This window comes from Ambystoma mexicanum, chromosome 5p, assembly GCF_040938575.1.
Source record: "Ambystoma mexicanum isolate Mex_15411 chromosome 5p, UKY_AmexF1_1, whole genome shotgun sequence".
NCBI classification, from domain to species: Eukaryota; Metazoa; Chordata; class Amphibia; order Caudata; family Ambystomatidae; genus Ambystoma; species Ambystoma mexicanum.
Window position 1 is genome coordinate 743,829,998 of NC_090930.1, and position 144,179 is coordinate 743,974,176.

Below are 144,179 nucleotides of genomic sequence, written 5' to 3' on the forward strand. Positions count from 1 at the left end.
CCTGGTATTATCCTCGTCCATCTTTCTCACTACCCCCCTCTCTTCTCCGGTTAATGTACCCCGTAACTTTAATAGTATTTGTGCTTCTACCCACTCGTCATTTCCTATTTCCTCACTTTGCTCTTCTCCATTCCTCCCCTCCCCTTCTGTCATTTTCCTATATGCTAATCCCGTCGTACTAGTCCGTTCCCCTTCCTTGTTGGCGCCTGTCACCGCATATGGTGGTGGGCTGTATGTTGGGTTCGAGTAGCCCTCAGCCGCCCTTAGTTGTTCTCTTCCTATTTCTTCTAGTTCCCTTAAAGGGTACAACCCCCCTCCCTCTGTTTTCACTGCCCTTGCTAGGGTTATATCGTCGCCCTGTTCCTTTTTTACTTCATTTTCTTTTGAGTAGCTATTCTTTTCTCCTCCCTCTTGTCCGTTCCCCGTATTCTTTGTTCCCTCACTCTCCTTCTCCCCACTCTCTCCTTCCTCCTTAATCTCTTTTTCTTCCAGCGTTTCCCCCACAGTGAACATTCCATTTGGTCCTGGTCTGGACCCCTGGAACATCCGCCATAAGTTAAACATTTCCAAATGGTTAGTCAATTTCTTCCCCTTATATGTATTATGCAGATGGTTTAACGGTGAATGTTGGGTATATGGATCGAAGCTACCATTAGGTGGCCATGGGGTTGTCATTTTGTTGTCCGTCCCCTGTGTCCATTCAATGCTATACTTGATCAATTTCTCCCGATGGGGTGACAGTGTTTTGCATATGTGCTGTAGTGGTGTAGTGAGGGTGTTCCCCCACCCTCCCGATCCTGCTCCGTGTGACATAGCAGCGCTCCGCTTGCTATCCTTCCCCTTTTGGTAGCTGTTATTTAAATAACACCTATAATACACAACCTTGTACCTTTACCTGGCCCCGTGAGTTTGGGGACTTGCGATAGTCCGCTAAGGGAAATTATTAAAAAAAAAATAATAATATTTACATTTGCATATTCTTTTCTTCCTTGTCTTCCTTTAAACAACACCCTTACGGCCCCCTGTGGCCGAGGCGTACGTAGCCCCCTACAGCTGCGTACCCTTTGTGACGTTCTTATACAGTCGTCCTATTTTCATTTGCTCCTCCTCCCTCTTCTACACTGGTCGTGGCCGGCGTTCTCCGTGTGCAGCCACGTCCCCCTTTTTGCCTTTTTCCCGATCGCCTCGTTTCCGCTTATCTCCGTCTCCACTCCCTTACCACAATTCTCTTTCCCACCACCCTCCGAAAAGAGATAAATGCCTTGTGCTCGGGATATCCTATGAAAGCCCTACTGGTGACGTCACCGATCTCTTCAAACTATTAGTCGGTTCTCAATACACCTACACTCTATCCCCGTTAAGCCCACAGCTGTCTTCCTGTCACGCCTGGAACAAGGTAATCAACAATATATAACCGGACTGCGCATGCTGCGTCGCCTCGCGTGTGATACGCCCCTCGACAGGAGGGCTTAACCAGCCAATTATCTTCCGTATTGGGCAACCAACTAGCTACCGTCTACAGGGAAACGTCATCTACCTATCGAGTTTCTTGCTCGATCAATAGGGATCCTCATCTACTCATTGATCAATAATTACCAAATCGTAGGAAACCGCGCACACACACCCATACACGTAGTCGCGACTTAGGCCAATCAGTGTCTACGAGCGGCCGCACGTGATGTTTTCGTGCTCCGCCCCCCCCTCTCTCGCGTAGCGTAGCTGACTGCTCTCGCACTCGTTCGGCTACCATTCATTTCATAGCCAACACTAAATTGTCAAACCGTAGCCGCGCACCTGTGCAACACCTCCCTCCTCCCTTATTTAATTCCTCCCCCCACCCTCACAATTTCACATTGCTTGTTGGGTGTGGCATACTCACCAAGTTCTCTCGATGCGGGGCCGCTCGACTGCGTGCACCCCTCCAAGCGGCTCGCCACCTCCCCTCGTCTGGACCACGTCTGGACACTCGCCAACCGCGGGCGGGATACTTCTCAATCGGCTCCCGAAGGCCTCTATCCGGATTGCGCTGTCCGGTCTTCTCGCAGTTCCGCGATGGTCCTGTAGTCCTCAGAAGGGGGCAGCGGCAGAGGGGGCAGCGCCGCCGGGCCTCCTCGCAGCAGGAGCACTCGGAAAAATAAAAATAAAAGCAGACCTTAAACAGATCTCAGCAGTGCCTCCAACTTGTCGGGGGGAAATTCTGCCGGGGTCGGCTGGGCCGTCCGCGGACCTCCGGGCAGGGAGGCCCCAACTCCTCCCGTGTGTCACAAAAATGAGTATGAGACGCACACAAGAAGCAAGGTGGTTCTGCTGTTTATTACACAAACGGCAGAGATGGGTCAAGGAGCGTACGCGTCCGTCCTGACACACACACAATCGTGGGGCTCGCAGGCCCTTTTTACCGTGGTATGACGCGCTACTTGCGTCACCTTGAAAAGTTTATCAAAAAACCTATCTCCACTCTGGATTGGTTACTCGAGTGGTAGGGTTAGTATAGCATACATATAGAGAAGAATATTAATGGCTGAGGGTCAGTCAGGTGGTATACCTGGGTTGTCCCTGCAATTAGATACATGAGAATTGTTACATGAAGACCCCTGAGGATTGGTCAATTTTAATGACGACAGTGATAAGAGCCCCATGTTCTGATTGGTGCAGTCGCGAGCCTCCCAGCCTGGGACCATCGCCGTTCCCAGCTCGCGGTGTACCTGTCATATGCAACAATGTTTCACTATGGGTACGTGCAGACAATGCGAGGACTTATTCATGGGCTGGAAGGCCGACTACTCCCACTGTCGCAGATGTCCATTGAGTCCTTTATGTGTATCTGCTTGTGTCTCGTAACGTGGGATCCAGGCGCCTCCATTCTCCTAGCCTTGGCATCCGTGCAGGTTTGGCTTGGTCACGTGAGGCGGGACCGTGTTTGAGGCTGAATTCTGCACAATTAATATTGTTTTTTCCACTGTGTGCCTTGTTTAATTTGCAGGTGCGACCTTGACGTTGGTGTGCGGCGTGCGATATTTGCAACATTGTGGCTTGGCTGTCTGCCTTTCGCTGGGCTCATTCTGCAGGATCAGCAACCGGACTCTTGTTCATTTTAATGTTTATGGAAGCCCTTGCTTGCGGCCTACTTGAATCAGGCGCATAACTGGAACCGTTGAGTGCACAGGCGCTTTAGGTTATAAGGTTTATGTGAAGCGTAAGCAAGCCATTTAGATCAAGTTCATCGTGCGTCTTGCGTTTCTGCATCTTAAAGCCTATGTGAAAAATAATAAAAATGCACGTCCGTGGATGTGTCCGTCACCTATGTCATAGCGCTGAGTATATTCTTCGTGTAGGTTGGTGTAGGAGTGTCCAGTGTGCATAGTCGTGTAGATGTGACCGTTGGCTAGGTCGTCATGGCATCTCTAACGATGTGTTGGTTTAGTCGAGTTGATCCATGTTGCATGTGTCGGCCTGGGTGGGGCGGGCTGCTGGGCAGGTAGTGCAGGTAGGTGGGCACATCCGTAGGTTCCTGTACCAAGGTATTTGGTCATCTGGTAGATGGGCAAACTCATCTCGTGGCGGGTGCCTAGGCCGTGATCCTCTAGGCCAAGCGCGAGAGGGGATTGGCGGGAGTCTGTTGTTCCATTCTCCCACTTCAATATGCCTCAAGAGGAAGAATTTGATCTACATGATCTATAAAGCACAGAGGTTGCTATAGCACAACGTCAATCGACAACATTGCTGTGTTTGTATGATATCAGTCAATTGGGACTATGAATCTGTAAAAATTGTAAATGTGCTCTATATTGCCATTTCTGATTCAACGCTCTCAGGTGCATCTCGCAAGGGTTCCATGGTGTAATGGTTAGCACTTTGTACTTTGAATCCAACGATCCGCGTTCAAGTCTCAGTGGAACCATTATCTTGCTCTTACACTCCATTTTCTAATTTCTCAAATTACAATTCAACAGAGTTAATATTCAGAAGTTCAGTCGACTCAGGTAGCCGTTTTCACACTCTCTCTCTCTCTGCACGACATTACATTTAAATGCACTTTGGTGCCTGATACCAATACAGTGATGCAACTACATATCGTTAATGTACAATCCCTAAGGTCAATCAGAGTGGGCACCCAGATATCTCTCAGAAACATTTTCCACAGATGAATAATGTCCAACCTTAACTCTATGAAAAGAAAAATGTACACACTATGTGCAGTAGAATCTCTGCTCACTGGAACATGCAGAAACAACATTGATGTGAAAAGATTGGAAAAAGCCCTATTTTATTAACATTAAAAAATGTTATACAATTATTTTGGTGAATCATATTCACTTTCACAATCATTCCTATGTTTCAGGCAATTTGATGGTCTTATTAAATGTGTAAAAAATGTAATTCTTTGAGCTGACAAACTGTATGGAGAGCAAACTTTTTATAACTTACAAGAGTTATGAGTTCTAAAAAGTAGTGCATTTACTGATCAAGTGCCCTTGTTTAAATGTACTTACTTTATTTGGATCACACCTTTCTCGAAAGAAGAAATAAACTCTAAATTATCAGGAAACAATTCAACTGATTTTAGGGGCCTCCTGGGCTTTGAATGCAAATCGCTGAGATCAAAAGCCTGTTTAATAGCCATTATACCTTGCAGCTTTGGAGATATGAGAGTGGGCAGTTTCTTTGTGGCAAAAGAGAGTCATCCCCAGAGACTATTAATATTCTTTGGTCAAAGAAGACTGCCATCAAAGTGGGCTGTAAAGCAAAGCTATTGCTGTTATATCTATCTGCAAATGAAAGGCAACTCTAAAAGAGAAGCAGCCCCAAGGTCCCACCGAGATTTGAATTCGGATCGCTGGATTCAGAGTCCAGAGTGCTAACCATTACACCATGGAACCTACATAATCAGTAGCATGATGCACTTCATTCTGGCAAAACAGAGCACATCTGAGAAAATATGTAATATTCCTATATCATTAGACTCCAGAGGAAGAATTTGATCCAAATGAGGCATGAAGCCAATACTTTGCGATTGCACAGCATCCAACAGCAACAGTGCTGCTTCGATATAATATCAGTAAACGCTTACTATAGGTCAGTAAAAATCTTGACTGTGCCCTATATTCTCATTGCCCTTATGAAGCTCTGCTCAACAAGGGTTCCATGGTGTAATGTTTAGCACTTTGGACTTTGAATCCAGCGATCCGAGTTCAAGTCTCGGTGGAACCTCTCTCTTGCTCTAACACACTTTGGCTCCTTTTTGTCTTAAATTATAGGCCAAAGATAGTAATATTCATAAGGTTAGTGGTGTAGGGTATTCATTTTCGCTCTCAATCTCTGGCATAACTTTTCATAAAAATCCACTTTTGGTCCTAGCACCTTAACCTTTATGCATTTTTTTAAATGTATGAACAGTGAGGTCATTCTGAGTCGATGGGCAGATCTGCATCGGAAACATACATAAAAGATTTGAAATTTTCAAACTTAACTCAATGTTAAGAAACATGCTCAATCTGTGACCCAATGGATTCTCTTTTTACTTGAAGATGCAGCAACAACATTAATAATACCATTTTTGGAAAAGCAGCTCTATTGTATCGCCATTCTCTTTCAAAATTGTTAAAGGGTTAATCCTATGAAAAGCGACCATATTCAGAATCAATGATATTAATCAAGCGTCTTAACAGTCTTTACATGTTTGTAAAATGAAGGTATCAGTTTGAGATGAAAAATAGAACGAAGAACACACTTTTCTTAATTCACAAAAGGCCTGAGGTGTATAAATACTGTTTGTACCGACCAAGGGCCCATTCGTGAATGTACTTACTTTAGTTGGATCATACCTTTCTTCAAAGAAGACATCCACAATAAACGATAAGGGAAAGGTTCGACTGATGGTAAGCTCTTACAGAGATTTGAATGCAAATTATTGGATTCAACCTCCAGGGTGCTACCATTACACCATGGGTCTTTCACACCACAGAAAGTGGTGGGTTTCATTGTGGCTAAAGAGCGTCATCCATGGAAAATCTTTCTTTTTTCAAATGCACCCAGGGAATAATGCTATGAAAGTGGGTGACACAGCAGCGCCATTGCTATTAAAACAAGACACTGAGAGGAAAACAAACACAGTAATTCCTAAGGTCCCACCGAGATTTTAACTCAGATCGCTGGATTCAGAGTCCAGAGTGCTAACCATTACACCATGGAACCTACATACTTAGTGCCATGATGAACATCATTGCAGCAAAAAAAGAGCCTTTTAGAGAATGTATGCAATATTCTTTTATCTTATGCCTCCAGAGGAAGAATCCTATCCAAAGAGCTGTAAAGCAAAGAGTTTGCTATTGCGCAACAACCAACTAAACAGTTCCACATTTGCATAATATCCGTGGGCTAGGAATATGAGTTTGTTAAAATGATGCATAAGATCTCGATTCTCATTTCTGTTACAACTCTGTCAGGTTGCACCAGCAAGGGGCCCATGGTGTAATGGTTAGCAAAGAACATTACTGAAGGGCCCCTCGGCCAGCCAGAAAGCCAAAATGGAGAGAACGGGCATGAAATGGTTGTGAATGAGCTTCAAAATGCGTTCACAGGTAATTGAACTGGTGATCTCCTCAGTTTATTCACCTGGAACTCCTGTCAATAGCAACAGTCGGCAGCTGGGTTGCCAGACATTTCGCCGAAAGAAATTTGTCGACGGGACATTTGGTCGAAACCATTTGGTCGAAAACCAAATGGTCGAATTGCTTTTGTTTTTTATTTTCACTTTTTTTTGGGGGGGGGGTTTGGGGGGGTCCCCCCAACCCCCTTTTTTTTCCCTAAACTACAACCTAAAAAATATATATATAAATAAATAAAAAAATCGACCATTTGGCTTTCGACCAAATTACGTCGACCAAATGTCTTTCGACGAAATGTCCGGACAGCGGCAGCTGGTCTGTGTCAGTAATGGCAATTTGATTTTGCCATTTTCACAACTCCCTAATAAATGAACAAAATGTTCCATTTGTAGGCACAGTTCCATGCTATGGTATGTATACCATGCTTAATAACCACCATAGGAGGTTCAGAGCACCATCCGCATTCTTACGTACAAAACATGTAAGGAAATAATGAGATCTTTTGCTCTGCAGGAGTCAGGCTTCTTTGAAGCCTGACAAAGTGGCAGAGTGCCATTGTAAACTGAGGCATGATGAAACCATGCCCAAGAACCCAGGCAGGTTAAACCCTTCCACTCATGTCCCTAGGCCCCGCACGGCCACGAACGGCCAGGTTTTATAGACAGGGCAGCTGGCATGGATTATGGACACTTTTAACATAGGGTGGTTTTTCAACCTTATCTCCTCTGGGAGCAAAGCGCTGGACAGGGTTTCCTGTACGTTTTTGAGGTTCGCAGGGATCTATGTGTGGATGTTTCTTGGTGTGAAAAGCATGATACCTTTTGGGGTGACACCAGGCTCTTCTGGGAGTTAATTTGCATAATCTCTACTTTCTATTTTATGTGACATGGGCTGCAGTTACATTGTTCTGTTAATAGAGGGCAACACACAGGTCATAGTTCCAAACAGGGGTGCACGGTCTGCTTGCTAGCTTACATTTACAGTTCTATTTGGGATTCAACGCCTTTTCATAAACTGAGTACTCTTCCGGAGTATTTCTAACTTATGTAGGTGTTTTGGGGGTGTTACGTGCCTTTGTATGACTGCTGCAAACCACTTGATATTAGACATTGATTGGAAACGACATAAAAAATCCTGACACATATTGTAAGCGGACATAAATTGACCTATATTAGCTAATATAAGTAAACAGACATCACTCCCCCCTCCCCACAAAAAGGGATGTATGCGTACACAAAAAATAAAAATGAAAAACAAGCAACTACTGCAGTTAAAATCTAAAAATGTAAATTCAGTTACATGATCATGACTCGGAAGGGGAAGTTAAAAAGTAACAAAAACACAAGGTAGGAGAGAGGTTAGCTTTACATGCCATGAGGGAGGAAGAGGTTTTCCAAGCACTGTTGTGTATGTTGGTCAATCCCTCTGAAACGCAAAAGGAATGTGCACATAGAAATCAAAGCAGAGTCATCCAGAGAGACTATTTAATTCTTTTTTTTTCAAATTCTCAAAAGGAAGCTGCTATCAAATTGAACTATTCATCACAGCCACTGCTAGGAAATCTATGTGCATAAAATGACAATACACCCAAAGGAAAACAAAATATAGCTATAACATGTCGGATTACTGAATTCAGAGTCCAGCCTACTAACCATTAGACCATGGAACCTAAATACTTACGCAAATGCTGAACTTAATTATGCCAAAACAGTGGCAGTCAGAAACAATATTTAATATTGCTTAATCATATGCCTCAAGAGGAAGAATTTGATCTACATGATCTATAAAGCACAGAGATTGCTAAAGCACAACGTCAATCGACAACATTGCTGTGTTTGTATGATATCAGTCAATTGGGACTATGAATCTGTAAAAATTGTAAATGTGCTCTATATTGCCATTTCTGATTCAACGCTCTCAGGTGCATCTCGCAAGGGTTCCATGGTGTAATGGTTAGCACTTTGGACTTTGAATCCAACGATCTGAGTTCAAGTCTCGGTGGAACCATTATCTTGCTCTTACACTCCATTTTCTAATTTCTCAAATTACAATTCAACAGAGTTAATATTCAGAAGTTCAGTCCACTCAGGTAGCCGTTTTCACACTCTCTCTCTGCACGACATTACATTTAAATGCACTTTGGTGCCTGATACCAATACAGTGATGCAACTACATATCGTTAATGTACAATCCCTAAGGTCAAAGTGGGCACCCAGATATCTCTCAGAAACATTTTCCACAGATGAATAATGTCCAACCTTAACTCTATGAACAGAAAAATGTACACACTATGTGCAGTAGATTCTCTGATCACTGGAACATGCAGAAACAACATTGATGTGAAAAGATTGTAAAAAGCCCTATTTTATTAACATTAAAAAATGTTATACAATTATTTTGGTGAATCATATTCACTTTCACAATCATTCCTATGTTTCAAGCAATTTGATGGTCTTATTAAATGTGTAAAAAATGTAATTCTTTGAGCTGACAAACTGTATGGAGAGCAAACATTTTATAACTTACAAGAGTTATGAGTTCTAGAAAGTAGTGCATTTACTGATCAAGTGCCCTTGTTTAAATGTACTTACTTTATTTGGATCACACCTTTCTCGAAAGAAGAAATAAACTCTAAATTATCAGGAAACAATTCAACTGATTTTAGGGTCCTCCGGGGCTTTGAATGCAAATCGCTGAGATCAAAGGCCAGTTTAATAGCCATTATACCTTGGAGCTTTGGAGATATGAGAGTGGGCAGTTTCTTTGTGGCAAAAGAGAGTCATCCCCAGAAACTATTAATATTCTTTGGTCAAAGAAGACTGCCATCAAAGTCGGCTGTAAAGCAAAGCTATTGCTGTTATATCTATCTGCAAATGAAAGGAAACTCTAAAAGAGAAGCAGCCCCAAGGTCCCACCGAGATTTGAACTCGGATCGCTGGATTTAGAGTCCAGAGTGCTAACCATTACACCATGGAACCTACATATTCTGTACCATGATGCACTTCATTCTGGCAAAACAGAGCACATCAGAGAAAATATGTAATATTCCTATATCATTAGACTCCAGAGGAAGAATTTGATCCAAATGAGGCATGAAGCCAATACTTTGCGATTGCACAGCATCCAACAGCAACAGTGCTGCTTCGATATAATATCAGTAAACGGTTACTATAGGTCAGTAAAAATCTTGACTGTGCCCTATATTCTCATTGCCCTTATGAAACTCTGCCCAACAAGGGTTCCATGGTGTAATGGTTAGCACTTTGGACTTTGAATCCAGCGATCCGAGTTCAAGTCGGTGGAACCTCTCTCTTGCTCTAACACACTTTGTCTCCTTTTTGTCTTAAATTATAGACCAAAGATAGTAATATTCATAAGGTTAGTGGTGTAGGGTATTCATTTTCGCTCTCACTCTCTGGCATAACTTTTCATAAAAATCCACTTTTGTGCCTAGCACCTTAACCTTTATGCATTTTTTTAAATGTATGAACAGTGAGGTCATTCTGAGTCGATGTGCACATAGAAATCAAAGCAGAGTCATCCAGAGAGACTATTTAATTCTTTTTTTTTCAAATTCTCAAAAGGAAGCTGCTATCAAATTGAACTATTCATCACAGCCACTGCTAGGAAATCTATGTGCATACAATGACAATACACCCAAAGGAAAACAAAATATAGCTATAACATGTCGGATTACTAAATTCAGAGTCCAGCCTACTAACCATTAGACCATGGAACCTAAATACCTACGCAAATGCTGAACTTCATTATGCCAAAACAGAGGCAGTCAGAAACAATATTTAATATTGCTTAATCATATGCCTCAAGAGGAAGAATTTGATCTACATGATCTATAAAGCACAGAGATTGCTATAGCACAACGTCAATCGACAACATCGCTGTGTTTGTATGATATCAGTCAATTGGGACTATGAATCTGTACAAATTGTAAATGTGCTCTATATTGCCATTTCTGATTCAACTGTCGGGGGGGAAATTCTGCCAGGGTCGGCTGAGCCGTCCGCGGACCTCCGGGCAGGGAGGCCCCAACTCCTCCCGTATATCCCAAAAAACCACAGAGTACGAGACACACGCAAGAAGCAAGGTGGTTCTGCTGTTTATTATACAAACGGCAGGGATGGGTCAAGGAGCGTACGCGTCCGTCCTGACACACACACAATTGTGGGGCTCGCAGGCCCTTTTTACCTTAGTATGACGCGCTACTTGCGTCACCTTGGAAAGTTAGCAAAAAACCTATCGCCACTCTTAATTGGTTGCTCGAGTGGTAGGGTTAGTATAGCATACGTATAGAGAACAGTGTTAGTGGTCAAGGGTTAGTCAGGTGATACACTTGGGTTGTCCCTTCAATTTGATACATGAAAATTGTTACATGAAGACCCCTGAGGATTGGTCAATGTTAATAGCGTCAGTGATAAGAGCCCCATGTTCTGATTGGTCCGCTCGCGAGCCTCCCAGCCTGGGACCATCGCCGTTCCCAGCTCGTGGTGCACCTGTCATTTGCAACAATGTTTCACTAAGGTTATGTGCAGACAATGTGAGGATTTATTCATATGCTGGAAGGCCGACTACTCCCACTGTCGCAGAGGTCCATTGAATTGTATCAGCCTGTGTCTTGTAACAGGGGCTTCAGGTGCCTCCTTCCCCCTTGCCTTGGCATCCTGTCAGGTTCGGCTTGGTCACGTGAGGTGGGACCGTGTTTGAGACAGAATTCTGCACAATTAATATTGTTTTTTCCACTGTGCGCCTGGTTTAATTTGCAGGTGTGATTTTGACGTTGGTTTGCGGTGTGCGAGGTTGCAACATCGCGCCCTTGATCGTCTGCTTTCGGAATGTGGGTTTGCAACATTGTGACCTTGGCTGGCTGCTTTCGCCGGGCTCATTCTGCAGGATCAGCAACCTGACTCTTGTTCTTTTAACGTCCACGGAAGCTCTTGCTTGCCGTCTACTTGAGCCCGGTGTATAAGTGGAACTGTTTGGTGCGCAGGCGCTTTAGGTTATGGTATCATATTGCCTTATACCCAGTATCGTGTCTTCGTTATATTTCCCATTATGGCACCTGGTTTTAGGAGAAGCGTAAGCAAGCTCTTTAGATGAGTTCATTGTGCGTCTTGCGTTTCTGCGTTTTGAAAAGGCCTATGTAAAAAATAATAAAGATGCACGTCCGTGAGTGTGTTCGTCACATATGTTATAGCACTGAGTATGTTCTTCGTGTGGATTGGTGTGGGAGTGTCCAGTGTGCATGTGTGTACAGGTGCGCTGATTGTTAACTAGGTCGTCATGGTATCTCTAACGATGTGTCGGTTTAGTCGATTTGATCCATGTCGCAGGTGTCGGCATGGGCAGGGCGGGCTGCCGGGGAGGTGGGTGGGCACATCCGTATGTTCTTGTACCAGGGTATTTGGTCGTCTGGTAGATGGGCAAACTCTTCTTGTGGCGGGTGCCTAGGCCGTGATCCTTTAGGCCAAGCGCGAGAGGGGAATGGCGGGAGCCTGTTGTTCCATTCTCCCACTTCAGTCCCCCCTCTGGTCGACTTGTCGACCACAAACATATCCTTTTCTTTATCTCCTCTCACTCTCCATATTTTAGTTATTCCTCCCAAATGTCCATAGTGGTTAACATGGTCTTCAAATGACCAATACATATATGCACAGGTTCCTCCAGGAGTGCAGTATACCCATTTCCCTATGTAGCTTCTTGGGTTTCTTGGGTTTTCGAGCTTCACAGATGGTGGGTCCAGGTGGTTGATGATGATCTGGTTGCGCAACTTCTCTCTCTCCTTTATTATTGTGCCTGCGTGTTGGCCGTCATCTGCTGGCATCAAGGGGTGCATACCAGCCATTTCGATCATCTCGTCTGTGGTGCGTGCCTTCAGGCCTTCCAAAATCTTATTATGATCAGCGTAGCTCCAGCCAAAATAGTACAACCAACTATAATTTTCAGTCCATCTGACAGCCAAGATGGCATCCATGACCATAATATTGAAAACCAGCTCTCATCCTTTTTCACACCTTTACTTTCATCCATCATTTTGGAGTGCATCTGGGCCAATTGTGAAACTGCTTCTGGCAGTGTACCATTGTCAGCATCGTTGGCAGGAATGAACGTGCAGCATGATTGTCCTATCTTTGCACAAACTCCTCCTTCCATGGCTGTGAGGAGGTCCAATACATATCTGTTCTGAAGTGCTACCATCATTACAGCTCGCAGTTCCTCTTTTATTGCGTTAAATCCATTTACTGTAGAATTGATAGTCATCATTAGTTCCCATCTAGTTATCTGGAGCCATTTTGCGTTTGCGTAAGCCTGCAGTCCCGGATGTATTATTGAGGAGAAGAACATTGCTGCTCTGCTGAACAGTCTGTGTTCTGGCGGGATTGAAGTGAGTGCCGTTTCCGACCTTCCCCACAGGTAATTTCCTGTTAGAGGTTCTCCTTGTCTCTTCCTTCTATTGAGGACAGTATTATTGCCGTTGTTCCTGTTCCCTGGCCCCTTCTGAGGTTGTACAGATCTCTTCTTCCTCCTGTCCCCTTCATTCATTTTGGGGAAGTTCGCCACATTCACATGTTTCTGGGGTACAACTAGTGATGGTACATTGACGTGCACCATCGTGCATACACCATTCCACAGAGGGGGCAGTGTGTGATATGCCTTTTCTCCACAGGCCCAGTAATGGTCCATTATCACTGCTGTTCCTGCTCCCCCCTCAGGTAACTCCATCACACTTGCACAGTTGGTGTTGTATCCTACGTCCACCTCTCCTTTATGTTGGTAGCATACCTTAGGCGCAGTCAGCGGCAGTATTGTTATTGGATCTTCATCCTTCTCTATCCACGTGAGCATGGGTAAGTACTTGATCCAAGTCGTCCAACATCTGTGGTTGTGTGCATCGATAGTTGAAATAGTTTCTTTTGTTACCATGTTGCTGCCAACCACTCCTTTCTCCCATTTGTTGTCCATGTACACCTTCCCTGTTATCGTCACCAGTGGCCTCTCCCAACATCCTGTTTTACCAGGAACTTCAGTGGCGTACCAATCACATGGTAGGTATTGTAGTGTTATCTTCTTTGTTGCTCCTTTTTCAGGGCCGCTTGTCATGTATTTGAATGCTTGAGCATGCAAACTGGTCTTGTGGTAACTCAAATAAGTCTTTAGGAAGTTGTTTTCATACGGATATGTGTCTCGTGTTTTCCACACCAGTTGCACCACTGTCCCTTGAAATCTTCCTTTCGTTTGGAACAGTGCCAAGTATATTATACATCGTGCTGTTTTTTCATCTATTTCTGTGGCAACGAATGTTCGAGAAGCGCTCATGGCGTATGGTATTAATGAGCAAACGTAGCAGCTGTCCTCTTTTGTCTGCTTTCCAATTTTAGTCATGTGTTGGTACCGGTGTCCAGTCATAATTTCGAATGCAATAATTTCGAAAGACAAAATGTCGAAAAAAAAATGTCGAAAACAAAAATGTCGAATTACAAAAATGTCGAATTTTTTTCGATTTTTTTCGATTTTATGTGTTAATAATAAATATTTTATTAAACTTTTTTTTTAAATAATTAAAGGTATATCCATGGGGGGTGGGGGTGATGGGGAGGAGGGGGGGGGGGGTTGGGGGTAGGGGTTTGGGATGTTTTTTTTTAATAATTAATTATTTATTTAATATTATATTAAAGATTTTTTTAAAATAATTAAAGGTATATCTATGGGGGTGGGGGGGATGGGGAGGAGGGGGGGTTGGGGTAGGGGTTTGGGATGGGGGGTTGGGGGGGACCCCCCCCATAAAAAATGTTAGTATTTGTGTAAAAAAAAAAAAAAGTGTTTTGGGGTTTCGATTTTTTTTCCGACATTTTTTTTTCGAAATTATGACTTTTCCTATTATATGTATGTGTTTTCGACTTTTTTACATTCAACATTTTTTTTCAACATTTTTGCTATTCGAAATTAAGTTTTCGACTTTTTGACTATAAACCGTTGGTACCACATGTTGTTTGAGATGTGTGCTGAATCTTGTATATAATTGTCAATATCTTTATTATCTGAGTATGTGCTGCGTTGAACTCTATTTTGCTTGTGTGCAATTTTACTAGTATCACCTGACGTAACACCTGTTGCAGCAGGGGGTGGGGGTGTATTAGGTTTGGGTACAGCAATAATATTGATAGCATAGCTGTACTGCCATACAGAGGCAGCCAAGAACCCGGTGATCATCAAAATCCCTATCATTTTTATTACAAATGCTAATTTCACCGGCATTTTGCTCTTACCTTGCTGCAGTCCGGCAGCTTATTCTTGCGACGTTAAAGTTGCCCGCCTGAAAATTCTCAATATGCTTGTTATTAGTGTTAGTTGTTGTTTTTAAGCTCTCCCTATCAAATAGTCATTCAGTGCCCAGGCGAAGAGCTGTTCCCACGCCAATCTAAGCGATCTATCTCTTAGGGCAGGCAAGTATGGGTGGAGGTGGGGCATTGAATGTTCTATGGCCAAGAGGAATGCTGTGTAGTAGACACGTACCCTCCTTCTTTTCAGGTACGTTGGCCTCTTTATTTCATATACAAATTGGTGTGACAATTCTTCTGGGTAGTTATCGTCTGAGGGTACCATCTACTCCTGGGCAGTGAATTTGTTAGTTATCTATTTTCTTAGCAGTACAATAATACGCAGTTCCTGCATGTGCGAGAGAAAAGAAAAGAGAGCATTCACGTGTTTACATGTGTACGTATGCAAGACAATGTCCTTCAGTTCAGTTATTAATGCAGTGGGGGTAGGGGTCAATGGGCAGGGGGTTTGGGGCTCAACTGGCGGAAGTCTTTTTACTCTTTGAGCGTGTGACCATGGGGTGGGCAGTATGGGGATCACCCCTTTCTTCTTCAGTTATTGTCTCTGGGGAGTCTGGGGGGTGACAGGGTATGGAGACACTTAGGCCGTTGGCTGTGGTAGAAGTCTCTTCCTCCGTTGGTGATGCTGTTGTAGTTCTCCCAATGAACATGTCGGTGGCGCTGGGGAGGGTCTGGAGTTTGTAGATCTTTATGTTGTGTAGATGATTCCAGGCACGTTTGTCCTGTAGCTTTACTGCTCTCGTTGATACCTCTTCTACCAGATGGGGCCAGTGAAGCGTGGGCTGTTCCACTTTCTATTGAAATTGCGGAGTAGTACGTGGTCACCTTTAGCAACTTGGCACAGTCTTTCCTATTCCAATTCTTTATCCGCGTCTTCTTGTTGATGGCTGTTAGACCCGCCCCGTGTGCGCTCGAGCTGTTGAGACACAAACACTACACTAGTAATCAAAGAAGACACATATTGGTATATTTCATCACCAAGAATAGTGGCTGTATTTTCGTGGTCCGTAAATGCTCTTGATGTTGGCGTTAGAGGGAGGCGCATTTGGCGTCCGGTAACCACCTCGTGAGGGGTGAGGTGGTGGTCGGAACCTGGCCTTTTCCTTAGCTCAAATAGGGCTAGCGGAAGCAATACAACCAACTCTTCTTTGTTGTTTGCTGTATCTTTGCAATTGCCTCCTTTAGTAAGCCATTCAGGCATTCGCATAAACCGTTGGCCTGCGGGTGGTATGCGCATGCAAATTTATGCTTGATGTTCAGTAAGGATGTGATGTGCTGGAACATTTCGTTTGCGAAATGCGGGCCATTATCTGACCGCAGTACCTCGCACACTCCCCACCTGGGGAAGACCTCCCTCACTAGGAATTTAGCTGCTCTGAATGCATCTGGGTGTGAGCAGGGTCCTGCTTCAATCCACCTCGAGAATGGGCTTACTACTAAAATCATATACCTATTTCCTTGACATACGTTGATCATATCAACATAGTCAATATGGAGATGTAGGAAGGGTCCCTCTGGCCGGGGTATAGTACCTTTTATCACCTTCAAAGTGTGACCGGCCGTAAACTGTTGGAATGTGAGACAGTTGCTGATAAAGGTTGACACATGGGAATTTAACTCGGGACAGAACCAGTCTTCCCTAATACGTGCTGCAATTACTTCCTTGCCTGTGTGGGCTGGGTGGTGTAGTTGGCTCAGGGCAGTGGTCAATAGTGCCAGTGGCATTACAATCTTTCCAGTGTTACCTTGGCGCCATAGTGCGTCAGTTGGTGACATTGTGCATCCCCTTTTCACCCATGTTTCCTTTTCTGCCATGGGTGCAGCCACTTGTAGCTCCATTATCTGTGTAGCTGGGAGATGGGTATACCCTTCTCTTATCAACATCTCCCTTGCTATTCCCCTCCCTCTCCCTCTTTCTGACTCTGGGGGTTCCATATCTCGCCAAAATATGCAGCATACTTTGCATGTGCATCTGCTGCTGCATTCCCTCTTGAAACATGATCTTCTCCATTAGTATGTGCGGTACACTTGACCAAAGCTAGTTCTTGGGGGTCATTTATTACTTCAATTAGTTCAGCTAATAGGAGAGCATGTTGCACTGGAGTGCCGTCAGCTCTCCTAAACCCTCTCCTCCTCCATTTTGACAGCTCTGAGTGGACAGTGGACGTAACATATGCGCTGTCAGAATATATGGTCACTCGTTTGTCAAAGCTTTCCTTCAACGCCAAGATCAGTGCAACTAGTTCTGCCGCTTGAGCAGAGTAATGCTGTGGTAGTTGTACACATTTCATCACCACACATACCGGTACCTCCATCATTTTTACCACCGCTGCCCCAGTCCTCCTTATCCCATCCCGTTGGTCAATTGTTGATGAGCCATCAATGAACAGGAGCTCACCTCCCTCTAGTGCGTTCTCCTCAACCTTCCTAGCACATGAGTACATTTCAGTAGTTTGCGTACAATCGTGTGCATAATCTCCTTCCTCAATTACTTCTGCTAAAAACCTTGCAGGGTTGACCGTGCTACATCTAACAATTGATAGTTCAGCTCTAGATAATATGATCTCATAACCTGATGCCCTCTGCGTGGTTAGGGTGGACTTAGGTTTATTCAATATTGCAAATAGTGTGGTTGGGCACCCCATGGTAATTGCTGATGCTTTCTCTACCGCAAAAGCAGCTGCGGCGAGACCTTGTTCGCAAGGGAAATGACCTAACATCACAGGGTCTAAGTGACCGCTGTAAAACGCTACTGGTTTGTAGCCCATGCTTGTTTTTTGAGCCAATACTGCTTTCATTACTGCTGAGTCGCAATGTGAAAATATGAAAAATTGTCGCTCATAATCTGGGGTGGCCAGAACCGGAGCAGTTGATATCGCATCTTTCAGTTCATCAAAAGCCTCTTTCATTTCCATTGTCCACCCCAACTTTTTCTCCCCCTTGTTAGCTTCTTTTAACGCCTCAAGCAGGGGTCCTATGTATGAGCTGTAATCAAATACCCATGCTCTACAGTAGTTGCACAGACCTAGGAACTGCTGCAGTTCCCTCACTGTTTGTGGCGATGGTGTTTTTGAAATGGCCTGTGCTCTTTGTGGTGCAATCTTTCTTCCATGTTGGGATATGAGCTGACCAATGTAAAGTACCTGTTCCTGACAGTACTGTAACTTTTCCATGTCTACCTTGTAACCTTTTTCAGCCAATATTGTCAGCATCTTTAATGAGTCCTCTCTGCATCTTTTTTCATTAGTGCTGCAAATTATTATGTCGTCGACATACTGCAACACTGTGCTTTCCACTTCAATGTTACCCAAATCCATCTGTATTACTCTGTTAAAGATTGAGGGTGATTCACAGTACCCTTGTGGCAATCTAGTGTGTTTCCACTTTGTGTTCCTGTAAGTAAAGCTTGTCAGATGTTGTGAGTCTGGGTGCAATGGTATTGAGAAGAAGGCATTTTTAAGGTCGATCACTGTAAATCGTGATGCCTCTGCTGGAATGCCGCACAATATTGTGGCCGGGTTCGTGGCTATGGGGTATTCTGCTTCCACTATGCAATATAATCAGCAGTGGCTATAATGCTCTCTATGTCCACTGAAATCACCTTTCCTTTCCTTCTGGTTCATTGGCTGGTGTCTCCGGCCTGAACAAATAAGCTGTTGGCCTCCTCCAGATCTTTCCTTCTATCCCAGGCATCCATGCAAATGCCATGTCTGTCCCATACTGGAATAGTTCACCATCTACTGGCTCAGCCCTAATCGCTGTCTGTCCGCAGTATGCTTGCATAATCTGTCGCGCTGTGAGCATGTTAATTCCTGGGGTAGAGCAAATTATGCCGTCCTCCGTAAAGGAGATCGTCATATTCAACCTATTCATGATGTCTCTCCCCAGTATATCTACTGGTGAGGCCCTAGAGTATAAAAGTGGAACTGACATGTCATGATCCCCTATTGATAAGGGAATGTTATCAGTAAAGGGAACCAACCCCCTAGCCCCAGAGAATCCTTGGGTGTTCATGGCTTCGCCTGACATCTTAAATTTACCTTCCCTTATGCAAGACCGGGTCGCCCCGGTGTCAACAAGGAATGATAATTTTTTGTCACCTATCGTTACCTCTATGCGTGGCTCCTCCGCACTATTAGGTGTTACTGACAGGATGGGACACACCAAGGCCGTCTGTGGGCTGTCCTATTGAGGGTACAATGATTGACCGTTTCCTGTGTAAGGGTTGTGTCCCAGGACCGTTACCCTACCCAGTTGTGTTTGCTGTGTTTGGGGTTGTTGTGTTGTTGTTGCTACCTGTTGTTGTGGCAGTGAATATGTCTGTGGCTGTTGTTGTGTTACTAGTTGTTGCTGTTCATTTCTCTGTTGCAACGTCTGCTGTTGTTGTATGTCCTGTGTGGGCCCTAGTTGTCCCTGTTCGCTCCATGATGGTGTTCCTGGTCTCACCCTACACGTTCGTGACATGTGCCCCACTAATCCACAAATCCAACACACCAGTGGTTCCCTACTCTGCCATGGGAAGTTTCCTGTGTTGTCCTGGTATACTGGTTGACCAGTGGGGTAAGAATTTCTAAGTCCTCCCACCTGCTGTTGTGTGTTATATCCGTATCCTCTCCCTCTCATTATTCCTCCTCTTCCCCTGTTGTAATTATAATACCCAGCTCCTGGCATTGAGTATCCTCCTCCCATGTTGGTCGTGTATGGTTGGAGTGGCGGCACCTGTTGTGTTACAGTCTGTGATGATGGTATCTGGGAGGGATCTTGTGCAGCCACTACTTGTGTGGGGCTTTGGGTCGTTGCTGCAGGTGTAGTTATTAGTGCCCCTTCCATTGTGTATTTAGTAAGCTTTTTCTGCACTAGTTTAGCCTCCTCCGTTTTCCTGTCCTCTTCCTTTTGTTTCATTTTACCTTGCCATGTCCTACAATGATGTACTATTGTCAGTTGTATTTCTGGCCATGCTTTTGCTTCCATTCCCACCACTTTCTTCAGTTGTTTCTGGACTCCTTCTGGGAGCCCTTGTACTAGTATATGATAAAATATTGCTGGTGTTTTGTCCCATTGTTCTCTAGTTTCCATGCGCCACTTTTCTTGGATTTCCTGGATATAATCAACAGGATCTTCGTTCTCACGCATCTTGCTTGAGGTAATTGCTCCTATGTCTGATGTGTCTGGGTACTGTATCCTCAGTGCCTGCCATAACGCATGTCTGCAGTTTGCAAATGGTGCCCCATCGGCCGATGTGTTCGTTATCGTGACCCCAGTGAATCCCGCTCTCTTCCAAATGTCATCCGCTGCATCCCCTAATATAGATATTAGAAGGCCCTTTACATCCCCCACTGCCAGTTTCTGTCCTGCGGTGTGTTTTTCCATTTCATATATCCATTTACCTGCACCTCCACTTAATGATGGGAGCCTGCACTTTATATTTTCTTTGTCTATATGCTTCCAAGGGACGTATTGTGGTCTAACCCCTCCCCTCTCCAGAAGTGGCATTAAGTTGTGTCTCGTTATATCCCTTGGGTTCCATAAAATTGAGTCCCCACACCCCTCTTCTTCTTCCGTCTCTCTTATATTGTCAATTTCGCCCGTAGTTCCCCCGCTCGTAACTCTTTCTTCTCCATCTTTTCCCCTTCTTCCATCATTTCCTGTATTTAATGTGAGCGTGTGTATTCGTCCTTCCTGCCTACTTCTAGGGAGGTCCCTAAGCCTACCTACCTAGGGTGTCACTTCAGTTGTGAATGGCGCTAGCTTGGGTGTACGTAGTGAGCGTGAGGTGGTTGACCATGTGGGGTAGGATGGTGACGGTGTGGCTTCATGTATCTGCCTTTCCTTCATTCCTTGCTCTTCCTCCTCACTTCTCTCCAGTTCATCCTTTCTCCTACATATCCATGGTGAGTCTGCATTGGTCCGGGTGGCGTATAGTTTATCTAAACTTTCCCTTTCACTATTTCTTCCATCCTTCTCCATTCCTTCGTCCTCCTCACTACAAAAGTCATGTATAAATGGCAGTCCCCACTCTGTCTTTTGCCCCTTGATCGTTACTGTTTTTAACTCTATTTGACCCGGTTCTCCCTTTTCTTCTTTGCTAACCGCTCCCCTTTGCGTTGATGTCGTTGCTACTTCTGTGTCTCTATATACATACCTCCTTCCTTCACTCTCCCCTCTCCTATCTTCTCTTTCCCCTTCATTTCTCTCCTCCATCTCTCTACCAATTTCCTCCCTTTTCCTTTTTAACTCCTCCATTACTTCACTACTCATCTTTTCCAATATCCTTTCATCCTCCTTCTTCCTTTCCCATCTCACCCTCTCCCGTTCTAATATACTCTCTATCGTTCTCCCTTCTTCATATTTCCTAGTCGTTTCTGATAGTAACCTCTTCTTCCACATTGCCATTTCCTTTTCCTTCTCTACTTCTTCCCTTTTCCTCTCTCTTACTACTGCTCTTGATACTCTTTCTGCCGCTGCTTTTACCCTTTCGGCTTCTCTCCTTTGCTCCTCAGTTCGTTCCTTTATTCTCTCCACCTCGTTCTTACCTTCTTTCCTTTCCCTTGCTCTCTCTCTTTCCTCCCTCTCGAGCCGTTTGATCAGTTCATTCTGCTCATCCCTTAACTCCGCTAGTCGTTCCTCCAAGGTCCCTTCCCTTTCTCTTAACGGCTCTTCCCCGATAATTTCACGCTCCCTGGTATTATCCTCATCCGTTTTCCTTACTACCTCCTTCTCTTCTCCTGTTAATGAGCCTCGTAATTTCAATAGTATCTGTGCAGCTACCCACTCATCCTGTCCTATTTCTGCAGTTTGCTCTTCTCCAGTCCTCCCCTTCCCTTCTGTCATCTTCCTATGGGCTGCATATGGTGGCAGGCTGTATGCTGGGTTCGAGTACCCCTCAGCCGCCCTTAACTGTCCTCTTTCTATTTCTCCTAGTTCTCTTAAAGGGTACAGTCCCCCTCCCTCTGTTTTCACTACCTTTGCTAGGGCTATGTCGTCGCTCTGTTCCTTTTTTATTTCATTTTCTTTTAAGTTGTTACTCTTTTCTCCTTCCTCTCGTCCGTTCCCCGTGTTCTTTGGGCCTTCACTCTCCTTTTCCCCATTCTCTCCTTCCTTCTTAATCTCTTTCTCTTCCGGTGTTTCCCCCACAGTGAACATTCCATTTGGTCCTGGTCGGGACCCCTGGAACATTCTCCATAAGTTAAACGCCTCCACGTGGTGTGTCAACTTCTTCCCCTTGTATGTGCTATGTAAATGATTTAATAGTGCCTGTTGGGTATATGGATCGAAGCTACCATTAGGTGGCCATGGTATTGTCATTTTGTTGTCCGTCCCCTGTGTCCATTCTATGCTATACTTGATCAGTTTCTCCCTATGGGGTGATAGTGTTTTACATATGTGTTGTAGTGGGGTAGTGAGGGTGTTCCCCCACCCTCCCGATCCTGCCCCGTCTGTCATAGAAGCGCTCCACTTGTTATCCTCCCCCTATGTGGTAGTTATTATCTTGCTAACTCTTACAGTACGCAGCCTTATACCTTTACCTGGCCCCGTGAATTTGGGGACTTACGATAGTCCACTAAGAAAAATTATTAAAATATAGTATTTACATTTGTATATTCTCTTCTTTCTTTTCTTCCTTTACAGAACACCCTTACGGCCCCCTGCGGCTGAGGCGCACGTAGCCCCCTGCGGCTGCGTACCCCTTGTGACGTTCTTATACAGTCGTCCTATTTTCAGTTGCTCCTCCTCCCTCTTCGGCACTGGCCGTGGCCGGCGTTCTCCGTGCGCAGCCACGTCCCCCGTTTCGCCTTCCCTCGATCAACTCATTACCGGTTATCTCCGTTTCCACTCCCTTACCACAACTCTCTTTCCCACCGCGCTCAAAAACGAAAGATACTTGTGCTCGAGGTATCCTATGAGAGCCCTACTGGTGACGTCACCGATCTCTTCAAAGTACTGGTAAGTTCTTAATACACTTGCAATCTATTCCCGTTAACCCCACAGCTGTCTTCCTGTCACGCCTGGAACAAGGTAATCAACAATACATATATATAATCGGACTGCGCACGCTGCGTCGCCTCGCGTGTGATACGCCCCTCGACAGGAGGGCTTAACCAGCCAATTATCTTCCGTATTAGGCAACCAACTAGCTACCGCCTACAGGGAAACGTCATCTACCTATCGAGTTTCTTGCTCGAACAATAGGGATCCTCATCTACTCATTGATCGATAAGTACCAAATCGTAGGAAACCACACACACACACCCTTACACGTAGTCGCGACTTAGGCCAATCATGTCTACGAGCGGTTGCACGTGATGTTTTCATGCTCCGCCCCCCTCTCTCGCGTAACGTAGCCGACTCCTCTCGCACTCGTTCGGCTACCATTCATTTCATTGCCAACACTAAACTGTCAAACCTTCGCCGCGCACCTGTTCAACACCTCCCACCTCCCTTATTTAATTCCTCCCCCCTCCCTCACAATTTCACGTTGCTTGTTGGGCGTGGCATACTCACCAAGTTCTCTTGATGCGGGGCCGCTCGACTGCGTGCACCCCTCCAAGCGGCTCGCCACCTCCCCTCGTCTGGACCACGTCTGGACACTCGCCAACCGCAGGCGGGATACTTCTCAACCGGCTCCCGAAGGCCAATATCCGGATTGCGCTGTCCGGTCTTCTCGCAGTTCTGCGATGGTCCTGTAGTCCTCAGAAGGGGGCAGCGGCAGAGGGGGCCGCGCCGCCGGGCCTCCTCGCAACGAGAGTACTCGGAAAAATAAAAATAAAAGCAGATCTTAAACAGATCTCAGCAGTGCCTCCAACTTGTCGGGGGGGAAATTCTGCCGGGGTCGGCTGAGCCGTCCGTGGACCTCCGGGCAGGGAGGCCCCAACTCCTCCCGTATATCCCAAAAAACCACAGAGTACGAGACACACGCAAGAAGCAAGGTGGTTCTGCTGTTTATTATACAAACGGCAGGGATGGGTCAAGGAGCGTACGCGTCCGTCCTGACACACACACAATCGTGGGGCTCGCAGGCCCTTTTTACCTTAGTATGACGCGCTACTTGCGTCACCTTGGAAAGTTAGCAAAAAACCTATCGCCACTCTTAATTGGTTGCTCGAGTGGTAGGGTTAGTATAGCATACGTATAGAGAACAGTGTTAGTGGTCAAGGGTTAGTCAGGTGATATACTTGGGTTGTCCCTTCAATTTGATACATGAAAATTGTTACATGAAGACCCCTGAGGATTGGTCAATGTTAATAGCGTCAGTGATAAGAGCCCCATGTTCTGATTGGTCCGCTCGCGAGCCTCCCAGCCTGGGACCATCGCCGTTCCCAGCTCGCGGTGCACCTGTCATTTGCAACAATGTTTCACTAAGGTTATGTGCAGACAATGTGAGGATTTATTCATATGCTGGAAGGCCGACTACTCGCACTGTTGCAGAGGTCCATTGAATTGTATCAGCCTGTGTCTTGTAACAGGGGCTTCAGGCGCCTCCTTCCCCCTTGCCTTGGCATCCTGTCAGGTTCGGCTTGGTCACGTGAGGTGGGACCGTGTTTGAGACAGAATTCTGCACAATTAATATTGTTTTTTCCACTGTGCGCCAGGTTTAATTTGCAGGTGTGATTTTGACGTTGGTTTGCGGTGTGCGAGGTTGCAACATCGTGCCCTTGATCGTCTGCTTTCGGAATGTGGGTTTGCAACATTGTGACCTTGGCTGTCTGCTTTCGCCGGGCTCATTCTGCAGGATCAGCAACCTGACTCTTGTTCTTTTAACGTCCATGGAAGCTCTTGCTTGCGGCCTACTTGGGCCTGGTGTATAGGTGGAACCGTTTGGTGCGCAGGCGCTTTAGGTTATGGTATCATATTGCCTTATCCCCAGTATCGTGTCTTCGTTATATTTCCCATTATGGCACCTGGTTTTAGGAGAAGCGTAAGCAAGCTCTTTAGATGAGTTCATTGTGCGTCTTGCGTTTCTGCGTTTTGAAAAGGCCTATGTAAAAAATAATAAAGATGCACGTCCGTGAGTGTGTTCGTCACCTATGTTATAGCACTGAGTATGTTCTTCGTGTGGATTGGTGTGGGAGTGTCCAGTGTGCATGTGTGTACAGGTGCGCTGATTGTTGACTAGGTCGTCATGGAATCTTTAACGATGTGTCGGTTTAGTCGAGTTGATCCATGTCGCAGGTGTCGGCATGGGCAGGGCGGACTGCCGGCCAGATGGGTGGGCACATCAGTATGTTCTTGTACCAGGGTATTTGGTCGTCTGGTAGATGGGCAAACTCTTCTTGTGGCGGGTGCCTAGGCCGTGATCCTTTAGGCCAAGCGCAAGAGGGGAATGGCGGGAGCCTGTTGTTCCATTCTCCCACAGTCCCCCCTCTGGTCGACTTGTCGACCACAAACATCCTTTTCTTTATCTCCTCTCACTCTCCATATTTTAGTTATTCCTCCCAAATGTCCATAGTGGTTAACATGGTCTTCAAATGACCAATACATATATGCACAGGTTCCTCCAGGAGTGCAGTATACCCATTTCCCTATGTAGCTTCTTGGGTTTCTTGGGTTTTCAAGCTTCACAGATGGTGGGTCCAGGTGGTTGATGATGATCTGGTTGCGCAACTTCTCTCTCTCCTTTATTATTGTGCCTGCGTGTTGGCCGTCATCTGCTGGCATCAAGGGGTGCATACCAGCCATTTCGATCATCTCGTCTGTGGTGCGTGCCTTCCGGGCCTTCCAAAATCTTATTATGATCAGTGTAGCTCCAGCCAAAATAGTACAACCAACTATAATTTTCAGTCCATCTGACAGCCAAGATGGCATCCATGACCATAATATTGAAAACCAGCTCTCATCCTTTTTCACACCTTTACTTTCATCCATATTTTTGGAGTGCATCTGGGCCAATTGTGAAACTGCTTCTGTCAGTGTACCATTGTCAGCATCGTTGGCGGGAATGAACGTGCGGCATGATTGTCCTATCTTTGCACAAACTCCTCCTTCCATGGCTGTGAGGAGGTCCAATACATATCTGTTCTGAAGTGCTACCATCCTTACAGCTCGCAGTTCCTCTTTTATTGCGTTAAATCCATTTACTGTAGAATTGATAGTCATCATTAGTTCCCATCTAGTTATCTGGAGCCATTTTGCGTTTGCGTAAGCCTGCAGTCCCGGATGTATTATTGAGGAGAAGAACATTGCTGCTCTGCTGAACAGTCTGTGTTCTGGCGGGATTGAAGTGAGTGCCGTTTCCGACCTTCCCCACAGGTAATTTCCTGTTAGAGGTTTTCCTTGTCTCTTCCTTCTATTGAGGACAGTATTATTGCTGTTGTTCCTGTTCCCTGGCCCCTTCTGAGGTTGTACAGATCTCTTCTTCCTCCTGTCCCCTTCATTCATTTTGGGGAAGTTCGCCACATTCACATGTTTCTGGGGTACCACTAGTGATGGTACATTGACGTGCACCATCGTGCATACACCATTCCACAGAGGGGGCAGTGTGTGATATGCCTTTTCTCCACAGGCCCAGTAATGGTCCATTATCACTGCTGTTCCTGCTCCCCCCTCAGGTAACTCCATCACACTTGCACAGTTGGTGTTTGTAACCTACGTCCACCTCTCCTTTATGTTGGTAGCATACCTTAGGCGCAGTCAGCGGCAGTATTGTTATTGGGTCTTCATCCTTCTCTATCCACGTGAGCATGGGTACGTACTTGATCCAAGTCGTCCAACATCTGTGGTTGTGTGCATCGATAGTTGAAATAGTTTCTTTTGTTACCACGTTGCTGCCAACCACTCCTATCTCCCATTTGTTGTCCATGTACACCTTCCCTGTTATCGTCACCAGTGGCCTCTCCCAACATCCTGTTTTACCAGGAACTTCAGTGGCGTACCAATCACATGGTAGGTATTGTAGTGTTATCTTCTTTGTTTCTCCTTTTTCAGGGCCGGTTGTCATGTATCTGAATGCTTGAGCATGCAAACTGGTCTTGTGGTAACTCAAATAAGTCTTTAGGAAGTTGTTTTCATACGGATATGTGTCTCGTGTTTTCCACACCAGTTGCACCACTGTCCCTTGAAATCTTCCTTTCGTTTGGAACAGTGCCAAGTATATTATACATCGTGCTGTCTTTTCATCTATTTCTGTGGCAACGAATGTTCGAGAAGCGCTCATGGCGTATGGTATTAATGAGCAAACGTAGCAGCTGTCCTCTGTTGTCTGCTTTCCAATTTTAGTCATGTGTTGGTACCACATGTTGTTTGAGATGTGTGCTGAATCTTGTATATAATTGTCAATACCTTTATTATCTGAGTATGTGCTGCGTTGAACTCTATTTTGCTTGTGTGCAATTTTACTAGTATCACCTGACGTAACACCTGTTGCAGCAGGGGGTGGGGGTGTATTAGGTTTGGGTACAGCAATAATATTGATAGCATAGCTGTACTGCCATACAGAGGCAGCCAAGAACCCGGTGATCATCAAAATCCCTATCATTTTTATTACAAATGCTAATTTCACCGGCATTTTGCTCTTACCTTGCTGCAGTCCGGCAGCTTATTCTTGCGACGTTAAAGTTGCCCGCCTGAAAATTCTCAATATGCTTGTTATTAGTGTTAGTTGTTGTTTTTAAGCTCTCCCTATCAAATAGTCATTCAGTGCCCAGGCGAAGAGCTGTTCCCACGCCAATCTAAGCGATCTATCTCTTAGGGCAGGCAAGTATGGGTGGAGGTGGGGCATTGAATGTTCTATGGCCAAGAGGAATGCTGTGTAGTAGACACGTACCCTCCTTCTTTTCAGGTACATTGGCCTCTTTATTTCATATACAAATTGGTGTGACAATTCTTCTGGGTAGTTATCGTCTGAGGGTACCATCTACTCCTGGGCAGTGAATTTGTTAGTTATCTATTTTCTTAGCAGTACAATAATACGCAGTTCCTGCATGTGCGAGAGAAAAGAAAAGAGAGCATTCACGTGTTTACATGTGTACGTATGCAAGACAATGTCCTTCAGTTCAGTTATTAATGCAGTGGGGGTAGGGGTCAATGGGCAGGGGGTTTGGGGCTCAACTGGCGGAAGTCTTTTTACTCTTTGAGCTTGTGACCATGGGGTGGGCAGTATGGGGATCACCCCTTTCTTCTTCAGTTATTGTCTCTGAGGAGTCTGGGGGGTGACAGGGTATGGAGACACTTAGGCCGTTGGCTGTGGTAGAAGTCTCTTCCTCCGTTGGTGATGCTGTTGTAGTTCTCCCAATGAACCTGTCGGTGGCGCTGGGGAGGGTCTGGAGTTTGTAGATCTTTACGTCGTGTAGGTGATTCCAGGCATGTTTGTCCTGTAGCTTTACTGCTCTCGTTGATACCTCTTCTACCAGATGGGGGCCAGTGAAGCGTGGGCTGTTCCACTTTCTATTGAAATTGCGGAGTAGTACGTGGTCACCTTTAGCAACTTGGCACAGTCTTTCCGTTTCCAATTCTTTATCCGCGTCTTCTTGTTGATTGCTGTTAGACCCGCCCCGTGTGCGCTCGAGCTGTTGAGACACAAACACTACACTAGTAATCAAAGAAGACACATATTGGTACATTTCATCACCAAGAATAGTGGCTGTATTTTCGTGGTCCGTAAATGCTCTTGATGTTGGCGTTAGAGGGAGGCGCATTTGGCGTCCGGTAACCACCTCGTGAGGGGTGAGGTGGTGGTCGGAACCTGGCCTATTCCTTAGCTCAAATAGGGCTAGCGGAAGGCAATACAACCAACTCTTCTTTGTTGTTTGCTGTATCTTTGCAATTGCCTCCTTTAGTAAGCCATTCAGGCGTTCGCATAAACCGTTGGCCTGCGGGTGGTATGCGCATGCAAATTTATGCTTGATGTTCAGTAAGGATGTGATGTGCTGGAACATTTCGTTTGCGGAATGCGGGCCATTATCTGACCGCAGTAGCTCGCACACTCCCCACCTGAGGAAGACCTCCCTCACTAGGAATTTAGCTGCTCTGAATGCATCTGGGTGTGAGCAGGGTCCTGCTTCAATCCACCTCGAGAATGGGCATACTACTACAATCATATACCTATTTCCTTGACATACGTTGATCATATCAACATAGTCAATATGGAGATGTAGGAAGGGTCCCTCTGGCCGGGGTATAGTACCTTTTATCACCTTCAGAGTGTGACCGGCCGTAAACTGTTGGCATGTGAGACAGTTGCTGATAAAGGTTGACACATGGGAATTTAACTCGGGACAGAACCAGTCTTCCCTAATACGTGCTGCAATTACTTCCTTGCCTGTGTGGGCTGGGTGGTGTAGTTGGCTCAGGGCAGTGGTCAATAGTGCTAGTGGCATTACAATCTTTCCAGTGTTACCTTGGCGCCATAGTGCGTCAGTTGGTGACATTGTGCATCCCCTTTTCACCCATGTTTCCTTTTCTGCCATGGGTGCAGCCGCTTGTAGCTCCATTATCTGTGTAGCTGGGAGATGGGTATACCCTTCTCTTATCAACATCTCCCTTGCTGTTCCCCTCCCTCTCCCTCTTTCTGACTCTGGGGGGTTCCATATCTCGCCAAAATATGCAGCATACTTTGCATGTGCGTCTGCTGCTGCATTCCCTCTTGAAACATGATCTTCTCCATTAGTATGTGCGGTACATTTGACCAAAGCTAGTTCTTGGGGGTCATTTATTACTTCAATTAGTTCAGCTAATAGGAGAGCATGTTGCACTGGAGTGCCGTCAGCTCTCCTAAACCCTCTCCTCCTCCATTTTGACAGTGGACGTAACATATGCGCTGTCAGAATATATGGTCACTCGTTTGTCAAAGCTTTCCTTCAACGCCAAGATCAGTGCAACTAGTTCTGCCGCTTGAGCAGAGTAATGCTGTGGTAGTTGTACACATTTCATCGCCGCACATACCGGTACCTCCATCATTTTTACCACCGCTGCCCCAGTCCTCCTTATCCCATCCCGTTGGTCAATTGTTGATGAGCCATCAATGAACAGGAGCTCACCTCCCTCTAGTGCGTTCTCCTCAACCTTCCTAGCACATGAGTACATTTCAGTAGTTTGCGTACAATCGTGTGCATAATCTCCTTCCTCAATTACTTCTGCTAAAAACCTTGCAGGGTTGACCGTGCTACATCTAACAATTGATAGTTCAGCTCTAGATAATATGATCTCATAACCTGATGCCCTCTGCGTGGTTAGGGTGGACTTAGGTTTATTCAATATTGCAAACAGTGCATGTTCCACAAATAGTGTGGTTGGGCACCCCATGGTAATTGCTGACGCTTTCTCTACCGCAAAAGCAGCTGCGGCGAGACCTTGTTCGCAAGGGAAATGACCTAACATCACAGGGTCTAAGTGACTGCTGTAAAACGCTACTGGTTTGTAGCCCATGCTTGTTTTTTGAGCCAATACTGCTTTCATTACTGCTGAGTAGCAATGTGAAAATATGAAAAATTGTCGCTCATAATCTGGGGTGGCCAGAACCAGAGCAGTTGATATCGCATCTTTCAGTTCATCAAAAGCCTCTTTCATTTCCATTGTCCACCCCAACTTTTTCTCCCCCTTGTTAGCTTCTTTTAACGCCTCAAGCAGGGGTCCTATGTATGAGCTGTAATCAAATACCCATGCTCTACAGTAGTTGCACAGACCTAGGAACTGCTGCAGTTCCCTCACTGTTTGTGGCGATGGTGTTTTTGAAATGGCCTGTGCTCTTTGTGGTGCAATCTTTCTTCCATGTTGGGATATGAGCTGACCAATGTAAAGTACCTGTTCCTGACAGTACTGTAACTTTTCCATGTCTACCTTGTAACCTTTTTCAGCCAATATTGTCAGCATCTTTAATGAGTCCTCTCTGCATCTTTTTTCATTAGTGCTGCAAATTATTATGTCGTCGACATACTGCAACACTGTGCTTTCCACTTCAATGTTACCCAAATCCATCTGTATTACTCTGTTAAAGATTGAGGGTGATTCACAGTACCCTTGTGGCAATCTAGTGTGTTTCCACTTTGTGTTCCTGTAAGTAAAGCTTGTCAGATGTTGTGAGTCTGGGTGCAATGGTATTGAGAAGAAGGCATTTTTAAGGTCGATCACTGTAAATCGTGATGCCTCTGCTGGAATGCCGCACAATATTGTGGCCGGGTTCGCGGCTATGGGGTATTCTGCTTCCACTATCTTGTTCAAGGGCCTGAGGTCCTGTATGAAGCGCCAAGACCCCCCTTTAGCCTTGCGCACTGGGTATACAGCCGTGTTACATGGTGATTCTGAGGGGACCAATATGCCATTATTTATAAGGGCCGTTATTGTTTCATATATGCCCTCATCTGCCTCTTTTGATAGTGGGTACTGTTTCACTCTGGGGAGTATTGCACCTTTTTTCAATTTTATCCTTACTCCCCCTATACTTTTTATGCACCCCATGTCATAGGGGCTAGTAGTGTATAGTGATGTGGGTACTTTTGTCATATCCTCCTCAAAGAAGGGAACTGGGGTGGATGTGGGTGCCTCAAGTGCCATAGCAATTTTCTGTGCCACTTGTTTGTACGCCACTCTTAGCCATATCTCCACACTCATCATAAACACCATTTCACCTTCCTCCTCTTCTTCTGAGAAGAGCTCTTCGTCTGACACCTGGGTGAGTCTGCATCCTTCTGCTAGTGCTATTACTGCCCTCCATGCTCTTCCTTCTCTGTCTTGGGCATGCACTGCAATATAATCAGCAGTGGCTATAATGCTCTCTATGTCCACTGAAATCACCTTTCCTTCTGGTTCATTGGCTGGTGTCTCCGGCCTGAACAAATAAGCTGTTGGCCTCCTCCAGATCTTTCCTTCTATCCCAGGCATCCATGCAAATGCCATGTCTGTCCCATACTGGAATAGTTCACCATCTACTGGCTCAGCCCTAATCGCTGTCTGTCCGCAGTATGCTTGCATAATCTGTCGCGCTGTGAGCCTGTTAATTCCTGGGGTAGAGCAAATTATGCCGTCCTCCGTAAAGGAGATCGTCATATTCAACCTGTTCATGATGTCTCTCCCCAGTATATTTACTGGTGAGGCCCTAGAGTATAAAAGTGGAACTGACATGTCATGATCCCCTATTGATAAGGGAATGTTATCAGTAAAGGGAACCAACCTCCTAGCCCCAGAGAATCCTTGGGTGTTCATGGCTTCGCCTGACATCTTAAATTTACCTTCCCTTTTGCAAGACCGGGTCGCCCCGGTGTCAACAGGGAATGATAATTTTTTGTCACCTATCGTTACCTCTATGCGTGGCTCCTCCGCACTATTAGGTGTTACTGACAGGATGGGACACACCAAGGCCGTCTGTGGGCTGTCCTATTGAGGGTACAACGATTGACCGTTTCCTGTGTAAGGGTTGTGTCCCAGGACCGTTACCCTACCCAGTTGTGTTTGCTGTGTTTGGGGTTGTTGTGTTGTTGCTACCTGTTGTTGTGGCAGTGAATATGTCTGTGGCTGTTGTTGTGTTACTAGTTGTTGCTGTTCATTTCTCTGTTGCAACGTCTGCTGTTGTTGTATGTCCTGTGTGGGCCCTAGTTGTCCCTGTTCGCTCCATTATGGTGTTCCTGGTCTCACTATACACGTTCGTGACATGTGCCCCACTAATCCACAAATCCAACACACCAGTGGTTACCTACTCTGCCATGGGAAGTTTCCTGTGTTGTCCTGGTATACTGGTTGACCAGTGGGGTAAGAATTTCTAAGTCCTCCCACCTGCTGTTGTGTGTTATATCCGTATCCTCCCCCTCTCATTATTCCTCCTCTTCCCCTGTTGTAATTATAATACCCAGCTCCTGGCATTGAGTATCCTCCTCCCATGTTGGTCGTGTATGGTTGGAGTGGCGGCACCTGTTGTGTTACAGTCTGTGATGATGGTATCTGGGAGGGATCTTGTGCAGCCACTACTTGTGTGGGGCTTTGGGTCGTTGCTGCAGGTGTAGTTATTAGTGCCCCTTCCATTGTGTATTTAGTAAGCTTTTTCTGCACTAGTTTAGCCTCCTCCGTTTTCCTGTCCTCTTCCTTTTGTTTCATTTTACCTTGCCATGTCCTACAATGATGTACTATTGTCAGTTGTATTTCTGGCCATGCTTTTGCTTCCATTCCCACCACTTTCTTCAGTTGTTTCCGGACTCCTTCTGGGAGCCCTTGTACTAGTATATGATAAAATATTGCTGGTGTTTTGTCCCATTGTTCTCTAGTTTCCATGCGCCACTTTTCTTGGATTTCCTGGATATAATCAACAGGATCTTCGTTCTCACGCATCTTGCTTGAGGTAATTGCTCCTATGTCTGATGTGTCTGGGTACTGTACCCTCAGTGCCTGCCATAACGCATGTCTGCAGTTTGCGAATGGTGCCCCATCGTGCGATGTGTTCGTTATCGTGACCCCAGTGAATCCCGCTCTCTTCCAAATGTCATCCGCTGCATCCCCTAATATAGATATTAGAAGGCCCTTTACATCCCCCACTGCCAGTTTCTGTCCTGCGGTGTGTTTTTCCATTTCATATATCCATTTACCTGCACCTCCACTTAATGATGGGAGCCTGCACTTTATATTTTCTTTGTCTATATGCTTCCAAGGGACGTATTGTGGTCTAACCCCTCCCCTCTCCAGAAGTGGCATTAAATTGTGTCTCGTTATATCCCTTGGGTTCCATAAAATTGAGTCCCCACACCCCTCTTCTTCTTCCGTCTCTCTTATATTGTCAATTTCGCCCGTAGTTCCCCCGCTCGTAACTCTTTCTTCTCCATCTTTTCCCCTTCTTCCATCATTTCCTGTATTTAATGTGAGCGTGTGTATTCGTCCTTCCTGCCTACGTCTAGGGAGGTCCCCAAGCCTACCTACCTAGGGTGTCACTTCAGTTGTGAATGGCGCTAGCTTGGGTGTACGTAGTGAGCGTGAGGTGGTTGACCATGTGGGGTAGGATGGTGACGGTGTGGCTTCATGTATCTGCCTTTCCTTCATTCCTTGCTCTTCCTCCTCACTTCTCTCCAGTTCATCCTTTCTCCTACATATCCATGGTGAGTCTGCATTGGTCCGGGTGGCGTATAGTTTATCTAAACTTTCCCTTTCACTATTTCTTCCATCCTTCTCCATTCCTTCGTCCTCCTCACTACAAAGTCATGTATAAATGGCAGTCCCCACTCTGTCTTTTGCCCCTTGATCGTTACAGTTTTTAACTCTATTTGACCCGGTTCTCCCTTTTCTTCTTTGCTAACCGCTCCCCTTTGCGTTGATGTCGTTGCTACTTCTGTGTCTCTATATACATACCTCCTTCCTTCACTCTCCCCTCTCCTATCTTCTCTTTCCCCTTCATTTCTCTCCTCCATCTCTCTACCAATTTCCTCCCTTTTCCTTTTAACTCCTCCATTACTTCACTACTCATCTTTTCCAATATCCTTTCATCCTCCTTCTTCCTTTCCCATCTCACCCTCTCCCGTTCTAATATACTCTCTATCGTTCTCCCTTCTTCATATTTCCTAGTCGTTTCTGATAGTAACCTCTTCTTCCACATTGCCATTTCCTTTTCCTTCTCTTCTTCTTCCCTTTTCCTCTCTCTTACTACTGCTCTTGATACTCTTTCTGCCGCTGCTTTTACCCTTTCGGCTTCTCTCCTTTGCTCCTCAGTTTGTTCCTTTATTCTCTCCACCTCGTTCTTACCTTCTTTCCTTTCCCTTGCTCTCTCTCTTTCCTCCCTCTCGAGCCGTTTGATCAGTTCATTCTGCTCATCCCTTAACTCCGCTAGTCGTTCCTCCAGGGTCCCTTCCCTTTCTCTTAACGGCTCTTCCCCGATAATTTCACGCTCCCTGGTATTATCCTCGTCCGTTTTCCTTACTACCTCCTTCTCTTCTCCTGTTAATGAGCCTCGTAATTTCAATAGTATCTGAAGTGGGAGAATGGAACAACAGACTCCCGCCAATCCCCTCTCGCGCTTGGCCTAGAGGATCACGGCCTAGGCACCCGCCACGAGATGAGTTTGCCCATCTACCAGACGACCAAATACCTTGGTACAGGAACCAAGGTACGAGGAAGAATTTGATCCAAATGAGGCATGAAGCCAATACTTTGCGATTGCACAGCATCCAACAGCAACAGTGCTGCTTCGATATAATATCAGTAAATGGTTACTATAGGTCAGTAAAAATCTTGACTGTGCCCTATATTCTCATTGCCCTTATGAAGCTCTGCCCAACAAGGGTTCCATGGTGTAATGGTTAGCACTTTAGACTTTGAATCCAGCGATCTGAGTTCAAGTCTCGGTGGAACCTCTCTCTTGCTCTAACACACTTTGTCTCCTTTTTGTCTTAAATTATAGGCCAAAGATAGTAATATTCATAAGGTTAGTGGTGTAGGGTATTCATTTTCGCTATCACTCTCTGGCATAACTTTTCATAAAAATCCACTTTTGTGCCTAGCACCTTAACCTTTATGCATTTTTTTTAAATGTATGAACAGTGAGGTCATTCAGAGTCGATGGGCAGATCTGCATCGGAAACATACATAAAAGATTTGAAATTTTCAAACTTAACTCAATGTTAAGAAACATGCTCAATCTGTGACCCAATGGATTCTCTTTTTACTTGAAGATGCAGCAACAACATTAATAATACCATTTTGGGAAAAGCAGCTCTATTGTATCGCCATTCTCTTTCAAAATTGTTAAAGGGTTAATCCTATGAAAAGCGACCACATTCAGAATCAATGATATTAATCAAGCGTCTTAACATTCTTTACATGTTTGTAAAATGAAGGTATCAGTTTGAGATGAAAAATAGAACGAAGAACACCCTTTTCTTAATTCACAAAAGGCCTGAGGTGTATAAATACTGTTTGTACCGACCAAGGGCCCATTTGTGAATGTACTTACTTTAGTTGGATCATACCTTTCTTCAAAGAAGACATCCACAATAAACGATAAGGGAAAGGTTCGACTGATGGTAAGCTCTTACAGAGATTTGAATGCAAATTATTGGATTCAACCTCCAGGGTGCTACCATTACACCATGGGTCTTTTGCACCACAGAAAGTGGTGGGTTTCATTGTGGCTAAATAGCGTCATCCATGGAAAATCTTTCTTTTTTCAAATGCACCCAGGGAATAATGCTATGAAAGTGGGCGACACAGCAGCGTCATTGCTATTAAAACAAGACACTGAGAGGAAAAGAAACACAGTAATTCCCAAGGTCCCACCGAGATTTGAACTCGGATGGCTGGCTTCAAAGTCCAGAGTGCTAACCATTACACCATGAAACCTACATACTTAGTGACATGATGAACGTCATTGCAGCAAAAAAGAGCCTTTTAGAGAATGTATGCAATATTCTTTTATCTTATGCCTCCAGAGGAAGAATCCTATCCAAATGAGCTGTAAAGCAAAGAGTTTGCTATTGCGCAACAACCAACTAAACAGTTCCACGTTTGCACAATATCCGTGGCCTAGGAATATGAGTTTGTTAAAATGATGCATGAGATCTCGATTCTCATTTCTGTTACAACTCTGTCAGGTTGCACCAGCAAGGGGCCCATGGTGTAATGGTTAGCAAAGAACATTACTGAAGGGCCCCTCAGCCAGCCAGAAAGCCAAAATGGAGAGAACGGGCATGAACTGGTTGTGAATGAGCTTCAAAATGCGTTCACAGGTAATTGAACTGGTGATCTCCTCAGTTTATTCACCTGGAACTCCTGTCAATAGCAACAGTCGGTAGCTGGGTTGCCAGACATTTGGTCGAAAATAATTCGTCGACAGGACATTTCGTCGAAACCATTTGGTCGAAAACCAAATGGTCGAATTTTTTTTGTTTTTTATTTTAACTTTTTTTTTTTGGGGGGGGGGTTTGGGGGGGTCCCCCATCCCCCTTTTTTTCTAAAAACCCCTTTTTTCCCCTAAACTACAACCTAAAAAATATATATATAAATAAAAAAAAAATCGACCATTTGGTTTTTGACCAAATTACGTCGACCAAATGTCTTTCGACCAAACGTCTTTCGACGAAATGTCCGGACAGCGGCAGCTGGTCTGTGTCAGTAATAGCAATTTGATTTTGCCATTTTCACAACTCCCTAATAAATGAACAAAATGTTCCATTTGTAGGCACAGTTACATGCTATGGTATGTATACCATGCTTAATAACCACCATAGGAGGCTCAGAGCACCATCCGCATTCTTACGTACAAAACATGTAAAGAAATAATCAGATCTTTTGCTCTGCAGGAATCAGGCTTCTTTAAAGCCTGACAAAGCAGCAGAGTGCCATTGTAAACTGAGGCATGATGAAACCATGCCCAAGAACCCAGGCAGGTTAAACCCTTCCACTCAGGCCCCGAACGGCCCCGTTCTATAGACAGGGCAGCTGTCATGGATTATGGACACTTTTAACATAGGGTGGTTTTTCAACCTTATCTCCTCTGGGAGCAAAGCGCTGGACAGGGTTTCCTGTACGTTTTTGAGGTTCGCAGGGATCTATGTGTGGATGTTTCTTGGTGTGAAAAGCATGACACCTTTTGGGGTGACACCAGGCTCTTCTGGGAGTTAATTTGCATAATCTCTACTTTCTATTTTATGTGACATGGGCTGCAGTTACATTGTTCTGTTAATAGAGGGCAACACACAGGTCATAGTTCCAAACAGGGGTGCACGGTCTGCTTGCTAGCTTACATTTACAGTTCTATTTGGGATTCACCGCCTTTTCATAAACGGAGTACTCTTCCGGAGTATTTCTAACTTATGTAGGTGTTTTGGGGGTGTTACGTGCCTTTGTATGACTGCTGCAAACCACTTGATATTAGACATTGATTAGAAACGACATAAAAAATCCTGACACATATTGTAAGCGGACATAAAATGACCTATACTAGCTAATATAAGTAAACAGACATCACTCCCCCCTCCCCACAAAAAGGGATGTATGCGTACACGAAAAATAAAAATGAAAAACAAGCAACTACTGCAGTTAAAATCTAAAAATGTAAATTCAGTTACATGATCATGACTCGGAAGGGGAAGTTAAAAAGTAAAAAAACACAAGGTAGGAGAGAGGTTAGCTTTACATGCCATGAGGGAGGAAGAGGTCTTCCAAGCACTGTTGTGTATGTTGGTCAATCCCTCTGAAACGCAAAAGGAATGTGCACATAGAAATCAAAGCAGAGTCATCCAGAGAGACAATTTAATTCTTTTTTTTTCAAATTCTCAAAAGGAAGCTGCTATCAAATTGAACTATTCATCACAGCCACTGCTAGGAAATCTATGTGCATAAAATGACAATACACCCAAAGGAAAACAAAATATAGCTATAACATGTTGGATTACTAAATTCAGAGTCCAGCCTACTAACCATTAGACCATGGAACCTAAATACTTACGCAAATGCTGAACTTCATTATGCCAAAACAGAGGCAGTCAGAAACAATATTTAATATTGCTTAATCATATGCCTCAAGGGGAAGAATTTGATCTACATGATCTATAAAGCACAGAGATTGCTATAGCACAACGTCAATCGACAACATCGCTGTGTTTGTATGATATCAGTCAATTGGGACTATGAATCTGTAAAAATTGTAAATGTGCTCTATATTGCCATTTCTGAATCAACGCTCTCAGGTGCATCTCGCAAGGGTTCCATGGTGTAATGGTTAGCACTTTGGACTTTGAATCCAACGATCCGAGTTCAAGTCTTGGTGGAACCATTATCGTGCTCTTACACTCCATTTTCTAATTTCTCAAATTACAATTCAACAGAGTTAATATTCAGAAGTTAGGTCGACTCAGGTAGCCGTTTTCACACTCTCTCTCTCTCTCTCTCTCTCTCTGCACGACATTACATTTAAATGCACTTTGGTGCCTGATACCAATACCGTGATGCAACTACATATCGTTAATGTACAATCCCTAAGGTCAATCAGAGTGGGCACCCAGATCTCTCTCAGAAACATTTTCCACAGATGAATAATGTCCAACCTTAACTCTATGAAAAGAAAAATGTACACACTATGTGCAGTAGATTCTCTGCTCACTGGAACATGCAGAAACAACATTGATGTGAAAAGATTGGAAAAAGCCCTATTTTATTAACATTAAAAAATGTTATACAAATATTGTGGTGAATCATATTCACTTTCACAATCATTCCTATGTTTCAAGCAATTTGATGGTCTTATTAAATGTGTAACAAATGTAATTCTTTGAGCTGACAAACTGTATGGAGAGCAAACTTTTTATAACTTACAAGAGTTATGAGTTCTAGAAAGTAGCGCATTTACTGATCAAGTGCCCTTGTTTAAATGTACTTACTTTATTTGGATCACACCTTTCTCGAAAGAAGAAATAAACTCTAAATTATCAGGAAACAATTCAACTGATTTTAGGGGCCTCCTGGGCTTTGAATGCAAATCGCTGAGATCAAAAGCCATTTTAATAGCCATTATACCTTGGAGCTTTGGAGATATGAGAGTGGGCAGTTTCTTTGTGGCAAAAGAGAGTCATCCCGAGAAACTATTAATATTCTTTGGTCAAAGAAGACTGACATCAAAGTGGGCTGTAAAGCAAAGCCATTGCTGTTATATCTATCTGCAAATGGAAGGCAACTCTAAAAGAGAAGCAGCCCCAAGGTCCCACCGAGATTTGAACTCGGATCGCTGGATTCAGAGTCCAGAGTGCTAACCATTACACCATGGAGCCTACATATCCCGTAGCATGATGCACTTCATTCTGGCAAAACAGAGCACATCAGAGAAAATATGTAATATTCCTATATCATTAGACTCCAGAGGAAGAATTTGATCCAAATGAGGCATGAAGCCAATACTTTGCGATTGCACAGCATCCAACAGCAACAGTGCTGCTTCGATATAATATCAGTAAACGGTTACTATAGGTCAGTAAAAATCTTGACTGTGCCCTATATTCTCATTGCCCTTATGAAGCTCTGCCCAACAAGGGTTCCATGGTGTAATGGTTAGCACTTTGGACTTTGAATCCAGCGATCCGAGTCTCGGTGGAACCTCTCTCTTGCTCTAACACACTTTGTCTCCTTTTTGTCTTAAATTATAGGCCAAAGATAGTAATATTCATAAGGTTAGTGGTGTAGGGTATTCATTTTCGCTCTCACTCTCTGGCATAACTTTTCATAAAAATCCACTTTTGTGCCTAGCACCTTAACCTTTATGCATTTTTTTTAAATGTATGAACAGTGAGGTCATTCTGAGTCGATGGGCAGATCTGTATCGGAAACATACATAAAAGATTTGAAATTCTCAAAGTTAACTCAATGTTAAGAAACATGCTCAATCTGTGACCCAATGGATTCTCTTTTTACTTGAAGATGCAGCAACAACATTAATAATACCATTTTGGGAAAAGCAGCTCTAATGTATCGCCATTCTCTTTCAAAATTGTTAAAGGGTTAATCCTATGAAAAGCGACCACATTCAGAATCAATGATATTAATCAAGCGTCTTAACATTCTTTACATGTTTGTAAAATGAAGGTATCAGTTTGAGATGAAAAATAGAACAAAGAACACCCTTTTCTTAATTCACAAAAGGCCTGAGGTGCATAAATACTGTTTGTACCGACCAAGGGCCCATTCGTGAATGTACTTACTTTAGTTGGATCATACCTTTCTTCAAAGAAGACATCCACAATAAACGATAAGGGAAAGGTTCGACTGATGGTAAGCTCTTACAGAGATTTGAATGCAAATTATTGGATTCAACCTCCAGGGTGCTACCATTACACCATGGGTCTTTCACACCACAGAAAGTGGTGGGTTTCATTGTGGCTAAAGAGCGTCATCCATGGAAAATCTTTCCTTTTTTCAAATGCACCCAGGGAATAATGCTATGAAAGTGGGCGACACAGCAGCGTCATTGCTATTAAAACAAGACACTGAGAGGAAAACCAACACAGTAATTCCCAAGGTCTTACCGAGATTTGAACTAGGATCGCTGGATTCAGAGTCCAGAGTGCTAACCATTAAACCATGGAACCTACATACTTAGTGACATGATGAACGTCATTGCAGCACAAAAAGAGCCTCTTAGAGAATGTATGCAATATTCTTTTATCTTATGCCTCCAGAGGAAGAATCCTATCCAAATGAGCTGTAAAGCAAAGAGTTTGCTATTGCGCAACAACCAACTAAACAGTTCCACGTTTGCACAATATCCGTGGGCTAGGAATATGAGTTTGTTAAAATGATGCATGAGATCTCGATTCTCATTTCTGTTACAACTCTGTCAGGTTGCACCAGCAAGGGGCCCATGGTGTAATGGTTAGCAAAGAACATTACTGAAGGGCCCCTCAGCCAGCCAGAAAGCCAAAATGGAGAGAACGGGCATGAACTGGTTGTGAATGAGCTTCAAAATGCGTCCACAGGTAATTGAACTGGTGATCTCCTCAGTTTATTCACCTGGAACTCCTGTCAATAGCAACAGTCGGCAGCTGGGTTGCCAGACATTTTGTCGAAAAAAATTCGTCGACAGGACATTTGGTCGAAACCATTTGGTCGAAAACCAAATGGTCGAATTTTTTTTGTTTTTTAATTTCACTTTTTTTTTTTTGTGGGGGGGGGTTTGGGGGGGTCCCCCCATCCCCCTTTTTTTCTAAAACCCCTTTTTTCCCCTAAACTACAACCTAAAAAATATATATATAAATAAAAAAAAAATCGACCATTTGGTTTTCGACCAAATTAAGTCGACCAAATTTCTTTCGACCAAACGTCTTTCGACGAAATGTCCGGACAGCGGCAGCTGGTCTGTGTCAGTAATGGCAATTTGATTTTGCCATTTTCACAACTCCCTAATAAATGAACAAAATGTTCCATTTGTAGGCACAGTTACATGCTATGGTATGTATACCATGCTTAATAACCACCATAGGAGGCTCAGAGCACCATCCGCATTCTTACGTACAAAACATGTAAAGAAATAATCAGATCTTTTGCTCTGCAGGAGTCAGGCTTTTTTAAAACCTGACAAAGCGGCAGAGTGCCATTGTAAACTGAGGCATGATGAAACCATGCCCAAGAACCCAGGCAGGTTAAACCCTTCCACTCATGCCCCTAGGCCCCGAACGGCCACGTACGGCCACGTACGGCCAGGTTCTATAGACAGGGCAGCTGGCATGGATTATGGACACTTTTAACATAGGGTGGTTTTTCAACCTTATCTCCTCTGGGAGCAAAGGGCTGGACAGGGTTTCCTCTACGTTTTTGAGGTTCGCAGGGATCTATGTGTGGATGTTTCTTGGTGTGAAAAGCATGACACCTTTTGGGGTGACACCAGGCTCTTCTGGGAGTTAATTTGCATAATCTCTACTTTCTATTTTATGTAACATGGGTTACAGTTACATTGTTCTGTTAATAGAGGGCAACACACAGGTCATAGTTCCAAACAGGGGTGCACGGTCTGCTTGCTAGCTTACATTTACAGTTCTATTTGGGATTCACCGCCTTTTCATAAACGGAGTACTCTTCCGGAGTATTTCTAATTTATGTAGGTGTTTTGGGGGTGTTACGTGCCTTTGTATGACTGCTGCAAACCACTTGATATTAGACATTGATTAGAAACGACATAAAAAATCCTGACACATATTGTAAGCGGACATAAAACGACCTATACTAGCTAATATAGTTAAACAGACATCACTCCCCCCCCCACAAAAAGGGATGTATGCGTACACGAAAAATAAAAATGAAAAACAAGCAACTACTGCAGTTAAAATCTAAAAATGTAAATTCAGTTACATGATCATGACTCGGAAGGGGAAGTTAAAAAGTAAAAAAACACAAGGTAGGAGAGAGGTTAGCTTAACATGCCATGAGGGAGGAAGAGGTCTTCCAAGCACTGTTGTGTATGTTGGTCAATCCCTCTGAAACGCAAAAGGAATGTGCACATAGAAATCAAAGCAGAGTCATCCAGAGAGACTATTTAATTATTTTTTTTTCAAATTCTCAAAAGGAAGCTGCTATCAAATTGAACTATTCATCACAGCCACTGCTAGGAAATCTATGTGCATAAAATGACAATACACCCAAAGGAAAACAAAATATAGCTATAACATGTCGGATTACTAAATTCAGAGTCCAGCCTACTAACCATTAGACCATGGAACCTAAATACTTACGCAAATGCTGAACTTCATTATGCCAAAACAGAGGCAGTCAGAAACAATATTTAATATTGCTTAATCATATGCCTCAAGGGGAAGAATTTGATCTACATGATCTATAAAGCACAGAGATTGCTATAGCACAACGTCAATCGACAACATCGCTGTGTTTGTATGATATCAGTCAATTGGGACTATGAATCTGTAAAAATTGTAAATGTGCTCTATATTGCCATTTCTGATTCAACGCTCTCAGGTGCCTCTCGCAAGGGTTCCATGGTGTAATGGTTAGCATTTTGGACTTTGAATCCAACGATCCGAGTTCAAGTCCGGTGGAACCATTATCGTGCTCTTACACTCCATTTTCTAATTTCTCAAATTACAATTCAACAGAGTTAATATTCAGAAGTTCAGTCGACTCAGGTAGCCGTTTTCACACTCTCTCTCTCTGCACGACATTACATTTAAATGCACTTTGGTGCCTGATACCAATACAGTGATGCAACTACATATCGTTAATGTACAATCCCTAAGGTCAATCAGAGTGGGCACCCAGTTATCTCTCAGAAACATTTTCCACAGATGAATAATGTCCAACCTTAACTCTATGAAAAGAAAAATGTACACACTATGTGCAGTAGATTCTCTGCTCACTGGAACATGCAGAAACAACATTGATGTGAAAAGATTGGAAAAAGCCCTATTTTATTAACATTAAAAAATGTTATACAATTATTTTGGTGAATCATATTCACTTTCACAATCATTCCTATGTTTCAAGCAATTTGATGGTCTTATTAAATGTGTAAAAAATGTAATTCTTTGAGTTGACAAACTGTATGGAGAGCAAACTTTTTATAACTTACAAGAGTTATGAGTTCTAGAAAGTAGTGCATTTACTGATCAAGTGCCCTTGTTTAAATGTACTTACTTTATTTGGATCACACCTTTCTCGAAAGAAGAAATAAACTCTAAATTATCAGGAAACAATTCAACTGATTTTAGGGGCCTCCTGGGCTTTCAATGCAAATCGCTGAGATCAAAAGCCAGTTTAATAGCCATTATACCTTGGAGCTTTGGAGATATGAGAGTGGGCAGTTTCTTTGTGGCAAAAGAGAGTCATCCCCAGAAACTATTAATATTCTTTGGTCAAAGAAGACTGCCATCAAAGTGGGCTGTAAAGAAAAGCTATTGCTGTTATATCTATCTGCAAATGAAAGGCAACTCTAAAAGAGAAGCAGCCCCAAGGTCCCACCAAGACTTGGACTCGGATCGCTGGATTCAGAGTCCAGAGTGCTAACCATTATACCATGGAACCCACATATTCAGTAGCATGATGCACTTCATTCTGGAAAAACAGAGCACATCAGAGAAAATATGTAATATTCCTATATCATTAGACTCCAGAGGAAGAATTTGATCCAAATGAGACATGAAGCCAATACTTTGCGATTGCACAGCATCCAACAGCAACAGTGCTGCTTCGATATAATATCAGTAAACGGTTACTATAGGTCAGTAAAAATCTTGACTGTGCCCTACATTCTCATTGCCCTTATGAAGCTCAGTTCAACAAGTGTAATGGTGTAATGGTTAGCACTTTGGACTTTGAATACAGCGATCCGAGTTCAAGTCTCGGTGGAACCTCTCTCTTGCTCTAACACACTTTGTCTTCTTTTTGTCTTAAATTATAGGCCAAAGATAGTAATATTCATAAGGTTAGTGGTGTAGGGTATTCATTTTCGCTCTCACTCTCTGGCATAACTTTTCATAAAAATCCACTTTTGTGCCTAGCACCTTAACCTTTATGCATTTTTTTTAAATGTATGAACAGTGAGGTCATTCTGAGTCGATGGGCAGATCTGCATCGGAAACATACATAAAAGATTTGAAATTTTCAAACTTAACTCAATGTTAAGAAACATGCTCAATCTGTGACCCAATGGATTCTCTTTTTACTTGAAGATGCTGCAACAACATTAATAATACCATTTTGGGAAAAGCAGCTCTATTGTATCGCCATTCTCTTTCGAAATTGTTAAAGGGTTAATCCTATGAAAAGCGACCACATTCAGAATCAATGATATTAATCAAGCGTCTTAACATTCTTTACATGTTTGTAAAATGAAGGTATCAGTTTGAGATGAAAAATAGAACGAAGAACACCCTTTTCTTAATTCACAAAAGGCCTCAGGTGTATAAATACTGTTTGTACCGACCAAGGGCCCATTCGTGAATGCACTTACTTTAGTTGGATCATACCTTTCTTCAAAGAAGACATCCACAATAAACGATAAGGGAAAGGTTCGACTGATGGTAAGCTCTTACAGAGATTTGAATGCAAATTATTGGATTCAACCTCCAGGGTGCTACCATTACACCATGGGTCTTTCACACCACAGAAAGTGGTGGGTTTCATTGTGGCTAAAGAGCGTCATCCATGGAAAATCTTTCTTTTTTCAAATGCACCCAGGGAATAATGCTATGAAAGTGGGCGACACAGCAGCGTCATTGCTATTAAAACAAGACACTGAGAGGAAAACAAACACAGTAATTCCCAAGGTCCCACCGAGATTTGAACTAGGATCACTGGATTCAGAGTCCAGAGTGCTAACCATTAAACCATGGAACCTACATACTAAATGACATGATGAACGTCATTGCAGCAAAAAAAGAGCCTTTTAGAGAATGTATGCAATATTCTTTTATCTTATGCCTCCAGAGGAAGAATCCTATCCAAATGAGCTGTAAAGCAAAGAGTTTGCTATTGCGCAACAACCAACTAAACAGTTCCACGTTTGCACAATATCCGTGGGCTAGGAATATGAGTTTGTTAAAATGATGCATGAGATCTCGATTCTCATTTCTGTTACAACTCTGTCAGGTTGCACCAGCAAGGGGCCCATGGTGTAATGGTTAGCAAAGAACATTACTGAAGGGCCCCTCAGCCAGCCAGAAAGCCAAAATGGAGAGAACGGGCATGAACTGGTTGTGAATGAGCTTCAAAATGCGTTCACAGGTAATTGAACTGGTGATCTCCTCAGTTTATTCACCTGGAACTCCTGTCAATAGCAACAGTCGGCAGCTGGGTTGCCAGACATTTCGTCGAAAAAAATTCGTCGACAGGACATTTGGTCGAAACCATTTGGTCGAAAACCAAATGGTCGAATTTTTTTTGTTTTTTATTTTCACTTTTTTTTTTTTTGGGGGGGGTTTGGGGGGGTCCCCCCATCCCCCTTTTTTTCTAAAAAACCCCTTTTTTCCCCTAAACTACAACCTAAAAAATATATATATAAATAAAAAAAAAATCGACCATTTGGTTTTCGACCAAATTATGTCGACCAAATGTCTTTCGACCAAACGTCTTTCGACGAAATGTCCGGACAGCGGCAGCTGGTCTGTGTCAGTAATGGCAATTTGATTTTGCCATTTTCACAACTCCCTAATAAATGAACAAAATGTTCCATTTGTAGGCACAGTTACATGCTATGGTATGTATACCATGCTTAATAACCACCATAGGAGGCTCAGAGCACCATCCGCATTCTTACGTACAAAACATGTAAAGAAATAATCATATCTTATGCTCTGCAGGAGTCAGGCTTCTTTAAAACCTGACAAAGCGGCAGAGTGCCATTGTAAACTGAGGCATGATGAAACCATGCCCAAGAACCCAGGCAGGTTAAACCCTTCCAATCATGCCCCTAGGCCCCGAACGGCCAGGTTCTATAGACAGGGCAGCTGGCATGGATTATGGACACTTTTAACATAGGGTGGTTTTTCAACCTTATCTCCTCTGGGAGCAAAGCACTGGACAGGGTTTCCTGTACGTTTTTGAGGTTCGTAGGGATCTATGTGTGGATGTTTCTTGGTGTGAAAAGCATGACACCTTTTGGGGTGACACCAGGCTCTTCTGGGAGTTAATTTGCATAATCTCTACTTTCCATTTTATGTGACATAGGCTGCAGTTACATTGTTCTGTTAATAGAGGGCAACACACAGGTCATAGTTCCAAACAGGGGTGCACGGTCTGCTTGCTAGCTTACATTTACAGTTCTATTTGGGATTCACCGCATTTTCATAAACGGAGTACTCTTCCGGAGTATTTCTAACTTATATAGGTGTTTTGGGGGTGTTACGTGCCTTTGTATGACTGCTGCAAACCACTTGATATTAGACATTGATTAGAAACGACATAAAAAATCCTGACACATATTGTAAGCGGACATAAAATGACTTATGCTAGCTAATATAAGTAAACAGACATCACTCCCCCCTCCCCACAAAAAGGGATGTATGCGTACACGAAAAATAAAAATGAAAAACAAGCAACTACTGCAGTTAAAATCTAAAAATGTAAATTCAGTTACATGATCATGACTCGGAAGGGGAAGTTAAAAAGTAAAAAAACACAAGGTAGGAGAGAGGTTAGCTTTACATGCCATGAGGGAGGAAGAGGTCTTCCAAGCACTGTTGTGTATGTTGGTCAATCCCTCTGAAACGCAAAAGGAATGTGCACATAGAAATCAAAGCAGAGTCATCCAGAGAGACTATTTAATTCTTTTTTTTTCAAATTCTCAAAAGGAAGCTGCTATCAAATTGAACTATTCATCACAGCCACTGCTAGGAAATCTATGTGCATAAAATGACAATACACCCAAAGGAAAACAAAATATAGCTATAACATGTCGGATTACTAAATTCAGAGTCCAGCCTACTAACCATTAGACCATGGAACCTAAATACTTACGCAAATGCTGAACTTCATTATGCCAAAACAGAGGCAGTCAGAAACAATATTTAATATTGCTTAATCATATGCCTCAAGGGGAAGAATTTGATCTACATGATCTATAAAGCACAGAGATTGCTATAGCACAACGTCAATCGACAACATCGCTGTGTTTGTATGATATCAGTTAATTGGGACTATGAATCTGTAAAAATTGAAAATGTGCTCTATATTGCCATTTCTGATTCAACGCTCTCAGGTGCATCTCGCAAGGGTTCCATGGTGTAATGGTTAGCACTTTGGACTTTGAATCCAACGATCCGAGTTCAAGTCTCGGTGGAACCATTATCTTGCTCTTACACTCCATTTTCTAATTTCTCAAATTACAATTCAACAGAGTTAATATTCAGAAGTTCAGTCGACTCAGGTAGCCGTTTTCACACTCTCTCTCTCTCTGCACGACATTACATTTAAATGCACTTTGGTGCCTGATACCAATACAGTAATGCAACTACATATCGTTAATGTACAATCCCTAAGGTCAATCAGAGTGGGCACCCAGATATCTCTCAGAAACATTTTCCACAGATGAATAATGTCCAACCTTAACTCTATGAAAAGAAAAATGTACACACTATGTGCAGTAGATTCTCTGCTCACTGGAACATGCAGAAACAACATTGATGTGAAAAGATTGGAAAAAGCCCTATTTTATTAACATTAAAAAATGTTATCCAAATATTTTGGTGAATCATATTCACTTTCACAATCATTCCTATGTTTCAAGCAATTTGATGGTCTTATTAAATGTGTAAAAAATGTAATTCCTTGAGCTGACAAACTGTATGGAGAGAAAACTTTTTATAACTTACAAGAGTTATGAGTTCTAGAAAGTAGCGCATTTACTGATCAAGTGCCCTTGTTTAAATGTACTTACTTTATTTGGATCACACCTTTCTCGAAAGAAGAAATAAACTCTAAATTATCAGGAAACAATTCAACTGATTTTAGGGGCCTCCTGGGCTTTGAATGCAAATCGCTGAGATCAAAAGCCATTTTAATAGCCATTATACCTTGGAGCTTTGGAGATATGAGAGTGGGCAGTTTCTTTGTGGCAAAAGAGAGTCATCCCCAGAAACTATTAATATTCTTTGGTCAAAGAAGACTGACATCAAAGTGGGCTGTAAAGCAAAGCCATTGCTGTTATATCTATCTGCAAATGAAAGGCAACTCTAAAAGAGAAGCAGCCCGAAGGTCCCACCGAGATTTGAACTCGGATCGCTGGATTAAGAGTCCAGAGTGCTAACCATTACACCATGGAACCTACATATTCCGTAGCATGATGCACTTCATTCTGGCAAAACAGAGCACATCAGAGAAAATATGTAATATTCCTATATCATTAGACTCCAGAGGAAGAATTTGATCCAAATGAGGCATGAAGCCAATACTTTGCGTTTGCACAGCATCCAACAGCAACAGTGCTGCTTCGATATAATATCAGTAAACGGTTACTATAGGTCAGTAAAAATCTTGACTGTGCCCGATATTCTCATTGCCCTTATGAAGCTCTGCCCAACAAGGGTTCCATGGTGTAATGGTTAGCACTTTGGACTTTGAATCCAGTGATCGGTGGAACCTCTCTCTTGCTCTAACACACTTTGTCTCCTTTTTGTCTTAAATTATAGGCCAACGATAGTAATATTCATAAGGTTAGTGGTGTAGGGTAATCATTTTCGCTCTCACTCTCTGGCATAACTTTTCATAAAAATCCACTTTTGTGCCTAGCACCTTAACCTTTATGCATTTTTTTTAAATGTATGAACAGTGAGGTCATTCTGAGTCGATGGGCAGATCTGCATCGGAAACATACATAAAAGATTTGAAATTTTCAAACTTAACTCAATGTTAAGAAACATGCTCAATCTGTGACCCAATGGATTCTCTTTTTACTTGAAGATGCAGCAACAACATTAATAATACCATTTTGGGAAAAGCAGCTCTATTGTATCGCCATTCTCTTTCAAAATTGTTAAAGGGTTAATCCTATGAAAAGCGACCATATTCAGAATGAATGATATTAATCAAGCGTCTTAACAGTCTTTACATGTTTGTAAAATGAAGGTATCAGTTTGAGATGAAAAATAGAACGAAGAACACCCTTTTCTTAATTCACAAAAGGCCTGAGGTGTATAAATACTGTTTGTACCGACCAAGGGCCCATTCGTGAATGTACTTACTTTAGTTGGATCATACCTTTCTTCAAAGAAGACATGCACAATAAACGATAAGGGAAAGGTTCGACTGATGGTAAGCTCTTACAGAGATTTGAATGCAAATTATTGGATTCAACCTCCAGGGTGCTACCATTACACCATGGGTCTTTCACACCACAGAAAGTGGTGGGTTTCATTGTGGCTAAAGAGCGTCATCCATGGAAAATCTTTCTTTTTTCAAATGCACCCAGGGAATAATGCTATGAAAGTGGGCGACACAGCAGCGTCATTGCTATTAAAACAAGAAACTGAGAGGAAAACAAACACAGTAATTCCCAAGGCCCCACTTGAACTCGGATTGCTGGATTCAGAGTCCAGAGTGCTAACCATTACACCATGGAACCTACAAACGTAGGGACATGATGAACGTCATTGCAGCAAAAAAAGAGCCTTTTAGAGAATGTATGCAATATTCTTTTATCTTATGCCTCCAGAGGAAGAATCCTATCCAAATGAGCTGTAAAGCAAAGAGTTTGCTATTGCGCAACAACCAACTAAACAGTTCCACGTTTTCACAATATCCGTGGGCTAGGAATATGAGTTTGTTAAAATGATGCATGAGATCTCGATTCTCATTTCTGTTACAACTCTGTCAGGTTGCACCAGCAAGGGGCCCATGGTGTAATGGTTAGCAAAGAACATTACTGAAGGGCCCCTCAGCCAGCCAGAAAGCCAAAATGGAGAGAACGGGCATGAACTGGTTGTGAATGAGCTTCAAAATGCGTTCACGGGTAATTGAACTGGTGATCTCCTCAGTTTATTCACCTGGAACTCCTGTAAATAGCAACAGTCGGCAGCTGGGTTGCCAGACATTTCGTCGAAAAAAATTTGTCGACAGGACATTTGGTCGAAACCATTTGGTCGAAAACCAAATGGTCGAATTTTTTTTGTTTTTTATTTTCACTTTTTTTTTTTTTTGGTGGGGGGTTTGGGGGGGTCCCCATCCCCCTTTTTTTCTAAAAACCCCTTTTTTCCCCTAAACTACAACCTAAAATATATATATATAAATAAAAAAAGAAATCGACCATTTGGTTTTCGACCAAATTACGTCGACCAAATGTCTTTCGACCAAACGTCTTTCGACCAAATGTCCGGACAGCGGCAGCTGGTCTGTGTCAGTAATGGCAATTGATTTTGCCATTTTCACAACTCCCTAATAAATGAACAAAATGTTCCATTTGTAGGCACAGTTACATGCTATGGTATGTATACCATGCTTAATAACCACCATAGGAGGCTCAGAGCACCATCCGCATTCTTACGTACAAAACATGTAAAGAAATAATCAGATCTTTTGCTCTGCAGGAGTCAGGCTTCTTTAAAGCCTGACAAAGCGGCAGAGTGCCATTGTAAACTGAGGCATGATGAAACCATGCCCAAGAACCCAGGCAGGTTAAACCCTTCCACTCATGCCCCTAGGCCCCGCACGGCCACGAACGGCCAGGTTCTATAGACAGGGCAGCTGGCATGGATTATGGACACTTTTAACATAGGGTGGTTTTTCAACCTTATCTCCTCTGGGAGCAAAGCGCTGGACAGGGTTTCCTGTACGTTTTTCAGGTTCGCAGGGATCTATGTGTGGATGTTTCTTGGTGTGAAAAGCATGACACCTTTTGGGGTGACACCAGGCTCTTCTGAGAGTTAATTTGCATAATCTCTACTTTCTATTTTATGTGGCATGGGCTGCAGTTACATTGTTCTGTTAATAGAGGGCAACACACAGGTCATAGTTCCAATCAGGGGTGCACGGTCTGCTTGCTAGCTTACATTTACAGTTCTATTTGGGATTCACCGCCTTTTCATAAACGGAGTACTCTTCCGGAGTATTTCTAATTTATGTAGGTGTTTTGGGGGTGTTACGTGCCTTTGTATGACTGCTGCAAACTACTTGATATTAGACATTGATTAGAAACGACATAAAAAATCGAGACACATATTGTAAGCGGACATACAATGACCTATACTAGCTAATATAAGTAAACAGACATCACTCCCCCCTCCCCACAAAAAGGGATGTATGCGTACACGAAAAATAAAAATGAAAAACAAGCAACTACTGCAGTTAAAATTTAAAAATGTAAATTCAGTTACATGATCATGACTCGGAAGGGGAAGTTAAAAAGTCAAAAAACACAAGGTAGGAGAGAGGTTAGCTTTACATGCCATGAGGGAGGAAGAGGTCTTCCAAGCACTGTTGTGTATGTTGGTCAATCCCTCTGAAACGCAAAAGGAATGTGCACATAGAAATCAAAGCAGAGTCATCCAGAGAGACTATTTAATTCTTTTTTTTTCAAATTCTCAAAAGGAAGCTACTATCAAATTGAACTATTCATCACAGCCACTGCTAGGAAATCTATGTGCATAAAATGACAATACACCCAAAGGAAAACAAAATATAGCTATAACATGTCGGATTATTAAATTCAGAGTCCAGCCTACTAACCATTAGACCATGGAACCTAAATACTTACACAAATGCTGAACTTCATTATGCCAAAACAGAGGCAGTCAGAAACAATATTTAATATTGCTTAATCATATGCCTCAAGGGGAAGAATTTGATCTACATGATCTATAAAGCACAGAGATTGCTATAGCACAACTTCAATCGACAACATCGCTGTGTTTGTATGATATCAGTCAATTGGGACTATGAATCTGTAAAAATTGTAAATGTGCTCTATATTGCCATTTCTGATTCAACACTCTCAGGTGCATCTCGCAAGGGTTCCATGGTGTAATGGTTAGCACTTTGGACCGAGTTCAAGTCTCGGTGGAACCATTATCTTGCTCTTACACTCCATTTTCTAATTTCTCAAATTACAATTCAACAGAGTTAATATTCAGAAGTTCAGTCGACTCAGGTAGCCGTTTTCACACTCTCTCTCTCTCTGCACGACATTACATTTAAATGCACTTTGGTGCCTGATACCGATACAGTGATGCAACTACATATCGTTAATGTACAATCCCTAAGGTCAATCAGAGTGGGCACCCAGATATCTCTCAGAAACATTTTCCACAGATGAATAATGTCCAACCTTAACTCTATGAAAAGAAAAATGTACACACTATGTGCAGTAGATTCTCTGCTCACTGGAACATGCAGAAACAACATTGATGTGAAAAGATTGGAAAAAGCCCTATTTTATTAACATTAAAAAATGTTATACAAATATTTTGGTGAATCATAGTCACTTTCACAATCATTCCTATGTTTCAAGCAATTTGATGGTCTTATTAAATGTGTAAAAAATGTAATTCTTTGAGCTGACAAACTGTATGGAGAGCAAACTTTTTATAACTTACAAGAGTTATGAGTTCTAGAAAGTAGCGCATTTACTGATCAAGTGCCCTTGTTTAAATGTACTTACTTTATTTGGATCACACCTTTCTCAAAAGAAGAAATAAACTCTAAATTATCAGGAAACAATTCAACTGATTTTAGGGGCCTCCTGGGCTTTGAATGCAAATCGCTGAGATCAAAAGCCATTTTAATAGCCATTATACCTTGGAGCTTTGGAGATATGAGAGTGGGCAGTTTCTTTGTGGCAAAAGAGAGTCATCCCCAGAAACTATTAATATTCTTTGGTCAAAGAAGACTGACATCAAAGTGGGCTGTAAAGCAATGCCATTGCTGTTATATCTATCTGCAAATGAAAGGCAACTCTGAAAGAGAAGCAGCCCCAAGGTCCCACCGAGATTTGAACTCGGATCGCTGGATTCAGAGTCCAGAGTGCTAACCATTACACCATGGAACCTACATATTCCGTTGCATGATGCACTTCATTCTGGCAAAACAGAGCACATCAGAGAAAATATGTAATATTCCTATATCATTAGACTCCAGAGGAAGAATTTGATCCAAATGAGGCATGAAGCCAATACTTTGCGATTGCACAGCATCCAACAGCAACAGTGCTGCTTCGATATAATATCAGTAAACGGTTACTATAGGTCAGTAAAAATCTTGACTGTGCCCTATATTCTCATTGCCCTTATGAAGCTCTGCCCAACAAGGGTTCCATGGTGTAATGGTTAGCACTTTGGACTTTGAATCCAGCGATCCGAGTCTCGGTGGAACCTCTCTCTTGCTCTAACACACTTTGTCTCCTTTTTGTCTTAAATTATAGGCCAAAGATAGTAATATTCATAAGGTTAGTGGTGTAGGGTATTCATTTTCGCTCTCACTCTCTGGCATAACTTTTCATAAAAATCCACTTTTGTGCCTAGCACCTTAACCTTTATGCATTTTTTTTAAATGTATGAACAGTGAGGTCATTCTGAGTCGATGGGCAGATCTGCATCGGAAACATACATAAAAGATTTGAAATGTTCAAACTTAACTCAATGTTAAGAAACATGCTCAATCTGTGACCCAATGGATTCTCTTTTTACTTGAAGATGCAGCAACAACATTAATAATACCATTTTGGGAAAAGCAGCTCTATTGTATCGCCATTCTCTTTCAAAATTGTTAAAGGGTTAATCCTATGAAAAGCGACCACATTCAGAATCAATGATATTAATCAAGCGTCTTAACATTCTTTACATGTTTGTAAAATGAAGGTATCAGTTTGAGATGAAAAATAGAACAAAGAACACCCTTTTCTTAATTCACAAAAGGCCTGAGGTTTATAAATACTGTTTGTACCAACCAAGGGCCCATTCGTGAATGTACTTACTTTAGTTGGATCATACCTTTCTTCAAAGAAGACATCCACAATAAACGATAAGGGAAAGGTTCGACTGATGGTAAGCTCTTACAGAGATTTGAATGCAAATTATTGGATTCAACCTCCAGGGTGCTACCATTACACCATGGGTCTTTCACACCACAGAAAGTGGTGGGTTTCATTGTGGCTAAAGAGCGTCATCCATGGAAAATCTTTCTTTTTTCAAATGCACCCAGGGAATAATGCTATGAAAGTGGGCGACACAGCAGCATCATTGCTATTAAAACAAGACACTGAGAGGAAAACAAACACAGTAATTCCCAAGGTCCCACCGAGATTTGAACTCGGATCGCTGGATTTAGAGTCCAGAGTGCTAACCATTACACCATGGAACCTACATACTTAGTGACATGATGAACGTCATTGCAGCAAAAAAAGAGCCTTTTAGAGAATGTATGCAATATTCTTTTATCTTATGCCTCCAGAGGAAGAATCCTATCCAAATGAGCTGTAAAGCAAAGAGTTTGCTATTGCGCAACAACCAACTAAACAGTTCCACGTTTGCACAATATCCGTGGGCTAGGAATATGAGTTTGTTAAAATGATGCATGAGATCTCGATTCTCATTTCTGTTACAACTCTGTCAGGTTGCACCAGCAAGGGGCCCATGGTGTAATGGTTAGCAAAGAACATTACTGAAGGGCCCCTCAGCCATCCAGAAAGCCAAAATGGAGAGAACGGGCATGAACTGGTTGTGAATGAGCTTCAAAATGCCTTCACAGGTAATTGAACTGGTGATCTCCTCAGTTTATTCACCTGGAACTCCTGTCAATAGCAACAGTCGGCAGCTGGGTTGCCAGACATTTCGTCGAAAAAAATTTGTCGACAGGACATTTGGTCGAAAGGACATTTGGTCGAAAACCAAATGGTCGAATGTTTTTTGTTTTTTATTTTCCCTTTTTTTTTTGGGGGGGGGGTCCCCCCCATCCCCCTTTTTTTCTAAAAACCCCTTTTTTCCCCTAAACTACAACCTAAAAAATATATATATAAATAAAAAAAAGAAATCGACCATTTGGTTTTCGACCAAATTACGTCGACCAAACGTCTTTCGACCAAATGTCCGGACAGCGGCAGCTGGTCTGTGTCAGTAATGGCAATTTGATTTTGCCATTTTCACAACTCCCTAACAAATGAACAAAATGTTCCATTTGTAGGCACAGTTACATGCTATGGTATGTATACCATGCTTAATAACCACCATCCGCATTCTTACGTACAAAACATGTAAGGAAATAATCAGATCTTTTGCTCTGCAGGAGTCAGGCTTCTTTAAAGCCTGACAAAGTGGCAGAGTGCCATTGTAAACTGAGGCATGATGAAACCATGCCAAAGAACCCAGGCAGGTTAAACCCTTCCACTCATGCCCCTAGGCCTATAGACAGGGCAGCTGGCATGGATTATGGACACTTTAAACATAGGGTGGTTTTTCAACCTTATCTCCTCTGGGAGCAAAGCGCTGGACAGGGTTTCCTGTACGTTTTTGAGGTTCGCAGGGATCTATGTGTGGATGTTTCTTGGTGTGAAAAGCATGACACCTTTTGGGGTGACACCAGGCTCTTCTGGGAGTTAATTTGCATAATCTCTACTTTCTATTTTATGTGACATGGGCTGCAGTTACATTGTTCTGTTAATAGAGGGCAACACACAGGTCATAGTTCCAAACAGGGGTGCACGGTCTGCTTGCTAGCTTACATTTACAGTTCTATTTGGGATTCAACGCCTTTTCATAAACGGAGTACTCTTCCGGAGTATTTCTAACTTATGTAGGTGTTTTGGGGGTGTTACGTGCCTTTGTATGACTGCTGCAAACCACTTGATATTAGACATTGATTAGAAACGACATAAAAAATCCTGACACATATTGTAAGCGGATATAAAATGACCTATACTAGCTAATATAAGTAAACAGACATCACTCCCCCCTCCCCACAAAAAGGGATGTATGCGTACATGAAAAATAAAAAGGAAAAACAAGCAACTACTGCAGTTAAAATCTAAAAATGTAAATTCAGTTACATGATCATGACTCGGAAGGGGAAGTTAAAAAGTAAAAAAACACAAGGTACGAGAGAGGTTAGCTTTACATGCCATGAGGGAGGAAGAGGTCTTCTAAGCACTGTTGTGTATGTTGGTCAATCCCTCTGAAACGCAAAAGGAATGTGCACATAGAAATCAAAGCAGAGTCATCCAGAGAGACTATTTAATTCTTTTTTTTTCAAATTCTCAAAAGGAAGCTACTATCAAATTGAACTATTCATCACAGCCACTGCTAGGAAATCTATGTGCATAAAATGACAATACACCCAAAGGAAAACAAAATATAGCTATAACATGTCGGATTACTAAATTCAGAGTCCAGCCTACTAACCATTAGACCATGGAACCTAAATACTTACGCAAATGCTGAACTTCATTATGCCAAAACAGAGGCAGTCAGAAACAATATTTAATATTGCTTAATCATGTGCCTCAAGGGGAAGAATTGGATATACATGATCTATAAAGCACAGAGATTGCTATAGCACAACGTCAATCGACAACATCGCTGTGTTTGTATGATATCAGTCAATTGGGACTATGACTCTGTAAAAATTGTAAATGTGCTCTATATTGCCATTTCTGATTCAACGCTCTCAAGTGCATCTCGCAAGGGTTCCATGGTGTAATGGTTAGCACTTTGGACTTTGAATCCAGCGATCCGAATTCAAGTCTCGGTGGAACCATTATTTTGCTCTTACACTCCATTTTCTAATTTCTCAAATTACAATTCAACAGAGTTAATGTTCAGTCGACTCAGGTAGCCGTTTTCACACTCTCTCTCTCTCTGCACGACATTACATTTAAATGCACTTTGATGCCTGATACCAATACAGTGATGCAACTACATATCGTTAATGTACAATCCCTAAGGTCAATCAGAGTGGGCACCCAGATATCTCTCAGAAACATTTTCCACAGATGAATAATGTCCAACCTTAACTCTATGAAAAGAAAAATGTACACACTATGTGCAGTAGATTCTCTGCTCACTGGAACATGCAGAAACAACATTGATGTGAAAAGATTGGAAAAAGCCCTATTTTATTAACATTAAAAAATGTTATACAAATATTTTGGTGAATCATATTCACTTTCACAATCATTCCTATGTTTCAAGCAATTTGATGGTCTTATTAAATGTGTAAAAAATGTAATTCTTTGAGCTGACAAACTGTATGGAGAGCAAACTTTTTATAACTTACAAGAGTTATGAGTTCTAGAAAGTAGCGCATTTTACTGATCAAGTGCCCTTGTTTAAATGTACTTACTTTATTTGGATCACACCTTTCTCTAAAGAAGAAATAAACTCTAAATTATCAGGAAACAATTCAACTGATTTTAGGGGCCTCCTGGGCTTTGAATGCAAATCGCTGAGATCAAAAGCCATTTTAATAGCCATTATACCTTGGAGCTTTGGAGATATGAGAGTGGGCAGTTTCTTTGTGGCAAAAGAGAGTCATCCCCAGAAACTATTAATATTCTTTGGTCAAAGAAGACTGACATTTAAGTGGGCTGTAAAGCACAGCCATTGCTGTTATATCTATCTGCAAATGAAAGGCAACTCTAAAAGAGAAGCAGCCCCAAGGTCCCACCGAGATTTGAACTCGGATCGCTGGATTCAGAGTCCAGAGTGCTAACCATTACACCATGGAACCTACATATTCCATAGCATGATGCACTTCATTCTGGCAAAACAGAGCACATCAGAGAAAATATGTAATATTCCTATATCATTAGACTCCAGAGGAAGAATTTGATCCAAATGAGGCATGAAGCCAATACTTTGCGATTGCACAGCATCCAACAGCAACAGTGCTGCTTCGATATAATATCAGTAAACGGTTACTATAGGTCAGTAAAAATCTTGACTGTGCCCTATATTCTCATTGCCCTTATGAAGCTCTGCCCAACAAGGGTTCCATGGTGTAATGGTTAGCACTTTGGACTGAACCTCTCTCTTGCTCTAACACACTTTGTCTCCTTTTTGTCTAAAGGCCAAAGATAGTAATATTCATAAGGTTAGTGGTGTAGGGTATTCATTTTCGCTCTCACTCTCTGGCATAACTTTTCATAAAAATCCACTTTTGTGCCTAGCACCTTAACCTTTATGCATTTTTTTTAAATGTATGAACATTGAGGTCATTCTGAGTCGATGGGCAGATCTGCATCGGAAACATACATAAAAGATTTGAAATGTTCAAACTTAACTCAATGTTAAGAAACATGTTCAATCTGTGACCCAATGGATTCTCTTTTTACTTGAAGATGCAGCAACAACATTAATAATACCATTTTGGGAAAAGCAGCTCTATTGTATCGCCATTCTCTTTCAAAATTGTTAAAGGGTTAATCCTATGAAAAGCGACCGCATTCAGAATCAATGATATTAATCAAGCGTCTTAACATTCTTTACATGTTTGTAAAATGAAGGTATCAGTTTGAGATGAAAAATAGAACGAAGAACACACTTTTCTTAATTCACAAAAGGCCTGAGGTGTATAAATACTGTTTGTACCGACCAAGGGCCCATTCGTGAATGTACTTACTTTAGTTGGATCATACCTTTCTTCAAAGAAGACATCCACAATAAACGATAAGGGAAAGGTTCGACTGATGGTAAGCTCTTACAGAGATTTGAATGCAAATTATTGGATTCAACCTCCAGGGTGCTACCATTACACCATGGGTCTTTCACACCACAGAAAGTGGTGGGTTTCATTGTGGCTAAAGAGCGTCATCCATGGAAAATCATTCTTTTTTTCAAATGCACCCAGGGAATAATGCTATGAAAGTGGGCGACACAGCAACGTCATTGCTATTAAAACAAGACACTGAGAGGAAAACAAACACAGTAATTCCCAAGGTCCCACTGAGATTTGAACTCGGATCGCTGGATTCAGAGTCCAGAGTGCTTACCATTACACCATGGAACCTACATACTTAGTGACATGATGAACGTCATTGCAGCAAAAAAAGAGCCTTTTAGAGAATGTATGCAATATTCTTTTATCTTATGCCTCCAGAGGAAGAATCCTATCCAAATGAGCTGTAAAGCAAAGAGTTTGCTATTGCGCAACAACCAACTAAACAGTTCCACATTTGCATAATATCCGTGGGCTAGGAATATGAGTTTGTTAAAATGATGCATGAGATCTCGATTCTCATTTCTGTTACAACTCTGTCAGGTTGCACCAGCAAGGGGCCCATGGTGTAATGGTTAGCAAAGAACATTACTGAAGGGCCCCTCAGCCAGCCGGAAAGCCAAAATGGAGAGAACGGGCATGAACTGGTTGTGAATGAGCTTCAAAATGCGTTCACAGGTAATTGAACTGGTGATCTCCTCAGTTTATTCACCTGGAACTCCTGTCAATAGCAACAGTCGGCAGCTGGGTTGCCAGATATTTCGTCGAAAAAAAATTGTCGACAAGACATTTGGTCGAAAACCAAATGGTCGAAATGTTTTTTTTTTTATTTTCACTTTTTTTTTTTTTTGGGGAGGGGGGTTTCGGGGGGTCCCCCCCCAACCCCCTTTTTTTCTAAAAAACCCTTTTTTCCCCTAAACTACAACCTAAAAAATATATATATAAATAAAAAAAAAATCGACCATTTGGTTTTCGACCAAATTACGTCGACCAAAAGTCTTTCGACGGAATGTCTTTCGACGAAATGTCCGGACAGCGGCAGCTGGTCTGTGTCAGTAATGGCAATTTGATTTTGCCATTTTCACAACTCCCTAATAAATTAACAAAATGTTCCATTTGTAGGCACAGTTACATGCTATGGTATGTATACCATGCTTAATAACCACCATAGGAGGCTCAGAGCACCATCCGCATTCTTATGTACAAAACATGTAAGGAAATAATCAGATCTTTTGCTCTGCAGGAGTCAGGCTTGTTTAAAGCCTGACAAAGCGGCAGAGTGCCATTGTAAACTGAGGCATGATGAAGCCATGCCCAAGAACCCAGGCAGGTTAAACCCTTCCACTCATGCCCATAGGCCCCGAACGACAACGAAAGGTCAGGTTCTATAGACAGGGCAGCTGGCATGGATTATGGACACTTTTAACATAGGGTGGTTTTTCAACCTTATCTCCTCTGGGAGAAAAGCGCTGGACAGGGTTTCCTGTACGTTTTTGAGGTTCGCAGGGATCTATGTGTGGATGTTTCTTGGTGTGAAAAGCATGACACCTTTTGGGGTGACACCAGGCTCTTCTGGGAGTTAATTTGCATAATCTCTACTTTCTATTTTATGTGACATGGGCTGCAGTTACATTGTTCTGTTAATAGAGGGCAACACACAGGTCATAGTTCCAAACAGGGGTGCACGGTCTGCTTGCTAGCTTACATTTACAGTTCTATTTGGGATTCACTGCCTTTTCATAAACTGAGTACTCTTCCGGAGTATTTCTCACTTATGTAGGTGTTTTGGGGGTGTTACGTGCCTTTGTATGACTGCTGCAAACCACTTGATATTAGACATTGATTGGAAACGACATAAAAAATCCTGACACATATTGTAAGTGGACATAAAATGACCTATTCTAGCTAATATAAGTAAACAGACATCACTCCCCCTCCCCACAAAAAGGGATGTATGCGTACACGAAAAATAAAAATGAAAAACAAGCAACTACTGCAGTTAAAATCTAAAAATGTAAATTCAGTTACATGATCATGACTCGGAAGGGGAAGTTAAAAAGTAAAAAAACACAAGGTTAGCTTTACATGCCATGAGGGAGGAAGAGGTCTTCCAAGCACTGTTGTGTATGTTGGTCAATCCCTCTGAAAGGCAAAAGGAATGTGCACATATAAATCAAAGCAGAGTCATCCAGAGAGACTATTTAATTCTTTTTTTTTCAAATTCTCAAAAGGAAGCTGCTATCAAATTGAACTATTCATCACAGCCACTGCTAGGAAATCTATGTGCATAAAATGACAATACACCCAAAGGAAAACAAAATATAGCTATAACATGTCGGATTACTAAATTCAGAGTCCAGCCTACTAACCATTAGACCATGGAACCTAAATACTTACGCAAATGCTGAACTTCATTATGCCAAAACAGAGGCAGTCAGAAACAATATTTAATATTGCTTAATCATATGCCTCAAGAGGAAGAATTTGATCTACATGATCTATAAAGCACAGAGATTGCTATAGCACCACGTCAATCGACAACATCGCTGTGTTTGTATGATATCAGTCAATTGGGACTATGAATCTGTAAAAATTGTAAATGTGCTCTATATTGCCATTTCTGATTCAACGCTCTCAGGTGCATCTCGCAAGGGTTCCATGGTGTAATGGTTAGCACTTTGGACTTTGAATCCAACGTCTCGGTGGAACCATTATCTTGCTCTTACACTCCATTTTCTAATTTCTCAAATTACAATTCAACAGAGTTAATATTCAGAAGTTCAGTCGACTCAGGTAGCCGTTTTCACACTCTCTCTCTCTCTCTGCACGACATTACATTTAAATGCACTTTGGTGCCTGATACCAATACAGTGATGCAACTACATATCGTTAATGTACAATCCCTAAGGTCAATCAGAGTGGGCACCCAGATATCTCTCAGAAACATTTTCCACAGATGAATAATGTCCAACCTTAACTCTATGAAAAGAAAAATGTACACACTATGTGCAGTAGATTCTCTGCTCACTGGAACATGCAGAAACAACATTGATGTGAAAAGATTGGAAAAAGCCCTATTTTATTAACATTAAAAAATGTTATACAATTATTTTGGTGAATCATATTCACTTTCACAATCATTCCTATGTTTCAAGCAATTTGATGGTTTTATTAAATGTGTAAAAAATGTAATTCTTTGAGCTGACAAACTGTATGGAGAGCAAACTTTTTATAACTTACAAGAGTTATGAGTTCTAGAAAGTAGTGCATTTACTGATCAAGTGCCCTTGTTTAAATGTACTTACTTTATTTGGATCACACCTTTCTCGAAAGAAGAAATAAACTCTAAATTATCAGGAAACAATTCAACTGATTTTAGGGGCCTCCTGGGCTTTGAATGCAAATCGCTGAGATCAAAAGCCAGTTTAATAGCCATTATACCTTGGAGCTTTGGAGATATGAGAGTGGGCAGTTTCTTTGTGGCAAAAGAGAGTCATCGCCAGAAACTATTAATATTCTTTGGTCAAAGAAGACTGCCATCAAAGTGGGCTGTAAAGCAAAGCTATTGCTGTTATATCTATCTGCAAATGAAAGGCAACTCTGCAAGAGAAGCAGCCCCAAGGTCCCACCGAGATTTGAACTCGGATTGCTCGATTCAGAGTCCAGAGTGCTAACCATTACACCATGGAATCTACATGTTCCGTAGCATGATGCACTTCATTCTGGCAAAACAGAGCACATCAGAGAAAATATGTAATATTCCTATATCATTAGACTCCAGAGGAAGAATTTGATCCAAATGAGGCATGACGCCAATACTTTGCGATTGCACAGCATCCAACAGCAACAGTGCTGCTTCGATATAATATCAGTAAACGGTTACTATAGGTCAGTAAAAATCTTGACTGTGCCCTATACTCTCATTGCCCTTATGAAGCTCTGCCCAACAAGGGTTCCATGGTGTAATGGTTAGCACTTTGGACTTTGAATCCAGCGATCCGAGTTCAAGTGTGTAAAAGTGTGTAAAACTGCATTCATCCAACGGTAGGCGGAACCGCCGGTGGCCAGCATGAAGGCCACACAAAGGCCTGTTCCTGCGCCTGTGCCCCCATTCCATCCATCCTCGCCGAGGGTAGAGGGCAGGAGCCCCCCCTCCCATCCCTGAAGCTGCTCCACGCACATGGAGTGCATTGAAGCACCATCGCCGGCACCATAGAAGGGCCTGCCTGACCCTGTCCTCAAAGGTGCCTGACTCCCGCATGCCGGGCGCCGCGCGGCACGAAAGCGAGGCTGATCCTCGCTTGAAGCAGTGTAAAACTGCATTCATCCGCCGGTAGGCGGAACCGCCGGTGGCCAGCACGAAGGCCACACAAAGGCCTGTTCCTGCGTCTGTTACGCGCATGGGAGGGCGGCGTGGCCACCCCCCATGCTCAATTTAAACTTCCCCGACCGCCTTCCGCAAAGTCTGAGGCAAGCTATCGGAGCCAAGTATCCAAATATCTCCATTCATACAAGGAGAACCTACTGTAAGTACTTTGCCCCTGTCCTTGTTCCTATTACTGACATTGCAATGATACGACTCCCGCTCAGTCGGCTTATATCTGTACTCCATTTACTACGTGGACCGTCATTTCAAGGAGTATAATCACGCATGCCAGTACCGGGGACACTACTGTAGGCATGCACTCTGAGCCACTATTATTTGAATGTGTTTCAGGCCACCCTTGAAACTCTCGAACCTTAGCATATCATAAGTATTTTGTGCCTTATGGTCACTAGTAGACCACCTTATAACTGTATTGTGCCTTATGGTCACTAGTAGACCACCTTATAACTGTATTGTGCCTCATGGTCGCTTACAGACCATTTCAATTGTGTAGTGCCTTAAGGTCGCTTACAGACCATTTCTATTGTGTTGTGCCTTAAGGTCGCTTACAGACCATTTCAATTGTGTAGTGCCTTAAGGTCGCTTACAGACCATTTCTATTGTGTTGTGCCTTAAGGTTGCTTACAGACCATTTCAATTGTGTAGTGCCTTAAGGTCGCTTACAGACCATTTCAATTGTGTAGTGCCTTAAGGTCGCTTACAGACCATTTCAATTGTGTAGTGCCTTAAGGTCGCTTACAGACCATTTCAATTGTGTTGTGCCTTAAGGTCGCTTACAGACCTTTTCATTGTGTTGTGCCTTATGGTCGAACACAGACCATTTCAATTGTGTTGTGCCTTAAGGTCGCCTACAGACCATCTCAATTGTAATGTACCCTATGGTAGCCCACTGACCACTTCAACGGTGTTGTGCCTTAAGGGCGCATCAAATTGTATTGTGCTGTGCCTGACTTGGGTCACGTCTAATCTAGGTTTACCACTGCCCTGGGCGACAGCCTGTGATTACGCTAATCTAGGGCTGCTCTGACCTTTGCATTCCAGCCATTGGGTTATCCCTATCTAGGTGCCCAGGCTTCCAGCCATACCATAGCATCCTCACTCCCTTCCATTATCTCACCAGCCCCACTCAAGGAGACCCTATCGTGTCCCTGTCAACAAGCTCATAGGGAACCTATTCTGGCAGCCAGCACCACCATCATGCTCATCAGCGTGCGCCTTCTATTGCACTACCTCCTAACCACACACCTTGCCCTATTCACTCAACCACCCAAGTCAACCACTCCTACCTTTGAGGTTAATAACCTGGCCTGCCCTTAGCTACGTGACCCAGCGTCACCCACCATGACTTTGACACCCTCAACGAGTCCTTCAGCAACTACCATTGACGCTCACCACCCCTGCAACCAGATTAACCAATACCTTAATGACCCAGCTCTCTGGCTAAAACACTTTGCCACAAAACCAACTCCTAACCAACCTTGCCCCCTCACTCTCAGGAACAAGCGACTAGGCACCAGATTCTGCATTTGTCCTTCCCGCATCAACACCACTAAGCAAGCCCCACACATACCACCCAGCCCACCTTCGCCCACCGCCACTTGCAAAACTAAGACCACAGGGGTTAAATTGCCTGTGTTCAAGGGTGCCCTTATTAATGCTAGATCCCTCACAGCACACGCTCTTGACATAGCCAACCTTATCACCACTGCCGACCTTGACTTCATTGCCATATCCGAAACCTGGCTACATGCCGCCTCTGGCCCTTCTCTATCCTTGGCCTTACCGCCTGACTATGGCATCACACGCTGTGACCGCTCCTCTGCCCATACTAGAGGTAGCGGCGTGGCATTCATCCACAAAAACTCCCTTGACCTAAGAGTGGTATCCGACTCCAAACTCGAATCAGCTGAACTGCTGACAATCAAATTACTACTAACACCTAACCAAACGGCCACCCTTCACCTTATCTACAGGCACCCACCTTTGTCAGTGAAATTTCCACTCTTCTTCTTGACAAAACAAAAAACAACTCCCAAACAATAATCCTAGGTGACTTCAATCTTGGTCGCGGCGACCCTAAGGATCCTGTAGCAACTGATCTGGAGTATGCTCTTACTGACCTTGGCCTCACCTTGTACATACAAGAACCGACCCATATCAAAGGCAGGACCATCGATTGGTTAGCCGGTTCCAACTGCAACATCCAGGTCCTCAATAACTCCCCATGCTTATGGTCTGACCATCACATCATAACATTTAACATTGAAGCTACCCCGCGAGCCCCAACACCCATAGCCCCAGCCCTCCCCACCCGCAATAAAAAAATATAACAAGAGAACAACTCCTCCCACTGTTACTCCCCTCTCTTAATGCGGCGACCAACGCCTGCTCTGATCCCACCTCCCTAGCAGACATCTACAACCAAACGATGCTCACGGCTATTGACACTATAGCACCAATTAAACCTAGAAAGGCTAAACCACGAGCACATCTGAACTCATGGTTCACTCCACAGCTAAGAATCCTCCGCAAAGCCAAACGCTGCGCGGAAAACCGGTGGAAAAGCCACCCATCTGATGAGCATAAAGACGGCTTCCTCCTCGCCGCCCTCACTTATAAAGACGCCATCATCATTGCTAAAAAAGAATCGCTTAATAATCGTATCATGCAAGCCGACTCTATTTCCAAGGAACTCTTTAGAGTCCTAAAAGAGCTCGAAACCCCAGTCTCCCCGCCAGACACTTGCACGAAAGACAGCAAATGGTGTGCTAACATTCAAGCAGCCCTCCTAAACAAAATCTCTATGCTCCAATCTAAAATAAAAGAAAAGCAGGACTGCCTGAGGCATGACAACCGCTCATTCTCCCCTACTAGGCCCACCCTCTCCAACTCTGCCAACATCAAACCTTTCACCTTCGCACCGTTCACTGTCACCGAAGTAGAAAACATCATCCTCAGGATGAAACCATCCAACTGCCAAGGTGACCCGTGCCCAGCTCCCATCATTAAGGACTCCGCCCATGACCTAGCCCCATTCATTACAGCCTTCATTATCTCATCCTTTGAAACAGGTATTGTCCCGGACAACCTTAAAGACGCCTGGGTAATCCCGCTACTAAAAAAACCTTCCCTTGACCCAAGCATACCTACGAACTTCCGACCTGTTACTACAGTACCACTTCTGCTGAAGATACTGGACCGTGCAGCTTACCTGCAGATCCAAAACTACCTTGAATCAAACAATCTGTTAGGTCTACGACAATCCGGATTTCGGCCCAGACATGGGACCGAAACGGCTCTATTAGACCTAAAAACCCAGATCGAAGTCCTGAAGGACAAGGGCAAATTAGCAATGCTATTACTCCTCGACCTTTCCGCCGCATTTGATTTGGTTAACCACCAGATCCTTTGCAGGCACCTCCACTCTGCTGCCAACTTCTCTCCCTCCGCAGAGGCCTGGATCAAATCCTTCCTGAGCAACAGATCTATGAGGGTCTTTGCACCTTCCGCTGCCGCAGTTCCCTCCCCTATTCATTGCGGTGTTCCTCAGGGTTCTTGCGTGTCACCTACTCTTTACAATATCTTTACGAAACCACTCTTTGATGTGCTTGATTATCTGGGTGTCTCCTACACCAACTATGCGGACGACACCCAGATACTCATTCCCATCTCTGGTGATTATCTTGCTGACACCAAGGCCCTCAATGACGTCTACTTGGTCATCCAAGCCTGGATGGCCCAGCACCAGCTATGTCTGAACGACGATAAGACGGAGCTACTTATCCTGGGTACATCACAACGCCTGAGCAAACTTGAGCCATCCTATCAGTCATTCATCATAGACGGCAACTTCATACAAGTCTCGAAAGACACTAAAACACTAGGCTTTTACCTGGATTCCACCTTATCCTTGTCAAGACAAACTAATGCAGTCAGGTCCACCTCCGCCTACACGTGCAAACTCATTTCAGCCTGCAGACCATTCCTCACCACCCACAATAGCGTCACACTAGCGAGAACACTTATCATGGCAAAAATAGATCACTGCAGTGCTCTATATTTAGGCACCAGCCAAGAAAACCTGTCCAAACTCCAAACCACCCAGAACAATGCAATTCGAGTGGCCCTGAACATCCCTCGTAACCACCACATCTCAGAAGCCAGATCTAGCCTTAAGTGGTTACCCGTGAAGCAGAGAATTTCCCTAAAAACGCTTGCCCTCACGCACAAATGCCTAGCCAACAAGGCTCCGATCTATTCTGCAGTCGGCTTTCGCGCCACTCCACTGCCCGACCACTAAGAACTGCTCAGACTCACTGCCTTACTATCCCTAGGTTTAAGCTCCAAAAAGCGGGAGGCACTAGCTCCCCTGTCCTAGCCTCCAAACTTTGGAACACCCTCCCCGCTGCCATCAGAGCTGAAGACTCCTTCAACACCTTTTAAGAATAAAACCAAATCTTGGCTCTTTGACCAGTAATAGTTGTGTTAGACATCTGTCCTACTTACCCAGCCCGCCTGTTCCCCTGCACGATTTCCGGTCTGCTACCTTCCCAACTACCTCAGGGATACTTCCTCTGCGGAGCCTAGGGACACTGACCCATGTGTAACATTTGTAATTATTAAGATTGTTATTATGCTGTATTGGTATACTTTTATTGTAATTTATCTCCCTGTATGTTCTTTTCTTGCAACCCTGTACAAATTGCGCCCTGATGCCCCTGGGCCTGATGGTCTGCGCGTTATAAATAAACAAATACAAATACAAATACAAATACAAATACAAGTCTCGGTGGAACCTCTCTCTTGCTCTAACACACTTTGTCTCCTTTTTGTCTTAAATTATAGGCCAAAGATAGTAATATTCATAAGGTTAGTGGTGTAGGGTATTCATTTTCGCTCTCACTCTCTGGCATAACCTTTCATAAAAATCCACGTTTGTGCCTAGCACCTTAACCTTTATGCATTTTTTTTAAATGTATGAACAGTGAGGTCATTCTGAGTCGATGGGCAGATCTGCATCGGAAACATACATAAAAGATTTGAAATTTTCAAACTTAACTCAATGTTAAGAAACATGCTCAATCTGTGACCCAATGGATTCTCTTTTTACTTGAAGATGCAGCAACAACATTAATAATACCATTTTGGGAAAAGCAGCTCTTTTGTATTGCCATTCTCTTTCAAAATTGTTAAAGGGTTAATCCTATGAAAAGCGACCACATTCAGAATCAATGATATTAATCAAGCGTCTTAACAGTCTTTACATGTTTGTAAAATGAAGGTATCAGTTTGAGATGAAAAATAGATCGAAGAACACACTTTTCTTAATTCACAAAAGGCCTGAGGTGTATAAATACTGTTTGTACCGACCAAGGGCCCATTCGTGAATGTACTTACTTTAGTTGGATCATACCTTTCTAGAAAGAAGACATCCACAATGAACGATAAGGGAAAGGTTCGACTGATGGTAAGCTCTTACAGAGATTTGAATGCAAATTATTGGATTCAACCTCCAGGGTGCTACCATTACACCATGGGTCTTTCAAACCACAGAAAGTGGTGGGTTTCATTGCGGCTAAAGAGCGTCATCCATGGAAAATCTTACTTTTTTCAAATGCACCCAGGGAATAATGCTATGAAAGTGGGCGACACAGCAGCGTCATTGCTATTAAAACAAATCTGCGTTAAAACAAGACTCTGAGAGGAAAACAAACACAGTCATTCCCAAGGTCACACCAAGATTTGATCTCGGATAGCTGGATTCAGAGACCAGAGTGCTAACCATTACACCATGGAACCTACGTACTTAGTGACATGATGAACGTCATTGCAGCAAAAAAAGAGCCTTTTAGAGAATGTATGCAAAATTCTTTTATCTTATGCCTCCACAGGAAGAATCCTATCCAAATGAGCTGTAAAGCAAAGAGTTTGCTATTGCGCAACAACCAACTAAACAGTTCCACATTTGCACAATATCCGTCGGCTAGGAATAGGAGTTTGTTAAAATGATGCATGAGATCACGATTCTCATTTCTGTTACAACTCTGTCAGGTTGCACCAGCATGGGGCCCATGGTGTAATGGTTAGCAAAGAACATTACTGAAGGGCCCCTCGGCCAGCCAGAAAGCCAAAATCGAGAGAACGGGCATGAACTGGTTGTGAATGAGCTTCAAAATGCGTTCACAGGTAATTGAACTGGTGATCTCCTCAGTTTATTCACCTGGAACTCCTGTCAATAGCAACAGTCGGCAGCTGGGTTGCCAGACATTTCGTCGAAAAAAATTTGTCGACAGGACATTTCGTCGAAACCATTTGGTCGAAAACCAAATGGTCGAATTTTTTGTTGTTTTTTATTTTCACTTTTATTTTTTGGGGGGGTCCCCCCCAACCCCCTTTTTTCTAAAAAACCCTTTTTTTCCCTAAACTACAATCTAAAAAATATATATATATATATATAAATAAAAAAAAAATCGACCATTTGGTTTTCGACCAAATTACGTCGACCAAATGTCTTTCAACCAAATGTCTTTCGACGAAATGTCCGGACAGCGGCAGCTGGTCTGTGTCAGTAATGGCAATTTGATTTTGCCATTTTCACAACTCCCTAATAAATGAACAAAATGTTCCATTTGTAGGCACAGTTACATGCTATGGTATGTATACCATGCTTAATAACCACCACAGGAGGCTCAGAGCACCATCCGCATTCTTACGTACAAAACATGTAAGGAAATAATCAGATCTTTTGCTCTGCAGGAGTCAGGCTTCTTTAAAGCCTGACAAAGCGGCAGAGTGCCATTGTAAACTGAGGCATGATGAAAGCATGCCCAAGAACCCAGGCAGGTTAAACCCTTCCACTCATGCCCCTAGGCCCTGAACGGCCACGAACAGCCAGGTTCTATAGACAGGGCAGCTGGCATGGATTATGGACACTTTTAACATAGGGTGGTTTTTCAACCTTATCTCCTCTGGGAGCAAAGCGCTGGACAGGGTTTCCTGTACGTTTTTGAGGTTCGCGGGGATCTATGTGTGGATGTTTCTTGATGTGAAAAGCATGACACCTTTTGGGGTGACACCAGGCTCTTCTGGGAGTTAATTTGCATAATCTCTACTTTCTATTTTATGTGACATGGGCTGCAGTTACATTGTTCTGTTAATAGAGGGCAACACACAGGTCATAGTTCCAAACAGGGGTGCACGGTCTGCTTGCTCGCTTACATTTACAGTTCTATTTGGGATTCACCGCCTTTTCATAAACTGAGTACTCTTCCGGAGTATTTCTAACTTATGTAGGTGTTTTGGGGGTGTTACGTGCCTTTGTATGACTGCTGCAAACCACTTGATATTAGACATTGATTGGAAACGACATAAAAAATCCTGACACATATTGTAAGCGGACATAAAACGACCTATACTAGCTAATATAAGTAAACAGACATCACTCCCCCCTCCCCACAAAAAGGGATGTATGCGTACACGAAAAATAAAAATGAAAAACAAGCAACTTCTGCAGTTAAAATCTAAAAATGTAAATTCAGTTACATGATCATGACTCGGAAGGGGAAGTTAAAAAGTAAAAAAACACAAGGTAGGAGAGCGGTTAGCTTTACATGCCATGAGGGAGGAAGAGGTCTTCCAAGCACTGTTGTGTATTTTGGTCAATCCCTCTGAAACGCAAAAGGAATGTGCACATGGAAATCAAAGCAGAGTCATCCAGAGAGACTATTTAATTCTTTTTTTTTCAAATTCTCAAAAGGAAGCTGCTATCAAATTGAACTATTCATCACAGCCACTGCTAGGAAATCTATGTGCATAAAATGACAATACACCCAAAGGAAAACAAAATATAGCTATAACATGTCGGATTACTAAATTCAGAGTACAGCCTACTAACCATTAGACCATGGAACCTAAATACGCAAATGCTGAACTTCATTATGCCAAAACAGAGGCAGTCAGAAACAATATTTAATATTGCTTAATCATATGCCTCAAGAGGAAGAATTTGATCTACATGATCTATAAAGCACAGAGATTGCTATAGCACAACGTCAATCGACAACACCCCTGTGTTTGTATGATATCAGTCAATTGGGACTATGAATCTGTAAAAATTGTAAATGTGCTCTATATTGCCATTTCTGATTCAGCGCTCTCAGGTGCATCTCACAAGGGTTCCATGGTGTAATAGTTAGCACTTTGGACTTTGAATCCAACAATCCGAGTTCAAGTCTCGGTGGAACCATTATCTTGCTCTTACACTCCATTTTCTAATTTCTCAAATTACAATTCAACAGAGTTAATATTCAGAAGTTCAGTCGACTCAGGTAGCCGTTTTCACACTGTCTCTCTCTCTGTACATTTAAATGCACTTTGGTGCCTGATACCAATACAGTGATGCAACTACATATCATTAATGTACAATCCCTAAGGTCAATCAGAGTGGGCACCCAGATATCTCTCAGAAACATTTTCCACAGATGAATAATGTCCAACCTTAACTCTATGAAAAGAAAAATGTACACACTATGTGCAGTAGATTCTCTGCTCACTGGAACATGCAGAAACAACATTGATGTGAAAAGATTGGAAAAAGCCCTATTTTATTAACATTAAAAAATGTTATACAATTATTTTGGTGAATCATATTCACTTTCACAATCATTCCTATGTTTCAAGGAATTTGATGGTCTTATTAAATGTGTAAAAAATGTAATTCTTTGAGCTGACAAACTGTATGGAGAGCAAACTTTTTATAACTTACAAGAGTTATGAGTTCTAGAAAGCAGTGCATTTACTGATCAAGTGCCCTTGTTTAAATGTACTTACTTTATTTGGATCACACCTTTCTCGAAAGAAGAAATACACTCTAAATTATCAGGAAACAATTCAACTGATTTTAGGGGCCTCCTGGGCTTTGAATGCAAATCGCTGAGATCAAAAGCCAGTTTAATAGCCATTATACCTTGGAGCTTTGGAGATATGAGAGTGGGCAGTTTCTTTGTGGCAAAAGAGAGTCATCCCCAGAAACTATTAATATTCTTTGGTCAAAGAAGACTGCCATCAAAGTGGGCTATAAAGCAAAGCTATTGCTGTTATATCTATCTGCAAATGAAAGGCAACTCTAAAAGAGAAGCAGCCCCAAGGTCCCACCGAGATTTGAACGTGCTAACCATTACACCATGGAACCTACATATTCCGTAGCATGATGCACTTCATTCTAGCAAAACAGAGCACATCAGAGAAAATATGTATTATTCCTATATCATTAGACTCCAGAGGAAGAATTTGATCCAAATGAGGCATGTAGCCAATACTTTGCGATTGCACAGCATCCAACAGCAACAGTGCTGCTTCGATATAATATCAGTAAACGATTACTATAGGTCAGTAAAAATCTTGACTGTGCCCTATATTCTCATTGCCCTTATGAAGCTCTGCCCAACAAGGGTTCCATGGTGTAATGGTTAGCACTTTGGACTTTGAATCCAGCGATCCGAGTTCAAGTCTCGGTGGAACCTCTCTCTTGCTCTAACACACATACAGGCCGATTCATGGAAATAATGTGCGCGGAAAAACCGGCGCACGCGTGTGAAAACGTGCGATTCGCAGTGCCACAGAAAAAATCGCACAGAAAACAGCGCACATCCATTCATGGAAGCACGGGCACGAGCAAAATGTGGGATGTGCGCTGAAAAAGTGTGCGCCGCATGCTAGCGCACAGGTCATCTAACGCTGTGCGATAAAGCCACAGCGAATTCGCACATAGCGCGGCGCACATCCCAAAGGTAGGCGGAAAACGGGGCGTGACACGCGGAATGGGGAACAACTCGTGAAAATGTGGGCGTCACAGGGGAGGTCCAGGAGGCAAGTGCACGGAACGCTCGCCTACAACAGGCCTTCATGGAATCGAATCGGGTAAAACAGCGCACGGCCAAAGACGCGCACAGGCCCATACCCGTACGCCACAGAAAGCATGCGGCAGCGTCCCAATACATGTGCGCCAAAATGTGCGCTTAAAAAATACCGTGCGTGCATTTCAGGGGTGCGCGCGAAGTCATACACGTGTTTTGGCTGGGTGCGTGTATATCAGGGGTGCGCAAGAAGTTTCACACGCGTTTTGGCTGGGTGCGTGTATATCAGGGGTGCACGAGAAGTTTCACACGCGTTTTGGCTGGGTGCGTTTACATCAGGGGTGCGCAAGAAGTTTCACACGCGTTTTGGCTGGGTGCGTGTATATAAGGGGTGCGTGAGAAGTTTCACATGCGTTTTGGCTGGGTGCGTGTATATCAGGGGTGCGCGAGAAGTTTCACACGCGTTTTGGCTGGGTGCGTGTATATCAGGGGTGCGCGAGAAGTTTCACACGCGTTTTGGCTGGGTGCGTGTACATCAGGGGTGCGCAAGAAGTTTCACACGCGTTTTGGCTGGGTGCGTGTATATCAGGGGTGCGCGAGAAGTCTCACACGTGTTTTGGCTGGGTGCGTGTATATCAGGGGTGCGCGAGAAGTCTCACACGCGTTTTGGCTGGGTGCGTGTATATCAGGGGTGCGTGAGAAGTCTCACACGCGTTTTGGCTGGGTGCGTGTATATCAGGGGTGCGCGAGAAGTTTCACACGCGTTTTGGCTGGGTGTGTGTACATCAGGGGTGCGCGAGAAGTTTCACACGCGTGAGGGCTGGGTGCGTGTATATCAGGGGTGCGCGAGAAGTCTCACACGCGTTTTGGCTGGGTGCGTGTACATCAGGGGTGCGCAAGAAGTTTCACACGCGTTTTGGCTGGGTGCGTGTACATCAGGGGTGCGCGAGAAGTTTCACATGCGTTTTGGCTGGGTGCGTGTATATCAGGGGTGCGCGAGAAGTTTCACACGCGTTTTGGCTGGGTGCGTGTATATCAGGGGTGCGCGAGAAGTCTCACACGCGTTTTGGCTGGGTGCGTGTATATCAGGGGTGCGCGAGAAGTCTCACACGCGTTTTGGCTGGGTGCGTGTATATCAGGGGTGCGTGAGAAGTTTCACACGCGTTTTGGCTGGGTGCGTGTACATCAGGGGTGCGCGAGAAGTTTCACACGCGTGAGGGCTGGGTGCGTGTATTTCAGGGGTGCGCGAGAAGTTTTACACGCGATTGTGCTGCGTGCGGGTATTTCAGGGGTGCGCGTGAAGTTTTACACGCGATCGGGCCTGGGGGAGCGGGGTACGTGTATTCCAGGGGCTCGCGGGTGTTTCTACACGCGATCGGGCCTGGGGGAGCGGGGTATGTGTATTCCAGGGGCTTGCGGGTGTTTCTACATGCGATCGGGCCTGGGGGAGCGGGGTACGTGTATTCCAGGGGCTCGCGGGTGTTTCTACACGCGATCGGGCCTGGGGGAGCGTGTGCGTGTATTCCAGGGGTGCGCGTGAAGTGTTTCACGCGATCGGGCCTGGGGGGGAGAGGGGTACCACTCACCGTCTGCCTTGCATGTAGAAGAACGCGTAGCCAACACCCGCTGTGAAGTAATAGCGAGTGAACCCCAACGGATGGAAAACACACGCACCGCACGAAAAGCACGTACAGAGAAGCCCTGCCAGGGCAACGCCCGTGCGCGAAACTGCACAGACGCGCTTATGCTGTAAGGGCCTTTGGTCCAATGAAATCGCGTACGCGTGCTGACGCGCTTACGCGCTGAGGCCCTTTCCTCGAATTTCACGCTGACCTGCAGGATTTTCACGTGCCAAATCACTCCGTATCAAGCTGGCCACGCGAAAAAACACGGAAGACCACGCTCCTGCCCAGAAGGCCGAATCACTGCCCCCCAGTGCCCCGAGCAGCCTCCCACGTGCCATCTGCTGCTGCCTGCCTGCCTGCCTGCCTGCTGCCACCGTGCCCTGCCATTTGGTGCCTGCACATCAGCCATCTGCAGGGGTCCAGTTGCTGTGTCCACCCCTGCTGGAACTGAAGACTCTCGACTGGGATAACATCGCTCCACAGCCCAGCCCCAGGACCCAGTTGCCCACCCACTCCTGCCTCTGGGGTTGCCATGTCGGGCACTTCCACATCTGGCACCAGTGGCAACCCCAGGCAAGAGGGGCAGAGGGGCACCAGCTTCACTGCCACCGAAGTTGGTGTCCTGGTGGAGCATGTCCTGGGGCAGTATGATGCCCTCTTTGGATCGTCCCGCGCCAGAAAGGAAGGACGGGAGAGGATCTGGGCCGACTGTGTGATTGCCATCAACGCGGAGGGGGTGGCAACTCGCGACATCCAGAAGATCAAGAAGCGCTGGGAGGACTTGAGGTCCAGGACACTCGTGAAGGCCCGGCGCCTCGTGGAGGGGGGCCGGGGCCGCATGAGTTCCATCCAGATGGGGGTCCTGGAACGCGTACACCCAGCGCTACACGCCCAAGTCCTTGAGAGGGAGACACGTCTGGAGTTGAGCGGTAAGTGGCCAAGCATTGCTGTGTGAGACAGGGCATGTTGCAGTGTGCTGGTTGCCTGATACTTGCCTGCATGTGTGACATAGGCCATGTACGCATGTATGTGTGCAGGGACATCATGGTAATGCATGTGCGACCAGTAATGTGTGAACCGCACGGTTGTTGCATGTGTCCAAATGCGACATGGGGAGCCCTGTGCAGATTGCACACATGAGAGCATGGCAGTCTCTGTTCCTGGACATGGGTGGGGGTGAGGGATGGGTGCTGATGCCAGGTACATATATGGTATCCATGTCTGTGTGCCTGACCTGCGTATCTATGACTTGTGAATGCCATGGATGCATGACACATGTCTGTGACAATTTACAGATTCACTGATGCAGCCTAGTCATCCTTGTATGCACTGTGATTGGGGTGTACGGGGCCAGATGGATGTGACTGAGGTGAAGTGTGTGCATGTGATAGGCATGATGCATGTGAGTACCATTATATTGTCTGATTCGAGAGTCCATTGGACATGTATGGAAATGTCCATGGCATGCACCATGCCTGTCACTGTGTGTGTTTTGCCTGGACTGACCCATGTGTTGTGGAGGGACATGATGGAAGTGTACTTTGACAGTGGTACTCATCTGCTATTGCTTCCTGTCTAGGGGACCATTGTACAGTACCCTGATGCTTGTGTTTCATGTCTCCCTCTACGCAGCGGCTAGTGAAGAAGAGGGCGGAGACGGCGCTGTGGAGCAAGGCGGCGGGGATGCCCCCATGGCTGCAGCGGAAGGGGTGGGTGAGCCCCCACAGGGGCCTGCTACGGCGGTAGACGGTGAGGAGCCATCCAGGTTGGTGGTTACCACAGAGGAGGAGGAGGCCGCCACTGAGGCGCACATGGGGCCTGGTGGGGGCATCCCTGCTGGTGCAAGTGGTGCAGTCCAGGGGCAGGGGCAGGAGGCAGCACTGGTCACCGTGGAGGGGCCTGTGCATGTCGCTGTCCCTGACCCTGTGGGTGCACCACCATGCACCAGCAGGGATGCCCCGTCCCAGGCCCGTCCGCAGGTAGAGGGGATGTCCATGTCATCTGACTCCCCTCCACCTGCGGACGAGGGGACCCCTGGCCGTATGGAGAAGGTCCTGATTGGAGTTGTGATGCGCATTGCTGTGATTCGTGATGCCGTGCGTGCTTCCCAGGAGGAGCACGCACGTCATCACGAAGAGCACCGTGCCGACGTGGCCCAATTAGGATTGTCCATGTTCAGGTGTTTCCTGCATGTGTCGGCCAATCTGGCGGCCCTCTCCTCCTCTGTGGAGACTATACGCCAGTCGTTCTCCTTGACGTCTTCCGGCCCAGATGCCACCAGGGCCCCCTGTGGACCTGCCCTGACCAATGCAGCCAGCTCGGTGGGGATCCCATCCCTGCCACAGTCGGGAGTCAGAGGTCCAGCAGGGGTGGACACCACAGCAACTGGACCCCAGCAGATGGAGGATGTGACGGCATCATCGGGCAGGGCACGTGCACGACGGCGTCGGTGGTTTCCATCAGCCTGGATGCCGTCGTGCTGGCACAGGCAGTTGCGTCGGAGGCAGCAGCAGGCTCAACGTGGGAGGCATCATGGCTCGGGGCCAACAACATCAGGGGTGCAGGCATCGGCCGGAGGGCAGGAGAACCCTGGAATGGGAGTGGCTTCCGTGTGGGAGCGGTTGTGCCAGCAGATAGGTGCGGAGCGGCAGCGGGCAGAGGAGGAACGGCTCACAATGGTCAGGGCGGAGAACTCCGTGCGGAGGGCGCTGAGGCGGGCTGAGTGCCTTGAGGGTCTTCGCAGGGAGTTTGAGCTGGACACTGCATCATCCCTGCGGGACCTCGGGCCAGGGAACATGCCCGCCTCCAAGCCATTGAACAGGAGTTCGATGATGCCCTGGCCCATGACAACAACCAGTGAGCCGTCGGACTAGCCCGCTGCCTTTATATATAGTTAGTGTTAGGTTTCCTTTAATTTTTTTTTTATTTGGTTGCGATTGGACAATGCGCCACATTTTTGTATATAGTTCAGTTTTTAGTTAGTTGTCATAGTTAGGTTTCATTTGGTTGGGCTCATGGACCCGGGATCATCTTGTAAATAGTTCTTCAATGGATTTTATTATTATTTTTGAATTTTTCATGGACATTCATCTTCTTTTGGTTGTTTTGCTTTGTGGTTTTTCTCATTTCATTTCCATTCAAGTTGATTTTCATTACATTTTTATTTACATCCTTCAATGTGTCGTATCATCTCATTGCTTTCATGCATGTCATGTTGGGTGTTTTAACATTCACTTGCAGCCATTGTGTGTGACAGACATGTGTTCATTTGCATGATTTACATTGGGTGTGTAACATGTAATTGCCTTTGGTATGTGGGTGGATGTGATAGTTGGTTGGCCCTTTTGGCAGGGGAGGATGGCCATTACGGACATGGTTGGGGATTGTTGGGACCCAGGTGCAGGGGGGCATGGATGGGACATGGGCGAGGGCCTGGTGGAGGGTGCCCCGGCACTGCTGGGGGGTGGGGGTGGTGGGGAACATGAGTTGGACATGGGTGGGGGCCTGCTAGCAGGTGCCCCACAGTGCTGGGGGTGGGGGTGGTGGGAGACATGGGTGGGGGCCTGGTGGAGGGTGCCCCTGCACTGCTGGGGGGTGGGGGTGGTGGGGAACATGAGTTGGACATGGGTGGGGGCCTGCTGGCAGGTGCCCCACAGTGCTGGGGGGTGGGGGTGGTGGGGAACATGAGTTGGACATGGGTGGGGGCCTGCTGGCAGGTGCCCCACAGTGCTGGGGGTGGGCGTGGTGGGAGACATGGGTGGGGGCCTGGTGGAGGGTGCCCCTGCACTGCTGGGGGGTGGGGGTGGTGGGGAACATGAGTTGGACATGGGTGGGGGCCTGCTGGCAGGTGCCCCACAGTGCTGGGGGGTGGGGGTGGTGGGGAACATGAGTTGGACATGGGTGGGGGCCTGCTGGCAGGTGCCCCACAGTGCTCGGGTGGGGGTGGTGGGAGACATGGGTGGGGGCCTGGTGGAGGGTGCCCCTGCACTGTTGGGGGGTGGGGGTGGTGGGGAACATGAGTTGGACATGGGTGGGGGCCTGCTGGCAGGTGCCCCACAGTGCTGTGGGGTGGGGGTGGTGGGGAACATGAGTTGGACATGGGTGGAGGCCTGCTGGCAGGTGCCCCACAGTGCTGGGGGTGGGGGTGGTGGGAGACATGGGTGGGGGCCTGGTGGAGGGTGCCCCTGCACTGCTGGGGTGTGGGGGTGGTGGGGAACATGAGTTGGACATGGGTGGGGGCCTGCTGGCAGGTGCCCCACAGTGCTGGGGGTGGGGGTGGTGGGAGACATGGGTGGGGGCCTGGTGGAGGGTGCCCCTGCACTGCTGGGGGGTGGGGGTGGTGGGGAACATGAGTTGGACATGGGTGGGGGCCTGCTGGCAGGTGCCCCACAGTGCTGGGGGTGGGGGTGGTGGGAGACATGGGTGGGGGCCTGGTGGAGGGTGCCCCTGCACTGCTGGGGGGTGGGGGTGGTGGGGAACATGAGTTGGACATGGGTGGGGGCCTGCTGGCAGGTGCCCCACAGTGCTGGGGGGTGGGGGTGGTGGGGAACATGAGTTGGTGATTATTTGTGCAAGGAGACATGTGCCTTTGCTGGGGGGCATGCCCATGTTGGGTGGGCTGCCTGCGGGACATGACCAGGGATGCAGGGTAGTCCCCTGTGGTGTGGGCTGCCTGCAGGGGCCATGAAGGGTGTACAGGGAACACCTGGGAGGACCCACACTGGCAAATCACATGTAAGACTCCCCGGCACCCCTGCAATACACGTACCCTGCTGAAATTGCGTGTAAAACTTTCTGCGCACCCCTGGTATACACGCACACGCTCCCCCAGGCCAGATCGCGTGTAAAACCACCCGCGAGCCCCTGAAATACACGCGCCCAGGCCAATCGTGTGTGGAACTTCTCGCGCACCCCTGAAATACACGCACGCAGCCCAATCGCGTGTGGAACTTCTCGCGCACCCCTGAAATACACGCGCCCAGGCCAATCGCGTGTGAATCCACCCGCGAGCCCCTGAAATACACGCGCCCAGGCCAATCGCGTGTGGAACTTCCCGCGCACCCCTGAAATACACGCGCCCAGGCCAATCGCGTGTGGAACTTCTCGCGCACCTCTGAATTACACGCACACGCTCCCCCAGGCCCGATCGCGTGTGGAAGCACCCGCGAGCCCCTGAAATACACGCGCCCAGGCCAATCGCAAGTGGAACTTCTCACGCACCCCTGAATTACACGCACACGCTCCCCCAGGCCCGATCGCGTGTGGAAGCACCCGCAAGCCCCTGAAATACACACGCCCAGGCCAATCGCGTGTGGAACTTCCCGCGCACCCCTGAAATACACGCGCCCAGGCCAGATCGCGTATTAAACCACCCGCGAGCCCCTGTAATACACGCGCCCAGGCCAATCGAGTGTGGAACTTCTCGCGCACCCCTGAAATACACGCACGCAGCCCAATCGTGTGTGGAACTTCCCGCGCACCCCTGAAATACACGCACACGCTCCCCCAGGCCCGATCGCGTGTGAAACCACCCGCGAGCCGCTGAAATACACGCGCCCAGGCTAATCGCGTGTGGAACTTCCCGCGCACCCCTGAAATACACGCACGCAGCCCAATCGCGTGTGAAACCACCCGCGAGCCCCTGAAATACACGCGCCCAGGCCAATCGCGTGTGGAACTTCTCGCGCACCTCTGAAATACACGCGCCCAGGCCAATCGCGTGTGGAACTTCCCGCGCACCCCTGAAATACACGCACGCAGCCCAATCGCGTGTGGAACTTCCCGCGCACCCCTGAAATACACGCACACGCTCCCCCATGCCCGATCGCATGTGAAACCACCCGCGAGCCCCTGAAATACACGCGCCCAGGCCAATCGCGTGTGGAACTTCTCGCGCACCTCTGAATTACACGCACACTCTCCCCCAGGCCCGATCGCGTGTGGAAGCACCCGCGAGCCCCTGAAATACACGCGCCCAGGCCAATCGCGTGTGGAACTTCCCGCGCACCCCTGAAATACACGCGCCCAAGCCAGATCGCGTGTTAAACCACCCGCGAGCCCCTGTAATACACGCGCCCAGGCCAATCACGTGTGGAACTTCTCGCGCACCCCTGAAATACACACACGCAGCCCAATCGCGTGTGGAACTTCCCGCGCACCCCTGAAATACACGCACACGCTCCCCCAGGCCCGATCGCGTGTGAAACCACCCGCGAGCCCCTGAAATACACGCGCCCAGGCCAATCGCGTGTGGAACTTCCCGCGCACCCCTGAAATACACGCGCCCAGGCCAATCGCGTGTGGAACTTGTCACGCACCCCTGAAATACACACACGCAGCCCAATCGCGTGTGGAACTTCCCGCGCACCCCTGAAATACAAGCACACGCTCCCCCAGGCCCGATCGCGTGTGAAACCACCCGCGAGCCCCTGTAATACACGCGGCCAGGCCAATCGCGTGTGGAACTTCTCACGCACCCCTGAAATACACGCACGCAGCCCAATCGTGTGTGGAACTTCCCGCGCACCCCTGAAATACACGCACACGCTCCCCCAGGCCCGATCGCGTGTGTAACCACCCGCGAGCCCCTGAAATACAGGCGGCCAGGCCAATCGCGTGTGGAACTTCTCGCGCACCCCTGAATTACACGCACACGCTCCCCCAGGTCACGTGTGTTACTTCTCGCACTGGTACAGGGTTGGCGCAGCCCTTTGTGATGGTTTTGCGATCTTGATGGCTTTTCCTTGCACAAGGGCGTTCATGGGGGCGTAACTGGCGCTGCTGCAGGGTCGCTGCGATACTCTGCGCCACGGCTTGTTTTGGAGGATTAATCCATGAATATGATGTGCGCTGAAATGGATTTTATCGCACGCGGCTGGCGCAGACATTCGCACGGGAACACTCTGCGCCAGCCGCGTGCGATACTTTTGATTGTATTTCCATGAATCGGCCTGTTTGTCTCCTTTTTGTCTTAAATTATAGGCCAAAGATAGTAATATTCATAAGGTTAGTGGTGTAGGGTATTCATTTTCGCTCTCACTCTCTGGCATAACTTTTCATAAAAATCCACTTTTGTGCCTAGCACCTTAACCTTTATGCATTTTTTTTAAATGTATGAACAGTGAGGTCATTCTGAGTCGATGGGCAGATCTGCATCGGAAACATACATAAAAGATTTGAAATTTTCAAACTTATCTTAATGTTAAGAAACATGCTCGATCTGTGACCCAATGGATTCTCTTTTTACTTGAAGATGCAGCAACAACATTAATAATACCATTTTGGGAAAAGCAGCTCTATTGTATCGCCACTCTCTTTCAAAATTGTTAAAGGGTTAATCCTATGAAAAGAGACCACATTCAGAATCAATGATATTAATCAAGCGTCTTAACAGTCTTTACATGTTAGTAAAATGAAGGTATCAGTTTGAGATGAAAAATAGAACGAAGAACACACTTTTCTTAATTCACAAAAGGCCTGAGGTGTATAAATACTGTTTGTACTGACCAAGGGCCAATTCGTGAATGTACTTACTTTAGTTGGATCATACCTTTCTTCAAAGAAGACATCCACAATAAACGATAAGGGAAAGGTTCGACTGATGGTAAGCTCTTACAGAGATTTGAATGCAAATTATTGGATTAAACCTCCAGGGTGCTACCATTACACCATGGGTCTTTCACACCACAGAAAGTGGTGGGTTTCATTGTGGCTAAAGAGCGTCATCCATGGAAAATCTTTCTTTTTTCAAATGCACCCAGGGAATAATGCTATGAACGTGGGCGACACAGCAGCGTCATTGCTATTAAAACAAGACACTGAGAGGAAAACAAACACAGTAATTCCCAAGGTCCCACCGAGATTTGAACTCGGATCACTGGATTCAGAGTCCAGAGTGCTAACCATTACACCATGGAACCTACGTACTTAGTTACATGATGAACGTCATTGCAGCAAAAAAAGAGCCTTTTAACGAATGTATGCAATATTCTTTTATCTTATGCCTCCAGAGGAAGAATCCTATCCAAATGAGCTGTAAAGCAAAGAGTTTGCTATTGCGCAACAACCAACTAAACAGTTCCACATTTGCACAATATCCGTGGGCTAGGAATATGAGTTTGTTAAAATGATGCATGAGATCTCGATTCTCATTTCTGTTACAACTCTGTCAGGTTGCAACAGCAAGGGGCCCATGGTGTAATGGTTAGCAAAGAACATTACTGAAGGGCCCCTCGGCCAGCCAGAAAGCCAAAATGGAGAGAACGGGCATGAACTGGTTGTGAATGAGCTTCAAAATGCGTTCACAGGTAATTGAACTGGTGATCTCCTCAGTTTATTAACCTGGAACTCCTGTCAATAGCAACAGTCGGCAGCTGGGTTGCCAGACATTTTGTCGAAAAAAATTCGTCGACAGGACATTTGGTCGAAACCATTTGGTCGAAAACCAAATGGTCGAATTTTTTTAGTTTTTTATTTTCATTTTTTTTTTTTTGGGGGGGAGTTTGGGGGGGTCCCCCCCAATCCCCTTTTTTTCTAAAAAAACCCTTTTTTTCCCTAAACTACAACCTAAAAAATATATACATAAATAAAAAAATAAATCGACCATTTGGTTTTCGACCAAATTACGTCGACCAAATGTCTTTCGACGAAATGTCTGGACAGCAGCAGCTGGTCTGTGTCAGTAATGGCAATTTGATTTTGCCATTTTCACAACTCCCTAATAAATGAACAATATGTTCCATTTGTAGGCACAGTTACATGCTATGGTATGTATACCATGCTTAATAACCACCATAGGAGGCTCAGAGCACCATCCGCATTCTTACGTACAAAACATGTAAGGAAATAATCAGATCTTTCGCTCTGCAGGAGTCAGGCTTAGCGGCAGAGTGCCATTGTAAACTGAGGCATGATGAAACCATGCCCAAGAACCCAGGCAGGTTAAACCCTTCCACTCATGCCCCTAGGCCACGAACAGCCAGGTCCTATAGACAGGGCAGCTGGCATGGATTATGGACACTTTTAACATAGGGTGGTTTTTCAACCTTATCTCCTCTGGGAGAAAAGCGCTGGACAGGGTTTCCTGTACGTTTTTGAGGTTCGCGAGGATCTATGTGTGGATGTTTCTTGGTGTGAAAAGCATGACACCTTTTGTGGTGATACCAGGCTCTTCTGAGAGTTAATTTGCACAATCTCTACTTTCTATTTTATGTGACAAAGGCTGCAGTTACATTGTTGTGTTAATAGAGGGCAACACACAGGTCATAGTTCCAAACAGGGGTGCACGGTCTGCTTGCTAGCTTTCATTTACAGTTCTATTTGGGATTCACCGTCTTTTCATAAACTGAGTACTCTTCTGGAGTATTTCTAACTTATGTAGGTGTTTTGGGGGTGTTATGTGCCTTTGTATGACTGCTGCAAACCACTTGATATTAGACATTGATTGGAAACGACATAAAAAATCCTGACACATATTGTAAGCGGACATAAAATGACCTATAATAGCTAATATAAGTAAACAGACATCACTCCCCACTCCCTACTTCCCACAAAAAGGGATGTATGCGTACACGAAAAATAAAAATGAAAAACAAGCAACTACTGCAGTTAAAATCTAAAAATGTAAATTCATTTACATGATCATGACTCGGAAGGGGAAGTTAAAAAGTAAAAAAACACAAGGTAGGAGAGAGGTTAGCTTTACATGCCATGAGGGAGGAAGAGGTCTTCCAAGCACTGTTGTGTATGTTGGTCAATCCCTCTGAAACGCAAAAGGAATGTGCACATAGAAATCAAAGCAGAGTCATCCAGAGAGACTATTTAATTCTTTTTTTTTCAAATTCTCAAAAGGAAGCTGCTATCAAATTGAACTATTCATCACAGCCACTGCTAGGAAATCTATGTGCATAAAATGACAATACACCCAACGGAAAACAAAATATAGCTATAACATGTCGGATTACTAAATTCAGAGTCCAGCCTACTAACCATTAGACCATGGATCCTAAATACTTACGCAAATGCTGAACTTCATTATGCCAAAACAGAGGCAGTCAGAAACAATATTTAATATTGCTTAATCATATGCCTCAAGAGGAAGAATTTGATCTACATGATCTATAAAGTACAGAGATTGCTATAGCACAACATCAATCGACAACATCGCTGTGTTTGTATGATATCAGTCAATTGGGACTATGAATCTGTAAAAATTGTAAATGTGCTCTATATTGCCATTTCTGATTCAACGCTCTCAGGTGCATCTCGCAAGGGTTAAATGGTGTAATGGTTAGCACTTTGGACTTTGGATCCAAACCATTATCTTGCTCTTACACTCCATTTTCTAATTTCTCAAATTACAATTCAACAGAGTTAATATTCAGAAGTTCAGTCGACTCAGGTAGCCGTTTTCACACTCTCTCTCTCTCTGCACGACATTACATTTAAATGAACTTTGGTGCCTGATACCAATACAGTGATGCAACTACATATCATTAATGTACAATCCCTAAGGTCAATCAGAGTGGGCACCCAGATATCTCTCAGAAACATTTTCCACAGATGAATAATGTCCAACCTTAACTCTATGAAAAGAAAAATGTACACACTATGTGCAGTAGATTCTCTGCTCACTGGAACATGCAGAAACAACATTGATGTGAAAAGATTGGAAAAAGCCCTATTTTATTAACATTAAAAAATGTTATACAATTATTTTGGTGAATCATATTCACTTTCACAATCATTCCTATGTTTCAAGCAATTTGATGGTCTTATTAAATGTGTAAAAAATATAATTCTTTGAGCTGACAAACTGTATGGAGAGCAAACTTTTTATAACTTACAAGAGTTATGAGTTCTAGAAAGTAGTGCATTTACTGATCAAGTGCCCTTGTTTAAATGTACTTACTTTATTTGGATCACACCTTTCTCGAAAGAAGAAATAAACTCTAAATTATCAGGAAACAATTCAACTGATTTTAGGGGCCTCCTGGGCTTTGAATGCAAATCGCTGAGATCAAAAGCCAGTTTAATAGCCATTATACCTTGGAGCTTTGGAGATATGAGAGTGGGCAGTTTCTTTGTGGCAAAAGAGAGTCATCCCCAGAAACTATTAATATACTTTGGTCAAAGAAGACTGCCATCAAAGTGGGCTGTAAAGCAAAGCTATTGCTGTTATATCTATCTGCAAATGAAAGGCAACTCTAAAAGAGAAGCAGCCCCAAGGTCCCACCGAGATTTGAACTCAGATCGCTGGATTCAGAGTCCAGAGTGTTAACCATTACACCATGGAACCTACATATTCCGTAGCATGATGCTCTTCATTCTGGCAAAACAGAGCACATCAGAGAAAATATGTAATATTCCTATATCATTAGATTCCAGAGGAAGAATTTGATCAAAATGAGGCATGAAGCCAATACTCTGCGATTGCACAGCATCCAACAGCAACAGTGCTGCTTCGATAAAATATCAGTAAACGGTTACTATAGGTCAGTAAAAATCTTGACTGTGCCCTATATTCTCATTGCCCTTATGAATCTCTGCCCGACAAGGGTTCCATGGTGTAATGGTTAGCACTTTGAACTTTGAATCCAACCATCCGAGTTCAATTCTCGGTGGAATCTCTCTCTTGCTCTAACACACTTTGTCTCCTTTTTGTCTTAAATTATAGGCCAAAGATAGTAATATTCATAAGGTTAGTGGTGTAGGGTATTCATTTTCGCTCTCACTCTCTGGCATAACTTTTCATAAAAATCCACTTTTGTGCCTAGCACCTTAACCTTTATGCATTTTTTTTAAATGTATGAACAGTGAGGTCATTCTGAGTCGATGGGCAGATCTGCATCGGAAACATACATAAAAGATTTGAAATTTTCAAACTTAACCCAATGTTAAGAAACATGCTCAATCTGTGACCCAATGGATTCTCTTTTTACTTGAAGATGCAGCAACAACATTAATAATACCATTTTGGGAAAAGCAGCTCTATTGTATCGCCATTCTCTTTCAAAATTGTTAAGGGGTTAATCCTATGAAAAGTGACCACATTCAGAATCAATGATATTAATCAAGCGTCTTAACAGTCTTTACATGTTTGTAAAATGAAGGTATCAGTTTGAGATGAAAAATAGAACGAAGAACACACTTTTCTTAATTCACAAAAGGCCTGAGGTGTATAAATACTGTTTGTACCGACCAAGGGCCCATTCGTGAATGTACTTACTTTAGTTGGATCATACCTTTCTTCAAAGAAGACATCCACAATAAACGATAAGGGAAAGTTTCGACTGATGGTAAGCTCTTACAGAGATTTGAATGCAAATTATTGGATTCAACCTCCAGGGTGCTACCATTACACCATGGGTCTTTCACACCACAGAAAGTGGTGGGTTTCATTGTGGCTAAAGAGCGTCATCCATGGAAAATCTTTCTTTTTTCAAATGCACCCAGGGAATATTGCTATGAAAGTGGGCGACACAGCAGCGTCATTGCTATTAAAACAAATCTGCGTTAAAACAAGACACTGAGAGGAAAACAAACACAGAAATTCCCAAGGTCCCACCGAGATTTGAACTCGGATCAGTGCTAACCATTACACCATGGAACCTACGTACTTAGTGACATGATGAACGTCATTGCAGCAAAAAAAGAGCCTTTTAGAGAATGTATGCAATATTCTTTTATCTTATGCCTCCAGAGGAAGAATCCTATCCAAATGAGCTGTAAAGCAAAGAGTTTGCTATTGCGCAACAACCAACTAAACAGTTCCACATTTGCACAATATCCGTGGGCTAGGAATATGAGTTTGTTAAAATGATGCATGAGATCTCGATTCTCATTTCTGTTACAACTCTGTCAGGTTGCACCAGCAAGGGCCCCATGGTGTAATGGTTAGCAAAGAACATTACTGAAGGGCCCCTCGGCCAGCCAGAAAGCAAAAATGGAGAGAACTGGCATGAACTGGTTGTGAATGAGCTTCAAAATGCGTTCACAGATAATTGAACTGGTGATCTCCTCAGTTTATTCACCTGGAACTCCTGTCAATAGCAACAGTCGGCAGCTGGGTTGCCAGACATTTCGTCGAAAAAAATTCGTTGACAGGACATTTGGTCGAAACCATTTGGTCGAAAACCAAATGGTCGAATTTTTTTTGTTTTTTATTTTTACTTTTTTTTTTGGGGGGGGGGCTTTGGGGTGGGTACCCTCCAACCCCCTTTTTTTCTAAAAAACCCTTTTTTTTCCCAAACTACAACCTAAAAAATATATATAAATAAAAAAAAAATCGACCATTTGGTTTTCGACCAAATTACGTCGACGAAATGTCTTTCGAAGAAATGTCATTCGACGAAATGTCCGGACAGCGGCAGCTGGTCTGTGTCAGTAATGGCAATTTGATTTTGCCATTTTCACAACTCCCTAATAAATGAACAAAATGTTCCATTTGTAGGCACAGTTACATGCTATGGTATGTATACCATGCTTAATAACCACCATAGGAGGCTCAGAGCACCATCCGCATTCTTACGTACAAAACATGTAAGGAAATAATCAGATCTTTTGCTCTGCAGGAGTCAGGCTTCTTTAAAGCCTGACAAAGCGGCAGAGTGCCATTGTAAATTGAGGCATGATGAAACCATGCCCAAAAACACAGGCAGATTAAACCCTTCCACTCATGCCCCTAGGCCACAAGCGGCCAAGTTCTATAGACAGGGCAGCTGGCATGGATTATGGACACTTTTAACATAGGGTGGTTTTTCAACCTTATCTCCTCTGGGAGAAAAGCGCTGGACAGGGTTTCCTGTACGTTTTTGAGGTTCGCGGGGATCTATGTGTGGATGTTTCTTGGTGTGAAAAGCATAACACCTTTTGGGGTGACACCAGGCTCTTCTGGGAGTTAATTTGCATAATCTCTACTTTCTATTTTATGTGACATGGGCTGCAGTTACATTGTTCTGTTAATAGAGGGCAACACACAGGTCATAGTTCCAAACAGGGGTGCACGGTCTGCTCACTAGCTTACATTTACAGTTCTATTTGGGATTCACTGTCTTTTCATAAACTGAGTACTCTTCTGGAGTATTTCTAACTTATGTAGGTGTTTTGGGGGTGTTACGTGCCTTTGTATGACTGCTGCAAACCACTTGATATTAGACATTGATTGGAAACGACATAAAAAATCCTGACACATATTGTAAGCGGACATAAAATGACCTATACTAGCGAATATAAGTAAACAGACATCACTCCCCCCTCCCCACAAAAAGGGATGTATGCGTACATGAAAAATAAAAATGAAAAACAAGCAACTACTGCAGTTAAAATCTAAAAATGTAAATTCATTTACATGATCATGAATCGGAAGGGGAAGTTAAAAAGTAAAAAAACACAAGGTAGGAGAGAGGTTAGCTTTACATGCCATGAGGGAGGAAGAGGTCTTCCAAGCACTGTTGGAAGACCTCTTCCTCCCTCATGGCATGTAAAGCTAACCTCTCTCCTGTTGGTCAATCCCTCTGAAACGCAAAAGGAATGTGCACATAGAAATCAAAGCAGAGTCATCCAGAGAGACTATTTAATTCTTTTTTTTTCAAATTCTCAAAAGGAAGCTGCTATCAAATTGAACTATTCATCACAGCCACTGCTAGGAAATCTATGTGCATAAAATGACAATACACCCAAAGGAAAACAAAATATAGCTATAACATGTCGGATTACTAAATTCAGAGTCCAGCCTACTAACCATTAGACCATGGAACCTAAATACTTACGCAAATGCTGAACTTCATTATGCCAAAACAGAGGCAGTCAGAAACAATATTTAATATTGCTTAATCATATGCCTCAAGAGGAAGAATTTGATATACATGATCTATAAAGCACAGAGATTGCTATAGCACAACGTCAATCGACAACATCGCTGTGTTTGTATGATATCAGTCAATTGGGACTATGAATCTGTAAAAATTGTAAATGTGCTCTATATTGCCATTTCTGATTCAACGCTCTCAAGTGCATCTTGCAAGAGTTCCATGGTGTAATGGTTAGCACTTTGGACTTTGAATCCAACGATCCGAGTTCAAGTCTTGGTGGAACCATTATCTTGCTCTTACACTCCATTTTCTAATTTCTCAAATTACAATTCAACAGAGTTAATATTCAGAAGTTCAGTCGACTCAGGTAGCCGTTTTCACACTCTCTCTCTCTCTGCACTACATTACATTTAAATGCACTTTGGTGCCTGATACCAATACAGTGATGCAACTACATATCGTTAATGTACAATCCCTAAAGTCAATCAGAGTGGGCACCAAGATATCTCTCTGAAACATTTTACACAGATGAATAATGTCCAACCTTAACTCTATGAAAGGAAAAATGTACACACTATGTGCAGTAGATTCTCTGCTCACTGGAACATGCAGAAACAACATTGATGTGAAAAGATTGGAAAAAGCCCTATTTTATTAACATTAAAAAATGTTATACAATTATTTTGGTGAATCATATTCACTTTCACAATCATTCCTATGTTTCAAGCAATTTTATGGTCTTATTAAATGTGTAAAAAATGTAATTCTTTGAGCTGACAAACTGTATGGAGAGAAAACTTTTTATAACTTACAAGAGTTATGAGTTCTAGAAAGTAGTGCATTTACTGATCAAGTGCCCTTGTTTAAATGTACTTACTTTATTTGGATCACACCTTTCTCGAAAGAAGAAATAAACTCTAAATTATCAGGAAACAATTCAACTGATTTTAGGGGCCTCCTGGGCTTTGAATGCAAATCGCTGAGATCAAAAGCCAGTTTAATAGCCATTATACCTTGGAGCTTTGGAGATATGAGAGTGGGCAGTTTCTTTGTGGCAAGAAACTTCCAGGTGCCAAGGAGACATATGCCCAGCTTCCATCATAAAAGAAGGAGCAAATGAATGTGGCCCTTTTATCACTTCCTTTATAAATGCGTCCTTTGCCTCTTGTACTGTTCCCAAAAATCTTAAAGACGCCTGGGTCAAGCCCCCTTATCAAAAAACCTAACCTAGATCCTAATATCCCTACGAATTTCAGGCCAATCACCACTGTGCCTTTTCCCCTAAAGATTCTAGACAAGGCTGCATATATCCAAATTGAAGATTATCTTGAGACCAACAATCTCTTAGGCCTTAGACAATCGGGTTTCAGACCAAGGCATGGAACAGAAACAGCCCTCTTGGATCTGAAAATCCAAATGGATGAGGCAAAGGACAATGGAAAGCCTGCCCTACTCCTGTTACTAGATTTGTCGGCAGTGTTCGACTTGCTCGACCATAATATCTTAACCAACCACCTCACCACAGCTGCCTCCTTTTCCAACAAAGCAACAGCATGGGTCAATTCCTTCCTGTCGGATAGATCGATGAGGTTTTTTCCCCTTCTGCGTCAGCCACTCCTTCCCCTATCACATGTGGAGTCCCACAAGTCTTATGTGTATCCCCCACCCTCTACAATATATTCACCAAGCTCCTATTTGACCACCTAGACAAGTTAGGCATATCATACACAAATTATGCAGATGATACGCAAATACTTATCACTCTGTCAGGCGATTATCAATCAGATGCCACTCTCCTGAAGGAAATCTACAGCAAAATAAAAACTTGGACGGCCAAACATTGCCTTTGTCTCAACAATGACAAAACTCCTTCTCATCGGATCCAAGTTAAAACTCAACAAACTAGGCTTCAATCCAAATACGCCTCCTTCAATATCGATCGCAACTTCATTCAAGTTGATAAGGAAGCAAAAACCCTAGGCTTCTATCTTGACTCTGCCTTAACTCTCCAAAGACAAATTAATGCTACATCATGCTCAACAGCCTACACCTCAAAATGTATAAACGCTTGCAGACCTTTCTTGACTACTGACAGTTGTATCACCCTTTCAAGAGCCCTCATATTGTCCAAACTGGATTATTCTAATTCTCTCTATTTGGGCAGTAGCCAGAAGAACCTCCACAAGCTACAAGTCCTGCAAAATAATGCTCTTAGATCTGCTCTCAATATCCCCCGTTCCAGCCACATCTCACAAACCTGACGAAACACCAACTGGCTCCCTATTCAAGATAGGATCATCTTTAGGACACTCATGATCACCCACAAGTGCCTTAACAATTTAGCCCCTAAGTACCTTATGAACAAGTCTTCCAGAAAGGAACGCAGTAGACTGACTAGATTTAACTATGCCCATTGTCTTAACATCCCTAAATATAAACTCATCAAAGCAGGTGGATCCAGCTTTCCGGTGCTTGTGGCTATGATTTGGAACAAGCTACCGCCGGGACTAAGGTCCGAACCCATGTTCCTATCCTCCCGGAACAAAGTGAAAACCTGGCTGTTCTTGCAATCAAACTAATGTCCTTTGTGCACCATCTTGACTATGACCTTGCATTTGCACTGTCCTTACCTATAGCTTTGGCATGATATGCCCACAGGTCACCTTGAACTGCTGCAATATTCTACCTTAGCTATGTCCTGAACCTGTAATTTTTGTATATTTTCTGAACCTGTATAATTATGGATATCTTTGTAATTACCTTGTATTTCGTATTGTATTATCTACTGTTGTTGTATATTAACTATGTACCTAAGAAAGCGCCTAGATACCCTTGGGTTTGGCGCACTATATAAGCAATTAAAACAAACAAACAAACAATAATATTCAAGCAATAATGTGCCTCCCCCGAACTAGCGGAATCATTGAATCCTTTCTCCAACCTTCTTCGGTGGCCCTTAAGCATCTTGCAGCATCTGTGTAACCTCGTCTTTAATGTAGTCACATTAGGAACCTTGATCAGTTGCCCTCTGGTAACCAAAGGACTATGCATTTCAGAAAACTGCTGAGACTGGCCAGAGAGAGTAACAGGGTAATTCATAGAATTTCGCAGAAAAGTGTCGCAAGCGGCTGGCACAGAGTGTCCGCGTGCGATTGTCTGCGCCAGGCACGTGCGCTAAAACCGATTTCCGCGCACAGCGTATTCATGGATTTTAGGCTCCCAAACCAGCCGTGGCGCAGAGTATCGCAGCGACCCTGCAGCAGCGCCAGTAAAGCCCCCAAGAACGCCCTCGCGCAAGGAAAAGCCATCAAAATCACTAAATCATCGCAAAGGGCTGCGCTAACCCTGGACCAGTTTACAGGGCTGCCAAACAAGGAACGCAAAGCGGGTAACGTTCATATCAGGGGTACGCGGGAAGTTTTACACGCGATTAGCCAGGGTACGTGTATTACAGGAGTACGCGGGAAGTTTAACACGCGATTGGCCAGGGTACGTGTATTACAGGGGTACGCGTGAAGTTTAACACGCAATTAGCCAGGGCACGTGTATTACAGGGGTACGCGGGAATTATCACACGCGATTTGGCTGGGTACGTGTATTACAGGGGTACACAGGAAGTTTTACACGCGATTTGGCTGGGTACGTGTATTACAGGGGTGCGCGGGAATTATCACACGCGATTTGGCCAGGTACGTGTATTACATGGGTGCGCGGGAATTATCACACGCAATTTGGCTGGGTACGTGTATTACAGGGGTGCGTGGGAAGTTACACACGCGATTAGGCTGGGTGGGTCCTCACAGGTGTTCCCTGTACACCCTCCACGGCCCCTGCAGGCAGCCCACAAAACAGGGGACTACCCTGCACACCTGCTCATGTCCCCCTGCACCCCCACCCCCCAGCAGTGCAGGGTCAGCCTCCACCAGGCCCCCACCCATGTCTACCACCCCCCCACCCCCCAGCAGTGCAGGGGCACCCTCCACCAGGCCCCCACTCATGTCCCCTATCACCCCCACCCCCCAGCCACCAGGGGCAGCCTCCACCAGGCCCCCACTCATGTCCCCTATCACCCCCAACCCCCAGCCACCAGGGGCAGCCTCCACCAGGCCCCCACTCATGTCCCCTATCACCCCCACCCCCCAGCAGTGCAGGGGCAGCCTCCACCAGGCCCCCACCCATGTCTACCACCCCCCCACCCCCCAGCAGTGCAGGGGCAGCCTCCACCAGGCTCCCACCCATGTCTCCCACCACCCCCACCCCCCAGCCACCAGGGGCAGCCTCCACCAGGCCCCCACTCATGTCCCCCTGCACCCCCACCCCCCAGCCACCAGGGGCAGCCTCCACCAGGCCCCCACCCATGTCTCCCACCACCCCCACCACCCAGCAGTGCAGGGGCACCCTCCACCAGGCCCCCACTCATGTCCCCTATCACCCCCAACCCCCAGCCACCAAGGGCAGCTCCACCAGGCCCCCGCTCATGTCCCCCTGCACCCCCACCCCCCAGCCACCAGGGGCAGCCTCCACCAGGCCCCCACCCATGTCTCCCACCACCCCCACCCCCCAGCACTGCAGGGGCAGCCTCCACCAGGCCCCCACTCATGTCTCGCACCACCCCCACCCCCCAGCCACCAGGGGCAGCCTCCACCAAGCCCCCACTCATGTCCCCCTGCAGCCCCACCCCCCAGCCACCAGGGGCACCCTCCACCAGGCCCCCACTCATGTCCCCTATCACCCCCACCCCCCAGCCACCAGGGGCACCCTCCACCAGGCCCCCACCCATGTCTACCACCCCTCCACCCCCCAGCAGTGCAGGGGCACCCTCCACCAGGCCCCCACTCATGTCCCCTATCACCCCCAACCCCCAGCCACCAAGGGCAGCCTCCACCAGGCCCCCACTCATGTCCCCCTGCACCCCCACCCCCCAGCCACCAGGGGCAGCCTCCACCAGGCCCCCACCCATGTCTCCCACCACCCCCACCCCCCAGCACTGCAGGGGCAGCCTCCACCAGGCCCCCACTCATGTCTCCCACCACCCCCACCCCCCAGCCACCAGGGGCAGCCTCCACCAGGCCCCCACTCATGTCCCCCTGCAGCCCCACCCCCCAGCCACCAGGGGCACCCTCCACCAGGCCCCCACTCATGTCCCCTATCACCCCCACCCCCCAGCCACCAGGGGCACCCTCCACCAGGCCCCCACCCATGTCTACCACCCCCCCACCCCCCAGCAGTGCAGGGGCACCCTCCACCAGTCCCCCACTCATGTCCCCTATCACCCCCACCCCCCAGCAGTGCAGGGGCAGCCTCCACCAGGCCCCCACCCATGTCCCCCTGCAGCCCCACCCCCCAGCCACCAGGGGCAGCCTCCACCAGGCCCCCACCCATGTCTCCCACCACCCCCACCCCCCAGCAGTGCAGGGGCAGCCTCCACCAGGCCCCCACTCATGTCTCCCACCACCCCCACCCCCCAGCCACCAGGGGCAGCCTCCACCAGGCCCCCACCCATGTCTCCCACCACCCCCACCACCCAGCCACCAGGGGCAGCCTCCACCAGGCCCCCACTCATGTCCCCCTGCAGCCCACCCCCCAGCCACCAGGGGCAGCCTCCACCAGGCCCCCACCCATGTCTCCCACCACCCCCACCCCCCAGCCACCAGGGGCAGCCTCCACCAGGCCCCCACTCATGTCCCCCTGCAGCCCCACCCCCCAGCCACCAGGGGCAGCCTCCACCAGGCCCCCACCCATGTCTCCCACCACCCCCACCCCCCAGCAGTGCAGGGGCAGCCTCCACCAGGCCCCCACCCATGTCTCCCACCACCCCCACCCCCCAGCCACCAGGGGCAGCCTCCACCAGGCCCCCACCCATGTCTCCCACCACCCCCACCCCCCAGCAGTGCAGGGGCAGCCTCCACCAGGCCCCCACTCATGTCCCCTATCACCCCCACCCCCCAGCCACCAGGGGCAGCCTCCACCAGGCCCCCACTCATCTCCCCCTGCCCACAGGCCCTGACAATCCTCAAGCATGTGCCTCATGGCCAGCCACCACAGCCCAAAGACACAACCAAGTATTACATGTGCCCATGATACTACTCCAATGGAAACAATGTAAATCAACACATGTGTCTCACACACACACAATGGTTGCAAGTGAACCTGAAAACCCATATCATGACATGCATGAAAACAATGAGATGAAACCACACATTGAAGAATGAAAAAGTCCAAATAATGTATTAAAAACAACAGCAATGGCAATCAAAATTAACCAAAATACACAAGTAAAAAATTTACAAAATTAAGCAGGCTGTCCCTTTTCAAATTGAAATCAATAAATGACAATCCGAAAAAATATCTTCCAAAGTTGAAGTCCATGAAAAGGAAATGAAGGTAAAAAAGAAATAGAAAACCATTGCTCCATGGCAAAAAATATTCATAGTAAAAAAAATATCCAAATCCAAAGTCCAACTATGTACAAAGTATTCAGGGTCCATCATCCCAAGAGAAGAAATGAAACCTACCAAAAAACCTATCTAAAATGGAACTATATACAAAAGGTGGAGCAGTGTCCGTCGACTCCAAATAAAAATAAACTGCAAAGGAAACCTATCACTAAATAACTATATACAATGGCGGCGGGCCAGTCCAGCGGCTCACTTAGTGGTGTTCCGGGCCAGGGCATCATCGAACTCCTCGTCTATGTCCCGGAGGCGGTCCTGTTCCATGGCCCCGAGGTTCCGCAGGGACGCCGACATGTTCACCTCCAACTCCCTGCGGATTGCCTCGAGGCACTCGGCCCGCCTCAGGGCCCTCCGCATGGAGTTCTCCGCCCTGACCATCGTGAGCCGCGCCTCTTCCGCCTGCCGCCGCTCCGCATCTATGGCGTGGCCCAACCGCTGCCACACGGAAGACACTTCCCGTCCAGGGTCCTCCTGCCCTCCGGCCGATGCCTGCCCCTCCGATGTTGAAGGCCCTGAGCTATCGTGGCTCCCACCTACAGCCTCCTGCTGCTGCAGCTGCTGCTGTCCATGTGCCCTGTCTGATGGTGCCTGCACATCCTCCACCAGCTGGGGAGCAGTCGTTGATGTGGCCACCCCTGCTGGACGTCCGACTCCTGACTGTGGCAGGGATCTGTTGTCCACCAGCCTGGCCGCACGGTCGGAGGCAGCTCCACAGGGCACCCAGGTGACACATGGGTGGGAAGATGGCATGGAGGACGACTGGGGCATAGGGGGTTCTGTGGAGAAGGGGGTCGGAACAAGGTCCAGGAAACGGAGGAATCCAGCCCTGGTGAGCTGTCCAGGTGGGTCAACGCGGTCAACGAGCCATGCGAGAAGACGTGCAGACTCATCATGAAAAGACTGCAGGTCAGCTCGCATGGCCCGTTGATGCAACACCACCCCACCCTGGACAGGCACAACCTGGTGCAGGATAGCCACATCTGCAGGGAGAGGAAGGCCAGGTGTTGTAAGCCAATCCTCTCCCTGAGAACGGGTCTGGAGGTAGGCATCCCCGCTGGTGCAAGATGATGCAGTGACAGGAGCAGGGACAGGATTGCACACAGGCACCTCCGCGGCGGCCTGTGCTGCCTCCTGTCCCTGATCCTGCACTGCACCACTAGCACCAGTGGAATCCCCACCTCCAGACCCCGCCACTGTCGCTTGCACGGCCTCCTCCTCCACCAAACCCCCCACCAACCTGGATGACTCCGTGCCATCTTCCTCCGTTGGGCCCTGTGGGGTCCCAGCTGCCCCTTCTGCTGCCGAGGAGTCCAACTCCAACCTCCGCCTCTTGGACCTCCCCTCGGCAGCTGCGGCCTGGGACGCGGCACCGGACTCCTCACTCCCCGACGAGATCACAACCTGGGAGGGGATCCGGGCCTTGCGTCTCCGGCTGGTGGTGCGACCCCTGCTGCTGTGCTCCACAGCACCTTCTCCGCCCTCTTCATCAGTTGACGCTGCAGACAGGGAGAAAGAAAGCACAGGCATCAGGGCACTGTAAAATGGACTCATACACACATGACAGTTATACATGAGTGGCATTGGTAAACCTCAGACATGGCATCACAATCCCCAACACACATGTCATTTCAACTTGCACACATGAGCCATACCACAGCCATATTGCAACAGCCAGCACCATCCATTCACATACAACAGCATGAGCAGCCAAAGGTCATCCACACATCACATGCAACATAGGGAGTACACTACACATGCACACACAACACCAAACTTGCATGCATGTGTACACCTCCGCCAACTGTCGCAGTGTTTTGATCGACATCCATGTCACACCTGACAATCATTCCTCCACATCCTGTGCCATGCAAGCCGACACACACAAGCACCATCCATGTGTCACACATGAGACCCCTCGCATGTGTCACCCTCACGGCCCTGTTCACCCCCCCTACTTGGCCATATAAAAATACATGTTCAACCTGCACACTCCTGGCACACCACCACACGCACAGCTTACAATCATTATGCATGTACACTTACCGCTCGACTCCAGACGGGTCTGCTTCTCAAGGACCTGGATGTGGAGCGCTAGGGATATGCGTTCCAGGACCCTCATCTGATCTTCCGACAAGTGGCCCCGGCGCCCCTTAGCATCCGCTGCCTTCAGGAGGCGCCGGGCCTTGTTGAGGGTCCTGACCTGAAGTCCTCCCAGCGCTTCCTGACACGTTCGTAGTCACGGACTGCCACCTCCTCCGCGTTGATGGCAGTCACGATGTCCATCCAGATCCGAGTCCGTTCTTCCTTGTCGGCGCGCAACCTTCCGAAGAGGGCATCATACTGCCCCAGGACATGCTCCACCAGGACACCAACTTCGGTGGCAGTGAAGCTGGTGCCCCTCTGCCTCCTTGGCCGGGGGTTGCCACTGGTGCCAGATGTTGCAGTGCCCGACATGGCAACCCCAGAGGCAGGAGTGGGTGGGCAACTGGGTCCTGGGGCTGGGCTGTGGTTGTAACGCTCACCTGGTTCCCACGGAGGCGCGGCGTCGAAGGCGCAGAACTCTGAAGATGGACAGGAAGGGCACCTCTATTCTGGCTTCCCTGGCTCGTTGGATACCCTCCTGTGCGTGAAAAGGGAGTATTACCAACTGTGGAACAATGCTCAAGCCTCCCACTTCCTTCCAACACTCCACGATACCTCCTCCACGATTCCCCGTGAAGCCTCACCTTAGGGTTTGGAAGGATGAGCTCTCCATCCTGCTTCTGATGCAGGGGCGCGTTGAAACCCAGTTACTTCACTGGATTGAGGATTGATGGGAGTTCAGGTAAGCTTGACTGTTCAGGTAAGGCGCTGTAAAAGTTCTGTTCAAAAGTTCAAGCTTAATAATAATGTTCGTTGTCTAATTGCAGCAAGCGCTAATGCTTATGTCTTTTTCCCCTTAGGGGCCGGGGTTCGGAGTGCCGGAGATATGGCGCCGACCCGAAGTGAAACAGTTCTGGATGAGCGCTCAGGAAATGTCTCTGCATTTGCTCATTCAATGTCTTTGTCTTTTTTCCCCATAAGGGCCGGGGTCCGGAGATGCCAGGAAGCGGCAGGACCCGAAAGGCAGTGGGAATAATCCAACAGGTAAGACTTAAAAGGAAACTGAGCTTTCCTTATTCCTTTTCTCCCTCTCACCTTTGTTCTTGTCTTTTTTCCTCTAGGCGACGGGGCGTAGCTGAATCCGGAAGATCGCTGCTGAAGATGGAAGCGCCTTGCAAAGGTGAGTAAAATGCAGCGCTGCAGCGATCGAAACGAAATGCCTTTAAAATGATGTCTTCCTTTTCAGGGCCGTTGGAGAAATAACTCTGGGATGCAGATTTAGCAGATAAGGGCTTTTCTTCTCCTATTTTCTTCCTTTCTCCCCTTGCAGGTGTTCCAGGGTGCTGGCAGGTGTGGCTGAAGTCAGGATGCAGGAGCTGACACGGTGAGCGTCCAGCTGCTAGGTGCAGAACAACGCGAAGCACGTGTGGCTGTTCGGGTGGGGTTTAAATAGCCTTGGAAGAAGTTCCTGGTATGTATCCTTCCACCAATCAGGTATGTATCCTTCCCCGACCACACCCGGGTGGTGAAGTAGTCCTACAGGTAAAATAGTCCCATTCAGGCCTCAAGAGGGCCTGGATGAAGCAGCAAGGTCTGCATCAGGTAAGTGTGCACCCAAGCACTTAAATACATATCCTCTTCTATGAGCCTGGCGCCTAAGGCGCCAGGACTGGGGTCCGCTATGAGCCTGGCGCCTAAGGCGCCAGGACTGAGTCCAAAGGGCCCCGACTTGGGCCCGCTGAGACTTCCCTGGGGAAAATGATGTCTGCCTCTGGGGTTGCTGGGCCCGGCCTGGCTCCTTAGAGGTAGGCATCATGACAGTACCCCCCCTCAAGGCCCCTCCCAAGGTCTTTTCCTCCGGAGGTTTTGGTTTGTGCGGGAATCTTCGATGGAATCTTTGAATTAATCGTGGTGCGTGAACATAGTTACTGGGTTCCCAAGACCTTTCCTGAGGTCCATATCCTTTCCAATCAACAAGATAGAAGAGTTTCGACTTAACTATCTTGGAATCTAAAATGTCTTTCACTTTGAATTCTAATTCTCCATCAATTTGGACAGGGCCTGGGGGCTCAGACAGTCTGGTTCCAGGTTGTACTGGTTTTAAAAGAGATGCGTGAAAAACGGGATGAATCCGCATGTTGGATGGTAAATCGAGTTTAAAGGCCACTGGGTTGATAATAGCTTTGATGGGGTAAGGCCCAATGAATCTGGGATTAAAAGTTCGCTGACCCTTGAGGGGTAGATGTTTAGTTGCTAGCCATACCTGATCTCCTACTTGGTAAGGAGGAGTTTTACTTCGGTGCAAATCAGCGTTTTCTTTATACTTTTTCTTGGCTTGCTGTAAGTGGGTTGTAGCTTCTTTGAAGGCTTGGGTTATTGTGGAATGTAGGTGATTTACTGCAGGCATCTCCAGGGTCAGAGGTGGATCTAGGTCAGAGGTCCGAGGATGGTGACCATACAGGGTATAAAAAGGAGTCTGTCCGGTTCCAGAATGCACTGAATTGTTGTATGCATATTCTGCAATCCAAAGGATGTCTTTCCAATTTAACTCGGATTGGTGTAACATGCACCGCAGATATTGCTCGAGAGTCTGATTGGTTCTCTCGGTTTGTCCGTCGGTCTGGGGGTGGTGGCTGGTGGATAACCGCACGTCTATTTGTGCTAGTTGGCAACATTTCTTCCAAAAGTGGGAGATAAATTGACTTCCACGGTCTGAGACTAATATGGAAGGGAAACCATGTAACCGCACTATATTTTCCATAAATTCCTTGGCCAAGGTGGAAGCTGACGGCAATCCTTTTAAAGGGATAAAATGGGCCATTTTGGAGAATAGATCCACTATTACGAGAATCGTGTTGTAACCACCACAAGGAGGCAGGTCAGTTATAAAGTCCATTGACAAGGTGTGCCAAGGTGCTGGTGGAATGTCCAAAGGTCGAAGTAGGCCGGCTGGCCTTTTCTTTTGACTCTTATTTTGGGCACAGATTCCGCAAGACAACACAAATGACTTCATGTCTTTTCTCCAAGAAGGCCACCAGAAGTGGCGTTTGATCTTTTCTTCTGTTTTCGCTATACCGGGGTGTCCTTCCATTAATGATTCATGATGACGGGGAATGACAAGTCCCTGCAATTCTTTACTTGGCAGAAATAACCGCTCTTGGAAGTAGTGTAAATCATCCTTAACGGTGTAGTGAGGAACCTTTTGACTCCATTCCAGTAAGGCAGAAGACTCAAAAAGCTGTTTTACTTGAGCTTGGATGTACTCAATGGTTTGCAATGAAGTCAAGCCCAGAATTCTTTGTTCCGGTATGATTGGCACAGGTTCTAAACTCGAATTGGGTTCTTCCATGCCTATCCGGGATAAGGCATCTGCCTTACCATTCTTGCAGCCAGGGCGATAGGTAATTACAAAATCAAATTCCGCAAAGAATAAAGCCCATCGGAGTTGTCGCGAAGATTGAGCTTTGGCCGTCTTTAAATACTGCAAATTTCTGTGGTCCGTAATTACGGTGATGGTGTGTCTTGCACCAAGAAGATAGTGACGCCAAGCCTTGAAAGCTGATTTAATAGCCAGTAGTTCTTTGTCGGTAATTGCGTAATTGAGTTCAGGTGGAGAGAATTTTCTGGACCAAAAGGCTACAGGGTGTAGTTGGTTAGTTTCTGGGTCTCTTTGCGACAGGACAGCTCCCATGCCGAACTGGATGCATCGGTTTCCACGATGTAAGGGAGATCTGGGCGCGGGTGCTTCAATAAAGGTGCAGAGGTGAATTTGGTTTTCAGGTCCTGAAAGGCTTGTTCAGCCTCAAGAGTCCATTCAAAGCGTTTATTTTTCTTTAGGAGAGCTGTGATGGGTTGAACAGTTCGAGAAAATTCCGGGATGAACCTTCGATAGAAATTGGCAAAGCCAAGCATGCTTTGCACTCCCTTCACAGAGCTAGGAGATGGCCATTTGAGAATGGCGTCCACTTTCCGCGAGTCCATTCGGATTCCTTGAGGTGTCAGGATGAATCCGAGAAACTCCACTTCTGTGGTATGAAAAACGCATTTTTCGAGCTTGGCAAATAATTTGTGCTGGCGCAATTTCTCAAGAACTGCCCTAACATGGTTTCTGTGATCAGATTCTGAGGAGGAATACACCAGGATGTCGTCAATATAAACAATGACACAAACATCGATAAGTTCCTGAAGAACATCATTCATGAAGTACTGAAAGGCGGCAGGTGCGTTGCACAAACCGAAGGGCATTACTTGATATTCGAAGAGCCCAAATTTGGTGCGGAATGCAGTCTTCCACTCGTCGCCCTCTTTTATACGTACCAGGTGGTAAGCTCCTCGGAGATCTAGCTTGGTGTACACACGAGCATCTTTTACTTAGTCGATAAGCTCAGGTATCAGGGGCAAAGGGTAACGATTCTTAATCGTTATCTGATTTAGGGCACGGTAGTCAATACAGGCCCTAAGGTCTCCTTCCTTTTTAGGTACGAAGAACAAAGCGGAAGAGACTGGTGACTTTGATGGGCGAATGAAGCCATTGGCCAGGTATTGATCCAAATACTGGCGCAAATGCAGGTTCTCAGGTTCAGTAAGAGCATAAATCCTACTACAAGGTAGTTGTGCATTGGGTACCAAGTCGATTTGGCAATCGTAAGATCGATGGGGAGGTAAGGTGTTAGCCTGCTCTTTCTGAAAAACGTCTTGGAATTCTTGGTATTCAGATGGTAGCTGTACAGGGGTGGAAGTTACAGAGGCTAGACCTATAGCTGGATTCCTTGGGTAACAGGTTGGTTCACAATCAGGAAAAGTTATCTTCTTTGCTCGCCAGTCTATTCTCGGATTATGTGTTTCTAACCAAGGGATTCCAAGAAGTACTTGAAATTGTGGGGCCTTGATCACATCAAACACGATTGCTTCCCGATGTCCGTCCTGACCCACCAGAGTGATTTCAACTGTGGAATGCGTTACAGGCCCTGAGGCTATTTCGGTTCCATCAACTGTAGTAATTACATATTGGGTTACTTTCGGGCGGAGAGGAAGCTTAATCCTGGAAGCCAATTCACGGTCTATGTAATTTCCAATAGCTCCACTGTCTATGTATGCTTTTATAGCATGCAACTGCTGAGGCTGTTTTGGGTTCACAAGCACCATTGGCATGACAAAATGCGAGGTCAAAGAGTTTGTTTTCAAGCTCGGCAAGCGGACCCCTACGCTTGTCGGGCTAGGTCGTTTCCCGAACCAGGTGTCAATAACTCGTTATCAGTGGCTTCAACCACCTTCTTGGGAGGTTTAACTGGACAACTTTGAAGAAAGTGACCGGAAGTTCCGCAATACAGACAAAGTTGCATTTGTCGCCTTCTCTCTCGTTCCTTCTGCGTTAATGGTCCTTTAACACTGCCAATTTGCATAGGTTCGGAAACGTCAGTACTCTTGGAGTTAACGTGGGTCTTGATAGGTACTCTGGTTTCATACTTGAGCCGATCTGCTTTTCTATTTTGAAGTCTGTGATCAAGTTGAACCACTAAGTCTATGTAGTCTGCGCAGGCCTGGGGTGGATCTACTATCTGAGCTATAACATCTTTAAGCTCTCCGCGCAGGCCTCGATGAAACAATGTGATCCTTTTATTTTCAGGCCATCCGGTTTCCACAACTAGTCTATTAAAGGTGGCGATATAGGACAAAAGATCCTGATTACCTTGTCGTAAGGATAGCAGTTCGTTGTCAAGGGCCTGTCCCTGCGAGTGTCGAGCGAACAATCTTTCCATGCTGGCCTGGAAGCCCTGGAAATCTTGGAGAATGGGATCATCCTGATTTACCAATGGAATAGACCAATCGGCAGCACAGCCACTGAGGTAAGATAGTACAAAGGCTACTTTGGTCTGGTCGTTGGGGAAGGCCCCGGGCCTGCATAAAAAGTGTAAACGGCATTGGTTCATAAAAACGGCATATTTCTTGGGATCCCCCGCAAAACGTTCCGGCGGGGCCAAAGGCATGTGTCCAGGTAGATTGATTTGTACCGGGTTATTCGAACCCATTGTTGTAGAAATATCTCCGGAAACAGGTAAAGGAGTGTGCTCTGCCTGGCCCTGCAATAACCTTTTGGCCAGATTATCAGTTCTTTCCTTGGATAGGATTAGTTCCCTTCTGAGAGCATTAGTCTCCTGGCGGGCTGAGTGCACTTCTGCCCGTAATTCCCCTAAAAGATGGGCCAGCTGATCTGTCTCGGAAGTCTCCATAGCGCCCAGGTGGGAAATTGTGGTAAGGCTTCGCGTTCTGTAACGCTCACCTGGTTCCCACGGAGGCGCGGCGTCGAAGGCGCAGAACTCTGAAGATGGACAGGACGGGCCCCTCTATTCTGGCTTCCCTGGCTCGTTGGATACCCTCCTGTGCGTGAAAAGGGAGTATAACCAACTGTGGAACAATGCTCAAGCCTCCCACTTCCTTCAAACCCTCCACGATACCTCCTCCATGATTCCCCGTGAAGCCTCACCTTAGGGTTTGGAAGGATGAGCTCTCCATCCTGCTTCTGATGCAGGGGCGCATTGAAACCCAGTTACTTCACTGGATTGAGGATTGATGGGAGTTCAGGTAAGCTTGACTGTTCAGGTAAGGCGCTGTAAAAGTTCTGTTCAAAAGTTCAAGCTTAATAATAATGTTCGTTGTCTAATTGCAGCAAGCGCTAATGCTTATGTCTTTTTCCCCTTAGGGGCCGGGGTTCGGAGTGCCGGAGATATGGCGCCGACCCGAAGTGAAACAGTTCTGGATGAGCGCTCAGGAAATGTCTTTGCATTTGCTCATTCAATGTCTTTGTCTTTTTTCCCAATAGGGGCCGGGGTCCGGAGATGCCAGGAAGCGGCAGGACCCGAAAGGCAGTGGGAATAATCCAACAGGTAAGACTTAAAAGTAAACTGAGCTTTCCTTATTCCTTTTCTCCCTCTCACCTTTGTTCTTGTCTTTTTTCCTCTAGGCGCCGGGGCGTAGCTGAATCCGGAAGATCGCTGCTGAAGATGGAAGCGCCTTGCAAAGGTGAGTAAAATGCAGCGCTGCAGCGATCGAAACGAAATGCCTTTAAAATGATGTCTTCCTTTTCAGGGCTGTTGGAGAAATAACTCCGGGATGCATATTTAGCAGATAAGGGCTTTTCTTCTCCTATTCTCTTCCTTTCTCCCCTTGCAGGTGTTCCAGGGTGCTGGCAGGCGTGGCTGAAGTCAGGATGCAGGAGCTGACACGGTGAGCGTCCAGCTGCTAGGTGCAGAACAACGCGAAGCACGTGTGGCTGTTCGGGTGGGGTTTAAATAGCCTTGGAAGAAGTTCCTGGTATGTATCCTTCCACCAATCAGGTATGTATCCTTCCCCGACCACACCCGGGTGGTGAAGTAGTCCTACAGGTAAAGTAGTCCCATTCAGGCCTCAAGAGGGCCTGGATGAAGCAGCAAGGTCTGCATCAGGTAAGTGTGCACCCAAGCACTTAAACACATATCCTCTTCTATGAGCCTGGCGCCTAAGGCGCCAGGACTGGGGTCCGCTATGAGCCTGGCACCTAAGGCGCCAGGACTGAGTCCAAAGGGCCCCGACTTGGGCCCACTGAGACTTCCCTGGGGAAAATGATGTCTGCCTCTGGGGTTGCTGGGCCCGGCCTGGCTCCTTAGAGGTAGGCATCATGACAGTGGTGCGATGGAAAAGCAGTCGGGAGTCTTCGGTTTCAGCAGGGGTGGTCACAGCAACAGCACCCCTGGCTGATGTGCAGGCAGCAAATGGCAGGGCACGTGGGCAGCAGGCAGTCAGGCAGCAGCAGATGGCAGGTGGGAGCGTGCTCAGGGCTCTGGGGCGCAGTCATTTTGCCTTCTGGGCAGGAGCGTGGTCTTCCGTGTGTGAACGCGTGGCCAGCTTGATACGGAGTGATTTGGCACGTGAAAATCCAACACGTCTGCGTGTAATTCGAGGAAAGGCCCTTAGCGCGTAAACGCGTCACCAGCGTATGCACGTCTATGAAGTCACGTGCACGTTGAATAGGGCACACGTTGGAAAATGTTGCGTGTGAAAAAAATGAAAGACACGTCCGAGTGTCAAAGCGTGTAATTGGTGGAAATGGCCTTAGCGCGTACACGCGGCAGTGACAAAGCGTGTAATTGGTGGAAATGGGCTTAGCGCGTACACGCGGCAGTGACAAAGCGTGTAATTGGTGAAAATGGCCCTACACGCAGAAGTGACAAAGCATGTAATTGGTGGAAATGGCCCTAGCGCGTACATGCCGCGTAAGTGACGCTGGACGTGTGGGCCTGCATAAAAGGTACGTGTAGAACACCATTTCCTTGTACGTGCTTTTCGTGGAGAGCGAGTGGGTGAATTCTGTACTTCTTGTCATTTCACACGCGATTTACTTCACAGCGTTTTAAGTTTGTACTCCCTGTTACCTCTGACAGCTTTTTCTCTTTTTTCTCTTTTTCTGGTTTTCCTGGGCCTGTTCCCTCAAACAGTGTTCCCTTCTACTGTTGTCCTGTCTCCTCAGACAGCGTACAAATCTTCTTTTGGCAGGGGTGTTGCCAACCAAACGCGCTCCTTTTTCACGCTCTTTTCTCTGGCAGACGGTGTGTCACGCACGTATCTAACATCTGTGCTTGCCCCGTGTGTAGCCTACCCCTTCAGAGGTCATTCTAGGCTGCGTGTGACACGCATACGTTCATTCTTGTGTTACTGGGTGCCACAGCGTAGTGCAGGTTTTTCTTTCCGCACACGTGGTCTAGGAGGGGTTGCGTGCACGTCATCTCCCTTTTTTGGGCTTCCTGTGCGTTGCGTGACCCGTCATCTTTCCCCAGGGGTCACATTCAGCCTTGCTAGAGCACTAGGGTACAATTACCATCTGGTACCCAACCCCTTTGACCCCCAATTGCCCAGGACAATAGTTTACAGCCACTCCCATACGCACATTAACATCAGTGCCATGGTTGGGAGGCGAGGATTCTGTAAGGGTGGCAAAGGTGGAAGAGCCACAAGTGGTGGCCGTGGTGGATCCAGTAGGGGACGTGGTCGTTACTTGCAGGGTGACCCTGTCCCCCCATGTGTGGAGGACCAGTCAAGGGCACCCATAATCCCCCCCCCCCCGGTTGAGGCTGATGTGGCTGACACCATCCATGCTCAGCCCTTGTTGGACCAGCCCATTGTGACACCAGACCTGGCAGACTCCATGGCTGACTTCCAGGTCAGCAGGCCTATGACACGTGCGCTGGTGCACGTTGATATCATCAGGCCACGTGGATCTGGGGCAGCAAGGTCATCTGCTGCCCCAAGTAGGCAGGGTGGAGAGGCTGCAGGGGCAGCTGCGGCTCCATCCACCCCAGCTCTCACACACCCAGCCAGGACAGTGTCGATCCTAGTCCATCCTGCTGACATTCCCCCTGACACCATTACACTTGAGCCAATGCCTGCACCAACTCCCATGCTGAGTGTGCAATCCCACACTCCTGATACAGAGTCCACCAGGGCTCCTGCCCCTAGTGTCCAGAGCGGCGCAGGACACTCAGGATCACCACCACCTTCCAAGCGGAAGAGGAAGAGTGCTCGTCCGGCACAGGCTGATGCCCCAGACACGGCTACACAGTCCGGCCCGTCGAGGAAGCCCAGCTTCACGGATGCCGAACTGAATGCACTTGTCGAGTATGTGTCCGCACATGATAACGAGATGGTCATTGTTGCAGGATCCAAGACCACACCTGCACAACGCCAGGCACACTGGCAGACCGTTGCGGACATCGTAAGTGCCCTTGGAATCGTGAGGCGAACAGCCAATGATTGCTATAAGCGCTGTAATGACCTAAAGCGCAGGGCAAAGAATAAGCTGGCCTCAAGTCATGCCGCAACTCTAGTGACTGGAGGTGGGTCTCCAGTAGAAGACATGGAACTCACTCCACATGAGTCAGTCGCTGGGACCTACGTCACGGAGGAACAGATCCAAGGCGTGGGAGATCTGCCTGATTATGAGGCATTGTCCGGTGAGTGCACATGCATGTGTGTGTCATCCATATGCATGGTGTGTGTGTGAGGGCTTCTGTTTGTGTGCCAGGTGAGGGTGTGTGCGCCTGAGTCATTTGGGTTACCCATGTGCTTCATGCAATACATCCTGCGCAGCAGCATTTGGCCATAGCACTATCCCTTCTGCCAACAGTAGACATCTAGGCCAACAGCACGCCAGTTGCCCTTGAAGTGTCACCTTGCCACAACATTGTTGCTTATTTATCTCTGTTCATTCAGGCAGATTGTTTGCATTCCACCACTTTTACTAGGCATTTCTCAGTCCTCTAGTCACATGTCTGACATGGCTATGGTAAAGTGGAGTGACTTTGTTACCTGGATATCATTTGTTCACACATGTCCCTGTGCAATCGGACCATTTTGGACTGGCAGCTCCAGGTGAAAATCAGACCTGTTAGAATTAGAAAAGCTATTACATGCGGGAACTGGACTGAATGAATAAGTGCTGCCCTCCTCTCCATCTTCATTCAATAGTAATGGTACATGCCATCTGTGTGATGGCATGTGTATTTAACCTGGCAATCACAGGCCAATGTGTGATGCCACTGCCAGGCAGCATGCAGAAAATGTGTTCATCTTCCATCTTGGTGTCATCAGTGTGTGCCATTTGCCTGCCCTTCATAGGCAGTGAGGGTGCATGCATGGGAGGGTTTTAGTCATATGGGACATTTGTCAATCAAGTACTGGTTCACTTGCTTCTCAGCCCTCATTGTGTGCCATGGTGCTAATGCCTGTTTCCATTTGTTTGCTTTTATGTCTTTGCAGGGGAAGACGCACCTGATACTGCTGGGGTTGTGGAGATGGTCCAGACCCAGGAGGGGTCCGAGGGCCGACCAACCACCAGTGAGGGACGTGGTGTGGTGGTGGGTGAGAACCCACAACTGCTTCAGGTCGTGCTCTCAAGGGGTGTCTCTGGCTGCACCTCCCCCGAGCTGTACTCAGGTGTTGATTCGGATGATGAGACCTACGTGCCGTCACAAGTGAGTGTTCCTGGGAGGGATTCTGTTCTGTCCCACCCACCTGCACCAGGGTCAGAACCCTCAATGGGGATGTCAGTGTTGACAGCTACGCCTTTGGTGGTTACGGATGCAGGGTCACACTCCGCGACATCTGATCCTGTTCCTGGGCCAGCAGATCAGAGGGGGAATGCAGTCCTGCAGCCTCAGGCAGTGCCGGCACAGCAAGGCGCAGTTCGCCTTGCCCCAGACAGGTGTGGTGCCCGCCGACGTGGTGGCCGCATGCCACCTGGCAATACTGCATGGGAGCAATCCATTTACGGTATGGCAACCCAACAGGCAGCATCATCAGAGATGATGGCTCAGGCCATGGATAGGGTGGCCACTTCCATTGTCCCCCCCGAAAGGCTGATGGAGCGACTACAGCAGGCAACCGACTCCATCTGCCAGTCACACAGGGAGGACATGTTGGCGTCCAACAGGGACAGGCGGGCGGCACTGGCGACTCTGCAGGAAGCCATCTCCATAGAGTCCCAGGGCCACAGGGAAGCCCTGAGGCAGGAGCTCCTTCACCTCAGGACGACTCTTGTTGAGCTTGAGGCTTCAACAAACCGAAGGACAGAACAGCAGCTGGAGCGTCTCACCCGTACGCTCTCAGCTGAGATGCAGGCAACGAGGGCGGAGGTCCGGGCATCCCGTGAGTTGTTGCATGGGGACCTCCGCACACTCATCCTCCAGAACGAGACCTACCACACCTGCATGCTTGCAGCCATGGAGGAACAGACTAGGGCCTTGCGTGGGCTGCCTCCCATAGTGCAACCACCTCCGGATGCAGCTGCACAGGGTGATAATAGCGACAGCAGTGATACTCCCACAATAGGGTAGCTGTGTGGGCCATGAGCCCATGGAGGTGTTTTTTTCCCAAGATCCACACAGGTGGGTTTTAGTGTGCACCCTGTCCTCGGACCTCCTGGGTGGCCTCCCCAACCCCCCCCCCCTGGGCCCATTAATGGCCATTTTTGATTTTTTTTTTCTTTTTATTTTTTTTTTTTTAATTTTTTTTTTTTGGGACAATGTGTTGCCTTCCGTGGCTCCTGTGGGCATACGCTGCATTGTGGCTGGGCACATGCAGGCTTGTCATGTATTTGGTTCAGATGCTTGGGTTTGAGTCACACACACCCCTCCTGCTTCCCGTTTCCATGGGCTTGCAAAGGGTGTGCCCAAGTGACATTGACGTACATGGTGACATTGGACTCCCACTACATGTGTGGGTAGTCTAGTCAATACTGTGTATACATTCCTAGTGCATATTGCTGTTGTGTTGTACACTGCATGTTGCATTGATGTGTAACTCAACATCCGTGTCTACCTCCTAATTTGCAGGTCCTTTCCTCATGTCTACACAAGGCCCTCTAGTTTGGAGATGAGGTCCATGTTGGCAGCAGTGCACCTACAACTCTACATGGCGGCAACACTGTACAGTTGGAAGTGGTGGGAGTGCAGGCATTTCCAGGTGGTGAGACTACTAATTCCTTACATTCGTAATGTCATGTTAATGGTAGTTTTGAGGGTCAGTGGCTGGTAAGTGTTATTGCTAAATACCTGCTCAAGTGTGTCGTTGGTCCTGCATTACTGTGAGCATTTTAGGGGTCGCGAGTTTCAATTAGGGACACTGTACATTGTGACACTTGTGTCATGTTGTGGGGATTACTTTGTTTACCTGCACATAGCATGACATGGCACGGTGTTTCGTGTGGCGGTGCTGGGGATGGGTTGGGTGACATGGCACTGTCCTCATGTTGCATTTTGCAAGTGGGTATTCATTTTAGCTGCTTGAATGTGTTTTTTCACAAAACTGCATTGGTGGTGTCTGTGTAGGTAGGGATGCACACATTGTAACACTTCCAGGTGAACAATCTCAGGCTGATATGGTTTTGACGGTTGATTCTCCAGACATTCAGGATCAGTGTCAGGTTGAGTCATCATTGATTGTCAGATGGTATGTGCCAGGGCAGTGTGCACTCCACAGGGGTGTGATTTCTAGGTGAAGTAATTAGCCACTAGCTGTGTACGGGCTGCCTCCCCCGTGCCCTTTCCCCTCCCATGCGTAGCGGCCGTGCATGTGGTTGGGGATGTGGGGCCACCACCATGTCCACGGCCAGGCCCCGGCGTGTTGCAACGTTGTGCAGGACACATGCTGCCACTATGATCCTGCACACTACTGGGGGAGCGTATAACAGCTGCCCGCCAGAACGGTCAAGGGAGCGAAAGCGTGACTTAAGCACTCCGAATGTGCGCTCCACTATGCCCCGGGTTGTAATGTGGGCTGTGTTATATCTTACCTCGGGTGGCGTGGTGGGGTTCCGAATTGGCGTCATCATGTGGGGGCTGAGAGGGTAGGCACTGTCCCCTGTGGAGGTGGTGATTGATATCACTGGTGGGGTTGTGACCTTGCTCAGTATCTGACATGCATGCATGTGCAGTGGCATTCATACTCACCAAGCAGCCATGTATCGCCATGCCGCCCAGCTTCTAGGTCCCGGCTTAGGGTGGACATTCGGTAAATGAAGCTGTCGTGGGTGGACCCAGGATAGTTGGCATATACTGAGGTGATGATTCCCTTGGCATTACATACTACCTGCACGTTGATGGAATGCCAGTGCTTGCGGTTCCTATAGATGTGCTCAGATGCCCTGGGGGACGTAGAGCCACATGGGTGCAGTCGATGGCAACTAGCACTTTGGGGAATCGTGCCACACCGTAAAAATCCAGGGCGGCAGCATGCCTTTCTGCAGGTGTTCTGGGCAGGTATATGTGCCTGCGGACTGATGGGCGTGCAGTGATGATGTTCAAGACCTGGTGTAGGCAGCGTGACTGCGTGGCCTGTGACACCCCACCCACTATGGCACTTGTCCGCTGAAATGATCCAGTGGCTAAGAAGTGCAGTACATTGAGGACCTTCTCCAGGGGACTGAGTGCTTGGGAGCACAGGGTGGGTGATGTGAGGTCATCCTCCCACTCACTCACCAGGTCCAGTATTATGTGTGGTGGAAACCTGTACCTCCCATACACCTGGTCATCAGGCATCCCGAAAAGGCTGGTTCTGGGTGTGAATATTCTGGCCCTGACTATCCTCCTCCTCCTCCTTTGGTAGCCCACGGCCACTGCTGCTAGGAACGGTATATTCATCCTGGCGTCTGAGCTTGTTATTTTGTTTGCGCGCAAATTTATGCGTCGTGGGTCGACGTATGCCTGCTTCCTACTGGCGTACGTGTTTCTTTGCGCGTGTTGTAGGCGAGCGTGTGAAACTTCCCGCGCACCCCTGAAATCCAGTACCCAGGCCAATAGCGTGTGTAAATTCCCACGCACCCCGGTATACAGGTGTGCTGACGTACTCGCGTGTGTAAGTGCCCGCGCACCCCTGAAATACACGTACATAGGCCAATCGCGTGTACGTGCACTTTTGTCCAATTACACGCGATGACACTCTGACGTGCAGTCTTTCCACGTGTGCTCCGTCATCACGTGCTATGAGGGAAACACCCGTGCGGGTCACGTCACAGACGCGCTTACGCGCTGAGGGCCTTTGGTCCAATAGAATCGCCTATGCGTGCTGACGCGCTTACGCGCTAAGGGCCTTTCCTCGAATTTCACGCTGACGTGCAGGATTTTCACGTGCCAAATCACTCCGTATCAAGCTGGCCACGCGAAAACACACGGAAGACCACGCTCCTGCCCAGAAGGCCGAATTACTGCCCCCCAGTGCCCCGAGCAGCCTCCCACGTGCCATCTGCTGCTGCTGCCTGCCTGCCTGCCTGCCTGTTGCCACCGTGCCCTGCCATTTGGTGCCTGCACATCAGCCATCTGCAGGGGTCCAGTTGCTGTGTCCACCCCTGCTGGAACTGAAGACTCTCGACTGGGATAACATCGCTCCACAGCCCAGCCCCAGGACCCAGTTGCCCACCCACTCCTGCCTCTGGGGTTGCCATGTCGGGCACTTCCACATCTGGCACCAGTGGCAACCCCAGGCCAGAGGGGCAGAGGGGCACCAGCTTCACTGCCACCGAAGTTGGTGTCCTGGTGGAGCATGTCCTGGGGCAGTATGATGCCCTCTTTGGATCGTCCCGCGCCAGCAAGGAAGGACGGGAGAGGATCTGGGCCGACTGTGTGGTTGCCATCAACGCGGAGGGGGTGGCAACTCGCGACGTCCAGAAGATCAAGAAGCGCTGGGAGGACTTGAGGTCCAGGACCCTCGTGAAGGCCCGGCGCCTCGTGGAGGGGGGCTGGGGCCGCATGAGTTCCATCCAGATGAGGGTCATGTGTGTGACAATGCACAGATTCACTGATGCAGCCTAGTTACCCTTCTATCCGCTGTGTTTAGGGTGTATGAGGCCAGATGGATGTGACTGAGGTGAAGTGTGTGCATGTGATAGGCTTGACCCATGATGCATGTGAGTTCCATATCATTGTATGTTTCAAGAGTCCATTGGACATGTATGGAAATGTCCATGGCATGCACCATGTCTGTTACTGTGTGTGTTTTGCCTGGACTGACCCATGTGTTGTGGAGGGACATGATGGAAGTGTACTTTGACAGTGGTACTCATCTGCTATTGCTTCCTGTCTAGGGGACCATTGTACAGTACCCTGATGCTTGTGTTCTATGTCTCCCTCTACGCAGCGGCTAGTGAAGAAGAGGGCGGAGACGGCACTGTGGAGCAAGGCGGCGGGGATGCCCCCACGGCTGCAGCGGAAGGGGTGGGTGAGCCCCCACAGGGGCCTGCTACGGTGGAAGACGGTGATGAGCCATCCAGGTTGGTGGTTTCCACAGAGGAGGAGGAGGCTGCCACTGAGGCACACATGGGGCCTGGTGGGGGCATCCCTGCTGGTGCAAGTGGTGCAGTCCAGGGGCAGGGGCAGGAGGCAGCACAGGTCACCATGGAGGGGCCTGTGCATGTCGCTGTCCCTGACCCTGTGAGTGCACCACCATGCACCAGCAGGCATGCCCCGTCCCAGGCCCGTCCGCAGGTAGAGGGGATGTCCATGTCACCTGACTCCCCTCCACCTGCGGACGAGGGGACCCGTGTCCGTATGGAGAAGGTCCTTATTGGGGTTGCGATGCGCGCGGGTGCAATTTGTGATGACGTGCGTGCTTCCCGGGAGGAGCATGCACATCATCACGAAGAGCACCGTGCCGACGTGGCCCAATTGGGATCTTCCATGTTCGGGGGTTTCCTGCATGTGTCGGCCAATCTGGCGTCCCTCTCCTCCTCTGTGGAGGCTATACGCCGGTCGTTCTCCTTGCCGTCTTCCGGCCCAGATGCCACCAGGGCCCCCTGTGGACCTGCCCTGACCTATGCAGCCAGCTCGGTGGGGATCCCATCCCTGCCACAGTCGGGAGTCGGAGGTCAAGCAGGGGTGGACACCACAGCAACTGTACCCCAGCAGATGGAGGATGTGCCGGCATCATCGGGCAGGGCACGTGCACGACGGCGTCGGTGGATTCCATCAGCCTGGATGCCGTTGTGCTGGCAGAGGCAGTTGCGTCGGAGGCAGCAGCAGAGTCAACGTGGGAGGCATCATGGCTCGGGGCCATCAACATCGGAGGGGCAGGCATCGGCCGGAGGGCAGGAGGACCCAGGACAGGAAGTGTCTTCCGTGTGGCTGCGGTTGGGCCAGCAGATAGGTGCGGAGCGGCGGCGGGCGGAAGAGGAGCGGCTCACGATGGTCAGGGCGGAGATCTCCATGCGAGGGCCCTGAGGCGGGCCGAGTGCCTCGAGGCAATCCGCAGGGGGTTGGAGGAGCAGATGGCGTCGTCCCTGCGGACACTTGGGGCCATGGAACAGGACCGCCTCCGGGACATAGACGAGGAGTTTGATGATGCCCTGGCCCGGAACACCACGGAGTGAGCCGCTGGACTTGCCCGCCGCCTTTGTATATAGTTCTTTAGTTTTAGGTTTCATTTGTTTCTTCTTATGATTTGGAGTCGACGGACACAGCTCCACTTTTTGTATATAGTTGCATTTTTGTTAGGGTTTTTTGTAGGTTTCCTTTGTTCAGTTGGGCTCATGGACCCTTGGATGTTTTGTACATAGTTCTTCATTGGATTGTTTTATTTTTTTATTTTTTATTTATTCTCCATGGAGCAATGGTCTTTGCATTTATTTTTATCTCTCGGTTTGATTTTATTTTTAATGTGACTTTGAACAACATTTTTTGGGATTTGGATTTGTAGTTTTGATTTTTTTGGACAGACATGCACCTTATCTTTTTTTCATTGCCATTGTAGTTTGTTTCATTTCATTTGCATTCAATTTTTTTTAATACAATTTTGTTTTCATACTTCACTGTGTGGTATCATCTCATTGGTTTAATGCATGTCATGTTGGGTGTTTTCCCATTCATTTGGAACCATTGTGTGTGACGGACATGGGTTCATTTGCTTTATGAACATTGGGGGTGTAACATGTAATTTCCATTTCCATGTGGGTGGATGGGTTACTTGGTAGGGCCTTTTGGCTGTGGAGGCTGACCATAACGCACATGGTTGGGGATTGTGAGGACCTGGGTGCAGGGGGACATGAGTGGGGGCCTGGTGGAGGCTGCCCCTGCACTGCTGGGGGGTGGGGGTGGTGGGAGACATGGGTGGGGGCCTGGTGGAGGCTGCACCTGCACTGCTGGGGGGTGGTGGGAGACATGAGTGGGGGCCTGGTGGAGGGTGCCCCTAGTGGCTGGGGGGTGGGGGTGGTGGGAGACATGAGTGGGGGCCTGGTGGAGGGTGCCCCTGGTGGCTGGGGGGTGGGGGTGATAGGGAGACATGATTGGGGGCCTGGTGAAGGCTGCCCCTGCACTGCTGGGGGGTGGAGGTGGTGGAAGACATGGGTGGGAGCCTGGTGGAGACTGCCCCTGCACTGCTGGGGGGTGGGGGTGGTGGGAGACATGAGTGGGGGCCTGGTGGAGGGTGCCCCTGGTGGCTGGGGGGTGGGGGTGATAGGGAGACATGAGTGGGGGCCTGGTGGAGGCTGCCCCTGCACTGCTGGGGGGTGGGGGTGGTGGGAGACATGGGTGGGAGCCTGGTGGAGGCTGCCCCTGCACTGCTGGGGGGTGGGGGTGGTGGGAGACATGAGTGGGGGCCTGGTGAAGGGTGCCCCTGGTGGCTGGGGGGTGGGGGTGATAGGGAGACATGAGTGGGGGCCTGGTGGAGGCTGCCCCTGCACTGCTGGGGGGTGGGGGTGGTGGGAGACATGGGTGGGGGCCTGGTGGAGGCTGCCCCTGCACTGCTGGGGGGTGGGGGTGGTGGGAGACATGAGTGGGGGCCTGGTGGAGGCTGCCCCTGGTGGCTGGGGGTGATGGGAGACATGGGTGGGGGCCTGGTGGAGGCTGCCCCTGCACTGCTGGGGGGTGGGGGTGGTGGGAGACATGAGTGGGGGCCTGGTGGAGGGTGCCCCTGGTGGCTGGGGGTGATGGGAGACATGGGTGGGAGCCTGGTGGAGGCTGCCCCTGGATGCTGGGGGCTGGAGGTGGTGGGAGACATGGGTGGGATCCTGGTGGAGGCTGCCCCTGCACTGCTGGGGGGTGAGGGTGGTGGGAGACATGGGTGGGAGCCTGGTGGAGGCTGCCCCTGCACTGCTGGGGGGTGGGGGTGCAAGGGGACGTGAGTGGGGGCCTGGTGGAGGCTGCCCCTGCACTGCTGGGGGGTGGGGGTGGTGGGAGACATGGGTGGGGGCCTGGTGGAGGCTGCCCCTGGTGGCTGGGGGGTGGGGGTGGTGGGAGACATGAGTGGGGGCCTGGTGCAGGGTGCCCCTGCACTGCTGGGGGGTGGGGGTGGTGGTAGACATGGGTGGGGGCCTGGTGGAGGCTGCCCCTGCACTGCTGGGGGGTGGGGGTGGTGGGAGACATGGGTGGGGGCCTGGTGGAGGCTGCCCCTGGTGGCTGGGGGGTGGGGGTGGTGGGAGACATGAGTGGGGGCCTGGTGGAGGGTGCCCCTGCACTGCTGGGGAGTGGGGGTGGTGGGAGACATGGGTGGGGGCCTGGTGGAGGCTGCCCCTGCACTGCTGGGGGGTGGGGGTGGTGGGAGACATGAGTGGGGGCCTGGTGGAGGGTGCCCCTGGTGGCTGGGGGGTGTGGGTGGTGGGAGACATGGGTGGGAGCCTGGCGGAGGCTGCCCCTGCACTGCTGGGGGGTGGGGGTGGTGGGAGACATGGGTGGGAGCCTGGTGGAGGCTGCCCCTGCACTGCTGGGGGGTGGGGGTGGTGGGAGACATGAGTGGGGGCCTGGTGGAGGGTGCCCCTGGTGGCTGGGGGGTAAGGGTGATAGGGAGACATGAGTGGGGGCCTGGTGGAGGCGGCCCCTGCACTGCTGGGGGGTGGGGGTGGTGGGAGACATGGGTGGGAGCCTGGTGGAGGGTGCCCCTGCACTGCTGGGGGGTGGGGGTGGTGGGAGACATGAGTGGGGGCCTGGTGGAGGGTGCCCCTGGTGGCTGGGGGGTGGGGGTGATAGGGAGACATGAGTGGGGGCCTGGTGGAGGCTGCCCCTGCACTGCTGGGGGGTGGGGGTGGTGGGAGACATGGGTGGGGGCCTGGTGGAGGCTGCCCCTGCACTGCTGGGGGGTGGGGGTGGTGGGAGACATGAGTGGGGGCCTGGTGGAGGCTGCCCCTGGTGGCTGGGGGTGATGGAAGACATGGGTGGGGGCCTGGTGGAGGCTGCCCCTGCACTGCTGGGGGGTGGGGGTGGTGGGAGACATGAGTGGGGGCCTGGTGGAGGGTGCCCCTGGTGGCTGGGGGTGATGGGAGACATGGGTGGGAGCCTGGTGGAGGCTGCCCCTGGATGCTGGGGGCTGGGGGTGGTGGGAGACATGGGTGGGAGCCTGGTGGAGGCTGCCCCTGCACTGCTGGGGGGTGGGGGTGGTGGGAGACATGGGTGGGAGCCTGGTGGAGGCTGCCCCTGCACTGCTGGGGGGTGGGGGTGCAAGGGGACATGAGTGGGGGCCTGGTGGAGGCTGCCCCTGCACTGCTGGGGGGTGGGGGTGGTGGGAGACATGGGTGGGGGCCTGGTGGAGGCTGCCCCTGGTGGCTGGGGGGTGGGGGTGGTGGGAGACATGAGTGGGGGCCTGGTGCAGGGTGCCCCTGCACTGCTGGGGGGTGGGGGTGGTGGGAGACATGGGTGGGGGCCTGGTGGAGGCTGCCCCTGCACTGCTGGGGGGTGGGGGTGGTGGGAGACATGGGTGGGGGCCTGGTGGAGGCTGCCCCTGGTGGCTGGGGGGTGGGGGTGGTGGGAGACATGAGTGGGGGCCTGGTGGAGGGTGCCCCTGCACTGCTGGGGAGTGGGGGTGGTGGGAGACATGGGTGGGGGCCTGGTGGAGGCTGCCCCTGCACTGCTGGGGGGTGGGGGGAGACATGAGTGGGGGCCTGGTTGAGGGTGCCCCTGGTGGCTGGGGGGTGGGGGTGGTGGGAGACATGGGTGGGAGCCTGGCGGAGGCTGCCCCTGCACTGCTGGGGGGTGGGGGTGGTGGGAGACATGAGTGGGGGCCTGGTGGAGGGTGCCCCTGGTGGCTGGGGGGTGGGGGTGATAGGGAGACATGAGTGGGGCCTGGTGGAGGCTGCCCCTGCACTGCTGGGGGGTGGGGGTGGTGGGAGACATGAGTGGGGGCCTGGTGGAGGCTGCCCCTGGTGGCTGGGGGTGATGGGAGACATGGGTGTGAGCCTGGTGGAGGCTGCCCTGGATGCTGGGGGGTGGGGGTGGTGGGAGAAAAATGGTGGGAGCCTGGTGGAGGCTGCCCCTGCACTGCTGGGGGGTGGGGGTGGTGGGAGACATGGGTGGGAGCCTGGTGGAGGCTGCCCCTGCACTGCTGGGGGGTGGGGGTGCAAGGGGACATGAGTGGGGGCCTGGTGGAGGCTGCCCCTGCACTGCGGGGGGGTGGGGGTGGTGGGAGACATGGGTGGGGGCCTGGTGGAGGCTGCTCCTGGTGGCTGGGGGGTGGGGGTGGTGGGAGACATGAGTTGGGGCCTGGGCGAGGGTGCCCCTGCACTGCTGGGGGGTGGGGGTGGTGGGAGACATGGGTGGGGGCCTGGTGGAGGCTGCCCCTGCATGCTGGGGGGTGGGGGTGGTGGGAGACATGGGTGGGGGCCTGGTGGAGGCTGCCCCTGGTGGCTGGGGGGTGGGGGTGGTGGGAGACATGAGTGGGGGCCTGGTGGAGGGTGCCCCTGCACTGCTGGGGGGTGGGGGTGGTGGTTGACATGGGTGGGGGCCTGGTGGAGGCTGCCCCTGCACTGCTGGGGGGTGGGGGTGGTGGGAGACATGAGTGGGGGCCTGGTGGAGGGTGCCCCTGGTGGCTGGGGGCCGGGGGTGGTGGGAGACATGGGTGGGAGCCTGGTGGAGGCTGCCCCTGCACTGCTGGGGGTGGGGGTGGTGGGAGACATGAGTGGGGGCCTGGTGGAGGGTGCCCCTGGTGGCTGGGGGGTGGGGGTGATAGGGAGACATGAGTTGGGGCCTGGTGGAGGCTGCCCCTGCACTGCTGGGGGGTGGGGGTGGTGGGAGACATGAGTGGGGGCCTGGTGGAGGCTGCCCCTGGTGGCTGGGGGTGATGGGAGACATGGGTGTGAGCCTGGTGGAGGCTGCCCTGGATGCTGGGGGGTGGGGGTGGTGGGAGACATGGGTGGGAGCCTGGTGGAGGCTGCCCCTGCACTGCTGGGGGTGGGGGTGGTGGGAGACATGGGTGGGAGCCTGGTGGAGGCTGCCCCTGCACTGCTGGGGGGTGGGGGTGCAAGGGGACATGAGTGGGGGCCTGGTGGAGGCTGCCCCTGCACTGCGGGGGGGTGGGGGTGGTGGGAGACATGGGTGGGGGCCTGGTGGAGGCTGCTCCTGGTGGCTGGGGGGTGGGGGTGGTGGGAGACATGAGTTGGGGCCTGGGCGAGGGTGCCCCTGCACTGCTGGGGGGTGGGGGTGGTGGGAGACATGGGTGGGGGCCTGGTGGAGGCTGCCCCTGCATGCTGGGGGGTGGGGGTGGTGGGAGACATGGGTGGGGGCCTGGTGGAGGCTGCCCCTGGTGGCTGGGGGGTGGGGGTGGTGGGAGACATGAGTGGGGGCCTGGTGGAGGGTGCCCCTGCACTGCTGGGGGGTGGGGGTGGTGGTTGACATGGGTGGGGGCCTGGTGGAGGCTGCCCCTGCACTGCTGGGGGGTGGGGGTGGTGGGAGACATGAGTGGGGGCCTGGTGGAGGGTGCCCCTGGTGGCTGGGGGCCGGGGGTGGTGGGAGACATGGGTGGGAGCCTGGTGGAGGCTGCCCCTGCACTGCTGGGGGTGGGGGTGGTGGGAGACATGAGTGGGGGCCTGGTGGAGGGTGCCCCTGGTGGCTGGGGGGTGGGGGTGATAGGGAGACATGAGTTGGGGCCTGGTGGAGGCTGCCCCTGCACTGCTGGGGGGTGGGGGTGGTGGGAGACATGAGTGGGGGCCTGGTGGAGGCTGCCCCTGGTGGCTGGGGGGTGGGGGTGATGGGAGACATGAGTGGGGGCCTGGTGGAGGCTGCCCCTGCACTGCTGGGGGGTGGGGGTGGTGGGAGACATGAGTGGGGGCCTGGTGGAGGGTGCCCCTGGTGGCTGGGGGGTGGGGGTGATAGGGAGACATGAGTGGGGGCCTGGTGGAGGCTGCCCCTGCACTGCTGGGGGGTGGGGGTGGTTGGTGGGGGACATGAGTGGGGGCCTGGTGGAGGCTGCCCCTGGTGGCTGGGGGGTGGGGGTGATAGGGAGACATGAGTGGGGGCCTGGTGGAGGCTGCCCCTGCACTGCTGGGGGGTGGGGGTGGTGGGAGACATGAGTGGGGGAATGGGGAGGCTGCCCCTGGTGGCTGGGGGGTGGGGTGATGGGAGACATGAGTGGGAGCCTGGTGGAGGCTGCCCCTGCACTGCTGGGGGGTGGGGGTGCAAGGGGACATGAGTGGGGGCCTGGTGGAGGCTGCCCCTGCACTGCGGGGGGTGGGGGTGGTGGGAGACATGGGTGGGGGCCTGGTGGAGGCTGCCCCTGGTGGCTGGGGGGTGGGGGTGGTGGGAGACATGAGTTGGGGCCTGGTGGAGGGTGCCCCTGCACTGCTGGGGGGTGGGGGTGGTGGGAGACATGGGTGGGGGCCTGGTGGAGGCTGCCCCTGCACTGCTGGGGGGTGGGGGTGGTGGGAGACATGGGTGGGGGCCTGGTGGAGGCTGCCCCTGGTGGCTGGGGGGTGGGGGTGGTGGGAGACATGGGTGGGAGCCTGGCAGAGGCTGCCCCTGCACTGCTGGGGGGTGGGGGTGGTGGAAGACATGAGTGGGGGCCTGGTGGAGGGTGCCCCTGGTGGCTGGGGGGTGGGGGTGATAGGGAGACATGAGTGGGGGCCTGGTGGAGGCTACCCCTGCACTGCTGGGGGGTGGGGGTGGTGTGGGACATGAGTGGGGGCCTGGTGGAGGCTGCCCCTGCACTGCTGGGGGGTGGGGGTGGTGGGAGACATGAGTGGGGGCCTGGTGGAGGCTGCCCCTGGTGGCTGGGGGGTGGGGGTGATGGGAGACATGAGTGGGAGCCTGGTGGAGGCTGCCCCTGCACTTCTGGGGGGTGGGGGTGGTGGGAGACATGAGTGGGGGCCTGGTGGAGGGTGCCCCTGGTGGCTGGGGGGTGGGGGTGATAGGGAGACATGAGTGGGGGCCTGGTGGAGGCTGCCCCTGCACTGCTGGGGGGTGGGGGTGGTGGGAGACATGAGTGGGGGCCTGGTGGAGGCTGCCCCTGGTGGCTGGGGGGTGGGGTGATGGGAGACATGAGTGGGGGCCTGGTGGAGGCTGCCCCTGCACTGCTGGGGGGTGGGGGTGCAAGGGGACATGAGTGGGGGCCTGGTGGAGGCTGCCCCTGCACTGCTGGGGGGTGGGGGTGGTGGGAGACATGAGTGGGGGCCTGGTGGAGGGTGCCCCTGGTGCTGGGGGTGATGGGAGACATGAGTGGGGGCCTGGTGGAGGCTGCCCCTGCACTGCTGGGGGGTGGGGGTGGTGGGAGACATGAGTGGGGGCCTGGTGGAGGGTGCCCCTGGATGCTGGGGGGTGGGGGTGGTGGGAGACATGGGTGGGGGCCTGGTGGAGGCTGCCCCTGGTGGCTGGGGGGTGGGGTTGATAGGGGACATGCGTGGGGGCCTGGTGGAGGGTGCCCCTGCACTGCTGGGGGGTGGGGGTGGTGGGAGACATGGGTGGGAGCCTGGTGGAGGCTGCCCCTGCACTGCTGGGGGGTGGGGGTGCAAGGGGACATGAGTGGGGGCCTGGTGGAGGCTGCCCCTGCACTGCTGGTGGGTGGGGGTGGTGGGAGACATGGGTGGGGGCCTGGTGGAGGCTGCCCCTGGTGGCTGGGGGGTGGGGGTGGTGGGAGACATGAGTGGGAGCCTGGTGGAGGGTGCCCCTGCACTGCTGGGGGGTGGGGGTCTGGTGGAGGGTGCCCCTGGATGCTGGGGGGTGGGGGTGGTGGGAGACATGAGTGGGGGCCTGGTGGGGGCTGCCCATGGTGGCTGGGGGTGCTGGGTGACATGAGCAGGTGTGCAGGGTAGTCCCCTGTGGTGTCGGCTGCCTGCAGGGGCCGTGGAGGGTGTACAGGGAATACCTGGGAGCACACAGCCAAATCGCGTGTAGAATTTCCCGCGTAGCCCTGTCATACACGTACCCAGCCAAATCGCGTGTGAGACTTCCCGCGCACCCCTGAAATCCACGTACCCTGCCAAATCGCGTGTGTGAGACTTCCCGCGCACCCCTGAGATCCACGTACCCAGCCAAATCGCGTGTGGAAATTCCCGCGCACGTACCCGGCCAAATCGCGTGTGGAACTTCCCGTGCACCCCTGAAATCCACGTACCCTGCCAAATCGCGTGTGAGACTTCCCGCGCACCTCTGAGATCCACGTACCCAGCCAAATCGCGTGTGGAAATTCCCGTGCACGTACCCGGCCAAATCGCGTGTGGAACTTCCCGCGCACCCCTGAAATCCACGTACCCTGCCAAATCGCCTGTGAGACTTCCCGCGCACCCCTGAGATCCACGTACCCAGACAAATCGCGTGTGGAAATTCCCGCGCAGGTACCCCGCCAAATCGCGTGTGGAACTTCCCGCGCACCCCTGAAATCCACGTACCCTGCCAAATCGCGTGTGAAACTTCCCGCGCACCCCTGAGATCCACGTACCCAGACAAATCGCGTGTGGAAATTCCCGCGCACGTACCCGGCCAAATCGCGTGTGGAACTTCCCGCGCACCCCTGAAATCCACGTACCCTGCAAAATCACGTGTGGAACTTCCCGCTCATCGCTGAAATCCACGTACCCTGCCAAATCGCGTGTGAGACTTCCCGCGCACCCCGGAATACACGCACACGTTATTTTTCTGTCAGCGGATGTCCGTGTTTGTGGGTACCCCTTTGCACGTCATTTGTCCTGGAGGGCCACAGTATAGGACATTCATCATGGCTGTATATAGGTGCTATTTGTTGGCGCACCTTTTGGCGCACATTTCTTACAGGCGCAGAGACGCTACCGCCTGCTTTCTTGTGGCGGTCGTGTTTGTGCCTGTGCGCTGGTTTGACCGTGCGCTTCTTTGCCCTATTCGATTCCATGAATACGGGTTGTAGGCGAGCGTGTGGGCGTACCGCGCACTTGCACCCTGTACTTCCCCCGTGACGCCCACATTTTGGCAAGTTGTTCCCCATTCCGAGTGTTACGCCCCGTGTTCCGCCTACTTTTGTTGCGTGTGCCGCGCTATGTGCGATTTTCGCTGTGGCCTGTGCGATTTTCGCTGTGACCTGGCGCACGCCGTTAGATGGCCTGTGCGCCAACGTGCGCCGCGCACTTTTTTAGCGCACATCCGATGGTTTTCTCGCGCACGGCCTTCCATGAATCGATGTGCGCTGCTTTTCGTGCGATTTTCGCACTTGCACTGCGATTTTCACTATTCCACTGCGAATCGCACGTTTTTGGCCACTTGCGCCGCGCTAATTATTCCATGAATCGGCCTGTAAATGTTTCTGACTGCGATGTTCCTCTGTTTAACACAGAGCCAAAGGTTGACATTTGGACATCCGTGGCACCAGGCACTGTATCCCGTTCCTCGAATCCCAAGCAGGCTTAATTTCCCTTTAGAAAGAACAGTCACTGTTTTTTGGAAAAGGTCCAGGCACTTGCCTACAGCCAAAAGCTTAGAAAATCGAACATTATGGCTCTGCTTAAATTAACCTCCTAGAGTCACACACTGGTGAATCTGCAAAAACCAATTATTTCTCAGAGGCGTGCAAAGTAACTCAAACCTGCTAAATGTAAATAAACATTGTTACTTACCTTTAACAGTTGATGAAATATATCTAGAACTCCAGCTTCGTGTGGATGATCTTCATTTGAACAAATAGCCTGTTATATTCTATTGCCGTTGCCTCACTACCCTCTGGAGAAGTGTGCCTGCGGCTACCCCCGGTGGGCTAAAAACATGTACACATGTACATTATCTTACTTAGGTCAGGATGTTGGCCTCAGAGCTGGAACACTGTTCTCAGGGGATTGCTCCTGACAAGGATTGTCTGCCTCTGTGCAGTGTCAGGCATGTTAAGACAGGTGTATGTCGGGTTTCCATGCCTTTCTCCAGACATATGCAGTGAACCTATGATCCTACACGACCCACTGTAGAGACGGATCAGAATCCAGAAGAAAAGCAACCATCGAAAGTTGAAGCTGTAGGGCTCTTTCTAAAGGGTCCCCAATACCCATCAGAATGAACCCAATTTATGGTAGAGACTTCACATGGGAAGAACCACAGGGTTGCACATTGATCTACCATTGCGAAGAGAAGGGATTGTCCTAGGTGTCTATCCAGGGTTGATCAGAACCAAGTTTTCAGCAATAAGAGTTTCTTGAGTGAATACATGGTATTGTGTTGTTTTGCTGACAGGTGATTTATCTAAATTATTTTCATAGAAAAAAACTCACCGAAATATCTAGGGGGTAAAGGGTTAAAATGAGCAGTGAGCGTGTTGGGGTAGGTTTTATAGTATAGGGGAGGGGCGGGCTTGTGGGGGGACACTCCGCCCAAAAAAAAATAAAAATCTACTAAAGAAAATAACTTCAAAAGAGCTGTTGTTGACAAAGGGACATGGAACCGAATGCGCAGCAAAGCAGCTCCCTGATCACCCGCGCCCTTGCTTGTCTGTTTTTGTATATACATTGTCATCGCTGAGCTGAATTAATATGGAACGTAGGTGTACATATTTGCAGCCATAGGATATTTTCACTTCCATGAGGAATGGAAAAATGTGCCACCGCGGAAGATGGTCTTTGTGAAGTAAGAGCGCATACCGCGCACTCTTAATTAAGAAGAGGCTGAGTGTAGCAGAGGGATTAATGCAGCGAAGCTCAGTCCCCAAGAAAGCCCGGTGCCACATCACTCCTAGCTTAAAAACAAATCACATGAAGCATAATAAGATAGTTGATTGGCATCCAGATTTGATAAAGCTCTGTACACCACCTTTTGGCAATGAAAAGGATGATTTGGACTCTGCTCCACTAATTGCCTCCGTTTTCTGAAGTACTTGATAATTAAACCTGCCAATGGAAAATACTACAAACCGATATGCATTGGGAATATATTCCTCCATAATAAAACATCTACAGTACAGATCAAGCTAATGAATATTATTCTCTGCAGTGTCCTAATGAAACAAATGTTCTTGCCATTTTTAATGTGAACGAGTAATCTCTTTTTACTGTACATTGATGTTTACTTTAACGTCGCATACATTTGATTATTTTTTGAGTGTAGATATATCTTTTTGGCACATATCTGCTGACAGCATGCAGATGCCTAAGACCAGTCCTAAAAGTCCTATGGTCGGTTATTACATGACAATGCACAGAGGCTCTTATTATGCCTTCCTCCTTTCTTTATTAACCGGCAGCAAGAAAAGAAAAGAAAAAATAGACAAGAAAGCTACTACTCATCCCATAGTCCCTCTACTCTCAATGCGGACCAATCCTTATCGAGGGAACACTAGAAAGCTCCCTTGCAGCAAACAGCCCCCCTCTTTTCTTACAGCTGCCATCTTACAAAGTTAAGTATTCAATATCTTTTTTTTCATATCTGATATGCTTCTGTGCCCACAGGTTTTATTGATAAATGTGGATTGGCCTGCTCCCTATTCATTCTTTGACTTTCATTAAGCCTGAGTGTACATTAGATCCGCAGGTGGCAGAAAGAGGGTCATTGTTTCTTCTCGATTTATACTGCTGACTGAGTGTGAGGGTGAAACCGGGGTGTCATAGGGATCTCTTGGCCCGGCCCACAAAGAGGGCTTGATTCTGAGCTCAAGGGAAAAGTAGTGTTAAAAGGCCACATTCTGCCCTCCAGTTTTCAGCAACGACATTCTGAGGTGGGTGGAAAGACTGGAGGGACGCTGTCATGCTTTAACGCTGAAAAAGCAACTCAAATCCATGATTGTGGTGGCAGAGTGTGCACCTGTGTCACTGCAAGGATTTTCAAAAAGTCTTCCACTTTTCTGATGTTCAAAGTGTCCTTGAGCTTTCATTAAATTAGAAGAGTGGTGTTCACTATTCCCTACCAGGTGCGCTGCTGTGTGGCTGCACACCTATGATTCTGATGTCGCGCATATTCTTTTATTTACTGCACACATCGCACATTCATTTGTCTGCCCTCCCCTTCCTTCATCATTAGTATGATGTATTATGCGTTTATCCAATCGGGACAGGAGGACATACAGGAGTAACAGACTATGCTCTATTATGATTGGCTGCAGCACTTGGCTGCATTTGCCATGCTGCTACAGCCAATCAAACACGGTTGTTCCATCCGACCTCGTGCGTAAGGCGTGGCACCTTGCTTTAGCTCTCCACTTTGGTGTAGCTGTCATCGCTCGTGCTCCAGGCCCAAGATTGTTTTCAGGCCCACACTCTGACTGCCAGTGCCACTGCCTACATTTACAGTGTTTGGGCACTGGACTGGAGTGGGACAGGCCCTGTGTTTGTTGGCAGAATTAGTGTGACCCTCACTTCGGTGACTGATGGCCAGATTGCAAAAAAGGGATGCGTAGTAGCCATTGAGCACGTGGCAGCAGCTGCAGTGCTCCTTTGCTTTATAAAACAAAATGTTTTACCATTCCTGTAATTTTATATTAAAAGGAAACCATTCCGGAATAGATTACTTTTAATATAAAAGTGAGGAATGGAACTGGGAGGAGCTATCATGCACGAGCCTGCCACTCCTGTTGTCACTCCTGGTGGCAAGTTCTCAACTAATCTCTTCCGAGATGATGAGTTCGACCACACCAGTCTTTTTGCAATCCGGTGGTTGTACTCTTCAGTCGTCACCGACGAGGCTCGTGCATGACAGCTCTCAGTTCCATTCTTCACTTTTATATTAAAAGCAATCCGTTCCGGAACGGTTTAATTTCAATATAAATTTACTGGAATGGCCACTGACTCAGATCCTTCTGAACAGGTAGACTCATACAATCAGGATCTACTTAACACCCTCAACCAAGTACTAAGGAAAGCCAAACCAGTGGCACACCTTAACAAATTGTTCACATCTGAGTTGAAGACCTTACGTAAAAACCAAAAGAAACGCAGAAGCGTCTTGGAAAAAAAATCCATCAACTCAGAATAAGGAAAAGTTCACTACTGTCTCCATTGCCTACAAAACTGCCATACTGAAAACAAAAGTGAAAACTACAACAACAGAATCCATAACTCCAAATCCAGTACCAAGGAGCTTTTTTATTATCCTTCAAGAACTGGAATCCCCTCCAGACTTGTGTAATAAATGCGCCCTTTGGTGTTCCAACTTACAGAAGGCCTTACTGAACAAAAACTTCAAGCAAAAATTGAAGCAAAAAGGTCCTGCCTGGCTGCCATGACCAAAACTAGTGACTTACACAGTGCGCAGCCCAAACTCAGCACCCAGCACCACACATATCCTAATCAAAGCAAAGTCTTCAGATTTACTCCAGTCACTACGAAAGAGGTAGAATCCCTCATTAGGAGTCTTAAGCCATCCATGTGTCAAGGAGACATTTGTCCAGCTTCAATTATAAAAGAGGGAGCTAAAGCATTTGCCCCTTTCATCACATCCTTTATAAACTCCTCATTTGCCTCCTGCACTGTCCTCAAAAAATCTCAAAGACGCCTGGGTCATGCCCCTCATCAAAAAGCCGAACCTTGACCCAAATATTCCCACCAACTTCAGACCGATTACCACAGTGCCTTTTCTTCTAAAAAATACTAGATAAAGCAGCCTACATTCAGATACATAATAACCTTCTAGGACTCCGGCAATCCGGTTTCAGACCTAGACACGGGACTGAGACAGCCCTTCTGGATCTAAAAATCCAAATGGATGAGGCAAGGGAAAATGGAAAGCTGGCACTACTCCTCCTACTCGATTTGTCGGCAGTGTTCGACTTAGTTGACCACAACATCTTAACCAATCACCTCACCACAGCTGGCTCAATTTCCACCAAAGCCACAAATTGGGTCAATTCCTTCCTCTCTGAGAGATCTATGAGGGTATTCTGCCCTACCGCATCCACTGAACCCTCCCCAATCATATGCAGAGTCCCACAAGGTTCATGTGTCTCCCCTACCTTCTATAACATCTTCACAAAGCTCCTGTTTGATCACCTAGATGACCTTCGCGTATCATACATGAATTACGCAGATGATACGCAAATACTCATCACATTATCAGGTGTCTATCACTCAGACTCAATACTTCCAAACAAAATCTACAGTAAAATCCAAGCATGGATGGCCAAGCATGGCTTATGTCTCAACGACGATAAAACTGAGCTTCTGCTCATTGGCTCTAAGTTAATACCCAACAAGTTAAGTCCCCAATACTCCTCCTTCAACATCGATGGAAACAAAATCAAAGGAAGCCTAAACCCTAGGTTTCTATTTGGATTCCGCCTTGTCACTCCACAGACAAGTCAACGCTTTTTCGTCCTCAACGGCATACACATCCAAACTGATAAATGCTTGTTGACCATTCCTGTCCACTAGCAGTTGCATCACCCTTGCAAGAGCGATTATACTCTCCAAACTGGACTATTGTAATACTCTCTACCTAGGCACCAGCCAGAGAAACCTTCACAGCTACAAGTATTGCAAAACAACGCTTTCAGAACAGCTTTAAATATTCCTCGCTCCAACCATATCTCACAAATCTGACGGAACACAAACTGGCTCCCGATTCAAGACAGGATCACCTTCAGAACACTTATGATTACTCACAAGTTTCTAAACAACTCAGCACCCAAGTATCTGATTGACAAATTCTCTAGAAAGGATTCCACCAGACCCACTAGAGCCAATTATGCCCATTTGTCTCGGGAGGATAGCCGGGGGCAACGTGCTCGCCTTGGAAGCAAGATGACACGAACCACCACAGGTTCGATCCCCGGGTCCGCGCTTAGAAACCTCTGGGTATTAAGAGCGTTACAAATAACCTATCATATCATATCATATCATTGCCTCAACAAACCCAAATACAAACTGACTAAAACCGGAGGTGCTAGTTTCCCAGTGTTAGCAGCCAATTCCTGGAACACCTTACCACCTGCCTTAAGGACAGATCCAGTGTTCCTTTCCTTCCGGAACAAGGTTAAAACTTGACTGTTCTCTCAATCAAATTAACAGCCACAATGTAATATTGTGATTTATTGACCTAGCTGCGTGACCTGACCATGCCCATAGCTTAGATATGTATCACCAGGTCGCCATCCGAAGGCCATACCTCAAGATTGTCCTAATCTATGTTATGAACCTTGTATACATCCTCCCTTAAATTGTATATATCCTGTACAAAATTGTAACTATTACTGTATGTCATTGTCCTACTGTAACCTTGTTGTACACCAAGTAGAAGCGCCCAGATGCCTCTGAGTTCGGCATGCTATACAAGCAAATAAAACAAACAAACCAACAGAAATATGGTATGCTTAGTTCATATGCTAAATAGATTGTCTTCAAATGGTTATAAGTGTTTTCTCTGGTCTCCAAAAAGAGGATACACTCAGTCACTGACACTGAGTGACACCTTTTGACTAAGAAGAAATCTTTGGGCCTCATTACAAGTACAGCGGTGTGATAATAAATGGCAGTAATGGGCCGGTAACTCCATCACCATCACATTACTGCACCGCCAGTGAAGGATTAAACGCTACCAAAAATCTGGAGGTAAATCTTCCACTTTACCGCCAACAATTGACAACATTGGTGGAATTACAGCCAGCGGTAATTCATCCAAAATCCCCATTGAGAACTATTGACTCCAATTATTAGGGCCTAACACTGCCTACTGCCAAGTGGCTGTAACGGTAAATCTGTTTGGTGGTATTTCAGCAGATTTACCTCCAAAATACCACAACCTTTTAATGAGGCTCTTTGAGTTTTTATTTGAAACTTCACAAGCAAAAGGTTTTTGTCCAAGTTCCAAAATGCAGCATGTTAATTTACAGCCACTGTACATGATCTTACATAATCCCCTTCTGCTTCCAAATAATTTAAAAATCTGTCTATGCAAGCGACAAGCATTTGGTTGGACCACAAAAAGACAGCACACACAGACAGTGAGCACACTCTCTTGCCTAAAGGAATTCTAAGACTTTTTATTAACAATTTTGCAGATAAGATATTGGTCTGGACACAAAAAGATGATTCACTGAGTGCAGCCACAAAATACAATTGTATGCCTCCCACTCCATCCAAACACTCCTGTGATGTTCATAAGGCGGCTGAAAAAAGGGGATTGTGTTAATGTGGGTGAGAGCCCCATTGACTCCAAAGGACGGGCAGGGGGTTGGCAGGATAGTGAAGTGACTCTAGGATGGCTCACACTCGCCAGAAAAGGGTGAGGTGACAAGTATGCAATCCTCCCGCTGCAATGAGCAAGCCACCCTTCCTTGTAAAGCACCACACACAATCTGGACAGCTCATTTGGTATAAAACCTTTCCCTGGGAATCTGCCACACGTTTATGCGAATCCTTTTATATATGCAAGCCACGTTCCTAAAATGTCTTTGTTTTATTTTTCTCACAAAGAGTTGTTTACAATATTCTGTCTCGAAAAGTTATTTTTAATCATCTCAAAGAATGCACCCTTTCTCTCGAACCGCATCCCTGAAAAACACAGCCATCTCCATATAATTGCATTTCTGTTCTCAAAATATAACTAAAGCTATCAAACATCTCTGCCTGCTTTCCCTGCAGCACCACACATTCCCCAATTTCCCACCAGCTACTGCCCTGAAACACAGCCGCCTCAGCTCCCCCTCTCTAACAGTGAAACACACTGCAGCTTCTGCCTTTCGTACATTCTCGAACAAACGCCTCCTGACAAATCGAAGACAACTTGTAAACGTGGAAATGCGGTGTTGCCCAAATTGGTTCGTCGAGTACCAGTCACCAGAACCTTCTATACGGACTGCACACCTATGAGGTTTTTTTTGTGGCTGTGTTTATCTTCTGTTGAAACAAATGAACATATGGGGCTTGTAGGAAAAAATATAGTTAAGCTCGCGCCTGAATATGATAGGAATGTGCTCAGAATAAGTTGTTTTTTTTTTTTTTTGAACAGAGGAAACTTAATAAAAGCCGTATGTCAGCATGAAGGCTCCTCATGGGAACCATTGCAAGAGTTTCCTTCTTTGCCCCCTGGATAGAAGGATTAACAGTTTCTAGTCGAAGCCGTATCTGAGTTCAGAGGCATGAGATTAAGTAATGAGCCATTGCTATGGTTACTAGTCGAGGAGCACAATGAAAAACAAAGCACATTCAATGGCACTGCACGCTCATTTATCTTGGAAGCATAGGTATAATCAATGCCCTATTTTTAAATGGTATACAGTTGAAAAGTGCAAAAAGTCAATTTTAGACTCCACTTTCATCCCTGCATATTACGCAAAGTAGCATTAAGTGTTGGTAAATTGCATAAACACGATTTCTACTACTCGAGAAAGCATGGTTTTTGAGGGAACGGCTTGGATGCTTTTATGTGTCATGTTATGCTTTTTGCCCTCGCGAGGCACGCACGTGACGCAAAGAAAGACAAAAAGAAGTAAGCAATGTATCTTCTTCTTATTTATTTAAAGTAAATAACCGTGTTTGCATGCATCGTTGAGCAGTGCATGCAAGATTCCAGACTTAAATAAAGAGGAATCATCTAACCACTGTCTTGTTATTGTTCTGAGAATAAAAACTGGATTCTCAAAATAGATTCAAAACCTGTATTCAAAAGCGTCAGACACAAAAAGTGCCCAACACCTGTCAGGGTTCGATGTGTCGGGCTCAGAGAATGGTACCTGACTGAGAGAAACATTGGTATATTGTCCAGGGCTCGCGAGAAACTCGTGAATTCTTAAATTGACTACTGGTTTGATGAGTTTTAGGGTTTAATGATGGAATCCTACCAGCCCAGTGTAGGCACCTGGAACAAACTGAAACATTAGCTGCAAGAAATGTATACAGGTGAATGTTACATATGCCACATCATGGCAGCAGGACACTACATATGCTGGTGTGCAGGTCTTGGTAGGAGGATACACCATGCAGACATAATAAAGATATTACTACGCAGGCATGTGTCGAAAAGAATGTGTTCATTGGCAGTTTTAATGAGGAAATAGTGGGACTGTTTTTTGCCATCAGAAATTAGCTTTAGATAAACAATTTCCAGAATATCACCCTACGATACACAGCATGTAGTACTGATAACGTTAACAAGATGGCCAACAAAGAATGTCATAAAATGTTCAATAACTCTTTAAGGACAGCTTTACATTTTTGGGCCCAAATTGAAAGATATTTTCAGGCCTAAATATGGCCCTAAGAACATTTCTGAAGTCAATGGTGTCTTAAAAATTGCCATTATTTAAGCAATAGGCTTCAAGCAGGGGGGGGGCATTACCATTTCTGGTAATGCCCCGGGCACATAGTTACAGGGCCGAGTGAAGCAAGGGCCTTAACGAAGGCCCCAGCTTATTACCTGAAGTGGTAATGCCCCCCTGTGAGGGGCTTATTGCTGTTAGCCCCAGCGCGTAAGACTGCGGTACTAAAAGCATTTTTTTCTGTCCCGATCCGCTCTGGCGTTTCGGAACAGAAAAAACAAAATGTCCAAAAATGCCCACCCGGGAAGGGAAAACGAAGTATATTTGAACTTTCCATGGTGAACATTGACAATAAGTGTGAAAAATTAAACAAACAAAATGGCTGCCATGGAAAGGGAGAAGCGTCTATAAGTAGCCCATTCTCCCTTTCCTAGGCGGCCATTTAAAAGATTGGGAAAAATGTAAACACAAAAAATGGCCACCATGGAAAGGAGAGAAGGGACTACGTGTAATCCTTTATTCCTTTCCAGGACAGCCTGTCGCGGACCAGGAGCAGAGATACTGGGGACAGAAGTGGTCCCAGCGCATCCGCTCCCGAAATGGACAGCAAAGAAGGTAAGTGGGGTTGGGAGGGCGTTCAGGGAATTCTGTGCAAGGGGGTGTGCAGGGAGGACACAACACTTACCTCGATCACCGGCGGGAGAAGATGGTAGCCTTCAGCCGTGTGGTGGCTTGAAGTGGGGGATTACCCTGTTCCGATGCTCCTCATTGGCTGAGTGGCTGCCACCCCCCACCAGGGACAGAAGGGAAGGAACGTTGTGGAGGTGAGGGATTCCCGGTGGGGTAAGGCCTGCACGGCGGCCAATTAAATGTGTGTTTAGAAAACACGTGACCCCTTGCCGGGTACTAATAAAGTATAATGACAATAGTGTTAAAGGTTAATTTCTTCTTTTTTTCAATTATTCATTTTATTTACCTTTTTCAGGTACAAAGGTGTTACCGAAGTTATGGAAGGTGTGATAGCTAGATTAAGTATCATCATCCACACACAGGTGCTCGAGTGGTAGAGACTTTCATTTTTGTTTATTATGTGTACGTTAACAAAAGGAGGCTTTAGTTCAAAACTCTAAATCTACAACTACTTGCTACTGGAAGAATTAGAAAGGAGTGCAAAGATAGTGATTATAAACAACTTGCACACTACCTTGAAAATACAATTGCAGAAGAAAGTAACCAATGTAATGCAAGATGGCATCTGTCCTGTTACGAGAAGTGCATATACAAAGGTAATCTTGTTAGACTGCTGGCCAGATTAAAAATAACTGGCAGAACATGGAGGTGCTGCTGAGAACTCAATGAGCAAGAAGGAACAACATCTCAAAGTAGCCGTGTGCAATTACAAAAAAATGCCTGCTTCATTTGCTATAAGCCAGAAGCTGGAGGCCTTCATTGAACACTGGTTGCATTGGAGATCCAGATCAGAATATGTATGATGCTGTTCAATTGAGTCAAAATATCCAGTTAGAACTGAAATTGAGTGGATGATAACATATCAGAAAGAATAGTATGTGAAAAATGCAGACAACGCTATGCAAAATGCATAAAAACATTCTGAAACACTACTGAATGTGCCAGAATCTGCATGGCTGGTAGAATTCATTAGCTGTTTATTAGACGCCCTTTTTGAAGGTGAGCTTGTCACAATGGCAGATGCTGAGCGACACCACAAGGAAATCTGTAACTTAAAAGGTGTTATATTTTCAGTGTAAATTAACCCAAGGCCTGGATTTCGGGTAAGGTTAGTTCATCAAGTCTTTAATAGCGAACCTCTGGAAAGAACACAAATAAAATGAACATAGAGATGTGCAGACCCCCCTGCAATTCCAAACCTTTAACCCCCACACCACCCAAAAGAGGCTTCTCGTAATACCTTTTTCATTCCATTAGTTTCAATGAAGGGAGAAGAATATTAGTCTGAATTCACGAAGACGCATCAGTGATCTCCAATTCATGCAATACCAGATTCTGTGTAGCTACGCCATCCATGACACTCAAGGTCAAAACGAATTCTATGTTAGATAACTTTGCAGTGGCAAGCAGCAACTACAGTTAAGCAAATTGCACTTTCTTAACAGTGGTAGTATGAATGGTGGCCTTTATCAGTGTGCTTTAATAACAATTTGGCAGTGAACGTTTTCCTCTAAATATTTGTGCTTATGCAGCAGTTTCAAATGTGTGAGTAAATGCATCATTATTTTCAAAGCTTTTCACCTTAAATATACATTCAAAATTATTTCAATTTGACAACCGATTTGAGCCCATGTTCATCAAATGCACGCACTTTCCATAACTACATTATCTCAACTGCAAATTAGATTTCCCATCAAATCCCTAAATCTACATTCATTTGCAATTTTCCTCTATTAGACGAGGATACATCCTGGAAAAGCTACGTTAAAATGAATGTATTAACATATATGTGGTATTCAGCAAAACTGTCTCCAGTAACAAATCACAGTGGCGGAGAGTGTGAAGAGTTTTCGATGTTCGGCTGTCGGCGGGCATCTGAGGTACAGTGTTGTGGGTTACCTGATACCCATTAATTTAATTTTGCCAAATTAAAGTTGTGTGATTAAAACTTCTGCAAACATTGAAGCACTTACTCCAAGCACTCTATTTTTGTATCCTCGTATCCTGACCTTAGAAGAATGCCTCGAATGCAAGTGGCGTGATGAGCTCTTGGTAGCTAACGTCACTGATATTTTTTTAAGATTCTCAACAATAAACGTTTTTGGAGCAAGCCATGTGAGTGACTGTGGGCATATCTGCCTTTGAGCTCTCGTCAAGCAAATAACTTTGGCTTTCTCTATAAGGCTCTTTCCTGCAATAACTAATACCTTGTAATACGTGACGTGAGTGACTATGCCTTTGAGCTCTCATCTGTTAAACATCAATGGGACTTTCTTTAAAGGGATGGTCTAGTAAACATTTTTATTTAAAAAATAGATAGGCCACATAAAAAAAAATACTAGCATCCTCCGTTTTAAAACTTCCTATGTAAAATTTTGAGCTATTCAAGCTCAAAATTCGAAAAAGCAAGCACAGGGGCGCAGCCATTTTGTGAAATGGAGGCCCTCCTGTGCTGTCTTTTGCTTTTGCGGCACTAATGAAGGAAAAGCCAGCCCGCTGTAGTAAACAAAGTCTACCGCTGGGTGGCTTTCCCTTCATTAGTGCCGGGACTCGGAGGACGCGGACCGGAGACCAGAGCAGGAAAGCTGCAGCTGAATCTAGGTAAGTGCTATTTATTTTGTTTACAAAAAATAAGCACTAGCTGCGTTTTTTTTTCTAAGTTTTCCGGGCTGGAGGAGCCCGGAAAACTTAGAAATAAAACCGCAGCTTTAAAAACATTGTATTTATGTTTGCGGTCGCTTTTGAAGCGACCGCAAACATAAATACAACGTTATTGTGTTGGAAAACGCTGCGGTTTTTCGTTCCAAGTTTCTCAGGCTCCTCCGGCTCTGGCTAATAACAACTAATGCTTTGAAGCAGCCAACGTGAGTGACTATGGGTACACCTGTCCTTGAGCAAAGCTGTGCACTGTCACAGTTTGGTAGCTTGGCCAGTCGAGCTGACTGGAGACAAACCTGCTCTGCCTCGCTCTCTATATGCGTACTTGCGCTTTATTGAACGAGAAGTGAGGAGCTTAGCTGCGTATGGTAAATTGTCATGAGTACATTAAAAAGGGAGTGTTCACTTGAACTCTCATCTTCCTTTTGTTACTTAATGAAGGGTAAAAGGGAGGACCTGTGCATGTGGACAGTACTCTCATTGAGATATTAGTTAGTATATGCACTACCTACATAGAGGGAAAACCAAAATGGCATCATGCAATTCTTCAAGCAAAATAACAGACGCGTAAATGATCATGGCTGTAAACCTCCCTCCCTTGTGAATTGGTAAACAAAATGGTAGGAGAAAGCTGGCATACATCTCCATCTTTGCTTACTAAGCCACCTCCAAAGACTGACATAATCAAATCCTATGGGGGAAAGATAACAAGGTATTTTCCTGTAAAGAAATCTTGTTGAACCTAAAACCAATACAATGGCTTGGATGCGCATGCCTCAACTGGATTTTAACGTACCAGATATCAGGCATTCTGAAGTGACTTTGCATTTGAATATTTACTCATGAACGAATTCCCAAAGTTTTCTTGATATTCCATCGGCTTTGGATACGTGTTATGTTACAGACTCAGATTCATCTACTTCCTGCGTGGAATTTGCTCTCCTTTTGTTCCTTGTAATCGGTGTGTTGCAAATGCACTTAAAGACGAGGCTGGTCAAGGAAATGTGACTAACCAGAATCTGGAGGAAATTAACCAAGTTTTATGTATTTTAGTATCATTAGACAAGAATCTGAAGACAGATGTAAAAAACAATACACTGATTTTAGAATCTTTGCTTTTTAAATTTGATAATACCAAATTGCATGTGGCCAACAAAGAACTTTTGTTTAATCACAATTGTTTAAAAGTTAATGTAATTGAGTCATGTGTGGCATCACAGGCAAAAGGAAAAGGGTCTATTGGAGTGAAAGAGTCGCTTCACCCCCTGTCACAAAAAGCGATCATAGCTGAGCCTGGTAAATGCACGGGGTGAGTGACGGAGTTCGATCTAAACTTCTAATTCTAGAAGACTGTATGATTGTTGCTGGTAGTAGCCCTCCAACTAATACCGACTGTCCAATCAGGGAAATAGTAGCAACTAATGCTGTGGCATCTCTTAAAACCACTCAAGTTCGGTTACCTGAGATATCCGGTACAGAGGCTATAAATGGGGCTCCTAATAGTTCCAGTCAAGAGACTATGAAGAGCTCCATTCACACAGGCGCTGCAGCCCTGCGTGCAAATATTTTCCGTATTAAGAGAAATACCTTAGGAAAAAATTGTAAAAATTGCAGTGCTCTGAAAAAGAGTAACTAGGTTTCTTGACTATATTTTTTGGAATCTGTTATCCGAGCCTTCAGTTAAGGATTTTTTATCTAATACTATAACTGCATCAAAGTTGGGAGAGCTTTGGGTACTCTGGTGGATCCCTCTATGGTACAATCCCATTCTCCACCATTGGTTTGTGTATCCACGGAGTGGGTTCATAGGATGAGACTACTAGGCCTGGCAGTTCCCTTACAACCAGAAATTGTGCAGGTTTCCTCAATAAATATACCCCCACAAAAGACCCAAAAAGTGGGTCCAAGATTATGTGCCATCTACGGGGACCTTAACAGCAAGTATCCCCTATAATCATGGTATCCCTTTGGGAATAGATAATATGGGAAGGGAACCTGATCGAGATCCAAAGGGTCCATGGGCATACCTTAAGGGAAAAACACAGGCATCAGAGTGGATGATCATAATCAATTAACGGGGTAAAAACCAGGCTTAGAAGAACAATTTAGGGACCACCCATGTGTGATATTGTTTGAAACTTCTAATTGAAAATGTATCTTTAAATCTTAACAGGCTATTGATCTTACAACCTTTCTCAGAGATTCTGAGGCTAAGGGGCATCTCCTCTGGGGATATACAGAGATTGGCTTTCGTGGATCATCATCGTACAGATTGAGCAATTGCATGCTTTAGCTCCAGATTGATATTTGATCTGGTGCTGCAGGAACATGATAACATTTTGATCTAACACATTACCAGGAATTATTGACATCAGGTACCCTGGTTAGAATGGAGGGTAACAACATGCTCAGGGGAAGGAATTATATTCCCTAAAACAAAAAATGAGAACATCTGAAGAGACAAAAGATTGGTTGTGGTTGCTAAATGCAATTCAAAGTGCGTAATGACCAACCAGGGACCCCTTCTGTATTTCAAAAGGATCCCCTGGTAGTATTATCTTGGAATATCCAAGGGCATTCCTAACTTTTTTCATCCCCGGAAATGGGAGCCAAATTTAGGCTGTATAAGAACATTTCCCGATAGCACTATCCCTAGTAAGAAGCACGCCCTATCCCTGTAGGATAGTGCTATCCCTAGGCCACAGCTGATGCACTACCTATCTAATAGGAAAGGGCAAAGAGAATCTATCCCTGTCTCTACAATGTATAGTGTTTCAACAGGATTAAAAAGGTTGTTGAGCCAGATCTGTTTAAGGTATAAACATTTCAAGGAGGAAGCATTTCCTTACGGCTATGTGCCATTTTCTTAATTCACCCCAATGAAGTGTGTGCACACAGTGCAGGTCAGTTGGTGTAGTATGGCTCAATATATATTAAAACGTTAAAAGAAATCTTTCATATTGTCAAAGGGATCAATTCAACGGAACCAGTAGGCCATTTTACTGGTTATCTGTGGCTATGGTTCCAGTCTTATTCTGGTCTGACTAATTTGGTCTGTCAATTATCACCAGTTATATGTCGGTAACACAATCGACATATAAGATTTAGTTTGCACATATACCGTATCCCCCAAATCCCTTCAGGGATCTCTTGCAAAAGAAGGGTCGACCAGTTTTGATGACGTGTTGAGTGCAGTCATCTTCTTCAGGACCTGTGTTTTTAGAGCGTGCTACCAGTCACGATGTCCATTAGACTGGATGGGTTGTTCATGCCCAACCTCAGGCCCCAGCTTCTGCGTGTCTGTGTGGGCTAATGGAGACGCCCTTTCCTTGGTCAAAGGTTCTGGCTGCTGTGGATTGACTTGCGCATGCAGTCAAGCATTGGTTGCAACCATCAATGACTGCTCCTTTAGCCCACTTGGACACACGCAAGCTGGGGCCTGAGGTCGGCATGGATGCCCCATCTTGTCTGATGGATATTGTGACTGGCAGTATGGTAGTATGGTTTGAGTATGGAGATGACTACCTTCTCTTCGATTGTAGACCACTGGGCCTACAACGGTTGATTAATGCCTTTGCAGAATTTACAACTAAGCACTCGTTAAAGGTTAATCCTTTGAAAAATAAAATATTGCAGTGCTAAGGAGCTGGTAAAAATAAAGAATATACTTGGACTTTGGGATCACAACCAGCGGAGAAAGTGGGCTTCCTATTTTATCTGGTATTGTTAATCTCTTCCAGAATCAGTGTTCCAAAGATCTGTTCCTGGATTAAGGGGCCGATTCATGGAACAAACGTGTGCCGGAAATCTACGCGCAAGCAGGCGCAAGCAGGCGCAAGCGGAAAAAAAGAGGCGCACGCTCACGCGTGCGATTCATGGAAGTCCCTGCGCGTGTCTTCCTCGGGATGTGCGCCAAACCCGTGAATGGCGCACACGTCACTGCAACATCCCGAAAGACGTGCGCGACGCACACAGTGAAAGCGCACAACCTCTGCGCATACACTAGAAAGTGGGCGGAACACGGGGCGTAACGCGCGGAATGGGGAACAACTTGCGAAAACAAGGGCGTAACTGGGGATGTACTGCAGGGAAGCAGAGGGAACGCCCACACGCACCCGAACCACACGTATTCATGGAACCGAATAGGGCAAAGCCACGCACAGCGAAAGACACCACAAGCCGATACACGTCCGCCACACGAAGGCAGGCGGTAGCGTCCCTGCGCATTACAAAAGTGGCAACATACAGCAATAGTGACTGTGCGAGCGGGGCACGTGTATTTCGGGGTTGCGCGGGAAGTTACACACGCGATTGGGCCTGGGGGAGAGGGCTACGTGTATTTCACGGGTTCGCGTGAAGTTTTACACGCGAATAGCCTGGGCGCGTGTATTTCAGGGGTGCGCGGGAAGTTTCTCACGCGATCGGGCCTGGGGGAGCGGGCTACGTGTATTTCAGGGGTTTGCGTGAAGTTTCTCACGCGATCGAGCCTGGGGGAGCGGGCTACGTGTATTTCAGGGGTTCGCGTGAAGTTTTACACGCGAATAGCCTGGGCGCGTGTATTTCAGGGGTGCGCGGGAAGTTTTACACGCGAATAGCCTGGGCGCGTGTATTTCAGGGGTGCGCGTGAAGTTTTACACACGAATAGCCTGGGCGCGTGTATTTCAGGGGTGCGCGGGAAGTTTTACACGCGAATAGCCTGGGCGCGTGTATTTCAGGGGTGCGCGTGAAGTTTTACACGCGAATAGCCTGGGCGCGTGTATTTCAGGGGTGCGCGGGAAGTTTCTCACGCGATCGGGCCTGGGGGAGCGGGGTACCACTCACCGTCTGCCTTGCGTGTAGTAGAACGCGTAGCCAACACCCGCTGTGAAGTAATAGCGTGTGAACCCCAACGGATGGAAAACACACGCACCGCACGAAAAGCACGTACAGAACATAAAGGCACGCGGGATCTCCAAGCCCTGCCAGGGCAACGCCCGTGCGCAAAACGTCACAGACGCGCTTACGCTGTAAGGGCCTTTGGTCCAATGAAATCGCGTACGCGTGCTGACGCGCTTACGCACTAAGGGCCTTTCCTCGAATTACACGCTGACGTGCAGATTTTTCACGTGCCAAATCACTCCGTATCAAGCTGGCCACGCGAAAACACACGGAAGACCACGCTCCTGCCCAGAAGGCCGAATCACTGCCCCCCAGTGCCCCGAGCAGCCTCCCACGTGCCATCTGCTGCTGCCTGCCTGCCTGCCTGCCTGCTGCCACCGTGCCCTGCCATTTGGTGCCTGCACATCAGCCATCTGCAGGGGTCCAGTTGCTGTGTCCACCCCTGCTGGTACAGAAGACTCCCGACTCGAATAACATCGCTCCACAGCCCAGCCCCAGGACCCAGTTGCCCACCCACTCCTGCCCCTGGGGTTGCCATGTCGGGCACATCCACATCTGACCCCAGTGGCAACCCCCGGCCAGAGGGGCACAGGGGCACCAGCTTCACTGCCACCGAAGTTGGTGTCCTGGTGGAGCAAGTCCTGGGGCAGTATGATGCCCTCTTCGGATCGTCCCGCGCCAACAGGGAAGGACGGGATAGGATCTGGGCCGACTGTGTGGTTGCCATCAACGCGGAGGGGGTGGCAACCCGCACCATCCTGAAGGTCAAGAAGCGCTGGGAGGACTTGAGGTCCAGGACCCTCATGAAGGCCCGGCGCCTCATGGAGGGGGGCCGGGGCCGCATGAGTTCCATCCAGTTGAGGGTCCTGGAACGCGCACACCCAGCGCTCCACGCCCAGGTCCTTGAGAGGGAGACCCGTCTGGAGTTGAGCGGTAAGTGGCCAAGCATTGCTGTGTGAGACAGGGCATGTTGCAGTGTGCTGGTTGTCTGATACTTGCCTGCATGTGTGACATAGGCCATGTACGCATGTATGTGTGCAGGGACATCATGGGAATGCATGTGCGACCTGTAATGTGTGAACCGCACGGTTGTTGCATGTGTTTGAATGCGACATGGGGAGCCCTGTGCAGATTGCACACATGAGAGCATGGCAGTCTCTGTTCCTGGACATGGGTGGGGGTGAGGGATGGGTGCTGATGCCAGATACATATGTGGTATCCATGTCTGTGTGCCTGACCTGCGTGTCTGTGACTTGTGAGTGCCATGGATGCATGACACATGTCTGTGACAATGTACAGATTCACTGATGCAGCCTAGTCATCCTTGTATGCACTGTGATTGGGGTGTGGGGGTGGTGGAGGACATGAGTTGGACATGGGTGGGGGCCTGCTGGCAGGTGCCCCACAGTGCTGGGGGGTGGGGGTGGTGGGGGACATGAGTTGGTGTTCATTAGTTCAAGGAGACATGTGCCTTTGCTGGGGGGCATGCCCATGTTGGGTGGGCTGCCTGCGGGACATGACCAGGGATGCAGGGTAGTCCCCTGTGGTGTGGGCTGCCTGCAGGGGCTGTGGACGGTGTACAGGGAACACCTGGGAGGACCCACACTGTCAAATCACATGTAGGACTCCCCGGCACCCCTGAAATACACGTACCCTGCTGAAATCGCGTGTAAAACTTCCCGCGCACCCCTGAAATACACGCGCCCAGGCTATTCGCGTGTGAAACTTCCCGCGCACCCCTGAAATACACGCGCCCAGGCTAATCGCGTGTGGAACTTCCCGCGCACCCCTGAAATACACGCGCCCAGGCTATTCGCGTGTGGAACTTCCCGCGCACCCCTGAAATACACGCGCCCAGGCTATTCGCGTGTGGAACTTCCCGCGCACCCCTGAAATACACGCGCCCAGGCTATTCGCGTGTGGAACTTCCCGCGCACCCCTGAAATACACGCACCCAGGCTATTCGCGTGTGGAACTTCCCGCGCACCCCTGAAATACACGCGCCCAGGCTATTCGCGTGTGGAACTTCCCACGCACCCCGAAATACACGTACCGTGCTGGAATCGCGTGTGTAACTTCCCCTGCACCCTGAAATTCACGTACCCTGCTGATATCGCGTGTGGAACTTCACGCGCACCCCGAAATACACGTACCCTGATGGAATCGCGTGTGGAACTTCCCGCGCACCCCTGAAATACGCGTACCCTGCTTGCACGGGCCCAATCGCGTGAGGTACTTCCCGCGCACCCCAGTGATACACGTAGCCCGCTTGCTGTGCTGGTACAGGGTTAGTGCAGCCCTTTGCGCTGGATTGGGTATGTTGATGGCTTTTCCCTGCGCGGGAGGCGTTCTTGGGGGCGTAACTGGCGCTGCTGCAGGGTCGCTGCGCCACTGTGCGCCACGGCTGGTTTTG

General features: G+C 47.3%; 18 non-coding genes across 18 annotated transcripts; 10 read left to right on the top strand and 8 right to left on the bottom strand.

The window, feature by feature from the left end:
• Positions 1-4,808: 4,808 nt before the first annotated feature.
• Positions 4,809-4,880, bottom strand: TRNAQ-CUG (transfer RNA glutamine (anticodon CUG)). The gene has a single exon. It is a non-coding gene; the product is annotated as a tRNA-Gln (tRNA).
• A 259-nt stretch (positions 4,881-5,139) lies between these two features.
• On the top strand, positions 5,140-5,211 carry TRNAQ-UUG (transfer RNA glutamine (anticodon UUG)). Its single transcript has one exon. It is a non-coding gene; the product is annotated as a tRNA-Gln (tRNA).
• A 912-nt stretch (positions 5,212-6,123) lies between these two features.
• On the bottom strand, positions 6,124-6,195 carry TRNAQ-CUG (transfer RNA glutamine (anticodon CUG)). Its single transcript has one exon. It is a non-coding gene; the product is annotated as a tRNA-Gln (tRNA).
• Positions 6,196-8,543: 2,348 nt separating this feature from the next.
• Positions 8,544-8,615, top strand: TRNAQ-UUG (transfer RNA glutamine (anticodon UUG)). Its single transcript has one exon. It is a non-coding gene; the product is annotated as a tRNA-Gln (tRNA).
• A 26,530-nt stretch (positions 8,616-35,145) lies between these two features.
• TRNAQ-UUG (transfer RNA glutamine (anticodon UUG)) lies at positions 35,146-35,217 on the top strand. The gene has a single exon. It is a non-coding gene; the product is annotated as a tRNA-Gln (tRNA).
• A 3,347-nt stretch (positions 35,218-38,564) lies between these two features.
• TRNAQ-UUG (transfer RNA glutamine (anticodon UUG)) lies at positions 38,565-38,636 on the top strand. The gene has a single exon. It is a non-coding gene; the product is annotated as a tRNA-Gln (tRNA).
• Positions 38,637-39,555: 919 nt separating this feature from the next.
• TRNAQ-CUG (transfer RNA glutamine (anticodon CUG)) lies at positions 39,556-39,627 on the bottom strand. Its single transcript has one exon. It is a non-coding gene; the product is annotated as a tRNA-Gln (tRNA).
• An 8,437-nt stretch (positions 39,628-48,064) lies between these two features.
• Positions 48,065-48,136, top strand: TRNAQ-UUG (transfer RNA glutamine (anticodon UUG)). The gene has a single exon. It is a non-coding gene; the product is annotated as a tRNA-Gln (tRNA).
• Positions 48,137-53,756: 5,620 nt separating this feature from the next.
• TRNAQ-CUG (transfer RNA glutamine (anticodon CUG)) lies at positions 53,757-53,828 on the bottom strand. The gene has a single exon. It is a non-coding gene; the product is annotated as a tRNA-Gln (tRNA).
• A 3,626-nt stretch (positions 53,829-57,454) lies between these two features.
• TRNAQ-UUG (transfer RNA glutamine (anticodon UUG)) lies at positions 57,455-57,526 on the top strand. Its single transcript has one exon. It is a non-coding gene; the product is annotated as a tRNA-Gln (tRNA).
• A 900-nt stretch (positions 57,527-58,426) lies between these two features.
• On the bottom strand, positions 58,427-58,498 carry TRNAQ-CUG (transfer RNA glutamine (anticodon CUG)). The gene has a single exon. It is a non-coding gene; the product is annotated as a tRNA-Gln (tRNA).
• Positions 58,499-59,704: 1,206 nt separating this feature from the next.
• On the bottom strand, positions 59,705-59,776 carry TRNAQ-CUG (transfer RNA glutamine (anticodon CUG)). The gene has a single exon. It is a non-coding gene; the product is annotated as a tRNA-Gln (tRNA).
• Positions 59,777-72,045: 12,269 nt separating this feature from the next.
• On the top strand, positions 72,046-72,117 carry TRNAQ-UUG (transfer RNA glutamine (anticodon UUG)). Its single transcript has one exon. It is a non-coding gene; the product is annotated as a tRNA-Gln (tRNA).
• A 1,204-nt stretch (positions 72,118-73,321) lies between these two features.
• On the top strand, positions 73,322-73,393 carry TRNAQ-UUG (transfer RNA glutamine (anticodon UUG)). The gene has a single exon. It is a non-coding gene; the product is annotated as a tRNA-Gln (tRNA).
• A 9,805-nt stretch (positions 73,394-83,198) lies between these two features.
• On the bottom strand, positions 83,199-83,270 carry TRNAQ-CUG (transfer RNA glutamine (anticodon CUG)). The gene has a single exon. It is a non-coding gene; the product is annotated as a tRNA-Gln (tRNA).
• A 3,305-nt stretch (positions 83,271-86,575) lies between these two features.
• TRNAQ-CUG (transfer RNA glutamine (anticodon CUG)) lies at positions 86,576-86,647 on the bottom strand. The gene has a single exon. It is a non-coding gene; the product is annotated as a tRNA-Gln (tRNA).
• A 259-nt stretch (positions 86,648-86,906) lies between these two features.
• Positions 86,907-86,978, top strand: TRNAQ-UUG (transfer RNA glutamine (anticodon UUG)). The gene has a single exon. It is a non-coding gene; the product is annotated as a tRNA-Gln (tRNA).
• Positions 86,979-90,374: 3,396 nt separating this feature from the next.
• TRNAQ-UUG (transfer RNA glutamine (anticodon UUG)) lies at positions 90,375-90,446 on the top strand. The gene has a single exon. It is a non-coding gene; the product is annotated as a tRNA-Gln (tRNA).
• The last annotated feature ends 53,733 nt before the right edge of the window (positions 90,447-144,179 follow it).